General features: G+C 38.6%; 6 protein-coding genes and 1 non-coding gene across 12 annotated transcripts; 3 read left to right on the forward strand and 4 right to left on the reverse strand.

Moving 5' to 3' along the window:
- Window positions 1-359: 359 nt before the first annotated feature.
- pias2 (protein inhibitor of activated STAT, 2) lies at window positions 360-20003 on the reverse strand. Its single transcript, XM_059336905.1, has 14 exons — window positions 19870-20003; window positions 13061-13245; window positions 12803-12890; window positions 12667-12717; window positions 12229-12319; window positions 12003-12137; window positions 11767-11872; window positions 10661-10734; window positions 9496-9656; window positions 6975-7108; window positions 6413-6599; window positions 6049-6185; window positions 5933-5970; window positions 360-4452 (listed from the first exon to the last, which is right to left on the reverse strand). Exons 1-14 carry the CDS (start codon window positions 19923-19925, stop codon window positions 4234-4236), a joined length of 1662 nt encoding a protein of 553 aa, XP_059192888.1. The 5' UTR covers window positions 19926-20003; the 3' UTR covers window positions 360-4233.
- A 2478-nt stretch (window positions 20004-22481) lies between these two features.
- Window positions 22482-28990, forward strand: LOC131975169 (ubiquitin-conjugating enzyme E2 L3). Its single transcript, XM_059337742.1, has 4 exons — window positions 22482-22538; window positions 24302-24397; window positions 24483-24669; window positions 27463-28990. The coding sequence occupies exons 1-4, from the start codon at window positions 22512-22514 to the stop codon at window positions 27615-27617; spliced, it is 465 nt and encodes a 154-aa protein (XP_059193725.1). The 5' UTR covers window positions 22482-22511; the 3' UTR covers window positions 27618-28990.
- A 3579-nt stretch (window positions 28991-32569) lies between these two features.
- ydjc (YdjC chitooligosaccharide deacetylase homolog) lies at window positions 32570-46668 on the reverse strand. 3 transcript variants are annotated; one of them, XM_059336870.1, is made up of 7 exons: window positions 43946-44585; window positions 41632-41807; window positions 39805-39964; window positions 37966-38065; window positions 36014-36191; window positions 33945-34008; window positions 33716-33904 (listed from the first exon to the last, which is right to left on the reverse strand). In XM_059336870.1, exons 2-7 carry the CDS (start codon window positions 41793-41795, stop codon window positions 33860-33862), a joined length of 711 nt encoding a protein of 236 aa, XP_059192853.1. In that variant the 5' UTR covers window positions 41796-41807; window positions 43946-44585; the 3' UTR covers window positions 33716-33859. The 3 variants fall into 3 exon arrangements, with proteins under 3 accessions (XP_059192852.1, XP_059192851.1, XP_059192853.1); XM_059336869.1 differs by lacking the exon at window positions 43946-44585 and adding an exon at window positions 46556-46668 and having other exon boundaries at window positions 32570-34008; XM_059336868.1 differs by having other exon boundaries at window positions 32570-34008; window positions 43946-44583.
- A 514-nt stretch (window positions 46669-47182) lies between these two features.
- ak6 (adenylate kinase 6) lies at window positions 47183-51224 on the reverse strand. The gene is made up of 6 exons (XM_059336871.1): window positions 51076-51224; window positions 50917-50992; window positions 50488-50580; window positions 50159-50217; window positions 48352-48497; window positions 47183-47768 (listed from the first exon to the last, which is right to left on the reverse strand). Exons 2-6 carry the CDS (start codon window positions 50951-50953, stop codon window positions 47579-47581), a joined length of 525 nt encoding a protein of 174 aa, XP_059192854.1. The 5' UTR covers window positions 50954-50992; window positions 51076-51224; the 3' UTR covers window positions 47183-47578.
- On the forward strand, window positions 51094-62259 carry rad17 (RAD17 checkpoint clamp loader component). Its single transcript, XM_059336867.1, has 18 exons — window positions 51094-51244; window positions 51343-51390; window positions 51685-51802; window positions 52415-52645; window positions 53298-53372; window positions 53511-53649; window positions 53901-54037; window positions 54568-54620; window positions 55282-55407; window positions 56659-56728; window positions 56817-56928; window positions 57096-57293; window positions 57752-57855; window positions 57936-58082; window positions 58249-58377; window positions 59270-59390; window positions 59983-60040; window positions 61525-62259. The coding sequence occupies exons 3-18, from the start codon at window positions 51761-51763 to the stop codon at window positions 61700-61702; spliced, it is 1920 nt and encodes a 639-aa protein (XP_059192850.1). The 5' UTR covers window positions 51094-51244; window positions 51343-51390; window positions 51685-51760; the 3' UTR covers window positions 61703-62259.
- A 366-nt stretch (window positions 62260-62625) lies between these two features.
- Window positions 62626-78644, forward strand: ccdc125 (coiled-coil domain containing 125). 4 transcript variants are annotated; one of them, XM_059337340.1, is made up of 12 exons: window positions 62626-62855; window positions 65108-65376; window positions 66297-66358; window positions 66444-66530; window positions 69094-69171; window positions 70328-70413; window positions 70489-70571; window positions 70830-70942; window positions 72116-72220; window positions 73292-73442; window positions 73614-73720; window positions 77204-78644. In XM_059337340.1, the coding sequence occupies exons 2-12, from the start codon at window positions 65124-65126 to the stop codon at window positions 77558-77560; spliced, it is 1482 nt and encodes a 493-aa protein (XP_059193323.1). In that variant the 5' UTR covers window positions 62626-62855; window positions 65108-65123; the 3' UTR covers window positions 77561-78644. The 4 variants fall into 4 exon arrangements, with proteins under 4 accessions (XP_059193323.1, XP_059193322.1, XP_059193324.1 ...); XM_059337339.1 differs by having other exon boundaries at window positions 65124-65376; XM_059337341.1 differs by having other exon boundaries at window positions 65124-65376; window positions 66300-66358.
- Window positions 78645-86218: 7574 nt separating this feature from the next.
- Window positions 86219-86291, reverse strand: trnav-cac (transfer RNA valine (anticodon CAC)). The gene has a single exon. It is a non-coding gene; the product is annotated as a tRNA-Val (tRNA).
- Window positions 86292-144179: the final 57888 nt, after the last annotated feature.

Below are 144179 nucleotides of genomic sequence, written 5' to 3' on the forward strand. Positions count from 1 at the left end.
TTAACAACTCCTCCTCTCATTTATTAAATATTTTTCGAATTTATTCTCGTAATTAAATATTTACGACTTTAATCTCGTAATTATTTTTTTCTTGATGTGACCCTAATACTCCGTCATAGGAAATATACTATTATGACATTGAACTTATTTTTTTTCATATCTTGTTTTTCAGAATTTCACAGAGTAAGAATATTTTTAAAGTATGAATGATGATCTCTGTGTCTAATTCGACATTATTTATACATGCATTCCTCCTTCACATCACTGGCAGTAGGAAAGAGTTGCTTGATGTGTCTTGTTCTTCACCAAAGTTGTAACTCCTGGAAATAATATGCCATTTTAAACTAAACACAACAGAATACAAAAAGAAAACTTTTAATAATAAAAAAACACCCACACATTGTACCACAATCCAAAATGCTGCAAGTTTACAGACACAGGAAAACAAAAACACTTTTAATAAACCATCCTGTAATAAACCTTGTGAATCCAAACCAAATAACAATGAGTACTTTTCTCTGAGTCTGTTTATGTGGTGACAAATGAGAAATGTCCAAGTGATCTGGATTATGTTTCAAACTCTAAAAAGTATGAATAGTACAAAAAATAAAAATCCACATACATGACAAGCATCAGCCTGCAGGTAAATAGATGGGTCAACAGTCTAATGAATCATTTACAAAGCTGTGATCTCTATGCAAACACTCCCCACTAATATGGTTTTCTTCTGAGTATAGACACTGTAATGGTAGGATAAAAAACGAATTACATTTGTTGTTGAATTTTGCTTCACCAAAATTACTCAAACCTATTTTCTCACCTGCCATCAGTGGTACCTCTGCATGGAGATACTTTAGGTTTTATTTGTTCAGGTTTCAACATATCAGTCTCTGAGGTTTCTGCCTCCACAATACAATGAAAAAATTAAATCTAGCATCAGTTTTTTTAGTAGGTCCAATATAGACTGTCTCCAGTCAAACTATCCAAAAAGGAGATACTGATTATGAGAAAAACACATAGAAAACACATAGGAAAAACAGTTTAGTTTTTAAAACTTGATTTGTCAGCAAAATTCTGTGGAGACAGAAATGTCTGAGGCAGATATCTTAAAAAATGCTCACATAAAGCAAACCAGTCGCCCAACTAGGTACAGCTAGAGCGAAGTGATCTTTTTCCCCCAAAATCTGTTATAATATTGTTATGTTGTTTCTATGTGTCAGTATTTGAATTCACTCAGTACATCAAGCACAAAAAAGTGTGGTAAATGTAGGTCCCTGAGATTGAGCTCCAGATGGCTGGGAGTCCACATGCACAGCAAGTAATCCAGAAAATATATGTGTGATACAGTAGCTGCCCTGTTTATAGCTTGTTATGTAACTGCTTGCTGTCAACCGTGAGAAAGTGGGCTTAAATGTATATGTTGACATATCCTTCTTACACCGACACAGCATTATCAACATATGACAGAATCCAAATAAAGCAGAGGCCAGAGTTCAGGAGAAATACAGAAGATCACATCTTTGGCAGCATGAACCTTTCCGATGTTTTACACCAACTTAGAGGCAAACACACTTTTTTATTCACATTATGTCAAACCGTCTCATGCTAGTCAAAGCTGATGATGCACGTTTGTGAGAACATTTAAACGAACAGTTCAGCATTTTAAGAAATGCAGTTATTTACTTTCTTTCTGAGCATGTGATGAGAAGATGAACTAGACCTGCGAGGAGACATCAACGGGGTCCAAGCCTCCTGTGCAGGTCGGACCCCGCGTCCTGCAGAAGCAACGCAAGTCGGCCCGCACTTGCCTAAAACATAATAATAAAAATAATAATCTTTGCAATTTCAATAGGGTTCCCAGCTCCGCTGTTAATGGGATCGATCGGGCTTGGACCCCTAATAATGATGTTCTGGTTGTTTAAAGCACAGAGCTGGAGTCAGGGCTTGGGTTGCATAGCTTAGCATAAAGACTGGACAGAGGTAGCCTGGGGCAACAAATAATGCTCCCTTTAACAACTTCATTCATTCATTCATTATCCTAAACTGCTTATCCGTACTCGGGTCGCGGGGGGCTGGAGCCGATCCCAGCTGACATTGGGCACCAGACTACCACAGGGCTGACATATAGAGACAGACAATCAAGCTCTCATTCACACCTACGGAGAGTCACCAATTAAACCTCAGTGCATGTTTTGGGACTGTGGGAGGAAGCCGGAATGCCCGGTGAGAACCCACGCTGACACATGGAGAACAAACTCCACACAGAAGAGCCGGAGTTGAACCGGCAACCTGTGCTAACCACTACCCCACCGTGCAGCCCACGGTGGGGTTGTGGTTGTGTAATGTAATTACTTAATCTCTGTTTGTAAATGGACTGCGCTTATATAGCGCTTTTATCCAAAGCTCATTCACCCGTTCACACTTATTCACACTGGTGGCCGAGGCTATCCTTAACGGCCACCTGTCAACTGATGACCGCAGCATTTGAGGTCCAGAATCTTGCCCAAGGACACTTCAACATCTAGGCTGCCCTTGCGTAAGGAACAAACGAATGGGATACAGCATGTCCATTAATGAGCTTTAGAGGTGTCTTATTTTGGAACCAGGCTAGCTGTGTCCTCTGCTTTTATTCATGCTAAGCTAGGCTAACCCCATTTTGACTCCACATCTGTACTTAGACAAACATTAGCTTGATATCCATTTGATCACTTCACAGTATTTTGAACTATTCCTTTAAGTGTAATTCTCTAACAGCACAAAACCAATGTATGCAACTTATGCAAGACAATAAATTGACCATACCCAAAAGAAAGAGATTTAAATGGGGAGGCAGAGTGGTATGGACCAGCTGGAATCATTTACGGAGCATCTGATCTACATTTACAAACTGTAACCTCACCTAATACTAGATAAATTATTATTGCTCTGACTAAATTACAAAGGAACATTTCAGGTTGGTATGATATGAAAGCTGCCCTGTAACAAACCTCAAGTATTGACTAAGATCTGTTAGAACCAATGAAAACATTAGAATTACTGACTTGCCTTTCATGTTTACAGTCAACAGTATGTTTATGAGTATACAAGTCTTTTTCTACGTTTAACTTTCAACGATGTTGAATGAAACATCTTGCTGAGAGCACAGTTCAAGCTCTTCTTCCATCCGTTCTGACTGCTCCGTGTTAATGAGGCACAGTTCAGGTGAACCAGGCCAGGATAAGATGAAATCAGATTTACATGTATTTAGAAAGTAAACAAATTGGTATAAATGAGGAGTTCAATGTTCTAAATATTTCCTACAGTAGAGCAACATGGAAAAAAGTATTATAGACATTTATCTCTGTGCCAGGAAAAAGTCTACAGAGAGGAGGGTGTTGCACCTATATATGCATGGCTGCAAGACTAGCTGTTCAGTTCATGATGGTACTGTATCATGAAATTTAAAGAAACTACTAATTATAGTTTCCCAGGCAATGTTTTTATATGAGCACAGAAACAGCTGTAATGTGAGGGCAGTGCCGGCCCACCGAGTGTATGCTTCATTTCTGACACACAATGGCACAGAGATCAATGAGTAGTGCATGAAAAGAGACAGAGGAAAACAGAGACTTTCCAAAGAAGTGGCAGACCAAATCAGAGCTAAAACACCAGGAAACTAGACACAACCACGGCTAAAAAAAAAAACAACAGAAAATTGGATTAACCAAAGTTAAAACACCAGAAATATTGGATTAAACCAGTCATAAAATACAAGGAAGTATTCGACTGAACCAAGGCAAAAATACCAGGGAATGTTGGATTATACCAAGGTTAAAATAACAGTAAATATTAGACTTAACCAAGGCACAAATACCAAGTATTAGATTAAACTAAGGCTAAATCAATCCCTTTGCTTTGATCTAATGTGTTGAAAGTATGTATGACAAGACATGAAAATATTTCCCAGGTGAATAAATCTTTGACCCAATCCTTTCCTTGACCATCAAACCATTACATCATCTTATCACAGCAGACAGGATACAAAACTCATGTGAAATTGGAAAACCCAAGGGCAAAAAGAAAAAAAAAATGTCTGGATACAGTTTTCAACATCACATGAAAATATTTAGGCCATCAAAGTGTTCATGTATACCAATTTGGGTGCTTCTGTGTAAAATTCAACATGGCATATCCACATAGTCTCACTAAAAAGGCCACAAAAAACAGGCCTGAAAAGGTCCAGTGACACGTGGTTCAGTCTAGTGAAATAATATCCGATATGACGCTGTCAGTCCCTCCTCCAGCGCCCCCTCCTCCTGTGATGACCCGGGTCTCGTGGATGGAGCTGGCAGCATGAGGGCTGGTGTCATAGTGGCTGCTGGAGGAGGAGACCAGGGCTGAGCTGGTGCTGGCTGCAGCTGCACTTTGCATGCTGCTTGTCAGGTTGTCCAGAAACATCTGTGGTCGGTAATGCTGAGTAGAAAAGAAAAGTTGATAATATGTATAAGCTGCTACAATACAACTTTAAAATCCAGTGCATGACAATCATTTTCTACAATCTTCAATGCATTATTACCCTTTTTTTGTAATGACAGATTACATTTGAAACCTTGTAACTGGAATTTTCTAGGTGAACCTTAAATTCTACATAAATATTTGATTAAAATCCTGACTGCAAATATTCCATGCAAAAGTTCCTTCCAGTTTATAGCCCTGAATATCATTAAAAATGTATAACATGGATGGAGGACCTTATAGATATCAATCAAATAGCTTCTGAAAAATGCAATAAAGTGTATTTAGTCGGGTGGCTACAGCTGTTCAACATTTCATATTTTCTTCCCAGCTCATTTTTCAGGGTGGATCAGTTTGTGAAAATCAAGAAAACTAGGTTGACACCCAAACTGTTTAACCCAACAAAAGATGATTGAAGTTGCCATATAAAGTTTTCCTAGTGTCACCAAAACTCATTGTATGAGTCCTTGAGGTCTAAAAACTGTGTTGAATGCATTTATTTCCTCATTAAAATGTTTACAAAGCTGATTAAAAAATATATTTAGTTTAAGTAAAGTCCAGCATTATTTACAGCCATGTTTACTCGCTTGCAGTATTCTTCTCCCCTGCCTCTTTTGGCACATTGCAGCATATTTTGGTGTTACTACCTCCTGGAGAAATGTGCTCATGCACCAAACAAAGCAGGGACCAACTTATAGAAGAACCTGCCTCATAGTGCTACTAAACATCAAGTATTCTTTAAAGTTTGTTTACAAAACAGAAAAAATGTATTTTCTTTCTTTTGATAGTCTGAATTTTACTTGCATCAAGCATCTACACTCATATACCCATAAAAGCAATTTGTACAAATAAAGAGAGCCTACACTGTCCAAGTAGCAGTTGGCTGTTGCTGCTGTTGTTCTTGGCTTAGACTTTTAGCTCGTGTGCGCAGATGGCACGAGGGATGGAGGGATAAGTTAAAAAAAAAAAAATGTTCAAGGGCATGCTCCCCCGGACCCCCCTACTAAATTATGGTATCCCCATCAAAGTCTCAGAAAATCCTGTGGGAAACACTGGTTATAAAGGCTTGACACCCTAGATAAAGAAATTGCCCAGCAGTATGTTTAGGGTAATGAAAGGAGGAGAGATGTTTTTGGGTCCTTCATTGAGTCAGCTTCAAGTCAGTAAATTTGTTTGGCTGCACTCGGAATTTCATGTACAAACTTATTTTTATTTATGTAAATATGTTGGTTGTTGTTTACACTACAATTAATTAAACAATGTTTAAATAAAACATTTTGGTTCAGGCATGTGTTCAAAAAACCCCTTATTGAGTTAAAATCATTTGCTGACAGCTCTGTCCCCCCCAGTTCAAAAATCCTATCTACGCCCCTGTGTTAGGTTAAGAGAAATAATGCATAGTGCAACTATAAACAGTAAAAAATGGTAACATACATACCTGAGGATCTGCTTGAATTAAGGAAAATAAATCCAGACCTATAGGTAAGAAAAAAACATTAGTAACAGCACCATGTAGTGACAGTGACAGTTACAGTCCCTATCCAGCTGACTCACTCTGCATCTCTGTTGGGATGGTGGCCAGGGTGGATGGGTGAAAGGGGACTGCATAGTCAGCAAGCGTAGAGGTCAAATACGATGGATCCAGGGCCTGGACGTTTGGCACGCGCACAGTGGGCTGGAAGGTCAACACTCTGACGGAAAACAGCAAGCTTTTACTGTAAAAGTGTGCTCCAGAAAGCAGTACTAACACTACATGTCTGACGTCCAATGATGTCAAAAACGTCCCTGAATGGTAGCGGTCATTGGAAATAATAAGTGTTGTGGATATTGTAGAATACGGCTACTAATAAATGGAGTTAAAATGACCAATTGACATTTTTCTATGGCCCTAGAACACAACACAGGGAGGCTGGCTTACCCCTTCGCATGCATATCCTCAGTCTTTGAAATGTAAATGCATCGTTTCTTCAGTGGAGGGTCTGTGTCCTCTTCATCAGAGGAGGAGGAGGAGCTTTCCAGAGTCAGGTCAATCACATCAGCCTTCTTAGTGGTGCTAGGCTCAGTAGAATGGGGCACCACTGAAGACTGGCGTAAAGGAGCTGAGGCTAAAAGAGAAAGGTTTAAGGTTAACACTGGTATTATTCTAGATTTGTGTTATCGCCAACAAATCCAAAGAAAGGACCAAAACCCACAACGTGTCTGTCCCCAGTACTTTCTGACTTCCTGTTAGTTGCTAATGGTATACAATTCTTTGTAAACAGTTTTTTAAAGGCTGGTCATTGATGTTTTTTTCAACAACATTACTCAAATGTAAATAACGGTTTTTGTGGACTGAGTAAAAATAAACCACAGTGAGTGCTTATGGTAATGAAGAAATTGCTACCTCATGTTTTATGGCACACAGGACGAAGTTATAACAGGCTTTCTTGCACACAATACTTGTAGGAACAATTCAAATCCAGGTATCAAGGTGGACTTACTCTCAATTTTTGGAATTGACTGAGAGGGGACTTTGACGGCCTCTTTCTTTGGTCTCATGGGACACCAGGTTCCATCCTCCTGGAACTTAATTTCATCCACATCCGAGCAGTCATTCAGGATCTCCAAGAATAAACTGAACACAGAACAAAACACTCACTTAAATCACCAGTATACAATGATTTCATACCGACTTCGTCACATAAGCAGACTGACTACGCTGATGGGTTTTCACAGCATCTGAGCCATGAACCTGTTTTTAAGTTCCAAGGTTTTCATGAACAATAGTGTTTAAAGACTTCAAGTTCACATTCAAATTTTTATATGCATGAGAAATCTTAAAATGTATCATACTTAAATGATATACAGTTGAAACCAGAAGTTTACATACACTATATAAAAAGACACATATGCTTTTTTTCTCACTGTCTGACATGAAATCAGACAATCACTTTTCCTGTTTTAGGTCCGTTAGGATTACCAAAATTATTTCTATTTGCTAAATGCCAGAATAATGAGAGAATGATTTTTCTAGACAATTTTTTATTACTTTCTTCAAAGTCAGAAGTTTACATACACTAACATTATTATGCCTTGAAACAATTTGGGAAAGCCCAGATGATGCTGTCATGTCTTTGGAAGCTTCTGATCATCATAACATCATGGGAAAGTCAAAAGAAATCAACCAAGATATCAGGAAGAGAATTGTGGACTTCCACAAGTCTGGTTCATCCTTGGGTGCAATTTCCAGATGCCTGAAGGTGCCACATTCATCTGTTCAAATAATTATACCCAAGTATAAACACCATAAGAATGTCCAGCCATCATACCGCTCAGGAAGGAGACGGACTCTGTGTCCCAGAGATGAACGTGCTTTGGTCCAAAATGTGCATATCAACCCAAGAACAAAATCAAAAGACCTTGTGAAGATGCTGGCTGAAGCTGGTAAAAGTGTGTCATTATCCACAGTGAAACGAGTCCTGAGACATGGGCTGAAAGGCCACTCTGCCAGGAAGAAGCCATTACTCCAAAAGAAACATAAAAAAGCCATATTACAGTTTGCAAATGCACACAGGGACAAAGACCTTAATTTCTGGAGACATGTCCTGTGGTCTGACAAAACTGTTATCTGGCTGTTTTATGTTTCTTTTGGAGTGCCCACAAGAGGTTGCTATCTTGGTTGATTTCTTTTGACTTTCCCATGATGTTACACAAAGAAGCAGCGTGTTTCAGGTGTGCCTTAAAATACATCCACAGGTGTGTCTCGAATTAACTCTAATGTTGTCAATAAACCTATCAGAAGCTTCCAAAGACATGACAGCATCATCTGGGCTTTCCCTAATTGTTTCAAGCCATAATAATGTTAGTGTATGTAAACTTCTGACTTTAAAGAAAGTAATAAAAAATTGTCTAAAAAAATCCTTCTCTCATTATTCTGGAATTTAGCAAATAGAAATAATTTTGGTAATCCTAACGGACCTAAAACAGGAAAAGTGATTCTCTGATTTCATGTCAGACAGTGAGAAAAAAAGCATATGTGTCTTTTTATATAGTGTATGTAAACTTCTGGTTTCAACTGTATATATCAAACCAGGCTTGGGCGATTTTTCATACACCATACCTTTCTGACATTTCACCAGCTATAGAATGGCCTCTGGTGGTGACTGCTTTGTACTACACATAAAAAAGCATGACTGGACACTTAAAAATCACACTGTCTGGATTTCTAAATATCTTGGTAAACCGTCATTCTGTAATACCACTGGGGCAATGTTTTAGGGGGAGATAACAGGTCAACAGTAGATGTCGCATAGAAGTGGTGGACATCATCTGAAAGATGGAACCTGAAGTTTAACTTTAGATGCAGCTCAGTACTGTGTGTTGTTCTAGCCATAAATCTGCAATATTATTACATTTATTAATAATTTATTTCTAAATTATTAAGGCGTATAAGGGTTTAGAACATTATGGTATGACTATATGAAGTACATTTCCATGCTCAATCACGTCTCATAAGTTGTTGAATGAGAAGGGCTAAGAATGGTCTACAATGTCTTCAGAATACCACATTAAGGCAATTTTCACCTATTGGATGACAACACTTCTGTTCTAGAAACGGCTGAAAACCCCCCTTATGGTCAGTATCATGGTCTCTTGTTTGTGGCTGTAAAGTTTCATGAGGCTGAGATTATCCTAGAGGTCACAGCAGCTTTATACAGTGAGGTCAAGTTTAAAGAAATGCCCTCACTGCAATGAAATGCCATTTTGACTAAAGTCCTGATGGCCCATCAGGGGGTTAAAATATATCTGGATAGGCCCAGATACCAATACCTGGATGTTCTCGGGATCTCTCTAGTAAAATACAATTTATAAAAGTAGTAGAGTTTCAATCACAATCGTAACAAACTGTGTACATATATATATATATATATATATAAGTAAGTGATAGCTGGGCAATCCATCAAGATCTGAATGTAAAAATGCTTCAGCAGTATGTGATGTGGTTGATTAAGTTTAACCAACCCATCAATGATGAGACTTTCGTATGCAGCCTTCTTGTCACACACAGGACAAATCCAGGTGGGTTTCTTCTCATTCATCTGCAGATAGAGGGCAGCGTCAAAGCACTGCAGGTGAGAGCAGGTCACCGCCCGGCATGGCACCGTCAGTCGCATCTTACCCAGCTGGAGAACAAAACATACTAAAGTCAGTCAAAACTAATTAATAAAGAAAGTGGTTGGTTCGTTGTCCATGCATGACGTCCAACTGATACAAATTCATGAGCTAACACTTAATACAAAGTTCTTGCACCCCAGAAAGTCTTACAGACATGAAACATGAAAACAGTATGTCACTGTGTAAGTAGACAATACCATACATCTTATACATAAGCACAAATTGTAGGCAATAGTTAATGATTCAATGATGAATGTTAGAGTTTTCTGTTAGCTAAGCTAGTAGAGGTAACCATGCAGTGAACTGCGAGGAGTTATGGTTACATGAACAAAGGTTTAACCAGCGGTGTACTAACTATGTGCCAATTGGAAATATATGCAAATGCTATTTTGATTGATAGATCTAATGATCTGACTAGTATATGTGTCTGTGGAATATGAAGCTGATGGACAAACTATTTTCTTTGGAGTGTGACATACAAAGCAACGTACTGTTTTCATAGTTTTTCATGCAATATGCTGGTCAGACTTCAGCGACATCAGCATTATACCACTAGTAATCGTCATATGACACTAATGAAAGAGTGGGACAGATGACATTAGTATCTGCCTGTGATATGGGGGTGACAAGTCGTTTGTAAGTTGCACACAAGCATCTGTATATCAAAACAACCTGTGGCATATGTCAACAAGAATCAGAATACTATAGGCAGGTGAGATGTGGTTTATGATTGAGAAACATTTCTCTGTATCAAAGGCCGGTAGAACAGCTGAGGCATACCAAAAACCAACTTCCCACAAGGTACCATTTATTAATTATGGACATAATGAATACATTGGCCAGTGGTTTCCAGTTTATGGGGAGACTTGTGGCAGAAAGAAATGCATGCTCAAAACATACAGTGCACTCATTACTTTCACATAGCTCTACAAACTACAATTCATGCTGCCAGAATCATTTGAAAGTTGCTGTGATCACATTAACATTTGACACAGATCAGAGCTTCATTTACCGGGCACATTAGCGAGACTCGAAGGCTTGTGGTAGCAATCTCACTGTCTGGATCTGCTGTCAGCTTCTCTTTAACTAGAACACAGAGGGCAGAGAAGTGCAAAAAGTAAACAAAAAGAGTTTACACATTTTTAAAAGCATATATTATGCCAGAAGCAAATATAAAAAGACACTTCCAGTTCTGTGAATCTGACATCACACTGTCTTTCAGAGAATGTTAAGTGTTGATCTGAGTCTCTTCATTCAAATCTGTTTAGACATATTTTCTTATGGTCTTGCGTCCATTTGTTGTCAGGTCTGCTTTTTTAAATAACAGACAGGTTGATTTCATATTTGGGTAGTGTAGCTTTACACAACAAGGTCAGCAAATAACTGATGATAACCATACTTTCTCTGAACACAGTTGCAGATCGCAGAAGGTCATGCTCATAGTAACCAGGTTACAGTGAGCTTTCTGCAGTAATCAGATGCACAAACAGCAGCTCAAATTCTCCTGGGAACTTTTTTTTGGGTCCATGTATATGTATGACTGGGTTTCTCATTAACTTAGTATGGGCCAGACAAAGATTTCAGTCCTGGGACCCAAACTGGTGAATTCTGTCAGAAATCTAGTAGCATGTTTTTTTTTTTTAAATGTTTAAGACCAACCCAAAATGTATTTTTTTTGCTGTCCCTGAGACAGAAGGATGCCGTAAAGTAGAAGTCTGAATAAGTTACTTCCTATTGCTGAACATTTGACTATTTGTAAAGTTACAACACATTCACTCTCCCATTACAGAGCGTGTCCTCTCACTGCACAATCAGCCCTTTCACACTCAAATCAGAACACCATACTGTATTACTACTGGAGTCAAAATAAGGTGGAATGTAGGGCAGACACTGATTGCAGATGTGAATGTGCACGTAGATTTTCATTAGCTGTCTGACTGCAGTGCAAATATACGTGTTGTCCCAATACCTGAGTAACCTGGTTTCTTGTGTGCATGTTAGCGTACTGGCATACTGTAGGTAAGGTAAATGTTTGATGGATTTGCGAAGACTGCAGTTAGGTATAACTTTTGGTGGGCAACATGAAAGTGTTGTCATAATGGTATATTGTATAGTTACTTAGTGCTCTGGAGTGGTCTGGGTTTCTGATGCCCTTCATCCTCAGCCTCTGCAGGAGCAGTGGTGATGTCAGCTGCCTCACCAGGTACACAGACATAGAATAGGTCTGAAAAACAATATGATCGACAACCTTTACAAAGAAATTCCTGTTACTACCCCAAACATCATGTCCAAAACAAGCAAAGATAAAAGAGAGGAAACAATCAAAAAGGTTTTAATGAGGTTTATGTTCTCACTTTTCCAATTTCAGGCGCCCATGTCACTGAAATCTGGTTGGGCACTGCAGAGGAAAGTCGGACAAGGGAAGTAATGTTTAATGGTCTTCCTGGTCTCTTCTGTTCCACACCATTTTTTGGTGGTGGTGCATAACCCTACAGGAAAAAGTCCTTTGTTAGTACCTTATGGTATAATATTCAAGTTGGCTTTTTATTGGTACTTCTCTGACATTAAACAAGCACTTACTGGCAAAGGAAAAAGTTTCCCATTGACCTTTATACAAAGACTGTTTGGATAGTTATCCTCTTGCGGGCAACTTGTCTCTGACAAACAAAACCTGACAACACACAAATAAGCATATAAGAAAATAGAAACGCTGCTCACTGATATGAAAAAAAAGTGTAAATTTAAGTGACATGAACATGATGGATATTTTTGTGCTGTGTCCTGAACCAGTGTTTACCCTGTTAATAGTATATGTTTAGTGTTTTTAATAACTCTGATAGAAGGAGGTGTTGACACATTCACAAAGGAAGGTTTGGAGTCATCACAAAAACATAATACAAAGTATATTACATAATTTAAAGAGAAAATGTGGGTTTCTTAATTCAAATCCATTTTTGGCTAAGAATTTGCTTAGAATCACATATAATTTACAGGCCAGAAAAATCTGAACATTCTCACCTCAGTTGAATTTGAACCATGTAGTCCCTTCTGCCACCTGGTAGAAAGTCCCTGTAAACAAACAAGGTTAAACATTCTGAACACACAACATGTTTATATCCCAGACTTTGGCAAGTTTTTCTCGAAACAGGCCTACCTGGATATGCATACTTCACGAACTTGCTGTGGCGTCAAGGCAAAGATAAAATATTTTTCTTGGTGGTACCTCTGTGCAGGACTTGCTCCTGAAAACACAAATGACTGTTAGTGATCACACCGCTAACCCACAAATTCTGCACTCAATCTGTTGTCTTTACTTTACTATGCTTTCATGTTTTCATGTCACAATAGCCTACAGGACTCACTTCCACAGTGTTAATTCTTTATACCAAAAGGGAACGAAAACGCCACAGACCTAGACTTGAAGGCTTGATTAGGACGTCCAGCACATCATAGAAGGGGAGGGGCTTCATCTGCACATCCGGGTGGACAGGGGGGATGAGAGGTGCTGGCTGCTGGAGATTCATGCTGGTTTTGGTGTCGTGCCACACGGCTGTTTCACCAGTCAACAGGCTGAAGTCTGTGTTACAGGAATGATTCCTGCTAACAGAAATGTCAGTTTTCAAAACAGTTCCATGTCCTACATTACAGAGACTTTATTGTGGCCAAATCAGGGTCAGGTTTATGATTTTGGAATAACACTGATGACACAGCTCCTTTTTTCTGATTTGCACTGCTGGACTGCAGCTACTCTTAAACAAACCCTGAGCCCTCAGGAGAAGCTCATATTTACAACCACTTTTGTTATGTCAAACAGCATGAACGCTTTCAAAGTTGATAGCATCCTGTGTAATACAACAACAATAAGACAAGTACACCGAGACTTGAAGCACACTGAGCACCTCTGCTAGGGCTGGCCCATATGGACCAAAAGTCATATCCACGATATATATCCTGATATTTTTATCGCAAAGTGAGAGCAAATATTCAGTCAAAGTCAAATATGACATGTTATAAGTAGTTTTATTGAAACCGTTTATTTAAGTGAACATAAATACTGTATAAATACTGTACAACAGGAGTACCTTTTTTTTTTTTTTTTTTAATCAAAGCTCCATAAAGTGCACATTTAAATAAAAAAATATCTTAAATAAAAATAGCCTATGAAATAAAATAGACTAATCTTTTTTCTGAAATAAATATATTTATATGAGAAAAGAATAATAAACATTACAAAATAACTAAATATGACAAACCCTAGTAAGGGCAGCATTTATATATAAAGAAAGAAAAAAACTATATTGATATATGCGACATGGTCTAATTCCATATCACATTTAAAAATATGTCGATATATACACAGGAAGTGGTGGGCGATATTGGCAAAAAAAAATCTGGATTATTATTTTTTTAATTTTCCTAAAACAATAATCTGACAATATCCTTTAAAATTGTATTTCTTTACCTAAAAAGAAGCTGTTAAAATGATTCTTGCTTACCAGGACATCTATAGATGGACACAATGTTTCAGAACGACAGCTCTTGTTTATTTTCTTTAAATTTAAGCATTCAAGAGACTCCCAATTAAACTTCAATATAGAGACATTAAATTATCAGTGTTTCCTCTAGGAAGCGGGGGTAAAGGGTTATTTGTCCCCTGGATGGGGTGTGCGTGTAGCAATTTAGAAAGTATAAAAAATTACACTCAACTGCAAAACTAGCTTTAGAACCAGTGTTTCCCCACAGGATTTTCTGAGACTATGATGGCGGAAAGCAAACAAAGTACACACGTGGACAAAATTGTCGGTACCCCTCAGTTAATAAAAGAAAAACTCACAGAAATAACTTGATTTTGACAAAAGTAATAATAAATAAAAATTCTATGAAAATTAACCAATGAAAGTCAGACATTGCTTTTCAACCATGCTTCAACAGAATTATTAAAAAAGTCATGAAACAGGCTTGGACAAAAATGATGGTACCCTTAACTTAATATTTTGTTGCACAACCTTTTGAGGCAAATGATTCCTGTAACTGTCAATGAGACTTCTGCACCTCTCGGCAGGTATTTTGGCCCACTCCTCATGAGCAAACTGCTCCAGTTGTCTCAGGTTTGAAAGGTGCCTTTTCCAGACGGCATGTTTCAGCTCCTTCCAAAGATGCTCAATAGGATTTAGGTCGGGGCTCATAGAAGGCCACTTTAGAATGGTCCAATGTTTTCCTCTTAGCCATTCTTGGGTGTTTTTAGCTGTGTTTTGGGTCATTATCCTGTTGCAAGACCCATGACCTGCAACTGAGACCAAGCTTTCTGACACTGTCCAGCACATTTCTCTCTAGAATCCCTTGATTGTCTTGAGATTTCATTGTACCCTGTACAGATTCAAGACACCCTATGCCAGATGCCGCAAAGCAGGCCCAGAACATAACAGAGCCTCCTCCATGTTTCACAGTAGGGACAGTGTCCTTTTCTTAACATGCTTCATCTTTTCGTCTGTGAACATAGAGCTGATGTGCCTTGGCAAAAATTGCCATTTTTGTCTCATCTGTCCATAGGATATTCTCCCAGAAGCTTTGTGGCTTGTCAACAAATTCCAGTCTGGCTTTTTTATGATTCGTTTTCAACAATGGTGTCCACTTTGGCTCAAACAACGATGGATGGTGCAATCTGACACTGATGTTCCTTGAGCTTGAAGTTCACCTTTAATCTCTTTAGAAGTTTTCCTGGGCTCTTTTGTTACCATTCATATTATCCGTCTCTTTGATTTGTCATCAATTTTCCTCCTGCGGCCATGTCCAGGGAGGTTGGCTACAGTCCCATGGATCTTAAATTTCTGAATATTATGTGCAACTGTAGTCACATGAACATCAAGCTGCTTGGAGATGGTCTTATAGCCTTTACCTTTAATATGCTTGTCTTTATATTTTTTTTAAATCTCCTGAGACAACTCTTTCCTTCGCTTCCTCTGGTCCATGTTGAGTGTGGTACACAACATGTCACCAAACAGCACAGTGACTACCTGTAGCCCTATATATAGGCCCACTGACTGATTACAATATTGTAGACACCTGTGATGCTAATTAGTGGACACACCTTGATTTAACATGTCCCTTTGGTCACATTATTTCCAGTCTTTTCTAGGGGTACCATCATTTTTGTCCAGGCCTGTTTAATGAGTTTATTTTTTTAATTAATTCTGTTGAACCACAGTTCAGTTCAGTTAAATGACCAAGTATGGCCACACAAAATAAAACGTGGCGCTTTTCGAAGCGGATAAAAAGGAGAACTATAATGTATGGCGGAATAGCACTTGGGAGCACTTCGACTCGGCGCAGTAATATCATCACTCCTGAGGGGAGAAGATTTTTCAGGAGTGATGATATTACTGCGCCGAGTCGAAGTGCTCCCAAGTGCTATTCCGCCATACATTATAGTTCTCCTTTTTATCCGCTTCGAAAAGCGCCACGTTTTATTTTGTGTCGCCATACTTGGTCGTTTAACTACTCGTGTAGCTGTATTTAAATAGGGAAAACGTGGAGGAGTTTGGTCGCTTCTAACTGTCCATCTGTTTGGATCCTAATGAATGAACGGGGCTAAGCTAAGTGCTAGCCAAGTGGCGCCGCACGCCAGGGTGATTGAGTGCACGCATTGAGAGGTCTGTATCAACTCGTCTTACTTGACCGAATAACATGTTTTAGTATGAAAAAACGGTGGAGTGTTCCTTTAAGCTTTAAACCCCCCACAGAATTATAACAGTGAAGGAACCCTACTGACCCTTTGATATTTGCTCCATGCTGGATTGTCCTTTAAGCATCTAAAATATTAAAGATATTAATGTCAAAATGTATTCAATAAAAACATGGAAAATATATATCACATGATGGTGAAAATGTATTTAGTAGGCTTTTATAAAAAGAAAGAATATACATCAAAATACAAAACACTAGAATTAAGATTTTTTTCCAGGGTTCCTACACCTCTTTCAAATTCAAATTCAGGTACTTATAAAGCATTTTCTAGGTGCATTTCCAAGCTTTTTTAGTACATAACTTACATTGTGGTAAATCCCATTTATATACAGTACAAACAGCATACTGATTATCTCACTCCTACATGGTACACAATGTTTACTGTGGTACAAACAAACAAATTATATTTCTCAAAGCATTCTACTGAAGGATGACAAATTATATCAACAAAGTCTTGACATCCTATTTCACCTAAAGTTTCAAAATCCCAGCACTCTTCAAACCTTGAACGTTAAAATGAAAGCATTTACAGGAACTCCAGCCTCTGTTGGAACCCTGCCTTTAATAGCAGATTACTTAAAGGTTATATCTTGCACATTAAAGTCTTATCGACATGAAGTGTTTTCATGCTCTGTCATGCATGCCAATGCTTATGAACAAAGTAAGGTAATGTGTTGATTCAGCCATATTCTGCATTATTTGCATGCTTTGAACACATTAGAAAACAACATGCATGTCTCATGCAATCTATAGCCATTAGATTACAAAATGAACAGAACATTCCAGGAATAAGTTTCAGGTTTTCCGAAACACTATTGAATAAAACCATTAATGAAAAAAAGCCATTGAATCCCAGCTGCTGAGGGAACTTGTTATTCTGTGTTTCTATGTTTCTGCTCAGCCTGCAGTCATAATACCAGCGTAAACTTGACACTTAGGAATGTATATTTGAGGAACGACTTGGGTCACCATTGACCACTTGAGTGAGATGTCAGGTTGACCATATAAGCTGACCACACATGACCACATATATTAATTCTGTGTTGACAACTTTACCATGTAAGCATGATGTAAAGCAACTTTCTATGTACCTTAAATATCTGGCACTAGTGGTGGGCGTTACACTGGTGTGCCACGACATGGATTTTACAATACCATCATCAATGTGACAAAAGGGAGTGTCGAACTGTCCATTAAATAGGCCTCCACTTAAGACAGGCTAGGCGAAGCCATCAATCAAGAGAGAAACATATAATGGTGAAGAAAGGTCTGACCTACAGCATATATTATCTGAAAAGAGATGAGTGGATTGTCAGAACAAGACGGTGAGACTGAGGAGAGGAAACTCTCGTTCCAAAAAGAGGTGGCACCTCCATTATTTGAAACTGGTTTGGTTTTAAAACATCTGACAGGGCGCAAACTTCAACAATATGCAACATTTGCCACAGTGTAGTGATAGCAAGAGGTGGTAACACAAGCAACCAGTTTCATTATTTAAAAAACACACACAGCCGTGAATATGATGAGGCAAACAGGGCCAAAATCAGTGCAACCAGCGGAGCACGTCCCAAACTACACAGGTGTCGCTCCAGTTAGCGTTTACTGCTGCTACACATTACGACAAGAGTAGTAAGTGATGAAAGATAGGGGCTTTGATGAAGTGTGTTTGGTGTGCATGAGAACTAACAGCGGTGTAAACATGGTGACGAGACACACGGTTTGGACACAGACTGGACACTGCTCTTGGTAAATTACACTATTCAAACCCTATTGAAAATGTTCAGTGTGTCCGTACCAGTGATGTAAGAAGTATTCAGATCCCTTACTTAAGTAAAAGTGCTAGTACCACATTTCAGAATTACACCACTACAAGTAAAATTCCTGCATTTAAAAACTTACTGAAGTCAAAAAAGTATTAGCATCAAAATGTACCTAAAGAATAAAAAGTAAAAATACTTGCAGATTGTTAGACTATATATATTCCATTTCCAAATATATTATTTATTTATTTTTAAAGATATTTTTTGTGCATTTTGTAGCTTTATTGACAGGAGAGATATTGAGAGTGATAGGGGGAGACAGAGGGGAAGACATTTGGGAAAGGGCTCCGAGCCTGCTTACGAGGACTGGGCCTCTGTGGTATGCGCTCTACCAGGTGTGCCACCGGGAACGGCCCCAAATGTATTATTTTATTATTATTATTATTGTTGATGCGTTTATTTAATGTCAAGGTAGAGCTTTCATGTCTCTGTTTGATAAGGATACATACCAGTTATTTATTATATAACCAAAATGTTAACTTTATACTTTAGTTGGGGGGGGGGGGGGGGGGGGGGGGGGGGAGGCAGGGTAGACACATATATATATATATATATATATATATATATATGGGGTAGACCCTAGACAGATCGCCAGACTATCACAGCCATTCACGCTCTCATACACACCTACTGGTTGGTCAGAGTCACCAATTAAATCTAGGCTGCATGTTTTTGGACACTGGGAGGAAGCCGGAGTAGATAGCCCACACTGACACGGGGAGAACATGCACACAGAAGAGCCGCCATAATAGGGCTACACCACCGCGTAGCCCTATTTATTACTTAAAACTGAAAACATGAATATAAGCAAGTCATCGTGTGTCAAGTTAAGTCACAAGCATTTGACTTCCAAGCCAAGTCTCAAGTCATTTATTTTCTGTCAAGTCAAGCTGCAAGTAATCAAAACACTGACTTGAGTCAACTTGAATCCGAGTACATGTCAACATCCTTGAGCCGCAAGTTATGTGACACTATGTGACTTACTTAAGTCGACAAGTATATGAAACGTTACACAAAATACTGAATGTTATGGTGATCAGTTAAAGATTCCCAGAGTAATAAGCTTTAACTCATGGTAGATGACCAAACCTCACAGCTGATGATCAACTATCTGAACGTAACTGAGCAGCAGTAGCGTTAAGTTTTACAACCGATTACACAAATCGACTCTAAAATATGTGTACGTGAGCTATACAGTTGTGTTTATTTACACTGTTAGGCACCCTAGCGTAAACTTTTGGCTAACTGTGTGCATCGTCGTGATATTACCTGCATGTAATTGATTTCTTACAGACATCAATTATATTACTTAAAGGTAACTCAACAGCTTTAAACATCCACGTAATTATACAAGCTTGGAGTAACTAAAAGCTTATATATTTATAATTCAGTGATTGTTTTAGCTCCTTGCAGTGAGCTAACAATGGACCTATGAGCAACTGTCTTGTTATAAACTGTTAGCATTACGGCTAACTACCGCAACCCAAACGATGCGTTTTTAAAGTGCCTATTCCTGCCTGCTGTTGTTGTATCCTTATCCTCTTAGCACATCAACTCCAAACGTCATGTATCGACCAGTTCATTCGCTGCAATGTATCGTTACAATTTGTAACGTTGACAGAAGTAAGTCATAATCAGTGTTTCTGTTTTTGCCTACCCGAAACTCTTCACTCTCGGCCATCTTGTTGTTCCGTCATCCCGCCCAGCCAGCATGACTACTTCCGGGTGACGCCACAGCTGGGCGGTGGAGGTCCAGTCAGGACCTTATTTCAGGGCCGGCTCTAGCCCATTTGGTGCCCTAGGCGAGATCCATTCTTGTTGAGCAGCTCCGCTTGCTGTTCACGGAGGGGGGAACTCCCGTTTTTGTTTGCCCGTGGTGCCAACCAGGCTATATAATACAACCGTCTTTCTATATAATCATTAATTTACAAGTAAATTCGGAAAGAAGCACAGCTGGAGACCGCTAACAAAGTTAGAGACAAGAGAGACAATGAAAGTGCAACCCCGCAAAAAATGTGCTGTGTTAAGCTAGCGTTGCTTTATTTCAACCTAGCTAGCAAGTTAATAAAAATCAAACGTCTTTATACAAAACGGCATTAAAAAAAGATGACATAACGTTACCTTTATATTGGGACTTCTTCTCCTCCTCGTCTTTTCTTCTCTTCCGATACTGTGCACCGGAGAGCTTTGAAGGCCGTTTCATCTTGCAAGATATATCAAAACATAGCATAACTTGTCTGTCACTTGACGTGACCTGACCTCTGTGACACTGATCTGACTGTCTAAGGGGGGGCAGTCAATGACCACATGTCACGTGACTCAGCACCACAAGTGAGAAAATTTCAGACAGAACACGAAGCAAGGGCGACAATGGGCATCGAAAATTATTATTGATTTCTTTTCTTTTATAGGAGCATCTATAATAATATTTGTTTTCATTTACATTGAACATTCACAATTACATTTTTACAGTAGAGGTTATATATAGTGTTCTACATTTTGGTTTCATTTAGCCCATGTGGCATTTGAAATGATGACTAGCCTATGTGTTAAAAGTGTGGTTCTAACCATGTAAAGGACTTAATTTAATCAACTTTAATTTTAAGCAAGTCAAGCTCTGTAACATCAATGATGCAATAAAATTGTTTAAAATAACTTGACTTGTACACTTATAATGATTGGTACAGGCTTGAGTATTTTTTATAACCTTTATTTAACCAGATGAAAGCCCATTGAGATCAGGATATCTTTCACAAGGGTGACATGGCCAAGAGGTCAGCAGCACACATCATAAAAACAGGGAGGTGACTGTAGACAAAAACATACAGTTTTCAAAGTGCAAAAGTGTTTTACAATAAAAAGGGTGGGAACTGTAACAAACAACAATTTAAAAACACAAGCACTGGTCAATTTTCTCAAGCTGTCTCTTTCTGAGGATAGAACGGAAAACTCCAAGTGGGAGTGGGAAGGATTTATTCAAGTCAAACATATGGCCAGGCTATAAATCAAATCCTGACATATTACAAATATTAATGTGATATCCCTATAGACAAAACCAGTCAAGTCAAGGGTTAAACTCATTCCATTTTAAAACAGGTACATTTAAGGTTAAAGTTCTGTTGTTGACTATGAACCCTACACATATCAAAGAAAATTCAGGATTTCCCTGAAATTTGGACAGAAGAGCTGACGCCTAGTTAACGTAGTGCTTAAATCTTTGCACTGGTTACCCGTTAGAACAAGAATCGATTTCAAAATACTGCTCCTGGTTTATAAAGCACTACACGGCCTTGCACCTCAGTACATCACAGATATGCTCATCACCTACACCCCAGCAAGAACACTTTGGTCAACAGGCAGTGGCAACTTACTCATCCCTCACACCAGATCCAAAGAAGGAGAAGCAGCTTTTAGTGTTTATGCCCCGCGAAAGTGGAACACCCTGCCTGACTCAGTTAAACATGCCAAATCAGTAGCCATTTTTAAAAACAGATTAAAAACCAATCTTTTTTCAACAGCATTCGGTTGAACTGTGTACGTGTGGTTGTGGGAGTGGGTGCACATGTGTGAGTAAGTAAGTGTGTATGTGGTGAATATGGCATAGCTTGTCTACCTGCACTCTTCAATTAATTTGTAATTGATTTTTTCTAATTGTTTGTATTTGCTTGTTTTCTGTTGTTTTGTTTTGTTTTTTTAACTGTAATTATGTATATCCATTGTGAGGCACATTGAGTCTGCCTTGTGCATGAAATGCGCTCTATAAATAAAGTTTAATTGAATTGAATTGAATTGATGATGGCTGATCCTCAGACCCAGACCTATATTCAGACCCAGACCCATATTCAGTCCCCGACCCAGACCTATATTCAGTCCCAGACCATAGTCCCAGACCCAGACCTATATTCAGTCCCCGACCCAGACCTATATTCAGTCCCAGACCATAGTCCCAGACCCAGACCTATATTCAGTCCCGACCCAGACCTAAATTCAATCCCCGACCATAGTCCCAGACCCAGACCTATATTCAGTCCCCGACCCAGACCTATATTCAGTCCCCGACCCAGACGTATATTTGGTCCCAGACCAAGACCAATATTCAGTCCCAGATATTCAATCCCAGACCTATATTCAGTCCCCGACCCAGACCTATATTTGGTCCCAGACCCAGACCTATATTCAGTCCCAGACTCAGACCTATATTCAGTCCCGACCCAGACCTATATTCAGTCCCCGACCATAGACCGACCCAGACCTATATCCGCCGCGCTGTGTATTCTGGGAACACACAGTAGTTTCAAGATGGCGGCGAGCAGGAGGCTGGCCAAGGTAAATCTCCCGGTCCCGTTATATTCACATCATTTGTAATGTGTAAAGAAGCATTGACGGTTGGAGGAGTCATCCGTTATTCGCCTAAACTCAATGTAGATACTGTTGTTTAAAGAGCCCTCTAGAGCCGGTTTTAGCTGTAAACTTAATAAAAGGAGAGGTCACTACTAGTACCTAGCTAGCTGAGTGACCAAATGTTGCCGTTAGGCAGCAAAGCACCGGCACATTAGGCCGGAGAGTCGAGGGTCAGCCTTCCGGAGACAGCCACGGAGCACAGCTTGGGTTTACTAGCCAGCCATAGTTCTACGAAGCTATGGGCTGGGTGTTTGGTTGAGTGAGTTTAGGTGACCAACACGACCCCTTGAGTGAATTTCCACGGCATAAGGCGCTTGCTAATCAGCTAACCTGCTAGCTTCATATCTTAGCTGCGTTTCAGCTAGCGTTAGCGAGCTAGCCTCGGCTAAACCTCCAGTCAGCCAGGTCCGATAGTCCGTCACTAGCTCAGGGGATGGAAATGAACTTAGTGTGAATCCACGACGAATATTTTAATTGCCGTGAGATGAAAGCATGAGACATAAATGTCAGGATGTGCCGACACATGCATGAGAGTTTGTAGTTTGTAACCTGACGACACGCACAATTATATTAAGCCTTCAAAGCTGGTTGGCAGAACACAATAAGGAAATCCACCTGAAAAAACAAAACAAAACTGAGACTGGCATAAAATACTGACTTTTACAGCACTGTTACAAAGCAAAATGAGCTTTTGTTTAGACCGTTACCTAGTAACTAAATTGATTACAAAAGGCGAGACTCCACCAGGCTCGATTCAGCAGATGGCAGTGATTGAAGCTCAGGCTTACGGGCCTTAAATGCTACCTTTGTTTTACCCTAATAATAAGACCAGTATATTAGAATGTGTGTATCATTTCTGTCTACCATACTTCACCACACCACATTTTCTGGGTAGAGGCTAACGCAATCTCGTTGTCTTAAATCCCATAAAGAGGATGATTACCAATTATTCCCTAGCCTGTCATGCACACTAAAATTATTTTGAATAAACGATATAACATATCTAATATAAATATTTATTCTTTAAAAGTAAGTAATGACCATTACAACAGTTAGATACATCATGTGTAGCTTTTCGACATTGTAAAGATTCTGCTTATCTATTTTAATTCTTCTTGAATTCTTCTTATTTATGGTAACATTATTTAACTGGAAAATTAATAACGTGTAAATGACACCATATTTTGTGAAAGTTAAGCCACATGTAATTGAGCTTTTGTTTGCCATGTTTTCTCACTAAAGTGTGAAAACAGTGTACAGTTTCTGATCACTGTTTGTACTTACTAGCATGACACAAGGTTAACACTTTAACAACTGTTCCATTCCTCACTGTGCTTGTAAGAATTGAACTTTGTCCATTTATACCTACTATCAGATTTTTTTGCAATGCAAGCTGTAGGTAGCACTATCAGTAATTGAAGCAGGCATCTCTTGACTAGGTGGGGAAGAACCTCACAGCCTGCTGAGTGCTAGCTCTCTTCTAACGTATTGTAGACACTATACACATGGATTTACAGACACATTACAGGGAAGGTTTGGTAAGACCTTGACAAATCAATAAGCTGAACTGAAAAACAATTAAGCATGCTTTTTAATAAATTCCTAGTTATACACTTTAAACTGGTTCTCTATACTCAACACTTATGAACATTTTTCACTTGCGTAATATATATTGCTTTTTCTCTCAGGAACTTGACGAGATTCGCAAGTCTGGAATGAAAAACTTCAGAAACATTCAAGTTGAGGAATCAAACCTATTGTCATGGCAAGGGCTCATTGTTCCTGTAAGTAGCTCCTCCTTATTTGACTGCTCTGTCTTTTGTGGCTCACAGTCTTCTTTGCTGATTTCCTTTGTTCCTTTTGTTCCAGGACAACCCTCCTTATGACAAAGGTGCGTTCAGAATCGAAATCATTTTCCCCACCGAGTACCCTTTCAAGCCTCCCAAGATCACATTCAAAACAAAGATCTATCACCCCAACATTGATGAGAAGGGCCAGGTGTGCTTGCCTGTGATCAGTGCAGAGAACTGGAAGCCTGCCACCAAAACTGACCAAGGTGAGTGTGTTAGTGTTACAGGGAGCTCTGTAGTCAAGCTGATGCTACATAATCACCTTTTTTCATAAATCTCAATTCATTACATGTTTCTAAACGCAGCAGGGCACTGGCTAAAATTGGGGATGTAACAATACACTCAACTCATGATTCAATATAATTCAAGATACTGGGTTCATGATACAATTTTCACTCAGACAGTTCAATTTTTCACTCACAATTGAGTTAAAAGATTCCTTTGTTTCTCAGACAAAGATCTACAAAATATTTTTTATATACTTTTTCTTATGCTGGATGTTTGGTATAAACTATGCAAAACTATGCATATTTCCTTTTTGACAGAAAGTGAAACTAGAAACTAAAATATCTTCTAATTTAAAAAAACAAATCCTAATCGTGTGATAGATTGCCCAGCCAGTTATGGAAAACAAAAAAATAAATCACATTTTATTATCTTAAATTACAGGAGTTAATAAAGGCTAATGGAATTAGCGCGCGCACAAACACACACACACTCAGAAAGCTAAAGTTAGCTTGACGCTAGGTCAGGGATCAGACTCTGTACTTTTAAGGGTACCAACTGAAATACGTCTATACTACTGAGTACCAATTCACATTAAATACTATAGCTGGCAATAGAGAGAAGAACGTGTTGCCCCTGCAGTTTGACTCACAGTTAATGAGGGAAATGGCATGCCTAAAGTGTGGTTACACTGTTCAAAACTCCACATAGACAATGTAAGCTACAATATAATGTACGGGTGCATCTCAATAAATTAGAATATCAAAGAAAAGTTTATTTATGTCAGTAATTAAATTCAAAAAGAGGAAATAACACATATAGATCCATTACACACAGAAAATAAACATTTCATGTCTTAATTTATTTAATTTCTTCTAATTATAATGATTACGGCTTACATTTAATGAAGATCTAAAATTCAGTTTCTCAAAAAAAAAAAAGACAAAATACCATTTTTAAAAAGTATGTTTAATATGGAAATTTTGGCCTCTGAAAAGTATGTCCTCAATATGCACTCAACACTTGGTTGGGGCTATTTGGCTTAAACCACTGGAAATGGACCTTTCCATCATATTATAGTTTATTGAGATGCACCTGTAAAATAGAGGTGAGCCAAAAGCGGTTGTATGCACACCTCCTCTGAGACACACACAGCAGCATTCTCATGTAGCACACTACACTCTGGTGACGGACTGACAGGCAGGGTTGACTTTCACAATAAAGCGTCTTTATATGTAAAGTGCTCTGGTTCAGAATATAATTTTTCAAGATGGTGCCGGTGTCCATTTTGGATTTTGTTTCCCTTGGGGCTTAATGTTTTCTTAAAGCCATGAAATCAATTATCCAAACATCAGCCAGATAATGATCATGCTATCTTAGGTTTGCACCATGTGCACCATGGTGAACCTCCAAGACGCCGCTGAGATCACGATGGCTGGTGACGCGTGGCTTCATCCATTGCATTGTTGCCACACTCACTGACTCACTGACTTCAACAACTGCCCTGAAATATCCCATTCCGAGCTGCATAGATGATGTGTGTTACAACTATACCCCCACATGCTGTCTGATGATGTTACAGTGTCTCCTCTGCTCACCACAGCACAATTTAATCAGCTTCAAGGGAATGCTCCAATTTGATTGGCTTTATTTGTGGGCATGTCTTCTTTTCAGTAGTTAGCAGAATAATGTTCACAGACACTTAAGTACAACTGACTGTTATGTGACAACGCCTCTTAATTATTTGTATTCCATGTTGAGTTTACAAACATAGGAGCTTTTAAAGGCTATGCAGCAGCTGAACTCTGTTGTCAGACCCTCAGTACAGCACCTTAATGCAACACCAGCAAAGCTTCACATATTACACCATCATTATAACTGTCAAGTCTGATTTTGTTTGTTTACTGCAGCTTGTTGGCCCCTAAGGGTAGGAAAAAATAAAAATGACAACAGCAACTTGCATGAAGTAATAGATGATTTGGTTGAGCCTGTGTAAACCTTTTCAAACCAGTTTAATATTAAAGGGAAATGTTTAAAATTCTCAACCTTCCTTATGTCACTGCAGTTGAGTTGATAGGTGCCCGATCTTATGTTGTTTCGCGTCATACTAACAAGCTAGCTGGCTAACTAGCCAGCCATCCATCTCCGGAGCTCCCGTCTGTTCTCCTCCAAGTGAAGTAATCTTCTAGCGACGGGCAATGAGGAAGAGGGACTACGTGGGGCACTAACTAGCTAATTGTTGTGCCATTTATTCCCAGCTCAAATCAAAGTGTTCCACTTAGCGTTCCCACTAGAGGCCTGAAGAACTTCCATTGTGTTTTTCTGTTGCATTTGTTTTTTTTTGTTTTGTTTTGTTTTTTTGCATTGTTTCTGTATTAGCAGCTTGTTTGCTGTTTTTTTTTTTTTGGCTTGCTGTAGCATTTTTCTTGTTTTGGATTTTCAGATGTCTTTGAAGTGGCTGTGCTTTTGTAGCGCTTTGAGACAAAGAGCCCATGATTGAAAGTGAAGTGACTCCAGTCCACTTGGTGGCGGTAACTGACCTCAAAGCAATTACTTTTGCTAATACTCTCTTCCTGCAGTGTTTGTTTCCTCATCTGTTTTTCCGCTCACCTCCTTCGTCAGCTTCAAATCCAATGTTGCAAATGATTCCATCGTTAACTCTTCCTTTTCAGTGTTGATCCTGCCACTTACCACTGCGACACTAGTGGCCACACTGTTGTCAGGAAAAGCATTGCTCATATCTAACATACTTTTCTTGGCTCTGTGTCTTGCAGTAATTCAGTCCCTCATTGCGCTGGTGAACGACCCCCAGCCGGAGCATCCCCTTCGGGCAGACCTAGCAGAAGAATACTCAAAGGACCGTAAAAAATTCTTGAAGAACGCTGAAGAGTTTACAAAGAAACACGGTGAAAAGCGGCCAATGGACTGATCACCTGACGAGTGTGTAGCCCTCTCTCAGTCTCTTTCTCCCCCTCTACTCCTATCTCACCTGCCCGACAAAATACCGATCATCCTCCCGCCTCCCTGCTCCCCCACACCTCATCACCTTCCTTGCTCACTTTCCTACCCCCTTCTCCCCCACACCGGTCCTCCCTACAGTCCAGGAGCCGCCCAGCTGAAGCCAGGCAGCGGCAGCCTCAGCCTCCCTCCCCATCCAGGACTCTCTGTGGATCAGACAGCTTCCTCCCTCTCCTCTTACTACTGCTCCTCCTCCTCGGCCATAAATCTCCAGACCGTTTCTAACTTTCTACTCTTTTCTTAATGTGAAAAAATGGAAACAGAAATGCTAAGGGAACATGATGTTCAGATGAGGAATTAGATGGAAATACTGAGTGATGTGTTAGTTTTCTGTTTTTCTTTTCCTCTACATAAACATTTTTTGTGTTAAATATATCTCACTTAGGCACGGTTTTTCTGAAATATTTTATTTTTTGCAGAGCAGGAAAACTGATTTGATTTTTTCCCCCCTCTGGCCCAGCATCAATTACCATTTAGGCTAAAAACAAACATGACCAAAAGAAGAAAAGCTGTAGGTAGGACCTGGAGGTGTGTGCCGATGGAAATGTTTCCCTTACTCACCTCCACTGCTTCTAGACTTGCACTGTACTTAATGGGACAATCCCTCCCACATCTTCTTCCCCACAGTTTGTAACACACTGAGCAGAAACAAACCATGGCAGGCCACACAATAATTTAATTATTGCTGAAAATAATACAGAATGAGTGTTAAAGAAAAGAAAATTAGTTTGCAAACATTCAAAACATGCAGTTTTTAGCAGGCCCTCATGGACTATGCTGTTAAAACAGTTTTTTAGCATGACAAATGGCTATTGTGATTTTTTCCCCCCTTCCTTATTATTTTCTTTCTCCACATGAAATTTTTTTGATTGGAATTGACATTTAAAATTTGCGAATGTGAACCTTAATTTGACTCTCCTCTCCCACTATTGGGCATCCCAATATTACCACCTATCACATTAGAAACAGAGCCCTTTACCAAACTGAGACATATTCCAGCGGCAGATGGACTGTCAGCTGCCCAGCTGAAAGGGACTTAACTCGTTGGGAGGGGGGGAAGGAGAAGCTGGAGAAGGATGCACTCAGCTGGAATGAAGCTCAGCTCCTGGAGGCGGTCCAAGAAACAAGCACCTTGAAGGCAGCTGGGAGAGGGCTGGCTGTCCGGGGATGTGTCAGGACACGGAAAGGGACTGCAGTGGCCAAAAAACCACCATGTAACAGCTGTTTGATCTGGTCCCAATATTGTTTCATAATAAAGATGGCTAACCATTTGGCCTCACTGTCTGACTGGTAGTCGAGTGGATGTTGCTCATGTTTGGCTTTTGATGACTAGACAGAGGAGCAGAACAAATCCAAACCCATCATCATGATTTGATAACTATTGGTAGAAAATAAGTTGAACTGGCCTTTATTGTATGGTTTAATTAATAAACAACGCGTTACAAACATGTTAATAGTTGCCCCACAGTTTGACAAAAAATCTCAACCCAGCTCACTAAACATGAGTCACCTGAAGAGTGACATTCCATCATTGTGAAAGACAGTTGATTTGTTTTTGTTATAAAAAGCTAGGTAGTGGACCTTGAGTTAAGATTTGCTTGTCAGTTTCCAAGGTGATGAATGAACCTTCCTGTTCAATTGTTGTCATATAGTTTTTAGTGCATATTAATATTTTCATGTTGAATTCCATTTACTATAGATCCCATGGACACAACATTGATTTACATAGCGGTTAAATATGTATTATATCTCATGATAACTATATCATTAACTACCTGAGACATGAAGATAAAGTCCAACATGGGCTTCAAAGATGCAAAGGCATCCAGACAGCACAGTGAAACTTCTTGGCTCAGGTCACTTGTGTGTTGCTTTTGATTCAACATAAAGGTAAGAAGTAGTTTCTAAAGTTTGTTTGTTCCACTGTAATCTCAACTAAAATTACAGATGCATACAATAGCTATAGAATCAATTTTTGGGGGGACTAGTTAGTTGGAATGGTTGAATAAATACTACATTTCTTGTAAAAGTAGCAATGTAAAAGTCCTGTATTCAAAATGTATTTTTTTTTAATTTTTAATTACTAAAAGTAAAATGACTTGATATGAGCCTCTGAGTTTTGCATTAATGGATAGTACTATTGCATTCATATGTAACAAGCATTTCACTATTGTAGCTGGTGGTGAGTTGAATTTGATCTAAATGGTAAATGGGGTGCACTTCTATAGCGCTTTTATCCAAAGCACTTTACATTACACACTACGCTCATTCACCCATTCACACACACACACACACACATTCATACTGGTGCAGATGCTACCAGGGCACACTGGTGCCACCTGCCACCATTGGGAATTCATTCACACACCAATGAACGCAGCATCAGGAGGAATTTGGGGTTCAGTATCTTGCTCAAGGATACTTCGACATCTAGGCTGCCATGGTCGGGGATCGAACCACCAACCTTCCGATCAGTGGGCGGCCACTCTACCAACCGAGCCACATCCGCCCCACTACTGATCTACTGTATATTCTCTTTAAGTAAACTTAAATCTATAACAATAAGTCATTTTAAGGTTTTCTCCATTTTTACGTAAGTAACAGAATACTAAAGTACAAGTACCTTAAAACTACTGAAGTTGTGTTCAAATACTGGATGCTGAGTACTGTGTCACATTTTGTTCCTCATGTGTGGTGGGATTGTGGTGTGTTACAACACTGAATGGTCCTCCTGTAATATTTAATGTAAAAATTAAATTACATCATCAGATTGAATAATGTGACTTCAAGTTACTGATTGAGGCATTCAGTTGTTAAGGTTAAGGTTACGATAGGGAGCTTGGGAATGAAAGATTTGAGCACATTAGAAATCACAGTCATATGTAGTCTGCCTGTCTCTTCACTATCACCTCTCCAATTAAGCAAAAAAGCAAAACAGAAGAAAGAAAACCCTAATACAGTCATCATTAATTGCATGAGGCAAGCATATGTTTTAGTGTTACTGATAAATGTGATTAATCAGTCTTTACCACACGTAAAGCGACACGCACAATGTTCAAAATGAGCAGGAACATGGATGACACCACAGGTAACAGGTGTCTGGCCAGCAGAGAGCTACATAACATGAGGTCATGGAGAAGGCTGGCCGTGCAAATGGATTTTGTTTAACAGCTTTAGTAGCAACAGTCTCACGTGCTGCACTAAATTTGTTAGTAAAAGCAGACTGACGACATGTTTTGTCATTTCCTGATCCTCCGGCAAAGGCTGCTGTGTGTCGACTAAGAAGCCAGAGATTTTTTTCACTCTTTGAGTCAGAAGAATAAAATATGTCCTTCATATGTCTCTGGCTCCATTCCTGTTTACACTTTACACAGCAGACTTCAAATACATCTCTGAGTCCTGCCACATCCAGAAGTATTTGGAGAACACTGCTATTGTGGCGTGTATCAGGAATGGACAGGAATCTGAATATAGGGGTCTGATAAAAGCCTTCAGTGACTGGAGAGTCACAAGAACTATCTCCTACTGAACACTCCAAAGACTAAGGAAATGATCATAGATTTCTGCAGGTTCAAGCCCCCTCCTCAGCCAGTGAATACCTGTGGGGTGGCATGGAGGTGGTGCCAAGTTATAAGTATCTAGGTGTTTACCTGGATAATAAGCTGGACTGGTCCCTAAACAAAGACACTCTCTACAAAAAGGGGCAGAGCCGCCTCTTTTTCTTAAGGAAGCTCAGATCTCTGGACATCTGTAGTAAGATGCTGCAGATGTTTTATCAGTCTGTGGTGGTAGTGTGTTGTTTTATGCTGCAGTCTGCTGGGGAGGCAGCATCAGACACAGAGATGCAAGGCGGTTGGACAGACTGGTGTAAAGAGCTGGTTCTGTGGTTGGAGCCAGGTTGGACACACTGGAGGAGGTGGTGGAGAGATGACCTGTCAAGATGTTCGAGGCCATCTTGAAATACCCAGATTATCTGCTACAAAATATCTTCATGGACCAAAAAAACAGCAGTGGACGGCTCCTTCGCTCCTACAGCCATCAGGCTGTCTCATTCTAACAGAGTTACCAGACTAACTGAATTTCCCCTTGGGGATAAATAAAGTATTTTTGATTTGACAAAGAACACATTGCATTTGGTATTGGTGATTAGGCTCACTGAAAATAAACATATGATGAAAGGCTATGAAAGTAAATACTCAATAATAACATTACATAAAGAGAAACATCAGACATCAATTTAACATAATTTATTAGCTCAGCTGTTCAGATTTGATCTTTGTAATAATTCAAATATAGCAATGTATAAAAAGTTTCAACAGAAACTTCATTAAAATATACAATTTCAAATGCCCAGACACATATTACAAACATACCGTTAAAGGTGATTTAAAATGTGAATTTTTAAATAACATTTTCTAAGAGACACACATTTGGCAGGTGATTAGATGTTCAGTGCTACACAGACCTGAGATCACTGGGTATCATCCCTCCACCCTCAAGACTACATGGCTTCATTAACTTGATGGGGAGCTGCTGGGCACTTTATCCCTCCACTATTTTACACTGTGCAAAGTTATTCTAGGATATTAAACTACCTGACCCCATTTTAATTGAACAAACTAAGTGAGTAATATGTAACATACAAGCACAAAACTGAAATTAACTCAGTTTAAAGCAGCAGCTCCCAAACTGGGGGACAGGGCCCAGAGTTATAAACAAAGATGAGAAAATATGATGAGGCCTATCTTTCCCATTCTCTTTATTACAGAGAAATACCAGTCACAGAGTCTTGAAAAATGTTTAAATTTACCGAAGGGGGACCCTGCAGAGAAAAATTTGGGAACCACTGATTTAAAGGAGAACTAAATTTAATTTCAACTTGGGTATTCTTTCTGTAGTTTCATCAGTGACCAAGTTAATATTGACATCTGGGAACATGACGACATCTCCACAGAGAAGTCTGACAGGTTGTAAACAAACCAACTGTTTATTCAGATAAATCACTTAATCTGGAGGTCCAACTGAAGACATCTTATTTGAATTGTTGCATTTAATCCGTCATTGCACAAGAAAACTGAAAACAACTCCAGTGAGTCAGCAAGTCAAAGTTAGAGCAGGAAGTGGCGCTATGACTTGTACTGGATGTTTACAACAGACAGTTGGAGCAATCATTCACTGCTCAGCTTTTGTCCCAGATCTCTGACATTAACTTGCACATTGTACTTTCTGTATGCAGTGTATGGTCATAAAGGACAAAGCTACATTATAAAAACCCAAGTTGTAATAAACATGTGCAATGATGGGCATGTGGGTAATGCAGTACAATCATCTGTATCAGAGGGCTGTAAAGCAGCAGCTACAGTAGTAGTAGTAGTATGGCTTGCATTAACTTTAACACCTGTTCACTTCTCCTTTAAGATAAACGAAAGAAGAGCATATCACTCCTGGTTGTAGGTTACTGTAGTTGTTTTGTAGTGCTTCTGTGCTCTGCTGTCACATTCAGTCAGTAAATGTAAACTCACTGCGAGTAGATTTTGTGCAAGGATCTATAGAGAGCCGACATCCAGACACCAACTCCTGTCTGGCCTCTGTAGCTCAGTACACTCTCTCACTAAAGGTTCCTTAATCTGCTTTATTAATCGTATTATTATTAACAAAGTTAAGGATTAATTAGTTAACATTCAAAACAATTTTTCATAAATTAGGTTGGCAGTATGCATCTTTCTGTGCTTTAAGAATTGTTTTTAAAAAGAGATGAGATGTGCTGTTGTTGCAGTCATGTCTGGACTCACCCGACAGGCTGTCCAGTTGACCTTTAACCTGTGACTGCCTTGGGCTTTTGGGAAACAATGTTCCTTCAAGGCCACTACAAACTGAACCCTGAAATAAAACAACAATATTACAATATTATAAAATGTCACAATGTTCTCAGTATGCATACATGTTTGTCCCACGTAGACTGCAGTACTCAGATGTCTTTGAAGGAGCAGAGCTGCACCCTCTCCTGGCTGTAGAGGGCCAGTAAGGACGGGTCTCTAAGGACGCTCAGCTCATGCTGTCTGTCTGCTGACTGGGAGAAGTCATCAGGGCCCTCTCCGCAGCCTCCTTCCTGGGGGTGACTGGGGTAACCCGGGTGGACCATGAGCTCAGCTGTCACCACAGGCTGATTGGAGCCTGATGCACTGCTGCATTTAGATCCTCCAGAAGACCCTGCAGCCAAGGCATGGCTGAGGGCCCTCTGCAGGTTGGGGACGGACATGTTCTGGCCCATGGTGGTCAGTCCCAGGTACACATCTGGCCACCTATGAACATACAAAAGGACTGGATAAGTGGAACTCAATTGATGGCCACTTTGAAGAATTAAAAACATATTCTGGTTTGTTTATAACACTTTTTTGTTTACTACATCATAGATTTGATGACTTTAATACTAATCTACAATAAAGAACATTTAATAAGAATTAAGAAAAACCACTGAATAAGAAGGTGTGTCCAAACTTTTGACTGGTACTGTATATGGTATGGGAAAAGCATTACTGCCAGTGACGGGACATGACAATGTTTCAATGTTAAATTTCGCTCTGATCCAAGGCGATATACATCTGGAGAGTTCACACAACATAAGCAAAGACCTACTCAGAAGATCACAACCATGAGGAAGCTGTGACACTTATAAGTGACATACTGTTTTCTTTTAAAATGGTGGCTCCTGAACTACACTTAAGTAATCTTAAAACATGTTTTACAGTCGCTACAGTATATTGTGTAGGCGTTGTCCTCTGTCACTGTACGGGGCCTAATCTGATCTAATCTAATGGGATTACGATATTTATCCACCTGTGTATGTGTGCCACACATGTACATGATAAAACTCTGTCTGTACTCGAACTGGAAAACTGAAAAACATTGAGATGTATAAAATTCCATGGTTCACCACTGTGTACACACAAAGGCAGAGCTATGCAAACCCTTTATTTATTTATCATATTAATGAAGCTTTGCCAAAACAGGTTTCTTTTTTGACAATCTCAGTCATTGTGAAACTGGGCACATCATTTTCTCTCCACAGCTCAATATAAATGGATGTAGACACTTAATCACCTGCTTGCACATCAACCACTATGTGCATCTATTATTGTTTTTCAGTGCTCTTGCAGACTGTAAATTATTTTAATAAACGATTTATTATGCTACTGATTCGCTAGCTAGTCAAAATAGTTGGCTATCTTGTAAGAGACCATCTGAACCATAACAGTAGTGACGTTGAAGTCATGCGAGTGTGGAGTAGCTCGCTATAGCATAACGTTAGCTTTTTACTTCAGTCGGCTGCGTTAACGCTTAAATCATAATAAAAGTTGTGTTCATTTATGAAGATCATCCTGCTGAGGAAAACAAGAAAGCATCAGAATCGTGTGTTTGCCACAGAGCTTATTTTCTGCAATGAACCAAAATCCAATGCAAAACTCTCACAGGTGAATTCTCAATAGACCCCATGGAGATGCTAACATGCCAACTTCCGGGTTGGCCTACAAAAATACGTCATTGCGTTTGCTCTCTATAGTCTTTTGCTCCGGGCTCAAAAGTGCGGTCCAGGGTTCTAGAAGTCATCTGTGCACCGTGCGTCTGTACATGATGGAGGAATGCACAGTGCATGTAGGGGGTGTGGCCTCAGTAGGCCTGCAGTAAACAATGTGCTATGTGCATGTGATTGAGGAATAGCAGAGATATTCAAGTGTACTTGCATGAAATCTGGTTGTTTTAGTCAAGATTATGCAATAACATATTTTCCCCAATTATATTTAAGTTCCCTGTTAAGGGCCAGCCTTCAATTTTGTAAATTCACGGTTTATTCCTGTTAATTCCAATTGGAAAGTTACCAACTTTGAAAATTCAGAGAATTCGGCAACCCTAATCACAACTGAAGTCCTCGAACAAGTCCAGAGAACAAAAGGATCATGAACAGCTGTGTTTATCATGAATGCATCACATTAAGTTTCATCCACATCATTAAATGTTGGCATGGTAATCAATATTAAGTTGACAGAGCTCATGCTCAAATGTCACTCTGTGGACAGAAAATATAACACTACCAATGATATAAGCTGTACCCAAAGCAATGTTTTACATTATATGCCTCACTTAATATTTAATCACCAGTTTATGTTTGTGAAAATGGGTATGCATACACAAATCTGACTCCGGGACTTAGAGAACCCTTCTAATCCTTTTTTAGACAAATGAAACCAACCTGAAAAGACTGAAATATTAATTGAACTGTTTTACACGCACACGCACACAAACACACACCTGATTCCATAGCGTTTGAAGACAGGGATGGAGTCCAGAGCGTCCTTTTCCACCTCTGTGTAGAACCTGTGGAGGTGTGCTGGCAGTGCAGGGCAGCTGTGTAAACCTGGTTCCACTGGAACACGAGTATATGGGATCTTGAGGTCTGACAGGACCTGTGCAAACACCTCGCACACCTCTGCAACACACGGCACAATACAATCAATACTCCGAGCTATTATTTTTCATCTTCTTAAGGTAATCATCATCATTGCCACAATTCAAGCTAAACTAGGCTTAGATTTGAATGTTAAACATTGAATATTGAAACATCAATCATCATATTAGCAACTATTTGCTAACCAGCTATAACCCCAATTCCAAATCAGAGCAGTCATTTGGAAAATAGTTTTTGACATATATTTAATGTTCAAACCGATAAAGCTTATTATTTATAGTAAATATATACTCTTTCTGAATTTAATGCCTGAAACACATTTGGGACATTGGGAAAGTTGTGTAACACTTAAGCTGTTTGGAACATTAAACAGGTAGACAGGTAACAGATGATAGTATCATGAATGGGTTTGAAAGGTGAATCCTCAAAAGGTTCATTCACAGGCAGGGATGGAGCAAAGTTCACCACTTCAACTGCACGGGCAAATAATCCAACAGTTTAACAAAAGGCCTCATTCACAAACATTTTTTCCATAGATTTGTTCTTTAAAAGCTTTCTACAAAAAGTATATGTTCAATTTATCAACAACTGAATTGTTTGCACCTGTGTTCTTAGCCCATCCTGAGTTCAGATAACAAGTTAAGGATAATGGATGGATAATATTATATATAACTGAAATGAATGTCATTGCCATGTCATTGTGCTCTTTAGCATGCATAGATTTTGTTCTTACCTAAGAACAAATCCCAAATATGAAAACTGCACAAGAGGGTTTTAAGAAGAAATGCATTTTTAAGAATGACTGGTGAATAAGGTCCAATGTCAAGGAAAAATTTCAAGACTTTGAGAGAACCAATCTACAATCCATTTAAAGATTCAGAGAATCAGAAAAATCTCTCCAAGGCAGGCAAGGCTGGAAACCAACACTAGATGCCCATGACCATTGACCGCTTAGGCAGCACTGCAATAAGAACCAACATTATTGTACAATAAAGGACATAACTACATGTGCTGGGGAACACTTCAGAAATCTGTCCAGACACATTCGGCATGTGTTACAAAGGAAAAGAGTGCAGGGACTAGGACTATCTGTCTGCAGCCCAGACCTGTCTCCCATTGAAAATATGCTGTGCAATATGAAGCACAAAATATGACAATGGAGACCCTGAACTTTTGAGTAACTGAAGTTGAACAACAACAAATGGGAAAGAATTTTACTTTGAAAACTTCAACAGTTAGTGTCCTCACTTCCTGAACTCTTAATGAGTGTTGTGTAAAGAGAAGTGATGTAATACAGCGGTAAACATGCTCCTGTACCTTCTTTATTAGAACGTGTTGTACATTTAATGTTCAAACTGATAAAGTAATGTCAGTATGCACACACAGTATGGCATCAAATTCAGAATGTGTGCATACTGACATAAGTTTATCAGTTTGAACATTAAATGCATTGTCTTTGTACAGGTTTCAATTAAATATATGTCAACAATTATTTCCCAAATATACGTTGGGTTTATGGTAAGTAAGTAGTTTTTGACACGTTAAGTAAATTTTGTTGCAGATACTTTTGTACTTTTACTTCAGTAAGTTTTGAATGCAGGAGTTTTACTTGTAGTGGAGTAATTCTGTAGTGTGGCATTAGATATTTTACTATTTTTAGTAAAGAATCTGAATTCTTTTTTCACCACTGCCTGCCAGTAAATATTCTTAATGTGACCCATCTAACTTTCTTTTATTTGGTATTTGAGAAAAGTGTAGCTTAATGAGTCAGGCATTAGTGTACAGATTGCATTACCTGGCAGTACATGGACATGTTGGTGTCCGTCCATGTGGTGGGGCAGGTGACCTGTCAGTTCCCTGAACAGCCTGACTTGGGCCCTCAACTCCAGCTCCACCTGTGAAGGAAAACACACCTGGAAGTTATTATAATGGAGAAACATCGCCGCATATTAACATTAGTTACTCATGTAGTTTCAAGTTACTTAGCTAACCAGCTTCTTGAACTTCAGTAAAATATGCAACACAGCAATAATCATGTAACTTAAACTTTGCTCTCCTGCAAAAATACATACAAGCACAACTTCACTGTGACAGTTAGATATGTCATGATCTGGTCAGTTAGTATGGCCAGCAGGGATGCAACTTGCAAATAAAACCTGTTTGTCTATGCAGATCCAGAGGTGCAGTGACTGTTTTGCATTTCTGTTTTGTGTCAGCGCAAATACCTGCATGCTGTGGTAAAGCTGGAGCACAACGGAACATACAAAGAATCCAATCATTTAACTCTATGCATTTCACCCATTCTTATAATGCAACATTCTGATTAGGGATGCACAATTATAACATTGGAAGACAAAAAAGAAGTTATTGTTTGTATGTCTGATAATGCAGAGCAGAATGTTACTCTCAACTTGTTCTGTATTTTACTCTAGTTGGCGACAACAATGCTTGTTAAAAATACATGAAACAAAATCCACCAGTAGTTTACAAACACTAATTATATGTAACCGTTGAGCAAAATGAGTGATGGATCTGAAAATGAGTATAGGCCGGGAGCGAGCAGCAGTGAGTGTGTTCTCATGAGCAGCAAAGGGAGGACGAATGAGGACAGTTTATCCTTTCTAAACAGTGGAGTCAAAGACCTTCAGGCAAATGCTGATTGGTCCAAGAGTATGTCCATTTTTTTAGCCTTTAATTGTTTGCTTGTTAATAAGGTCTGGCATGAATTAGTCTACATGTTTAAAAGAAATAAGATGATTAAAAATAACTTTACAATAAATAAATGTGTTCTTCATCACACAGTGAAGGTTGTCTTAAAATGGGTGCTGCGGTAGAAAAATAAAATTGTAAATCTGAAAATATAGATTTATTTTCCTCTTCACATGGTTTATTGTTATCGGTATCAGCCACAGCAGACTAATTACCAGTTACTTCCACATCAATAACTGGAATTCTAAATAATTTGCACATGACTGTATCTCATTTACGTCATTATAACTTTATTATCAATATCTGATATGACCTCCATAATATCCATGTTACATTACATTACATTACATGTCATTTAGCAGACGCTTTTGTCCAAAGCGATTTACAATAAGTGTTCAATAAGTGTACAATAATGTTCTTGAAAGTGTGTTTTTAGTGTGTGACTTCATGCCAGTAACAACCTTTCAGTGCACACAATTTTCTGGCAAATAACACTTTGGTAATGGGATAGAGTCTCAACAGATAAATTTGCGACAAACATTTTAGCTTGACTGTTCATTTTAACACTTTTTCGTGTGGAACTGGCCCCATCTTTGATTTAAAACAAACTAAAGCTTTTGTTTTTAGTTTACTTCTACTTCTTCATTTTAAAGATTGAACAAGTTTGATGCAGAAGACAGTTTTTTGGGTTTTATGAATGTTGATCCACTATACTGCCCCCCCTCATCTCTGGACAGTGAATGGAGTAACCGCAGATTGCATTAAATTGCATTAAACTGTTTTGTATTTATTGTATTAACATTGTTCCATTTCTTTATAAAACAAAATAAAACAAGCATAAATAAAAAAGTTTGCCAGTCTTAATGGATCATATGTATTTCACCAGGCTCCATCATACATGCTGGGCTTTAAAGGAGTATACTACCTGCTTCATGCTGAGCTGACCCATCTTCAGGGCCTGACGGAAGCCCATCTTCCCATGGAAGAAGCCGCAGTGGTTTACTAGTGTGGAGGCCTGCCGGAGGCTCTGACACACTGGGATGCCCTCTGACAGGTTGGCATGGAGACCGATGGGGATGTTGTGCCTGACAAGAAAAAAAGTGTTTGTTTATTCATTTGTAAATGGATACCTTTTTATTTATGGCATTAAATGTACTCCATGCGTGATTTGTCGTTTGTGTATAAAACTGGTTACCGAATATTTCTGCTTTATGAATAGTGTCAGAGATACAGAGTGAAAGGGGGAGACAGAAGAGAAGACATGCAGAAAGGGCTCCGAGCCGGAGTTGCGGAACTTGCTTCGTTGCAAGGACTAATGCGCTCTATCCCCGTTTACCTTTCTAGTGTTGTTTTTAGCTAGGTTAGTGTGATGGGGTGATCTGACCATACACCAGCAACCACCTCACACAAAATAATGCTGTAGCAAGCACAGAAGGTTTTCAAAATACTGAACAAAAAACAACATTTGCTTATTGTTTGTGGATATTTAGCGATACAAATGGTAGTAGCTATAATTTGTTATTATTTCTAGAGCCAGACAGATATATCAGTTGACTGTTATTATCGGCCGATATTGGCCTATCAAAGGCATATAGGGATCTGTGAATACACTCTCCAATATGTGCAATTATGGAAAGTTTTGTACACAATATATAATACAGAAAATGTTGCCTGGCCTGATTCAGAAATGGTGTTAGCTATTCATTTAACATTTTTTTGTAATAGTTAGCAATTGACTGACAGTGAACTGAAATTATGTTTATTTAGGTATTTATTTTATTCCTATCTATTCTTTATTTTCCCAGTTATCATTTATAGAATTTACCTACAATATCATGCATTGTTATATCATACTATTTGATTAAGTTTTATGTTTGAGAAAGTATCTCTCTGGGTTTATTTGCAGCGTGGTGAAGAAATCGATGCACAATACACATAAGAAATGTCATTTTTCATTCCAGCTCAAAAAAGGACTATATCGTTCACCATATCGGTTATTAATTAATTTCCCCCCTCTAAAATCAGTATTGGCATTTGTCTCAAAAATCCCATATCAGTCAGGCTCTAATTATTTCATATCAGCATCTGTAGTTGTGTTGTTGTATCTAAGTATCTAAGTGCTGATATCTTGGCCTTCTGTATTGCTGTCTCTCTCGAGAACTGCTCATACAAATAACTTAATACTACGCCACCTTTGGTCCTGAGTAAGGCACCTGTCATGACATAGTTGTGTCCACTAGCATCACTGATGCTTGAAATGTTTGAGGTGGCTACAATGCAACACCCGTTACATGGTCTCTTTCTTCATCTGTTTGTACTGTAGCAAGTGACACTGTAACAGCGTGCCTCAATCTGAACGGAAGGCTTTTCTATAACAGATATGTAAATTAAACAGTTTACTCCTGGTGCACAATGCTGTAAAAACAGGTCTTTGCTCCTTTGATTAAGTTGCGATCAACAAGTCTCTAACTGTTGATGTCTTGGAGGGCTTAAATATAAATTACTTTCACATTTATTTGGAGCGGAGATCAAAAAAATCAAATCAATCAAATCAAAATTACTTTATTCATCCCCGAGGGGAAAGTCAGTTAGTCTGGTAGAATCTCTTGAAGAAAGAGGTGACTCAAAGTGACCTCACACTACAGATGTGTGGCCAGTTATACGAGTTAGAAAAATGCACCACCAAACAACTAGTGGACCCAGAGTCAGGTAAATGCTGCATACAGCAGCATTTTTACAGCACCTACCCTACCTTTTAGCCAGATCTGCTGCGTCTTTGGCAGCAGAGGCGTTAACCAACAGGGACACATTGGAAATGCCTCCGGCCTGGAAGCAGTCCACAATGCCCTGGTTTCTCCTGGGACAGTAGCCGAAATCATCTCCCGTCACCACCAGCATCATTCTTGGCTGTGGCATTATTGCTGGTCTCTGTGGGACACACACAGGAGACAGAGTCACACTCATCATGAGGACATCTGAATAAATTCAGTCCATTTACCATCCTATTCATCACTAGAAACAGCAACCAGCCAGTGAGACACACACACACACACACACACACAAGTCATCATCTGTATTTGTATTTGATGATATTACTAACCACAGCACTTTAAATATCACTCCAGATATTTGGGGTTTTTACAAAGATAAAACTGAACTATGACAGAAATAAAACCACATGATGTGTTAAAATTCATTGTTTGGTGGTGAGACACATTTTGGTTCAAACGGATTGATTCAGTGACTTTCACTGACTCAAAATGTATTAGAATAAATACTTTTTTTTTTTAGTTGAATAGACATGGTCTGACCTCCAGTCAGAGGCAGGATTCTAAAGTAGCTGGTCAATGATACAGTTCCCCAGAGAAACAAAATAGTTGCACTTTAACAACCACTTAAAATATATCCGAACAAGCTCAGCTAAATTTAATATACTTAAATAAAGCATCCTGTCCATTTACCCCTCCATACACACTAGACAAGCATTTTCCCACCGAAAATGGTCTCTGGAGTGGCTGAATCTGAAAATGCCGGCTCTATGTTTTAGTGTGGACGAGGAAAACACAGTTATTGGTAAAAAACGGCCATATTAGCTGCCCAGACAGTGAGCTGTGTGACATTGAGTAAATAAACAGTCTAAACGTTCAACAAGCAAGGCCTTACCAAGACCTTACCAAGACCTATAGAAAATATACAATATGCAGCAACATCTCAGCTGTCAGTTTGAAGAAATATGCAACCACTTGGCTGTTTATTAATTGTGACTTTGACTTAGTTAATAAATGTATAGCTATAACGATTAGTCTATCAACAGAAAAGTTATTGCCAACTATTTTGTGCTATTGATTAATAGTAAAAATAATTTTCAATACAATCAGAAAATGCTGTTTTCAGATATGGAGACTTCTTGCTTGTTTCTGTTGTATATCATTTAACTGAATATATTTGGGCTTGGGACTGACAAAACAAGACATTTAAAAACATTACCTTACACCAGGGGTGTGACCTGACTCAACTCATTCATTGATTCATTCAACTTTTTCACACAGATGATTTGTTGTTTCAGTGCAATTATATTGCTGACACATTGTGGTCAAAATACCTCCTCTTTTTCTTGTGTTTTTGAGGACAGCATTTTGCTGTGGTCTAAATGTTAGCTGTGCACCAACTAAGTCAACGTTTCAATATATAAGTAAAAATATTGATGCATATCCTTATCTAAAAAATAGGCCCTGATTTTGAAAATATTTATATTTACTCGATATTAAAAAGTAACGGATTGTTTTTCTTTTGAATGTCTTGGAGAGCTAATCAATAATAACGTCAATATATTTTAGTTTACTTTTGTAAATTGATATAAATGGAATTGAAGAGGTAAATGAATCATATATGACATATTGTCTCATATGAATCGCAGGCTCCTGAATCGAAATCGTCACATGATATCGGCAAATATCATATTGTTGTAATAAGCCATATCATATCGTATTGTGATTAAACTTGTGATTTTCACCTCTAATACAAACACAGTGCACCCTGAGCTAATTTTATACAAACGGATGTGACTATACTGTCCTGATTCACTGTCCAAATGGGAACAACATTTGTGTGTTACACTTTACCCTGGATAAACTGATGACCAAGTTACTGGGATGTCACTGCTCTTAGAATTTGACATCAGAACAAAACCAGAAAAGTACCGGAAAGTAACGCTGAAATCAAATGTAACAACTCTGCCATAAATACTACCTGTGTACAACTTCACGCTCTTGTTTTCAATTGAGATGACAGAACTCTATGTCGGTTCTGGAGCTGTTTGTGGTACGGTTAAAGTGTTTGGCTTAATTACATGGAGGAACAAACAAAACTCCCAGCAGCAGCTGAAGCAAGTCCCCTCTCACAGTTGAAACAAAACTGAATATTTTAAGACGAGACTATGTGAAATCGCCGGCTACATTCCGCTGTTTCTCGGTGTCTTTGTGGGGTGACGTCCGTAACGCCACAGACACGTCAGCCCCCAAAGCTTCGACTGGAAGGACACGATCAGATTTAAAATGCAGTCTTACCCATTGTACTCCACACGTCTGTCCATACAGTGTCGACAGCCACACAAGCTCGGTGGAAATAAACTGCACTTCCGACTAGCAAAGCGTATTAATGTATTGTGGAGCTGGAGTTGACTTGACTTTGTTATAATCGGACGCCCTCTGCTGGAAGACATCCAGCCGGCAAAAAAACTTCAAAATAAGACGTTCACAGTTATTTTTAAATGTATATCCAAACGAATTAAACTACAAAACTGTATATGGAGTTGTCAATATACCATATCGTTGAGTCATAGCTTGTTTATTTTTTTAATGACATTTATTTTCCTCACACTGAGCATATCTATAGAATATGCTATTAGTAATACGATTTATCAGCACACTTATTAAATAAATACTTGAGGCAGTGGTTACATATTTCAAAATGAAACTTACAACTTTGTTAAGAATACTGTACATTTCATAAAGCTTGTAAAGCTTTTATTGTGAAAAAATAGTCACGGAATCAGTTTTTTCCAGGCACCACGTCATCCTCCTGATACAGTAACGTCAATGGGTAATCAAAGATTTGGTGACCAGTCTGTGGATGTGACCACCTGTGGTAAAAACATTTCCTGTCCAAAAGTTTGTTCCTCTGAAGATAACACATAAAGTGAAACGTTAACAACCACCTGTTTTTTGTTTAAAAAAATCAACTAGACTTTCTACACTTCCCAACGTCCAATAGATCTACGTAAATATAAAACAGGTCTGAAAGCATTCATATGTGACCTACTCCATCAATATGAGTCACATTGACCCAGAAACACAGTTTGAGATTCATCCAAAGTTCGACTGTTATCAAGTGTTAGTTTTGAGAAAAAGGGCTTTAAAGAAAATGATACAGATTCCGCCATGTTTCACAGGGATTAAAACACATCTATTAAGACCAGACTCCAAATGAACACAATATTTTTGGGTCACAGGTGATACTCCACATCTGTATGTATAGTCTACTCATACTGTCACACATACACATGCACGTGACCTCGTGCACAAGCACATACACAACACAGTACAGGCCTAGAAGCCCATGTAGACAAGTATCCAAAACATATGGAATACAATAATGATAAAATATGAACAAATATACTGTGCATATTATGTAATACAGAATATATGATGGGTATTTAAATATAATAATACACACATGTACTTACACTTACAAGTGCATGAATCCATACAATCAAATATATATTTACAGACAATGGCCCTTTTAATATAATAATACAGAATATATTTTTTATAATTTCATATTTATTTATTATTTCATAATTAAACTGTCATGCATCAAGGAAGTAGGCAGTCCTCTGGTGTTGCTGCTTCTCACACTGTATCCTCTGACAGAGTAATATGGAGCTTCACGAGGACAACCATCTATACAATAAGATAGCATAAATAAAAATTCCAGTCATCACAAACCTTTTGGGCTGGCTAAATCATATTGAACCATTGTTGAATGAGGCCTGATCATTTACATATTATTGCTTCAATATCAGTGCATTCACAGATAGACTGCACAGGATTTAATACACCCTGTCTCATACAAATAATGTTTGTATATTACTAATTAGCCTAAGTTATGTGGTGATAAGGTAATCACTGCCTGGATTATGTTCAGAGACAACACTTTTTTGAGTGAACGAAACACTAATTTTCCTTATGTTAATAAAGGTAATTTATAGGAGACAGTAGAAACCTGAGACACACACCTGACACGCCCACACCTGGGCTAACGTTACGTTACTTAGCCTGCTCTAGTGGTTTTATTAACCCTTGCTAACAGAGAAAAGGAGGATTGTGTAGATAAAGTATTTAAGCACTTACCATCAGTCATCTCTTTAACTAGGTCGCGTCTTCTCACCATCTCCTCCGGTGAACAGCAGCTAGCAGGGCCGCCGCTGTGAAGTTTGCGGCTCCATTTGTACTCCAGAGCGACAGTCTCTTTAACACTGTCCTCGTTTAGATAACTACAGTCAGAGACATTGTAAGCTATCATCGGCTCATCCATCAGTGCAATATCTTCCTCCTCATCTTCCTCCAACTCAATCTCTCCGGCTGTCCGCGTAGGAGTCGGAGGTCCGGCTGTCTCTCTCTCTCTACTCATCACCTACCGGTGCGGTGACATAGTCCATAATTAACTCTGTCAAGTTATCATCACATGTAGCACCTCTGACTCTGATTAAATTGAAAAGTTTTACAATGTACTCCTCACATTAATCCACCTAGTTAATCTAGCGATCTTCAACCATAGACTGTAGGCTATATAAATAACCTTCACCACTATCTGAACCACGTCATCCAGCCTGTCTGTAAACAGCAGTGTGCCGCGAAAAACTTTCCGACGTTAGAGCTTAAAAACTACACTTATCATTTGAATTTCGTAATAATGTTAACATTGTCTTAGAGCTGAGATTTTACTTATTCAGAAACGCATAAAACTCCAAAACTACTTTTTTTTTCATGTTTAAACTTGTTTTTACAAGAACGGGCGGCTGCGACTCCCGACTCATTTTGATGGAACGCGTCACATGTCATCTTCATCACCATCTCATCGTCATGCAGTGTTTGTCTCATCATGCCTATACTTACCTACAACTTTTCCAGCGTGGAAAGTTTTTCTGAACGTTTAATCCGCAGTAAACCTCAGTGAATGCTGAGCTCAGTGACGTTACAGACTGCGTGTCATTGGCACAGGTGTGGCTTCTCTCAGGTATTCTCACGGCTCAACGTTTGTTGGGGCAGGACCCAGTATCCATAAGCTTCATACCTGGTTATATATATGCTTCCTGTACACAAGGGTACACGTTAGTTCTTACTTTATAATAAAAATAAAAGCTGAAATTAAAGTTTCTTTTTGGATTCAAAGAATGAGAAAAAGATATCACACTATAAACCCAATTTTTGTTTATGTAATCTCCATGTGCATATTCCCAAATTAATTTACTAAATGTGACCCGCTCAGCCAAAATCAGATTAAATGTAGTGCCATGGAGAGATCTGCTTTTTCTTCAATATAACTAAAATGAGCTCAACAGAAATCATGCTCGTTCCTCAAGATCATCCAAACTGTTGTGAGCAGTTTCATGTGAGAACTATTTTCTCTCTAGTATAGTTCCTGCATACTTGTTACTTCCCAGTCTATACTCAGTGGGGCTTGATATCTAACCACAGCTACAGCCGCTGGTTGGTTATGACTAGGAGGACATGAAGACAAAGCAGTTTCCCACTGGTCATTTATTTATAAAACAAATATGACATGTAGCATGAGTGCTTTAACTTGACACCAGTTTGCACTGGTTAAAGGTCACGTGATGGGTAATCAGGCAACCAGTATTAGAAAGTCCAGGTGTTTGTTATAATTTTTAAAGACATCTATCAAACCCTTTCAAGTCCAATCATTAAAGAGTTAGTTGGCCCAGCAGCACTCACTGCAAAGTAGAGGCAGGTGAATGAGGCCACTGAACAAAGTGATTCAACTTTGAATAGATCACCAGTCTTCATGATAGCAACATCTGTGAAAATATATGCAGATGGAAACTACAATTCATTTCAATTGTCCAAATAACTTTTTGACAGTCCTGCCAGTGGAACCCAGCAGGCAGAGTTCAGCTTCTAGTTATGGTCCTTCATCCACTGCTCAGTCCACTGAACTATCTGCTCCAGGTTTTGCTCCAGTTCCTCAGGACTGTTGCTGGGCAGCTGGTGGACGATCTCCTCGCTGTAGGCTTCCATGGCCTCCTCGTATATGGTTTGGAAGATCTCACACTGCACGTTGTCCTGCAGCTTCTTCCCAGTGTAACCCCTATCAGTCACACAGAGGACAGAAGCCATCTCAGACAGGAGGAGGGACACATACCGCAACAATGAGGGAAAAGCAACCTACAACTAAACTTGTAGTCATTAAACAAGAGAGTGGTGAAAGGTAATCCTCTAATCATGAAGACAGTGGTTCGATCCTCGAACCCAGGTGTATGAGTTTGCTCCTGATGAGCAGGTGGTACCTTGCATGGTAGCCTCTGCCACCCGTGTGTGAATGGGTGAATGTTGGCTGTTGTAAAGCACTTTGAGTGGTCACTATAAGACTAGAAAAGCTCTATACAAATACAGACCATTTACCATAGAGGCATGAATTTATCAAGAATTTATTAAGCAGTTCAGGTTCCTTCAGTAAACTTTGTTATTAAATATCTGTGACTGTGATTGAAGAGGACAATGTGCAGGAGTTTTTTGTTCTGTATTATCACCCCATGATCTTTTCTAATGCATCTCTGGATCAGCAGCAGTATACCAATAGTCAGTAGTGCTCCAACAGTGCCGTACCACCCAATCTGCATGTCATGAAAACAAGAGTGGCATACCATTAGCTAGAAATGAAGTGGAATTACCTGCTCTCCAGCCGTGTGTACAGTTGGGTGTTGTCTGTGCGGAGCACAAAGACAATGTGGAACCAGCGTTCAGGGAACAGGTCACAGCCATGATAGTCAACAATCATACCACCTTCTACCATTTTTTCATCCAGCTCATCCACAACCTGCAGGATCACAATAAGTCACAATATTTACATGAAACACCCAAACAACCTAATTCCAACTGTGGTGATAATTAACTTCATGTTGTTTTAACATTTTCAAATTAAATGTGCCTTGGCTCATAGAGGGACTAAGCTGGTGCTGCAATCTCCTCAATAATGGTGATAATTTAGCCTATAATTAGACTACACACTGTATATGGAGGAGCAGAGAAAAGAAAAATAGCACGTAATGGAAGTGCTCCGTAACCTGACCAGCACTGTGCTTGTTTCCACTCCTTTTCAATTTAGCACACAAAACAGCTGAGTTTGGTGTGGAGTTTGAAAGACTTAAGCATTTTCCAGTTGCATTTGGGACATTGTGTTTTCGGAGCTTACTAACAGAATAAATGTGAAGGTGTTTGACCACTGCTGCTTCATTTTTTTTTGTTTATGGGCATTTTTCATGCTTTGTTAGATAGTGGCAGATAGAAAGGGAGAGACAGAGGGAAAGACATGCAGCAAAGGGACCTCAGGCCAGATTTGAACCCGGGTCCGCCGCAGCAAGGACTCAGCCTTAATGGTACGTGCTCTACCAGTGTGAGCCACCGGGACACCCCGCGCTGCTTCAATTTTTATTTTTCTTATGTGTTTGTTGTGAGTCGCCTACCTTCATAGAAGTGCAACATTAATAAGAAGAGTACACCTTTATTTAAGCAGTCAAAAAGTAAAAAACAAACAAACCTCAGTACTGCTTCAGATTTTTATCTGTAGTCTGTAGTGGTTACTTGGTGCTCTACTCCTCATGTGTGGCTGGCCTGGGTCAGAGGGTTGAGGCACCAGGATTGAGATTTTAAACCTAGTTTCAATATTCGTGGGCAATGATAGTTGCAGCTAAACCTGATAAGAAAGAGCACTGGGAGTGCTGCTGTGGTTCTAAGTCATATCCAATGGTGCACTCAGCTGTAAAGGTGTGAAACAGCAGAGGCCCCACAATACGATTTTATCCTGATACTTGCGTCACAATACCATATTATTGTGATTTTAAGCATTTTGTGATATGGTGAGCATTGCGATACAATATATTGCGATTTAACTGTTAAATAATTTTTTTTAAAAAAAGGTTAAAATTCAATCAAGAACTGTTTTGTCAAATAAGACAAAAAATGTCAGTATATTCATCTCACTTCAGTCTTTTTATTTCCCCACAATCAAACCCACAGACTGACCAACAAAGTATTCCGTCAAACTGAACTGAACTGATAACTGACAATTGCAGCATTTTATCAAACTTTCCTCAACTTTAAGCTTCACTGTTCTGAATTTTTTCCAGTGAATTTGAATGAAGCATAAAAAATAACCTAACTTTAGAGCATTATTTCGACAACTCCCCGACAGAATAACCTGACGCTTATGGATTCCTTAGATCTTCTAGTTTCATACGATAAGTATCACCAATATATTCCTAAAGGTGAGCCTGCTACGGCTAATACTGCTGGCCCGCCGGAACACTTAATATCGATACTTGGCGGCCATCAATCAAAATAATATTGCCATGCAAAATGTCGCGATACTATGCTGTATGGATTTTTCCCCCCACTTCTACTCAGTTGTCTCTATTTTGGCGCAATAAAGGGTCAAGATATTCTAAGCAGGTTCAAAGCTAGGATGAGGTATTAACTCACCCTGTCCTCATCCAAAATAGGGCACTGGTACTCTTCATCATAGCCATCATAAAGTTGTCCTGGGGAGAGAGAGAATAAGGATCAGTAGAACAGAGACTTTAACCTACTTATTATTATTATTATTATTATTTATTTTTGGCATAGTAAGTCTAAAATCAGCTCATTGAGGGAAGACTCAATCCAGGGCCAGCTAAGGCAGCACAGAGACAACAGCCATAAGGATAACATTAGTGATTCTTTCTACAGAAGGATGACAGATGCTACATCCTGCCGGTGCTTGATCTAGTCTGTTGGTCTTGTTGTTGTAGAGAGCAGGTTAATGTTTTTACCTTCCTGGGCCAAGTCTCCTATGTTGACATAGGTCAATCCGGTCCGCTGGGCCAGCTCTTTTCCTAAAGTGGTCTTCCCAACACCAGGGGTTCCTGTAGGATAGAGGTACGTATACATTGAGTATTGCCCTGTTTTAAAGTTGAATTATGCATACTACATCATCTATCTGGTGTGAACACATCAGGTTGTTGAGCTGAGCAAATTGCATAGAATTGCACTTCAGCATTTCATAATTAATTTATGGTTTGACATTGGGTGATGCTCCCTCCACCTATAACGTTACATGATCGTTCATGACCATGATGCATATCAAAATGAGTCGAATATGAGACCATTAGAAACAAATCACTTGTACAAATCGACAAGCTAAATCATACCTACCGATTGAGGATAAAAGTGAAAAGACATGCAGCAGAAGTTTTCATCACCTGTTAACAGAATGTTTGGTCGCTTCCTCATCTTCATAGCTTGCTAGCAGCCAACACGTGTCTTGATGACGGCCACCTGAAATACACAACAGTCCTTTTATCTCTTCATGACACTTACAGCAACTACTTGGTCTCTCCGCTTCATGTCAAGAAACAAACCTGAAGAAGAGGAACCTGAGAAGTGGAAGACCTGGCCAGCTAGATGTTTGCTATCACGCCAGACCAAGCTAGACTTTCGCAAACACTGCCGTAAACCGAGGCTTCACGTCAGTTTCACGTCAATGGACAACCAGTTAGCGGCACTCACAATCCTCTGAGTTTTAAATAGGTAAACTTAACTTTGCCTCATCGCTCCCTGAACTCTTTAGGAACAATAATTTTACTCCCGCTTTAACTCACAAATTAATTCTTTTTACGCCGGAACAGTTGGAAGTGGCGGAATCTCTCTGCTTGCATACCAAATGGTCAAACAAGGTGAGTTAATGCAGATATATCACATTAGCTTAACATAAACTAACAAGTAAGTGGACGTTAGTCAGCTTCAGTCACTCTGCAGTCGACATGTGGGTGTGCTTACAGTATGTTAGCATCCACTGAAATAGACTAAAATATACTTTTAGCACTTCACGGGTAACGTTATATGTTTGAGGTGTGGCGATACATCAATACATTTTTGGCAACACAAAAACAAGGTGGGGAGAGGTAAAAAATAAATATAACTTCATATGTAATCTAAAATAACCCCCACTCTTTCTTAATGTTGGCTAGATCCAAAGCATCACCACACAGTCTCTCAGGTTCCCAGTTGTGCAGCTCCTCTCAATGTGAAGCAGCGCGGTGAAGGATGGACAAGCTCTCTTTGGGGGATAAAGCTGCTTCAAGTTCTGTAAGAGTACTAACAATTACATTACTGTGTTTGTGTGTGTGTATCATGAAAGTTTGGTAAATTCTCTATTTAAACCATTATGTTTTCAAGTTAGGAATGTGCTTATTATGAATATATCTTCTTTTTCTTCTTCGTTATTCTTCCAGGATAATGTGATAATTTTGTTAATTTGATCCTCTTTGTTCTCTATTTATCCCTTACTCTGAAAATGAGCAAGATTTAAATAACCCTGATCAAAACGCACAGTCCAAAATTATTATGAATAGTTGGTCAAATATACAATGTGTCAATACATTTGGAAAGTCTGGACATTTTTGTTTAAGGCCAGTGTTTGAATTTTTATCTCCAGTTTTCCTCTTTTCTCAATCATATTGCAAATTTAATCACCTACAGTGTTTCTTCAGATCTGCCTTAGTACCTTAGTTTCAAGTGGTAAGGTTCTGACTCTTTACTGAGCACACCACCTGGCCCCTGCCTTCCTCTCTAAATTATATTATGAATCTGGTTCTGTTTAGTAATAATTTTTAATTGGCCTGTAATTAATTAACTTTGACCTCTTGTATACTTTGTTTCTTATAAATCTAATTTTTTGTTCAACCGTATTCATAATAGCTGATGCGCTGGGTGGATCCGTCCTTCACTGATATGCCAGGGGAAAGCTTTGCACTGTCCAGAAGGAGGAAGGGCAGCCAGGCTTTGTGCTCCAAGGCTGAGCCTAAGAGGCCCAGGAAGAGGACAGGAGATGCCAGCAGCTCAGACCCTCACACGTCCTACCTGCTGAAAGAAACAGCCCAGACTGACCTGGATGAGCCTTGGGTGAACAGATACTCGCCCCGTTCACAGGTCAGCATCATTACTTATGACATATGTTCATTCATTCATACATTCATTCATACTTTCATTCATTCATTCATTCGTTCATTCGTTCATTCTTTATCCTTAACCACTTATCTGAACTCAGGTCCCTGGAAAATCTTCAATCATGTTCAATTTAATTTAAATAATTAAATATTGATTAATATCTTTGTAGAGTACACTGTCTGGAGAATCAGCTAAGAAACCATTTATGCATATATTAGAATTAGATTTTTGGCTAAACCAGTAATGAACTACATGACAAATCAACTTACTTCATCACATTAATGCAAAAAGAAAATTCACCCATAAAGCAGCCCTGCTGAATAGTCTACAACATAGCATTCAATGGCTTCATACAGCCACAAGTATTTATGGTAAATCTTAAAAAACATGAACTGATTAATTCAGGCATGGCATGTTTTTTATACAGTGGCCACACAAATAGGAAGTAATTTTCTCCATTGTTCTTAAACTTGGATTACTACCACAATTCAGTATGGAGACACATGAGCATGTCTTCATGTCTCAGTGATCTTTAAGTTTACTCGATTTGAGTGTCAGGAGGCCGAAGGCTCTAATCAGGTAGTTTTAACTGCGTTGTTGGTGTCTAGTAATGTTATTATGTGTTTTTGTGCAGGCTGAGCTAGCTGTCCACAAGAAGAAGATAGAGGAAGTGGAGAACTGGATGAGAGTTCACTCAAATGCATCAAAGGTAAGAGAAATGTAATGATTTCAGTAACCGAGCCTTGGTTATCAGGCTTGTCCCTGTTTTTTAGTCTGAGCTATGATAATGTTGCCTGTGGAAGTAAAGATAAAGGTTCAGGTTTTGGTTGGCTGTTGTCATCTGCAGGGTGGTATCCTACTGCTGACAGGACCATCAGGCTGTGGAAAGACTGCCACAGTCCAGGTTTTGTCTCTGGAGCTGGGCCTCAGGGTTCAGGACTGGACCAACCCCTGCAACCTGGAGACATTCAGCAGCAGTGAGCATGGTGAGACGAAACCTGCCTCTTACCTATCTGTGTCACTGTCAAACTCAGGAAAAGCATGCATGTATTATTATTAATTTAAAAGAGCCCTTTTTTGATGGAAAATTTTATTTTGAAAGGGTATATTTGTAAATGGGGATAGTTGTTGGGGGATGCAGGCTAACAGTTGCAGTGTGATATGAGATCTCTGGTACCAACACCGCTACCCTGTGTTAGTATACAGGCTTCTCCAAAGAGTTTTTTTCTTTTGTCAGACTGGAGGATGAATGGCCTGTCCTACAGTTCCCAGTTAACCCAGTTCCAGGACTTCCTCCTCAGAGCAAACAAGTACAACTGCCTAAAGATGGTGGGTGATGAAGAAGCTACAGACAAAAAGCTCATACTGGTGGAGGTATGTACTACACCTTCAAGTGAAGTCACTGCTCCTGTGTTTTTAGATCTGCCTGTGAAATGTACTTTGTTCAATCGTGTGACTTTCTGTTTTTTTCTTCGAGTTCTTTCTTGCACGCCTTTGTCATGTTTAACGCCATACTTTTTATTTATTTTAGGTGGTAAACTTATTGTCCAAGATCCTCTTGAAGCCTCAACTATTTTGTAACAGTAATGTGATCATAGTTCCTGTATGATTAGGAGAACGACTTTGACCAGGATGGTGTCCAGAATTAAACTGCTGATTGGTTCCAAGAAATGTCACAAAAAGAAATTGAAAAGTGGCTCTTCTACTTTTTCTCAAAACTCTTCTCATTGACATGCTTCTCTGTATCATCTCATTGACATGCTTCTCATTTAGTGTTGTGTATCAACTTTTCTTCTGTCTCTTATAATATTGTCTGATGAGATAGATGAGTCTAAGCTGCTTTGTTTAGACATATATGGATATACACCTGAGTTAACACTGGATCATCACCTCTGACTCTTCAGGATTTCCCAAACCAGTTCTACAGGCAGCCTGGCAGCCTGCATGATATCTTGAGGTGAGATAAGAGTTTTCACAGCACGTTTCCTGCTTTCACACAGAAATCCAGGATTTGTACCTATCATGACACACAGCTTTGAAGCCACTGTGTAAATATACAGACCAGATGGATAGTGACCAGTTCGCGTACCAGTAGGAACCAGTTCATCTGCTGGTTTAATCTGAGAAAAACAAGAATGGCTAAAATTGTATTGTTAATGCTGAATGCTTACAGAATTCACTGTAATCCTCTTACTTACATATTTAATGACTGTTACATTATTTTAAACTCTAGTTATATGAACCATAACAAAATGTTTTGTTTACATTATTCCTGCCTCTGACGGATACCTTCCCTGGGAGTTTTGAAGTTGTGTATGTTGTATACAGACTGACAAATTGGCCTTCTTGGGATAAATAAAGTTCTCTAAATCTGAGTGACACTTCAGGTTAAGTTTCCAACTTTCAGTGTCACCAGTTTTGTGTAAAAGAGATCATAGGAGACCTTGGGACTTGTGTTGCTGCTGTTCAGATATATTTCATCATCAGCATTAGGAATGATTTTAATTGAATTGATTCAGTAATAATTACATGTGTTCAATAATTAGTGCTATCTAATCTCTTGCACCTGTGCATTTTCCTGCTTTGTGTGAGATTGTGTCCTGCTGTGTGTCTTCCAGGCGATTTGTGAGGACCAGCCGATGTCTCCTGGTGTTCATAGTGTCAGACAGTCTGAGTGGAGACAGCAGCTCACGCTTTCTTTTTCCCAGAGAGATCCAGGAGGAGCTGAACATCAGCAGCATAAGGTTTAAAGTGACACACTGTTGGCTTTGACAGGAACGTTTGACCTTCATGGAAAAGATTTTGCATATGTGTGCTTTGGTTTTGGTAAAAGCCAATAAATCCAGTAAACTATTTTAATCACAGCAATACTAATGTGGCTCCTGTTAATCCCAGAGGATTTTCCCTGCAGAACTGACATAAGCAAATTACATGATGCAATGGAATTCATAATTATCCTCTATTTACATTAATTAATTAATTATTCTTTACCGACTATCTGAACTCGGTTCGCGGGGGCTGGAGCTGATCCCAGCTGACATTGGGCGAGAGGCGGGGTACACCCTGGACAGGTCTGCAGACTATCACGGGGCTGACACATAGAGACAGACAATCACACTCTCATTCACTCCTACGGGCAATTTAGTCACCAATTAAGACTAAGCTGCATGTTTTTGGACTGTGGGAGGAAACTGGAGTACCCGGTGAGAACACACACGGGGAGAACATGCAAACTCCACATAGAAGAGCCGCAAGGCAGATTTGAACCCACGACCCTCTTGCTGTGAGTGAATACTGCTAACCACTACATCACCATGCACCCTCATTTTTTTCACAATAATGATAAATACAGCATGTGTGTTTGCACGTGTGCCTGTAAAGCCAGCGCAAAAGCCTCTTTGTCCTGAAATGGTCTGTCACATTCTAAGTGATGAGTTTATAATGACAAATAGAGGGATAAACTTAATTTGCTGTAAATTCTCAAATAGTCCACAAACATGTGGGCTAGTTCAACTGTTGACTCTAAATTGCCCGTTGGTGTGAGTGCAACACAAGCATGTGTAGCAAATACTGTAGATGGATGGATGGATGATACCATTAAGCATAAAGTCATACTCGCCACTCTCAGAATGCTGTTTTCAGTCAGTGATTATTTGCAGCTGTTTCCACTTTGCAGTTTTTTTCTGTCACAGCTGTCAGTCAAACTTCCTGCTTAGGTATTTCACATTAAAAGCTGTACAAGGGCACAAAGGACAGAAGCCCTGCCATTTCCAAAAGGCTTTTAATGTGAAACCTCTCCAAAAAAATCGACAGTAGGGAACAAAAAAAAAGCAAAGTAGAGGTGATTGCAATTAATCTTCAAAGCAAAACAGCATTTCCGTTTTAAAAAAGTTGAATAAGTGCTGTCGGTATTTAAATTATCCTGACTTTACCATTAGTGCCTTTTATAATACTGGTAATTTCATCACCTTCTACACTCTGTTCTGTTTTTCCAGTTTTAATCCTGTGGCTCCAACCACAATGATGAAGGTCCTGACTCGAATTTCAACCCTGGAGGCAGGAAAGGTGAAAGAAAAGCCTTGCAGTTGATTTCACAGATTGGTACAATTTGTTTGTGTTTTCTACAGTGTATTTTCCCGATAATTCTAAACAGAGCTGTGGGAGGATGTGCGTTCAGGACCAGGCAGTGTTGGAGACACTATGTTCAGGAAGCTCAGGAGATATTCGCAGTGCCATCAACAGCCTCCAGTTTTCCTCACTTCCAGGTTAGCTATAGATGCATATACCACACCAGAGAGCGTACACATGCACACCATGAAACACTATAAAAACCTTTTGGTTTTAATGACCACATGGCCTTGCCTCAAACAAATGTTGTTTCCCTCTCATCGGCTGACATCGAAGAATGTCTGTCATCTTTATAACTTTCCAGATAAGTCATTAGAAAAAGGACTGTGGAGGATGAAGAAGGACAGACACGGGTCTTCACTGGGCAAGGCTGTTTCTAGAACAAACCAGAGGAAGAAGAAGCCCAAACTAATAAAGGAGCATGGAGAGGAGCAGGCTATTGGAGGGAAAGATGCTTCTCTGTTCCTGTTTAGAGCACTGGGAAAGATCCTGCACTGCAAACGTGAGTCATATCTCCCAGTTTCCATACAACCCTTTCCTCTGTTTTCACACAGAAGGGTAGTCAGAAGGTATAAAGAGATTGACTGTTGGCATTAGTCTTTTTCATAGATTTTGTTGACACTAGGACATAAATAACACCAGTTTTATACTTTAAGGTCTTGATCTCAGTCTGTTCTCTATCTGATGTAGAAATGTGTTTTAATTAGAACATGTTGGTGATTGTTAACTTTGCATGGACCCCTCTACTTTTTCCATAGTAAATAGTCTGAGCAGGAAATCAGGTTCATTCAAATTCATGCAGAAACTGACATTTGGATAATGAGCACCAAAAGAGGCACAATTTTCATGTGTGATAAACTACAAAGGTTTCTCTCAGTTTCTCTCAGTGCTCCACACTCCTTGCAGCAGTAACCAGCGCAGAGGCAAGTAGTTTGTATGCTTTGTTGTTGTTGTTTACAGGAGGGAAACATGAAGGTGCTGAAGAAGCTGAATGTGCCCCCGGCCCTGTTCTACCCTCTCACCTGTCCCATCATCACAGAGAAGCATTACTTGTAGAACCTGAGGTGCACACATGTTTCTTGCCCAAATGTCATTTTAGTCCTTGAGAACTCTGAGAACCTGACTGTCTCTGGTCTTTGTTCAGTTGGTTGTTGAGCGATCACACATGTCTGGAGAGTTCTTCAACCTTTACCTTCACCAAAACTACCTGGACTTCTTCTCTGAGGTGGAGGATGTGGACCGAGCCAGCGAGTATCTGTCTGATGCTGACCTCCTCACTTCTGATTGGACGGTCAGTCTTTCCCTAATAATGTCTGCAGGCATTCATACTGAAAATAGCACTACATAAAAAAATATGAAACTAGAGACCATCTTGCGATGGGATCACAACAGCCATGACACCATATCTTTCATTCCTTACTTTCTACCTATAAAAATCTGTGCTGTGCTGTTTTCAGAGTCGCAGCACTATGGGGCTTTACGGGTCTTCAGTGGCCACCAGGGGACTCCTTCACTCCAACTCTCAACAAGTTTCTGTTGGCTTCAGACCGCTTCACAAACCCAACTGGCTGATGGTCAACAAGAAGGTAAGACACGTTAGATCTGTTGTTGTTGACAATGCAGTTGTCGATTAAAGTTTAAGAATAGTTTAAACATGTGTTACCTTGTCTGGAAACAAGACCTGCAGGCATTAATTGGATTGGGTAACTCTGACAAACTCTGTGATGATGATTCCCAGGAATCAATGTTCAATGCTGTTTTCTGAGCACGGTCCACAATGATTTCTCATCGTTATTTGAAACCCTGGGCCTGTTCCATAAAGGTTAGATAACCAAATAAGGCAGGGTTATTTGGGTTATTCTGAATAACTTTCAGTTGATAGTTACATGAAGCAAATGCTGGGAAATACTTTTCTTAATGGAACCGAATCAACTGAAAATTAGTCAGACTAATCGAAATAAGTCTGGTTTATTTGTTAAACTGGCTTTAGGAAACCCTGGTCAATGATGGGGGCTGAAGACACGGTCTGGGGGGCTCTGATGTTCAACATTAGAGTGGCTGCCAATCTGAACCGTCTGGTGTCTGTTTGTGAGGAAGTTGAAAAGTTGCAGAGTTTAGTACTCAAGCTCAGAGAGCCTAGTTTAATGGGGGTGATTTTGTTATATCCTGAAAAATTCCGATGTATGAGGGCTGAGGGGAGGCCACAGGGCAGTTGAATACATCGTCAGACGTTGCAGACTTTTTGGTGACACTGATATGTTAAAACTGTCTGGTTGGCATAATTCTTAGTACACAATCAAGTACTTTAGTCCATGATAGAGTGATCAAATCAACCTGACTAACAACATCCCCAAGTATATAAAACATCTCTCACTCACACTCTCAGAAAGTTTGATTATGAATGGATCACATTTACATCCACTTTAAATGTAGTGACAGCACATAAGACTGTAATGAGACGATTTTTGTTCCTGTCAGCACCGAGAGAACTGCCTGGCTGCCCAGTCCCTGTTCAGGAGCTTCTGTCTGACACCAGTCAGCCTGCAGACTGAACTGCTGCCATACCTGGCCAAACTCACTAACCCAATGAGGAACCAAGGTAACCTGCACACACGCAAGCACAGACATTGCATTGACTTCCATTCATTTGGCCTGAGCCTAAACCTAACCATAGGATACCATCAGTACACTGCATACACTACTTTGCACAAAACTGCTGTTAAAACATGCTGAAACATGGATGGTTTTGTAAGTTTTTGTAGCTGCTATGTTCCACAATGAACATCTTCCTCTTGAGACTGCCACAGTCATATATCATGCTGTGTTTCTGCAGTTTCCCGGCTTTGATTTGTTTTTTTACAATCATAGTTAAACACAGCTGCTCACAGCAAGCCATTCGTATCAGCCATTGGACAAATAAGCATTATATCAAAGCCAAACTTTGTCCGGACTATAGGCCTTGCCTAATAATTGTACTGTACTGCATTTTGAAGTGACACTTCAGATTTACATCATTCATATTGACATATTTGACTTTGAACATAACACAGATAAAAACACATAATATCTTGCTATAACTCTTCAGTCCATTTTGTCACAATCAGTTGAGCTTTGTAAACTCATTTGAGCAAGAGCGTATGTTTAAGAGGATTCATTAACAGAAGTGTTCTGTACTACACTGTGTCTTCCAGCTCAGATAGCTTTTATCCAGGACGTGGGTCAGATGTCACTAAGGAGGTTCCCCGGCAGGTACAGCAAACATTTTCTCTTTCCGTGATACAGTTAGATTCAAGTTTGTCTGTGATTCAACTTGACCCCAGAGTCTGCAATCCAAAAGATCCAACCAGCCTTTGCACTTTGTACTGGTGGACAATCTGAAGAGAGAGAAATGAGATGAATAGATCCACAGCTGAAATCAATCCAATACACTGTGTTTGCCTGAACCAGGATCATTTAATTTCAACGACTTAAATAAACTGAATGTTTTTTTGACAAAATAATCCCAACTCAAGGTTTACTTACTTGCTTTTAACTTTTAGAAGCTGCTAACAGAGGTATTTGAACACTAATGATCACAATTTATTTATCACATATTTACATGATAATATTATCAAATATAAATCTTTAAGTGAATGAAATGTTTTGACACTGTAAGAACAACCCGAGGTTGACTTTGAGAAGAAATGGCTCCACCTATTGGTAAAACTCTGAACTGAATTAATAACTTTGAACGAAAAAAAACCATTTTCACAAACAGGGTACCAATGATTACCAGTTACCAACTTTTTAAATATCCATGTTTAGTGCATGTTATACAGCGCTGCAAACACCTGCATGCAACTAGGTGGACAAACAGGAGGAGTGAATTATGTCTACTCCACTCTCGAGTCAAGTCCTGGTGTATTTCATAAAGCTGTTAAGGAATGAGCAAAATTAGAATTTGTATTGCCCTCCTCAGTGGATTAAAGGTGGTTGTATATGACTATAAATGGAAACCACTGTCTCTGTCAAGATGCCCTTGATGGCCTTTGAACAATGTTTTTTGCACTGCAATGCTTCTGAGGTGTTCTGTTAAGTTGACTGTGACTTTTAGGGTTGGAATTTTTATTGCCCGCTCCTTCTACCCATTGGCCCTGAGAGGTCCTCTGACATGCTGCTCCTTTCTCTCTATACCCTCTTCTTCACTGACTGCTCTATGTAGGTGGATTCTAACCACTGATCTCTTATGTTGTAAAAGCCGTCAGAGTTTAAATTGTGATACTTGTTTATATGTACGAGTTTACTGCACAGTGGTGCTGTATCTGACTACTTCTTTGCATGTGACGCAATTTATATAGTTATGTCACTTGATAAGGACTAAACCATCACAACGGTGCCTCCCAATCTGCTGAAGAAGAACATGAGATGTGGCTGAAATCTTTGGACAGAAGAATTAATTTGGACCATGTGCTGATTTGTTTTTGTTTTTTTGTCAGACAAACTGATTCTTTTCTGAGAGTATTTGAGGGTTTATACATGAACTGGTTATGTATAAACCCTCAAATACTCTCAAAAGCAGGTGTGATACAAAACGTTAAGTCCCACATGACACAAATGATGTTTTTGCATCATCTGGGCACCAATCATCTGCACGTTCTGTCATGCTACAGTGACAGGTTGAAAATCAGCTAAGTTTCCCTCAAGTGTTGATTAAGAATACTGCTGAGGTGTCCTGTGTCTGTGTGTCTCTATAGATTAAAACTGGAGGCTCTTACAGACAAAGAGCCAGCCCTGGAGCAAGACAGTGAGGAGGAAGAGAAAGGTCAGGGTGGGGATGAGGAGGGTCTGCCAGCCAGTCAGCCCCAACCAACTACAAGCCAAGTCCTTTTGGAGGAGGAGGACCTGATCATAGAGGAATATGTCAGTGACTAACAAACACAACTCTGCCATTCTGTGACCCAATTTCACTTTTTCATTGTCAACGTTGTTTGCAAGTTTTGGCAAAATGAGAATGAGGAGACCGTAGCTCCACTCCACAGCATGTTGATGGCTATAGCTCTGGTATAACCAGTAGTTTTGCCTCCTAGAAATGTCATCTAGACAAGATCTGATCATTTTTCAAACAGCCTCCTTTTCCTGTAGAACCTGGATATAATGTGATTCTGAAGCTTGAAACAGGCTCATAATAATATGAAAGCAGGTGGATTATTAGTAATAATCTGGCCTTCGGCAGTTCATTTGTACCATTTGAAATATTATCAGTATTTATTTGTTTAAAGTGCATGTTCAGCACTTGCCATCGTTTTGTCTGAGTGACTGTTGAGCCTTGATTAACCTGTAATGGAGAACTGTCCTTCATCTGACATCTTTTTTTTGTGTGTGTTTTTTTGTACTGTTTCCCTTCAGATGGATGGAAAACAAGAAATAAATGCTTATTGAAGTTGTTTAAACTAATTAAGCATGTGAATAAAAATAATGTGTGAAACGCTGATCATTGGGCTCTTTACTTGAACATCCTGTCACACACACCTTCATCCAATATTTACTCGGCAGTTTCACAGAGGCTCTTTGAAATATTCCCTCTGGTGATGGTGACTCACTGAACTACATTAAACTTAGACTCAAGTGTTTTCACCTTGAATACTTTTTGATATATGTAATGAATACAGATGATACTCTTAAACAGCTTGTGTATGTTGTTAACGCAGAAAAGTTTAAAATGACATTCCCGGTACGTCATTTATTAGTTGAGTTGTATGTGAGGGATGTTCCAGAGGGGACCTGTTTCCTTATGAAAAACAGCCGGAAGTAGTTGGTGTTCCTGCCATCGCGCTGAGCGTGTTACTACCTGGTTACTGCGCTCACTGAGCGTTGTAGGTCTTCTGACTACGCGGCTTCTGGAGGAAGAGCTTCAGCTCGTAGTGTTTGTAATGCGTTTTGGCATTTATATTTTCAACTTTTTCCAGCTCCCTTCGTCGATAACGCTGGGATCAGGATTTACTAAACCTTCTTCGTGAGTTTGTATGTCGCTGGGGGCTGTCTAGCACCAGGGAATATAACGTTTACTACTGCTTCAAAGTTGCAGGTAAGAGGAACGAGCATTAGCTAAATTCAATATATATATTGTATATGTATCCAGTCTAACACTGGTTTAAGGCAAAGATTGGAACAGTCTACATTATAAACCACTCATACTGTAGCAGACAGCTTAAAGTAGGTGACTTCTCACTAATATTCACAAATATGCGGATGATTTTGCCAATATGTAGTTGTTTTTAAAGACAGCAAAAGTATCATAGGCTTCAATATTGCGTCTAATGTTTGTGTTACATGTATCAAAGACAATTTTCAGTGCTGTATTTATACCATCAATAAGTATTTACTGTAATATTTCTTATTTACCATCCATTTTATAACTTTAGAACATATAATTTTTTGGTCTGTCTGATATTGACGGGGAGCATATTTCAATTTTACCCATTTTGTAATGGTGTTTAATGCAACGTGGAGATATCACTCAGCTCCACTAATGTTGAGTCATTAGCATACATAACTACATCAGCATTCTTGGTAAATCATTTATAAAATAAAATGAAAGTGGACCCAAGCAGCTCCCATGTTGAACACCGCAAGATTATTATTATTTAGTGCCCTGGTCTGTAAGTAGGCTGTGCTTTTGTAAGTAGTACATTTCTACTCATGCAATTTAACATTTGCTTAAAAATTATCTTACTAAGCACAGGGAGTGTACTAGTAGGTTTACAGTTGGAGCTAGTGAAGCCTGGTTTTCAATCTTTGGGTAAATGGTTGATTTTAGATTATTTCCCAAGAAGCGGACAGGTCTCACCGTCCTGTCCGGAGTGGCTATTGAAATATGACATATCTGTTTGGAAAGCAGAATAGTTGCAATTTAAAAAATACAGGTTCATACTAGTTCAGTGTCAATACTCGCGATATCTTTTTGTATCACTGTACTTAAATGTGTTACTGAACCCAGAATACTATTTCCAGCACCATATTTATTCCTATCCCTTCTATATATTATTCTACCACCAGCTCTTCATCAAAAGTAGTGTCCAGGAGTGTTTTGACAGTGATAAAACTATTGAATATTGTATGACGAGCTGATTCTGGTAATCTCATAAACCTTATTCCTGACGCTGCATATATTTGAGTGAGCTAATACAAAAACCTTATTTGGCAAAGACTAATTTATTAGGACGCATTATAAAAGCAATAATCAAAACACATACAGCAAAACACATTAAGAATAAAATAATTAAGAATGGTCTTCTATAAAAACACGTTTGAAACCATGAAGCGTTTTAAGATGATGATTGAGTTTGTCCACTCCTGGGCATTATTGTTCTTCAGGCTGGTTCTATCCCTCTTTCTAGGGCAGCTTTAACATGGTCAACAGTTCTTTCAACCTTAGTTTAACAGCCTCTGAGACATCTTCATTTATATGTGTGTCCTTTAAATTTTTGGCAGAGGAAAGGATACTCTAGCAAAGCTTAACAACAATTTTCCTTGGCCTTCCTCCCTTCTGGTACTGGCAAATTCTCTGAGTGGGCTAAATATCCATATTTTTGCTATCTAGTCCAAGGTTACTTGCATGTTTCAAACCCTTTCCTCTGATTCGCTCCACTTCTCCACTTTGTTGTCTGCAACCCCATCAATCAAATGTTCTTCTGTCCGCGCTGATTTTCAGTATTGACTGGTTGTAAAAACATTCAACTTTTTTAGTTCATTATGTGGTTCTCAAGTGACCTTATATTTGTTGCAATCTCCTTGTACCCTGTTTTCATCTCTTCAAACTTAGACTGAGTGAATTCCAAAATGCTCTTAAGCTCCTGTACATCTCTAATAACACCATCCAGTCTTTTATCAGTATCAAGTTTTCCTGCTGCTGAAGTAACGTCTCTTTGTAATCTTCTCTCTGCTGCTCCAACAACCAGGAGAGCACACTCATAGTAACCACTGAGTCATCCTCACAGGTGTGTGCTTTAGCTTGTTTAGCATGACATGTGTTTCCAGGATGTACCAGGAAATAATACATGTTGGAGATGTGATATCCAGCCAGGCCTGTATGTCTGAGGCCTAGTAGACCATATAAAAGATAAGGGGTGCCGAATAAAGAAATGAAAGGAAGAAGAAACTACAATCTGTGATGAAAAAAACAATTCAATATGACCATGAAGCAGTCATTTTCACACTGACTAATACAACCAGAGATATTTAAAGAATAGCTACCTGAGTGCAGATGGCATGTTTTGAAAAATTATAAAGTGGTTTGACAGGCTGAGTAGATTCATACTGTGGTGAATTTCATGTAAGGTTTGACTTGGTGCAGATGGAGGAAGTCAGTGAGGCCTGCAGCCTGGATGATGACATGGCGGATGGAGACCTGGGTGATGGGACGGAGGTCAGAACAGCACCAAGCTCCTCAAGGAAGAAGAGCCAAAGTTGTGTTGGTCTCACAGAGACGCCGCTGTCCAGAACAGAGCTGTTCAGGCACAGCAGCCAGGCAGGAGAGGCAGCCTGGATCCCTGGACTGAAGACTACAGAGCCTCAACAGAGAGCCCACTGGAAGCTGCCACACTCTGGTAAGAATGTTTGTGAACTGACCTTTTTACTGTAACAAAGCAGCTAAACAGGATTCAAGTGGCAAGATATGACTGATACCATCAAATGATCTCATTTCACCTTTTACTGAAATAGCAGACATTACTTCATCTGCCATTTCACATAAATCAAAACATACATTTGTTGATTAAAAAAACAAAACAATTCAGCAATTTGTGTTTTGGTCTTAAACCTGGATATGATTTTATTGTGCTCTACAAGAAAACAAGTCTGTAAACTCACTCTAGTGCAAATGGGACAATCAGTTTAGTAAACTGGAATTTTGAAAAAATATTTGGGTTAATGAAGACATAGCTGGGTTGTTCTGAGCAATTACATCCTCATTTTTAAACTTATTTTTCATACGAACTCATAACGAGGATTTCTCTCCAGGTGTCATTACACCCAGTTCCTGTCTCCTGCATTATCTTTTCTTTCAATAACTGTGAGCAGTGCCAACTTTTCAGATGGTTTCCCATGACATTTTTACAGTGTTCTGTAGTCATATTGTCGGTGTGCCTGTTGATCTGTTATGGCAGAAAGTTTTGGACTGCATTCAGAAAGTCTCCCTAGCATTAACAAAGTCAATTCAATGCAACAGCCTCAGCACTTAAAAAGTGTACTTTTGTCATAAGCGACAATGTAGTTATCTTAATGAAGAATTAAGTACATGTCTTAACCATTTTTATACTGTCATATTGCTTGGTTGGGATAATGTCATATATTGCTATCAAGATGTAATTTAGTGTTTACAGGGATTTTGAAAGTCTTTTTGCCCAGTAGTGAAACTGTAATGCTCTGATTGTAATGGCTAAATTGTAAATACATTGAATACATAAATTAGTTTAGCAAGAAAGCAAGTGCAACAATTAGATGCATGAGTACACTTTCTGTGAATCAGCAGGCTCCCTGGTTGACCTTTCCAAAGACGAGCTGAAAGACAGACTACAGGAAGCAACTGGGGTAAGAAGAGTGAAGAAAAAAAAGAAACTAGAACTGATAGAACTTTGTCCACAAACTGTAACTGATGGTTCTGCTGTGTTGACAGGTGATAGACGTGTTATGTTGTGAGCTGGAGGTGGCACGTCGTTACCTTGAAGGCAAATATGAAGCTCTGAAGATCTTACAGGGGAAGGTAGACCAACACACACATACTGAGTACTGAAGTACATCACTGTTGTTGTCACTGTAGTTCAGGTGGAATTTCGAGAGCACCCACAAAGCAGATGAAGCAAGTATCCAACAAAAAGGCTTAGCTAGAAGTTAAAGAAGGTGCTTCTCAATCTTTTTAAAACAATGTCCTCCCTTTCAACCTTTAAAACTGTTCCCTCCATCTCACCCCATGTTTCCTGAAGGTAAAGAAAAAGCCCCCCAACAACACTGCTAAGTGGAATAGGAAACAATGAAGTCCTGTCAGAAATAATTATAATAATTATTATGAAAAAATAAGAACTTTGACCTTTTCCCAATTGTGGTCCCAAGTTGCACCGCCCTTAATGATAAGGCTGGTGATGTTAATGTTTTTCTTACTACTAACAGATTTAGTGAAAAGACCAAGAATGACTTTCAATGAGTGTTAAAAGGCCGCTATGTGCATGCACCTCTCACAAGTTCCCCTTTGGGTTCACCTTGGTAATATGCAGTCTGGAGCAGAGTGGACTGGAGGAGTTCAGATCGTTATGTGTGCGTCATTGCCGAAATGCCACACACACACCTATAAACAAACTGTGTACTCTGGCTGGCTAAGCTGTGCTGTGTAAACCCTTTTTCGACAATTAAAATCTTCAAACTCATTGGATGGCTACTGTGTCTTTTAGCTGACACACCAGGCAGACATACATGCATTACCTACAGCCCAACCAGTGTCCTACCTAAGTCACCTACTAAATAATGAGACTGAAGATTTTGTGTTGCTGAGCGCTTTACTTTCTTGCAGGAGATTTTAATATTTAATTCAACAAAAAAATGTGGCATGTTGCAAAAAGTGCTCTGTCTGATCGGAAGCCATGGCCATCTCACAGTACTATCTGACTCTTCTGTCTGTGACTGTCAGCATTCTGCTTTCTGCTGAAGGCCTGAATATATAGTTTAAAAAAAATATCATTTAAAAAGGTAATTTCCTAAAAGAGCTGGTCTCTGTAGTGTTTAACTCAAACAGTAAAACAGTGTGATGATGGTGATGAAGGAACATGTCATTGATGTGGAGCTCTGAGGCACAGAGGACCAACATACAGTGCTGAACAAATTAATCAGACCACCTGTCATAAAAACGATAAAAACATAAATATTTTAGAAATCTTTCAAAAGTTTGTTGAAAACTAAAATTTTATTGCTATTCATTTGGAAAATAACAAACTGAATACACCTTTTTATAGCCAGATTTGAGCCGACTCACTGGGCTTCTCTGAGAAGTCAGAAATGAATCAAGCACTAAAACTAATCCTTCTGTTCAGGAATGCAATTAAATAACTATAATTTGACATCTTCATCAAGAATGAACAATGTGCTTTACTGTTTTTTGTTTGTTTGTTTTTTTTTACATTTTTTTGTTAAACAGTTAATTAGAAAATTCATGGATAATAATTATATTTTAGCATTAAAAATATCATTTCTTTTAAAAAGCTTCTACATACTGGTGTATTACCCATTACAGAAACATAAAAATGATTTTGTTAATTACTAATGCTGTTAATTTAGGACAGCTGTGGCATAAATTGGTGGTCTGATATGTTTGTTAAGCACTGTATATCAGGCTAACTGTCCTGGAGCTTTGAATGATACTGTACAACATAATCAGCCTTCACACAGAGGCTTCATCAGCAGATGGAGTTGCCCAGTTGTCATGAAAATGTTGATGTGCAAATACAATTTTTCCTGATAAGTTTTAAGGAGTTGGTAAATGGTAAATGGACCTGCACTTGTATAGCGCTTTTCTAGTCGCTTTGCGACCACTCAAATCGCTTTACACTACAGACTGCGCTCATTCACCCTTTCACACATACATTCATACTGGTGGCAGAGGCTACCCTACACGGTGCCACCTGCCACCATTGGGATTCATTCACACACCGATGAACACAGCACATCGGGAGCAATTTGGGGTTCAGTATCTTGTCCAAGGATACTTCGACATGTAGGTTGTTGTTAAATATATACAGTATAATTATCATATATTTTTATGATTTTGTCATTCTTGTGAACCTTGTGGCAATCTTATCTTATCTTATCTTATCTTAGTTTAGCTTATCTTATCTTATCTTATCTTATCTTATCTTATCTTATCTTATCTTAGCTTAGCTTAGCTTAGCTTAGCTTAGCTTAGTTTAGCTTTGCTTAGCTTAGCTTTGTTTAGTTTGTTTAGGTTGTCTTGTCTTGCTAGTATCATATCTTGACTACTTTGAGTACTGTACAGGAATATAAAATGGAGACTTTAGGTTAGATTAGTTTATGAACGATCTTTCACCTCAGGAACAATTGGGGGTTTATCAGTTTGACATTTCAAATAATATGTCTTCCAATTCTTGATAGAGTTTATAAAAATAGTTGCCTGTGGACAGTTCTACACACCTGCCAGTCTGACATCTGATGTGAAGTTTTGGAGCAGTTGTCTTTAGTCAGAGAGAAGGAAGTTAGGTATTAAACCTGCAGAGACTTGACTTTGTTCAGCAGATAAATAAAAACTGCTCTTCTTCACACAGGCCATTCTTGACAAAGCCACGAGTCACACTAAAAGTCTGCTGCAGAAAGCTGAGGCGAGGGGTAAAGATCTGGAGAAGGTAAGCGTAAGCATGCTGCTCAAATAAAGGCTTGGTCTGTTTGCTCTAACATTCTGTAGCAGGTTTCTACTCAACAAACTACCTGCTGTTTATCAAAGACAAAGGGAAACACCAGCAGTGGTGCAATAAAGAGAAATGTATCTGTTTACAGTTACACTGTGGCTGATTTTAACAGGTGAGAGGTGCTTTCAAAACAGCATGTCCACAAAGTTAATGCTTTCCATGATAATTTTCTTAAAAAGAGAAAAGGATCAAGAATGATGCATGCAAAAGAATTCAGCACTATGCGAAACCTGTTTCATGAAAACCACATTTCTACATAACATGTAAGGCCTTCGTAATTTGGTCCATTCACAACTGAATGAGCTTGATTTGATGTCTGGACCTTTGCATTTATAACAAGTGGGTTAGTTGTGTCTGAAAGTCCACTGTTCATTTACTCACTCTTCTCTAAACATCTAACACAAATTGAGATTCGAGACACTTATGAATCATTTTCACATGTATAAAATGTATGTAGTGTGATGCAGGTTACTTCTTTTACTTTTACGACATATAAAGTATACATTCCACACTCCAAGTGGAGGACAGTAATTGTACTTCACAATAAAGTAAACAGAAAGTGCCTTAAGCTCCTGACACTCAAACACACCAATTCTAAAGTTTCTGATATTTCCATTACATAGACCAAAAGGAAAGTACTGACATAATTGTGTCAATTAATTAATTAGGTATGTAGTGGATGCACCTGGATTTCTTGCAGGATTTACATGATTATGATCCAAGCAGTTCTGCTGACGCACCCTTATTTTATTGTCATTTGTATCCTCTCCAGTTTCTCTCTTTCTTCCTTTTCATTCTTCTTCCTTTTGCTGCTCAAAATGCACTTTCTGCACACTTCTCCATAAATTCATATTAACCATCCTCTGGTCTTCCCATGTCTTTGTGAAGCTCTATATGATCACAACTGCCTTTCGTGTCAAATGTAGTGTGACCAAAGCCCAGGTGATGCAGAATGAACATCTCATACCCATTCCTCACTTTGGCCTCCTGGCAGTTGTGCTGACGGACCTTCCTGTATCTCTTATTTGTCCTGCTGCTTGCAGCTTTAAAAAAAAATACATTAGTCATGATCTGTTGCTTCCATCTCTTGAAGGAGGTGAATAGTTTGCAATGGGAACTCAGCTTCAGTCAGGTCCAGATGAAGAAGTCTCAGCAATCCTGGGAGCAGAAATACACCAGGTCAGATTTATTCTACATACACTGTGTCTGTGGTGTTTTCACTGGTTTGTAATGTAACTTTGTTGTCGTAATCAGAATTCTGAGTGAGAACAAGACTTTGACTGACAACCTGGAGCGAAGAGAGAGTGAGATCCAGCAGCTCCGGGCAGAAAATTCAGGTAAATTCTGAATAATGTAGACTCATTTTGAGGTGACCCAGACATGTCTCCTCAGATTATCTCCATCTGTAAAGTCAACTGTAACTTTGTGTGGAGACACCAAACCTCATGCAACACCCAACCCTCAGTGTGTGACTCCAACTCACCAACAGTTATAACAGCCATCTCAGTAACTGACTTAACATCTTCACCCATCTTCTTTATCAGCAGATGGAATTGATTTAGTAGTCTTCACAAGTATAATGTGTGTGTTTGCAGCTCGTAGTCAGCAGTGCTTGGAGCTTCTGTCCATGTTGAGTGTGAAGGAGCAGAGAGTTTACCAAGGAACCAAACCTCAGTACAGCCCAGAGAGAGACGCCAGTGTTCTGGAGGTGAGAGAGCATCAATCAACATTTCACATAGAGAGAGAAGAGTTTAGACAAAGTTCAGTTATGTCACACACTGCGTAATACCTAAACCATTTACAATATGTTTAACTCAAAATCCCTGTTAGCATCATGTTTAGCTGAATAGTTTTACATGATGAAAACTTGATGCACTGTTTGTGTAATCTTGTCAAATGACATAATGTTCTTTATTTTGACTCAGGGGCTGGAATAATCTGCCAGTTAAAAACACTCTTCTCTCAGCTCCCCTACATGGCATTTTTGAAAATACATGAGAAAATACTATGGTTGATAAATTCATAGATTACTGGCTCAGTTCAGAAGGCTTAGTTTAATGTGCTCACATATGCTCACTATGTGATAGTGGACTGTGACTGTGTGTGTTTGTGTGTGTTATTTTTTGAATATGTAAAGGAAAACAGAACATATTAGGTCCTGACCGATAGGCTGGTCTGACTCTGGAAATCAGTGGAGATGCGCTGTTGTGCCTTGTCAAAAAAATGCACTGCGTCTCTCTTATCTCTATACTGAAGATGATACAGCGATTTTGCGATACTCAATACATTGCAAGATAGTAATCTATGATAAATCACGATATCTGTGTAATGAAATAGGCTCTAAAAAGGCACAAAGTAGATATGATGCAATTTTTTCATGTCCACGTATCCTATAATTCTAATGTAAAAAAAAACTGCAAAACTTCCGAACTGCCAAAAAGCAGAACAGTTGTTGTTAAAGGAAGATAAGGTCATTTGATGAGCACCTCCACAAGTCATGAATAGCGACTCTGGCAAGTCAAATTGGCAGGCAGATCCTTTTAGAGCTTCTGCATGTTTTAATAAAAATAATACAGATATTTGCCAGCAGTGTATTGATAATGTATCTCAAAAGTAAGTGATGTGATATTTTGTTCCACCGCTATTGTGCATGTATTAGTTTTTAGTATTTTGACTATACAATTAATATTTAGGAATAGCTGCCATGTAAGCTCAATATAGGCTAGATGTAAATGGACATTTTCAGCTGTTTTAAAAATGTCAGATTTAAAACTGGCATTGTAAGGTCTGTCTTTCACTGAAGTATGATGATTTCTAAGTAATGTGCAGTTGTACCCAGGAGCTAAGTTAATACTGGCCTTTATTCTGTCTGTGTTTTCAGCTGGCAGTTTTGGGGGCCTGCCGGTGTCCTGGTGCCTCTGAAGCTTGTCCATGCAGTCGGACCGCTGCTGCCAGCAGAAAGCAGCTCGTCCACCTACAACAGGAGGTAAATCATACATATATTCTTTAACCAGTCCAAAAGAGCACATGTCACTCCGTTACTCATCTCTCTGCACTGGCTCCCAGTCGCAGCCCGCATCAAATTTACATCCCTGTCTCTTGCCTACAAAACAGCAGCTGGCACAGCTCCTGCCTACCTGAGCTCCTTTATATTCAGGTCCACAAATCCTCCCACTCACTACGATCTTCCAGTGAAAAGCATTTGGCTCCTCCCCAGATACACGGTCCTAAGTCTCAAACTAGGCTTTTCTCCTCTGTAGTTCCCCGGTGGTGGAACAAACTTCTTCTCAATCCCTCTCCCCAACTGTTAACTGAACACCTTCACACATTATCTACACAGATGAGGAAAAAAGCAGCTTATATATATATATATATATATATATATATATATATGTGTGTGTGTGTATATATATATATATATATGTATGTATATATATATATATATATATATATATATATATTCTGTGGAGATATATATATATATATAGCAATAATACAATACAGTGACATAGACGGACAGGGAGTGAATATTAAATATTAAACAACGACAATGGTACGCCTGTGTATATATATATATATATATATATATATATATATATGTTGGAATTTGAGTATATATATCACCCTGAGAATATATATTAAAAGTCTGAGAATATTTATCACCCTGAGAATATATATTAAAAGTCTGAGAATATATATAGAAACCTGAGAATATATATTCAAAGTCTGAGAATATATATAGAAACCTGAGAGTATATATTAAAAGTCTGAGAATATATATTTAAACCTGAGAATATATTTTAAAAGTCTGAGAATATATATTTAAACCTGAGAATATATATTTTAACCTGAGAATATATATTAAAAGTCTGAGAATATATATTTAAACCTGAGAATATATATTAAAAGTCTGAGAATATATATAGAAACCTGAGAATATTTTTAGAAACCTGAGAATATATATCTCAAACTATATATAACAATCTCCTGATCGGCATGTATAAAATACTTAGTAGGCCTTGAGATGGCTGTGAAAGTGTGTGCGTGTGTTTTCCAGCTGGATGCTCAGCGTTTGAGGAGAGAGGAGGCGTTGATGGTTGCAGATGCTTTTCGTATTGCCTTTGAACAGCAGCTGAGGAAACGGAATGAGCACTTCCTGCTGCTGGCTGAAGCCAACCTTCTAAAGCCCAGTCACTGCAAGGCTGAAGGTGAGCATGCTGTCAGCACAATATGCTACATTAGATCAAAATCACACGCTTACTACTTACTAATACTTAACTGTTAGTTTGTTTAATAGTCACTGATTTTCTCATGAAGCAAGAAATAATCCTTGTTTTCAGTTCATCACATCACAAACAAAAACTGTCTTTTCCATCCAGGTGCTAACAGGAGTCCTTTAATCAACGTGAGCCAGAGGTTAAGAGGATTACTGCCTTCCAAGATGCCAGATGATCTATTAGAGACTCTCTACAGACTGCTGGACTTGGTTAGTATCTACTCAAACATCTACAGGCCTGTTTTCTAGAGATGACAGCTCAGAGATTGTATGAAAGGAAGGTATGAAAGTCCTTATGTTTTATTGCTGTGGTCGATCCTCTGCAGTGCAATTTAATTGTGTCAACACAGAATCTCCAGAAAAGTTTCTAACCATTCTGATCACAGGGAGAAAAGTCTATCATCATAGAGAGGGGTGGGCTTGTTAACACACGGTTGGGTGGACAGGACAGGCAGTTTTTTCAGCTGCTGAAATGAATAAATGAAAATAGAGCACTCCAAGGAGAGGATCAAAGCCTGCTAATTCAACAGGACTTTTGTTTGCAGCATGAGCACTTTTGGAAAAAAAGAGACTTTTTTTAAAAGACTAAGCCAATAGAATACAGTATTTTCAAATCTAACTGCTTAAAAATTTAAATAATGTATTTTGATATTTGGGTGGGTTGGCATGACGAGATGTGAGACGACCAAATTATCTACTACGCTCTAGATTAATAGGTGAGTTTAATTACGATGTTTTAAATTTTTTTAGAAGGTTATTAACTTAACCAATAAGAACCCAGACCCAGTTATCCTTAAAGGAAAATTATGGGGGATATACAACAGAACAAGTGGACCACATAGAACACATTTATGATGTTTTTTCAAAAGATCTGTGATGTGACATAAACGTTATATTGGCCGTTTATGGTATTTGTTTATGATATTTCTTATTTTAAAATAAAAATAAAAACTGGACACATTTACTGTTTACAGAAACACAAATTTGCCTTTTTCTTTGCATCTCCACAACATTTATCAAAAGTGTGACATTAATAGTGCTGTTTAACAATAAATTATTATTTATAACCATTTGCCTTTTTGTTTGCATCTCCATAACATGTATCAAAATTGTGACTGTAATTTGTTCAGGAAATATGGTCAGAACAAGTTAAATGCAATACAGGACACCCTATTAATGGATTAGAATTGTTAAATGGGTTTAAACTTAATAACAAAAAATAATATTTTTGAAATTAGCTCCTTTTTTAGATTTCTGTTTCCAGTCACACCCATATTTTGGAGAATTCACTTCTTGTCAAAGTCACATGACTGTCACACGACCACCATAGTAGGTGTTGAGTATGTGTTGCTAAGGGATTTAATGAGTTAAGGTGAACATAAAGCTGAATATGGGAGATTCTAGAAGGTTTAAAGTGTTACACGGGCGTCACCATGGGTTCTTATGGGTTAATGTTAATGATCTAAAAAATGAGAAAAAATGGACCCAAATAAATCCTTTGAAGTGTTTAATGGAACATTAGCGGGAATTTGATCCTCCAGCCTGTATGGATAGGTAATGCTGAGCGCCATGGTGCACCAAAATAAGGGGTGACGAGGGACAAAACATACTGACAATCAGCTTGAAACAAAACTCTAATTCTCTGTGGCATAGATTCAACAAGGTGCTGGAAACATTCCTCAGAGATTTTTATCCATATTGACATGATAGCATCGCACAGTTGCTGCAGATGTGTCGGCTGCACATCCATGATGCTAATCTCCCGTTCCACCCCATCCCAAAGATGCTCTATTGGATTGGGATCTTGTGACTGTGGAAGCCTTAGGAGTACAGTGAACTCATTGTCATGTTCATGTTGTTTGTGATGACTTAAGCTTTGTGACATGTCCCGTTAACGTGCTGGAAGTAGCCATCAGAAGATGGTACACTGTTGTCATGAAGGGATGGACATGGTCAGCAACAATACTCAGGGAGGATGTGGCTTTTAAAACCATGCTCAACTGGTACTAAAAGGCCCAAAATGTGCCAAGAAAATATCCCCCACATCATCACGCTACCAACAGCTTGAACTCTGATACAAGGCAGGATGGATCCATGTCTAAATGTCGCAGCAGAAATCAGAGAGACCAGGCAGCGCTTTTCCAATCTTCTATTGTCCAATTTTGCTGAGCCCGTTGCTGTTGTAGCCCATCTGCTTCAAGGTTGGACGTGTTGTGCGTTCAGAGATGTTCTTCTGCAGACCTTGGTTGTAACAAGTGGTTATTTGAGTTACTGTTGCCTTTCTACCATCTCCAGCCAGTCTGGCCATTCTCCTCTCACCTCTGGCACCAACAAGGCATCAAGGCTCACTGGATATTTTCTCTTTTTCGGACCATTCTCTGTAAACCCTAGAGATGGTTGTTACATTAGCAGTTTGTGAAATAGACCAACAACCAAAGTCACTTAAATCACCTTTCTTTTCCATTCTGATGCTCACTTTGAACTTCAGCAGCTCGTCTTCACCCTGTCTACATGTCAAATGCATTGAGTTGCTGCCATGGGATTTGCTGATTAGATATTTGAGTTAGAATAGAATAGAATAGAATAGAATAGAATAGAATAGAATAGAATATATCTTTATTGTCTGTTCAACAGAGCAGAAATTTGTCTTTCGACACGGCTATAAAATTCATGCAAAACACACAACAATTACATGAAGTGAGATAAAACAACAACACTTCAGTAAAAACACAACATCAATAAAAAGAATGACGTGAGGTACAGTGTTACCGGCCACTATTTAGTATAGCGACTGCAGATGGTAGAAATGACTTTTTATAAATGTTTTTATGGGCCAGTGGGGTTCTGTATCTTCTGCCTGATGGCAGCAGAGAGAAGGAGTGATGCAGAGGGTGAGTGACGTCATCAGTGATGAGGGTTGCTTTCATCCGCTGAGATCGTCTGTATAGTTCACAGAGGGGGGTCTGAGGGGTTTGGGTGATCTTACTGGCCTGGTTTACTATTCTGGTGAGTTTTGTTTTGTGTTTGAGGGCAAGGAAGTTAAACCAGGAAGAGATATTGTAAGTGAGGATAGATTCAATGAGTGAAGTGTACACCAAAGATAAAATGTCCTTGTTGATATTAAAAGATCTCAGCTTTCTGAGGAGTTAACGAGCAGTTGAGGTGTACATAATGTTGTGGCTGGTGAGTGTATACAATATTGAGGCGATGGAGTGAAGAAAGTTTAAAACTTTTCTTGTTGTAAGCCTCTTCCAATGTTTTTTGCTGGTATGCAAAGGAATCATGGAAATAAAGCATGAGTACGAGGAAGAAAATTAAATTGAAAAAGAATATACATTATGAAAAAAGAGCATTAAAGGTTGTCTGTCTCTATGTGTCTACCCTGTGATACTCCAGCCCCCATGGCCAGTGTTCGGATAAGTGGTTAAGGATAATCAGTGAATAATAACATTTAAAAAAACTGGAAAAATATGTATCATTAGCATGTAAGTCATATTTCAGTAACATGTTCATTGTTTATTTGTTTGTGATCTTAAACATTTTTTCTGCCTTACTTTCAAAGATGAACACTGAACTAAAGCACCTTTTTGGACTAACCATTGGAGGAGTTAAAGCTCCCAAAAGGTCATCATGTTAGGAGTCATGGTTATGAAGACATTTCCTTAGTTATTGATTCTTTGTTTCCTGCTGTAGCTGAATGACAAGGAGGAGGCCTTGGCCCACCAGAGGAAGGTGAGCATCATGTTGGCCCACAGTGCAGAGGAGCTGCAGAGACAGTTGCATCTGGATTCACATTGCCAGCAAGCAGGCCCATCAGAGAGCCAGAGCCAGCGTCAGCAAACATCTGATACATCAGAGTCTAATGTACAAGTTTCATCAGAGTCCAACATCCCAGCACAGCATCAACTAGAGCTGCCAGATCCCCAGCTTCAGCCTGGACAACCACCTGAGCCCAGGACTGAACCCCAAGAACTGTCAGAACCTGCACAGTCCAACATCCAGCCTCTGTCTAACAACAAGAGCCACACGCCAGAAATCCAAGAGTCCTGATCCACCCACAGGATCTACCGGACTCCATGCCTCAAACTCAGACACAGCAGTTGGGTTTCATTTGAAAAGCATGTAGGAAGACATTGATGTAGCATGTGTGATGTCACCCAGGGGCTGTATCTGAAGGACTGGTATGAAAGCGTATGATTTGGCCTGACAACTCACTGTCCCAGCAGCTACTAGAGTCAAAACACACAAATGTGTCCCTCAAAGAGGAAGGCTGTTAGAGCTGAGGTGCAGATAACAGATTGCCTGTGGCCAACACATTTTTACTACTACATTAAAATATGGAAAACCATATGAAGTTATGCATGTCCATTATCAGTTTCCCAAGCCTTGTGAAGAACTTCTAGGTGTTATTATTATATAAATGGCTTAATTTTATATAATAAAATTAAGCCATTTCCTGTTTAATCCTTAAACTCGAAAAACATGTTTTGCTAGAATAATTTAGATAATAACTGTCAGCAGTGTCCAGGGTTTTTTCACTTTTGAAAATCAGAAACAACAACCTGTGACAGTTTGACTAGTCATTGATCTCCTTCTCGCCTTATCTATCTTTCACCAAACACACAAGCGTTGTGGTTTCTCCTTAATGTGGCCTCCACAGACTGACATTTCCTCTGAATCTTAACTACTTTTACTGAAACAATCATAGAGGAATTACACAATGCTGGACATGTTGTGACTCCCTTGTTTTCAGACAGTCTATATGCACATGTTGTGTTATACCATTTTAATTATTTTTCTGACAGACTTATCAGCCTGTATTTTTTTAATGCATGTATTTTTTACTGGAAACATTTTTTAAAAAAAGTTATACCGTCTGTGTTCTGAAATGCAGATACAGATTCTAGAAGTCTTTAAATGGCACATCAGGGAAAAGGCAAATCCTTTTATGCATTTTTATGATATTTTCATATCCAAGTTGTTGTGTAACTTATTGGACAAAAGCAGATTTTACAAACAGCTTCAAGATGTATACAATCCTGCCATTCGGATTTTAAACAGCAAACTGAACTCACCAGTATGTTGCAGAGAAACTATATATGTTCAGTTTGAATGATTTCAATAAATGTGTAAATATTAAGCATCTCTATTAATGCCTACTTAACCAAACCTTAACTTGAGAAACACAAAGCAGCTCTGGTTTGGCATTTCACTGGATTCATAAATTGAATGATATGTACAGTTGAAACCATAGATTGAAACCAGAAGTTTACATACACTATATAAAAATGGTAAATGGACCTGCACTTATATAGCGCTTTGCTAGTCGCTTTGCGACCACTCAAAGCGCTTTACACTACAGACTGCGCTCATTCACCCTTTCACACACACATTCATACTGGTGGCAGAGGCTACCCTAAACGGTCCCACCTGCCACCATTGGGAATTCATTCACACACCGATGAACACAGCATCGGGAGCAATTTGGGATTCAGTATCTTGCTCAAGGATACTTCGGCATGTAGGCTGCGACAGTCAGGGATCGAACCACCAACCCTTCGGTTGGGGGCCAACCAACTCTACCAACTGAGCCACAGCCGCCCAAAAAGACACATATGCTTTTTTTCTCACTGTCTGACATGAAATCAGACAATCACTTTTCCTGTTTTAGGTCTGTTAGGATTACCAAAATTATTTCTATTTGCTAAATTCCAGAATAATGAGAGAAGGATTTTTAAAGAATTTTTTATTACTTTCTTCAAAGTCAGAAGTTTACATACACTAACATTATTATGGCTTGAAACAATTTGGGAAAGCCCAGATGATGCTGTCATGTCTTTGGAAGCTTCTGATAGGTTTATTGACAACATTAGAGTTAATTCGAGACACACCTGTGGATGTATTTTAAGGCACACCTGAAACACACTGCTTCTTTGTGTCAAGTCATGGGAAAGTCAAAAGAAATCAACCAAGATATCAGGAAGAGAATTGTGGACTTGCACAAGACTGGTTCATCCTTGAGTGCAATTTCCAGATGCCTGAAGGTGCCACATTCATCTGTTCAAATAATTATACCCAAGTATAAACACCATGGGAATGTCCAGCCATCATACTGCTCAGGAAGGAGACGGACTCTGTGTCCCAGAGATGAACGTGCTTTGGTCAAAATGTGTGTCATTATCCACAGTGAAATGAGTACTGTACCGACATGGGCTGAAATGCCACTCTGCCATGAAGAAGCCATTGCTCTAAAAGAAACATAAAACAGCCAGATAACAGTTTTGTCAGACCACAGGACATGTCTCCAAAAATTAAGGTCTTTGTCCCTGTGTGCATTTGAAACTGTTATCTGGCTGTTTTATGTTTCTTTTGGAGTAATGGCTTCTTCCTGGCAGAGTGGCCTTTCAGCCCATGTCTCAGGACTCGTTTCACTGTGGACAATGACACACTCTTACCAGCTTCAGCCAGCATCTTCACAAGGTCTTTTGCTTTTGTTCTTGGGTTGATATGCACATTTTGACCAAAGCACGTTCATCTCTGGGACACAGAGTCCGTCTCCTTCCTGAGCGGTATGATGGCTGGACATTCCCATGGTGTTTATACTTGGGTATAACTATTTGAACAGATGAATGTGGCACCTTCAGGCATCTGGAAATTGCACCCAAGGATGAACCAGACTTGTGCAAGTCCACAATTGTCTTCCTGATATCTTGGTTGATTTCTTTTGACTTTCCCATGACTTGACACAAAGAAGCAGTGTGTTTCAGGTGTGCCTTAAAATACATCCACAGGTGTGTCTCCAATTAACTCAAATGTTGTCAATAAACCTATCAGAAGCTTCCAAAGACATGACAGCATCATCTGGGCTTTCCAAAATTGTTTCAAGGCATAATAATGTTAGTGTATGTAAACTTCTGACTTTGAAGAAAGTATAAAAAAATTGTCTAAAAAATCCTTCTCTCATTATTCTGGAATTTAGCAAATAGAAATAATTTTGGTAATCCTAATGGACCTAAAACAGGAAAAGTGATTGTCTGATTTCATGTCAGACAGTGAGGAAAAAAAGCATATGTGTCTTTTTATATAGTGTATGTAAACTTCTGGTTTCAACTGTATGAGGATCATGAGATAATCTCTTGTAGTCATGAGGATCCTTTATAACATTACTGTAACTATTTCAGGTTCTTCATGAACTACAAGAGTAACTTTTCATACTGAAAGCATAATCATCCAGTCGGTGAAAACAAAACTCAAAAGCAACTTAATAACATAAGCATCAGTCATCAAATTGAATAACAAGTGATATATATATATATATATATATATATATATATATATATATATATATATATATATACAGACAGGGAGTGATTATTAAATATTAAACAACGACAATGATGGTACCCCTGTGTGTGTGTATATATATATATATATATATATATGTCCAGCCATCATACCGCTCAGGAAGGAGACAGGCTCTTATATATATATATATATATATATATATATATATATATATATATATATATATATATATATATATATATATATAAATAAAGTATTGCTGATACTTACATTGTTATTAATACTGATGCATCAATTCGTAGGAAGCTTTTTACTATTGTAACCAGTATATTGGGCAGTCTGTGGCCTTGTAACCGGAAGGTTGGCAGTTGGAATTCCATGGGTGAAAAAAATAAAAATTAAATAAATAAATACATACATATATATATATATATATATAAATATAATGCTATGGTATAGAACTGGATATGGTATAGAATGGGAACACTTAAATTGCAAGTTCCTCAAAAATGCTGCAAACATTTTTAAATGATAGTACAAGGACTTCGTATTTAAGGAAAACCCAATCCTAAAATATTCTGAATCAGATTTTAAAACTTCATGTCAACAACAAAATTCATAAATCATTGCTTAAAATATTTAAATATTCTACCTGCATGCAGAGGCATGGATGGTTTTTAAGACATTAGGCCCCTAGGAGCAGATGTGTAAAGGGCCCTATCTCTAGCACCAAAGCCTCCTTCAGTATTGTGTCCATGCTTAAGATGAAAAGGTCACCAAAGGTCAGTGAGAAAACATGTTTTTCATGTTTGTCATTTGGGTGAACATTAGTATCACTGAACCATAAAATGGTTCAGTTGAATGACAGCATGCTGTACAGGAAATGACCAGCTGGAGGCAGTGTTTGTCAACACATATCCCATTCTGAATCAGAATAACCATTCATGACTGATCTATTCTTGTAGCTGTGTGTGGTAAGTTTGGCTTCTAGCATCAATAGAATTACAACTCACAGAGTTCATTCCAGGCTCAGATTAACACTGATATATTATATATCAATATATAGACCGTTATATATGTGTCTACAATCAGTTCTTTTCTGACTAACAGATACAAGTCTGGTCTGAGGCTTATTATGGGGCTCTGTGTCTCTGCAGAGTGCAGGGAGATGTAGTTATAGGAGGAAGATAACAGGATATAACAGCAAGGTGCAGGGCTGCAACGGTATGAGATTTTCAGGGTATGATAACTGTTTTAGGAAGAATCACAATATAAGGTATTACACAATTACTATTATTTGTTTTATTATTTTTTTACAATGACCCCTACATGAGGGTTTTTTTGGTTAAACAAACGCTTTATCATAATCAAAATATTTTTTGGAATCTAAGCATTTGTAAGTCTCCATTTTGAAAATAAATATAATCAATTTAAAAATATTTAAAGCTGTAGATAATTTCCCCCCTTTTGATCACAAGATTAACCACGTTAAACACCAATTAGGCCAGTATGAACTCGGAGTTTTATCCTACAACAAATCAGCTAACTTTACTCCAGTCTTTGTCACAACTGCACAGACGCTGGTTCCAAATGACATCACCAGTGTGATGATCAGACAGCGTATCAGGGATATTTTGGCTTCACTGTTGTACAGTGGGAGGAAGTGGAGTGCTGTTGTCCATTCTTTATACAGTCTATAGTTCCAACAATTTATGTCTGCCATTATCTCAAGATCACAAGTTATTATCTCTAATATTCATGTTTTTTAAAACATCATTTTAACACTGTGAAAACATGATTCAGATATTATTGCAGATATATGCTGCTGACCTAGAGCTTTTTGTTTTTGTTCGTTGGTTAGTTTTTGCTTATTATTATAATATCTTAATCATGTCATCACAGTTATGGAAGCTCTAAATTGTCATAGCCCAAACATTTCTGCTGTTATCATGACAAAACAGTCTTTTGTTATCCCAGTATAATGAGATACATGTAATTAACTAATTATCACAAGAAAACAAAAGTTTACTTCCTGTTATAACTCATCATGTTTTGGGTCAAATGCATACAAACAGCCCAGGTCAGCTGACAGTGATGGTCTCTGTGAAGTTAACGGGTCCGGTTTTCAAATAGTGTATTAACAACAGTATACAGAAAAATATGGAAATATGACTAAATTTTTTATTTTCATTGTATCAATTTAAAGATGTTCAAAAGTAAAAGGCCCACATGTTTACCTTGAAATAACTCGGCTACATTTCTAAATACTTGAGGTGCGATAAAAACAATTGCGTCACTCTATAATTCCTACAATGACTTACATATTTCAGTTCTACATACATACTGAAATTAATTCAGACATGAAAAGAAATGTAGAATTTCTTGCCATGGAATTATTGGACTTTTCTGAAATCTTTTCACTTCTACAGTATACATGCTTTCTCTCATCATAACTACTTATTTATGTTGCTATCTCGAGATAGCAAAGTTCATTTTCCCATGACAGTGAGTTACTTATCTTGTTATCTTGCCATAACAAAAGGCTGTTTTCTTGAGATAACAGAGGAAACTAAAGTGTTTTGGGCCATGACTGTTTAGGGCTTCCATAACATCATTCAGATATTGTAGTTATAAACAAAAACAAACAAACAAATCAGAACAAAAGCACTAGGTTAGAAGCAAATACATGCAATAATATCTGGATCATGTCTTTACATAGGTAAAGTAATGTTAAAAAACTTCAATATTTATTTTACACCACTAACGGATGGACAACTTCAGTATGCTCTATTTAACCTTGATTTAATCTAAAAAAAAATAATTGAGGGAAAGCTGAAGCAACAGTTACAACAAATCATAAAAACACAATGAAGTAATTGCACTTGTCTTAAGACATCTCAGGTTGTTCATTAATTGAAAACATTTTCAGAATGTACTTACACCTTTTTACAGATTGGCCCTTTATGTTGCTCCTGAACTAAAATGAGTTTGATATGCGAGACAGTTAAAAGCATTGAAAAGAACCCGAGGCTGTTATTGGAGACAAATCAGTTTCAACAGCTCTCAGGTACTTATAAGCAGTCCTGTGAAATTCAAAAGGAGACTTGGAGCTTGTCCTTTTCCCATTTTCTCTCAGCTCGTCCACATGTGCATTTGAGGGGGCAGGTAGTTCAGTTTCATTTAACCACAGCTCTGAAACTGGTTTAGTGTGTTAAGTCCTAAATGGAGCAACAGAGTCCAAGATATCAGTGCAAGTGGAGTCAAAAAGGGTAGTAAGCTTCTCATCACTGAGATCACAGCAGCCTTTTAGGGAATAAAGCATAGAGTGTTTAAAAGCAGTAGAAAACAGCAATATAGTTAAAGGGTTAATCACACTCTTCCATGGCATGCAGGAGCACAAGTTGAAGTGGAAATAAAAAAGTGCCAGTACTTTTCTTTTGGGGTGTAAGTGTAGAGGTTTTCGCCAATTTATGGTATTATTTAGCCTATGATAAGGAAAAGACAAAATTCTAGTACCACTCACGTCGCATGGATCCCCCACGCATGTTTTTACACTTCAAGTTTTTGTTGTGCTGTTTTATAGTGTTTTCTGACTTAGACAGCTGTTATATCACACAGATATCCTGCTGTATATATAATTATATATATATATATGTATATATGTGTTTTGAACTTATTAATCACATCTTCGTTTATTGATCAACGCTCCCATTCTGTTAGTATTCCTGCTTCACTACACACAGATTCTCCTCACTCACTACAGTGGGCGGGGAATTCAAATCAATCAATCAATATATACAAACATTGTTGATTTCTTCCCATGAAAATTATTCAGGAAATTAGTAAACTTCATTACATTTCTGCTGTCAGCCAGCCTGGTGAAGGCGTTCAGGCAGCTGCTGTCCACTTACCTCCGATCTGCTGACAGACAGCCACTGGCCTCAACCATGGTGAGTGAGGGGAAGCTCATGGACCGTGAGCCTTGAGTAATCAATTAACATGTGCTTAATAAGTTCATTTGTGTGATTTAAACAGCTCACTAGTAGGAGTGCAATGGTACGGCCCATACCTCGGTTTTTGGGCCATGTTTTTTAGTACGGTTTCGGTACATGTTTAACTTTTTCTCTGCAAAAATGATCTCTTTATTTTGCTTGTCAGCAAAAACTTCATATCGCAGTAAACAAATTCCAGTATCACTGGTGTACTGAATAACATAACTTTCCACAGGATAGAGAGTCACGTCATTACGTCACTGTATATGTCTATATATGTCTCCGCCCTCCGCAGTCGGCAAGTAAATAACAACAACGGCAGACTACATGGGCTCTTTACAAGTGTTGCTCCTGGCTTTGTAAGCCTACATTGCCATCCAAACAAAACATGTACAACACCTCTGTGCTGCTCACCTTAATTTCTATGGACGTCGATTACATTGTTAGTAACACTGAACTTGAGATGTTAACGTTGGACTTTGTTGTAAGCTAACGCTAGCCCGCTAGCCTGTATCAATCACATTGCAGTTAAACAAATCAAATGAATGAATGATACACATTTTAGTACTGAGTTGGTCTTGTTGGTCACGATAATTGCTTCGGGTCTCTCCTGGGTTTGGGAGCAGAACAAGCCCAAAACAGCGACTGCACTTTTGGAACAAGCCCAAAAAAATGCAACTCGCAACTGCAAATACTTACAAGCAACTTTTCAAAATAAGAAACCCAAAGCAGCTTATAATAACCTGTCAACTATGGCTCCACTTTGAACCAGGCTTCAGTTCCAGAGGTTGGACCAAGTCATTGTTTTGCAAGTCACAATAAAGTCTCAAGTCTTTGCCCTCAAGTCCCGAGTAGAGAAGAGAAGACCGACAAGTCTCAAGTCAAGTCCCAAGTCCTACAGTTCCTAGTCCTTTCGATTCCTAGCTTAAATCGCCCTCAACATCCCCAGGGGCCATATTAATGTGTGTTATCTAATGTCAGTGCATGTAACGTTAGGCTGCTCTCGTTTCCTTAGTCCAGAGGAAAATACTTCGGTAACGGACATGGGGCGTCTCTTATATGCAACAGCAGCTTGTTGCTATGACAGGGAATATATTTCAGATCTGAGTTTACCTGTGTCAGTAACATCGCACATGGACGGGAGACACCTGCAATTTAGGTTAGGTTAATTAATTACTTTATTAATCCCACAATAGGTAAATTCAAACTCTGCCTTTAACCCATCCTTTTTTACACACAAGTGAACACACCATGCAAGAAGCAGTGGGTAGCTTCATTTCGGTGCACCCGGGGAGCTGCCTGGGGGGTTAGGTCACTTCATTCCTTGACTGAATCCTGGGATTCGAACTGGCGACCCTCTGGTTATAAGCCTGATTCCTAACCTTTAGGTCATGCACTGCCCAAAGTAATGAGTTTCCGCCCGGGGTCGAACCGGGGACCTTTCGCGTGTGAGGCGAATGTGATAACCGCTACACTACAGAAACGGATTTAGCCGTGCATGACAATCTGGTAGAGGTGGCCCTGTATGGTGTGCACCATGTGTACCATGTATGTATGTGTGTGTGTGTGTGTGTGTGTGTGTGTGTGTGTGCGTGTGTGTGTGTGTGTGACCAGCAGGTGCTGCACTATGTGACCTGGTACTCTCTGTGTGTTGCAGTGCACAGGCCTAAAAAAGAGGTCTCTCCCACCTGCAAGTGTAACAGGTGCATTCGTAGAGAGCACCAGGTCACATAGTGAAGAAGAAGATGTAAGGGATCTATAGGCACCATGTGCAGCATCAGGATATCTTGTCGAAATAATGCTGCAAAGTTGAGCTTTTTTATGTTTCATTCATAAACATTGAGAGCAGTGAAGCTTGATGTTTTTGAAAGTGAGATTAAATGCTGCAGTGGTTGTCATCCATACATGTTTGATATCAGAGCTGGTTCAGACCTCCATGGGGCCCTAGGCTGATAAGGGGCCCTCCTAACTGAAACCCAAAATGATGATGCCTGCTGTGCACGTGTGGTTGTGTGAATAGTGGCTGAGGCTGCCTGTTCTCCCCATGTCTGTACTTGACAATGGTGGCTGTACTGTACCTGTGCTGCTTGTACTGCCTAAGGAGGCTGCATCTGACTCAACTGAGCCGGTTGAAGGTGTATATGGCTCATCTGTGCCTGCACTGGATGATGAAGCTGGCTCATCTGTGCCTGTCCTATATGAAGCTGGCTCTGTCCCTCCACTGGCTGACTGGCTGGAGTCTGTGCTGCTTGTGAGAAACTTAAGCATAGCACCTGTAAAATATAGATAAGGCTACTATTTATTCAGCTCCATCAAATTGGCTGCACTTGTTATACTTCAAATGTAGGTGATTTAGATTATTAAGCCTATTTAGCACCATTGCCATAATATTTGACAACATTCATTTATTCACTAAGATATCTGCATCTATTTGCCTGTGTGCTATCCAAGCAGACAAAATTCAATATTAGTCAATATTTATCCATTGCTTTCCAATTTGTATAAGTGCAGTTGTAACTACACTACAACTAAAATTATAGAAGCCAGCAAGACGCACACGGAGACCCAGGGCTCACCGCCCTGTTAATGTAGGGCAGGCCCTCAGTACAACTACATGCATTTGAGCATGAAATCTTAAAAATGCAGTGTAAAAATGCACTACATTACTTCTTGCAATTAATGATGGTCTGCTGTTCTTGCACTGAAAAAAAAGAAAAGAAATCACAGTAAGTTATTTTTGATTTTCTTCAAACCTTTTGTATTTCTATTTATACTTTTATACATGCATTTGAGCATGAAATATGTTAATTACTGTACTGTAAACATATTTCAAATTTGAATTTCATCATATCTGATTAAGTGCAGGGTCCTATATGTGGCCCTGTGGTAGTGTCGATGAAAAATTGTGATCCCCTCCAGCATTTAAGTTGCCCATCCCTGCTCTATATTGACTTTGAATTGAATGAAGGTGCCTCCTTGACAATTCCGTCTGTTAGCAAACAACAGAAACATGTCTGAAACATGACGTGATTCCAAGATGCTAACATATGCAGTGTATTTTGTCACTAAATCATATATCCGAAGCCAGTTTTGACTACATTACTGTAAGGTAAGTTAAAGCATTTTAAGATATAACACGTGTTGTAGTAGAATGTGCATAATTCAGAAAGCTTATTTGCCTTAACTTGCTAACATATAGCTAAAATTAGCTTGTTAACAGCCAACTTGTCCTTCCAGGACAGTTCCGTCTGTGCAATGCATTGTCCCACATTTTCATTTATTTATTTTTGTGCATACTGATTTGGAATTTTCCTTATTTTTTCATGTTATCATCATTGGCTTAATTGAGCACTATTGGACTTTTAAATCAGCTCTTTCACCACCATAAAACAAATAAAATTGTCAGACTGGAGTCTGCACCAAAAAGACTATATGTGACTGTAACATTTTTATACTGCCATAATTTTACAGCACTATAAAAATCCCTTCCCCCAAAATAGTCTTTCACACATATTTCCACTTTTAGTCTTTCTATCAGCTGTATATCACTCAACATGTTGGCAGTAGCTAAACAAGGACACCTGTTTTTTTATTTTTATTTTCTGTTGAGCTATTGACTGGCTACAGTCTGAGCAGCTGACCCAGATTGATTTTAGCTCGGTTTTCTTCTGAAACAGGGGTACCACTGGCCACTGTGGACCAAGAGGACCCAAACACACTGATCAATGCTCGTCCAAGGCGAAGAGGTCACGAGGAACAAGATGACCAACTGTCTGAGCTCACCAGTCTTTATACTCTTCCAAAGGCAAGTCAAGGCAGCTTTCTTTATTTAGCACATTTTAAACACAGAGGCAATTCAACATGCTTTACATAGGCAAAGAAAGCATTAGAATGTCATTTTAAAACAAGAAACAAGAAACATCAGAATAAGATAGAAAAACGAATAATACATTTATTCATTCATTATCCTTAACCACTTATTCGCACTCGGATCACGGGGGGCTGGAGCCGATCCCAGCTGACATTGGGCGAGAGGCGGGGTACACCCTGGACAGCTCTCCAGTATACCACAGGGCTGACACATACAGTGCATTTACATGCACAGTTTAATCAAGCTATGCTTAGAAATCGATATTGCCGTCTGATAGGACTTCTGTCCTTGTCCAAGTTTACATGCAACTGAGAAAATCGAATAACTGACGGGAGCTCTTCAACACTGGGATATGCGTCGTTTCAGCGGGTTAATATGGCCCCCTTTCTGGTTGATCTCAGTTTGACACTTTGTGCTGTCGCTACTGACCGCCGACCGGCTAATGCGAGTGGCTAATATGCGAGCGGCTAATATGTGCGGCTTTCTTGGATGTTTTTGTTCTGGGGTCATACCCCAGCACAGGGGTGGAGCATGCGCACATGCGTTGTCTTGTCATATATGCCGGCGAAAATCCTGTTCCGATCTCATTATCTGGGTGTCCTTATCAGAGTTGGAGAACTCAGCAAGTCGGACTAACACGTTTACATGCACTTCAGTTGTCCAGTTATAGTCAGATCAAGGCAATAATTTGTTTTTTTCAAGTGTCATGTACACGTACTGATAGAGACAGACAATCACGCTCTCATTCACACCTATGGGCAATTTAGAGTCACCAATTAAACCTAAGTGCATGTTTTTGGACTGTGGGAGGAAGCCAGAGTACCTAGTGAGAAGTCACGCTGACACAGGGAGAACATGCAAACTCCACACAGAAGAGCCGCTGGCCGGAGTCTGTTAGCTCTGGAAGAATGAGACAGCCTGATGGCTGCAAGAGGGAAGGAACTTTTGAATCTCTACATCCTGTAACGGAGAGAGAGGAGCCGTCCACTGCTGTTTTTTTGGTCCATAAAGGTTTTGTGTAGCAGATGATCCGGGTATTTCAGGATGGCCTCGAACATCTTGACAGGTCATCTCTCCACCACCTCCTCCAGTGTGTCCAACCTGGCTCCAACCACAGAAGCAGCTCTTTAGACCAGTCTGTCCAACCGCCTTGCATCTCTGTGTCTGATGCTGCCTCCCCAGCAGACTGCAGCATAAAACAACACACTACCGCCACAGACTGATAAAACATCTGTAGCATCTTACTACAGATGTCAAGAGATCTGAGCTTCCTTAAGAAAAAGAGACGGCTCTGCCCCTTTTTGTAGAGAGCGTCTGTGTTTAGGGACCAGTCCAACTTATTATCCAGGTATACACCTAGATACTTATAACTTGGCACCACCTCCACCCCACAGGTATTCACTGGCTGAAGAGGGGGCTTGAACCTGCGGAAATCTATGATAATTTCCTTAGTCTTTGAGGTGTTCAGTAGGAGATAGTTCTTGTGACTCCAGTCACTGAAGGCTTTTATCAGATCCCTATGTTCAGACTCCTGTCCATTGCTGATACATGCCACAATAGCAGTGTTGTCTGAGTACTTCTGGATGTGGCAGGACTCAGAGTTGTATTTGAAGTCTGCTGTGTACAGTGTGAACAGGAATGGAGCCAGAACAGTCCCTTGTGGAGCCCCTGTGCTGCTCATTAATGTCCCAGAAACACAGTTCCCCAACCTGACATACTGTGGTCTTCCTGTCAGGTAATCTGTGATCCAGGAGATGAAGGAAAGATCCACTCCCATCTCTGTGAGCTTGTTTTTGAATATGTTGGGTTGGATGGTGTTGTATGCACTTGAAAAATCAAAGAACATGATTCTCACATAAGCACCAGTTTCCTCCAGATGAGCAAGGGCACGGTGAAGCATGTAGAGGACAGCATTGTTCACTCCCATGTATTGTTTGTATGCAAACTGCAGGGGGTCGAGTTTGTCTTTGACTTCAGCTCTTAGTAGGCGTAGAATCAGCTGCTCCAAGGTCTTCATGATGTGGGAAGTCAGGGCTACTGGTCTGTAGTCATTAAGTTCAGCTCAACATTTTATTTTTGGTACCGGCACAACGCAGGAAATTTTCCCCAACTGTAGACTGAGGTTGAAGTTCTTGTGGAGAGGTGGACACAGTTGAGCAGCACAGTCTTTGAGCAGCCCTGGACACACACCATCTGGGCCAGCAGCCTTCCCAGAGCAACGTCTTCCCAGTACCAACCTCACCCCCATCTCTGTGACAGACCAGGGTGCTTTGGAGATGTATACATGTTGAAGAGTAGGAGGAGGAGAAGCAACATTGGAATTGGGTGAGGCCGCTGTATTGAATCTATTGAAGAACTGGTTGAGGCCATCAGCTCTTTCTACATCACCCGCCACTGGCTGTCTTTTCTTGTTGTTGTAACCAGAGATGGTGTTGATTCCTCTCCACATTTCACGTTGCTGTTCTGTAGATTTCTCTCCAGTTTCTTCTTGTATTCCACCTTTGCCATCTTTAGTCTCTTTTTCAATTTATATTGTACTAGTTTGAGCCGTGCTTTGTCACCATCTCTAAAAGCTTTGTTATTGTGGAAACAGCGTACAGTCCTAGTGGGTTTGACTGTGTCTCTACAGAAGTTGGTGTTATCAGTAAAGCAGTCAACCTGTCTGTCAATGTCCATACTGTTCTCCTCTGTTTCCAGCAACACATTCCAGTCTCTACATTCAAAGCAGTCCTTTAGAGCCTCAGTAGCCTCTGTAGGTACTAACTTGGTTCCTGTGGTCTAAGGCTAGTACCACCAGATTGAATGTACTAAGTCGCTTTGGACAAAAGCGTCAGCCAAATGACATGCTATGTAATATGTCCATTTCCTGACTGTGAGTTTAGTTGCAGGCTTCTTCCACACACAGGGTTTGTAACAAGTCTCCCGAAGAACTAAGTTGTGATCTGACCTGTCAAGTGGTGGTAAGGCAGTAGCTGTGTAAGCTCCTTTGACATTAGCATACAGCAGATCAAGGGTTTTATTTTCTCTGGTGGGACAACTAACAAACTTCACATGGAACTTCAGCAGTTGCCTCGGGTGGGATGTACACAAGTATTGTTATGATATGACTGAACTCCCTTGGTACATAATATGGTCTCATACTAACTGCCAATAATTAAATGTGTAGACAGCCCATCTTCTCCTTGACAGTAACATATACAGGACTACACCATCTCTGGTTCACAAATAAAGCCAAGCCCCCACCTTTTTTCTTGCCACTAGCTTTAGCATCTCTGTCGATTGTATGAGAGTGAAGCCAGGTAGATCCACATTGGAGTCTGAGATGTTTTCATTCAACCATGTTTCCATAAAACACAAGAGACTACACTCACTGTATACTTTCTGAGTCTTCACCAATATCTCCGGTTTATCAGTCTTGTTGGGCAGAGAATTTACGTTTTCCATGATGACTGATGACAGAAAAGGCTTATATCTCCATTTGTAAGCCTTATCTCTTGCACCAGCATGGCAACCATGAAAACACCTCTTCAACTCAGCTGGAATAGGATGATGGTGTCCTCCAGACTTGCTCTGTTTCAATGAAAAAGCCCTTCTCTTGAATAAACTCTTCTCAGAAGTACCCATCAAAAATAGGACAAAAAACACAATAAAAATACATAAAAATTCAGAAAATTGAGCAAGATTACAGAGCTACCAGACTATGATGCTACTCTTGAAGCGCATTCCAGAACAAGTTCTTCAAGTTTATTTTATTAAGTATATGGAAGTAAAAGTGAAGTAAATTTCCCAAGTAAACTTTTTGCAGTAAATATACTAATATCAATGTACTAGTAGTGCACTTGATAAACTACAAAAATGTTTAGCAATTGTCACTACAAAATGTCATGCAGTGTCGGCATTATACATACACACCACTACAGAGTGTACACCCAGTACAGTCTCACCACAAGGAGGCAGTGTGACGACGCAGACTCGGCCTTGTACAGGTTCAAGCTGTGAATGTACAGAGGGAGGAGAGCAACCTGTATTACAATTACCATCAGTGGGATTACCCCCAGCAGGCCCCTAACACTGGTATGTTAAAGTGAAACACAGTAAGGCATCAACCAAACTAAATTGATAAAACAAAAAAAAAGGGTAAAATGACAGTAGGAAACAGTGACTGACCTGGTCCCCTTTGTTGCATAAATACACAAACACCTGTAGCACAGTAATGCAGGAGGAGGGAGAGTTCCAATGCAGTATTTCCGGTCCTCTACAGCCACAGCAGTTTGATGGTGGTGATGTGACATCAGTTGTAAACTTTAGTTCCCTCTGTGAAGGACGGGACACTTGCATCTGGCTATCGCCTGGCTATCGCCTGGTGCGAAAGGGAGAGACCACCCAACGAGGTGCGCTCATTGAGAGGACTGACTGAAGCAACCAGTAAACTTTTTATCACTTCCTGCTTAGCTGCGGGTCACGTGACTAGGCGTGGGCACAAATTGCCTGGATTCCCACACTAGTAACATGCTATGTATTACATTTTGAGAGTAACTTGCCCAACACTGTTGGCTCATTTTTGTTCTTAGTTCAGTTGTAATCCACACCCAAGCACATGATCCCCTTCAGGCTTAGCTGGGATTATAATAATAATAATAATAATAATAATAATAATAATAATAATAATAATAATAATAATAATAAAATAGTGTTTTTTGGGGGATTACATTTTGCTTGCCAAGATGCAAATAATATTTCTGACAAGCCACAAAAAAAACCCTGCTTGTCAAATTCTACCAGTAATGATGTAAACTTTATGTAGATATGTAATTTACTCTGTTGACACAGCTGTTGCTATAGCAAGTGAATCCAGTAAGGCAAATATAAGTCATCACAAGTCATCAGTTACAACAGAAATGACTGGATTCCTTTTTTCAGCTTGTGGCTACATAGTTCCATAATTGACACCCAGGAATTGAACTGCATTCCCAGAGCCACTGTATCATTTTCACTGCCCACATCTGCCCCATTAGCTTTAGATAATGGCAAAGCGTTTCACACTTGGGATGGCCCACGAGCCATTTGAGTTATTTGCATGTGTAGGTCCTTGAAGCGCTAAGTATCAATGATTGCAGGCATTTTGGGAATTGGACTGACAGCAGGCGAATAGAGGGAATAAGACTTGAATAGCAATAGCAGCTTATGCCAATGACCAAACACATTCTAAAATGGCAATTTATGCTCAGTACAAGAAATATCAAGTCCAATGGGAAAAAGGCGTAAAGGCGAAAAAGTGTTTAGTAACTTTTTTACTTTAAGTAGAAGTGACTGATGTGGAACAGTATTTTATTGCAAATCTCTGTGTGGCTGTTCCTTTAACTTTCTGAACCATAGTTTCCCCTAGGCTCCTCTTAAGAAGTTTTAAAGTAAGAGAAAATACCCAAAACATATTCCCACACTGACAGCATGAATCACCTTGATCTGATCCCAACACAGACCTGCATGCCTTTTTAACCATCACCATGACTTTTCTCAAACCTCAAGTTTGTACTTGCCTAACACTAACCGTACTCCAGTCATCATGTGCAGTTTGTTAAAAAAATAAGAATTATTATTGATATAATAATACTAATTTAAGAATTATTGAGTTAATGTGCAAGCTGCACTTGTAGCTGGTTAAGGTGAAGATCATTCTAATGGCTTAAAATACTTCAGCTACATTCATGACAACAGAGCAAGCTCCATCCACTCAGCTGAAGGTGAGATGCTGGTCAGAGAAGTAGAGCTTGAGTTAATATATCTTTTAATTTGTTAAACGACTTTAGGTACTGTTGATAGTGTAGGAGCCAAAATGTGTATTTTGTCTATGTTGTTTATTTTGTTAGGCTGCACAGTTCTCTTTGGTTTATGTCACTTCTGGTGATGGGACAGTGGTGTGGTTTCACCTTACTTCTGTTCAGTTGTATGGCGGGAGGTAGAACAAAGGGGGTGAGTGGGGCTCTGAAATTTTCTGGTAACCTTCTCTTTTTAATGTCTCTTTTGATCAAGTTTTGCCTCAAGTTTTTCTGTTACGTTTGTTTGAATTTTTCTAATATAAAAACTGCTTGTCAGTTCATTTTTCATTTGCATAATAAAACAGTTTTAAGACGCATTTCATGGATTCTCTGGATGTATTTGTTGGAAAGCGTCACTTAGCCTCTTAACGGCTTCTTTAATGGATAGTAGTCACTACAGATAGACAAGTGCCTCAAAATTTTTCTTCAATACAATAATTAAGAAACAATACTTTGATAGTTACAATCTAGCACTGTGTGACAAAGTGTCAATATATGACCAAATATGTTAATGAGGTATGTTTTGTGAAGAGCTGTTGTATTGGTTGAAATTGTGTTGGACAGGAGTTCCTATTTTCTTGGAATACTGTATATATACTTGACTCTTGATTAAAACTAAAATATAATTGTGTGAGTTACAACACTGTTTTTTCATGGAACATTCAACATTATTTAATGATTTAGGCTGCTTTCCAATGGGGGAAGATAAGATCTAGGAGGTTAAGGCTGCATTTTATTATGTTAACAAATGGTTGTATTATAAATGTTTGAGAGTTAAACATCTATTTTCTTTTAAATGTTATTTTCTCCCAAATCGTCAAATGACAGTGAATAACTCTTCTTTAGAGTGATTTCTGTAATGTTCTTTGTGTCCACTGAAATGTACTGAATGCTGAATGGCATGCCACAGACAGACCTGACCCAGCTCTGTGGGTCACAGCCCCTCTCCTCCTCAATAACCCAAGAAGCAGGAACAAAAGAGCAGAGTAGCATGGCAGAGACGCAGGCTGCAGTCAGGGGCTTTTTGGGCCGCCTGCGTCCTCGGGGCACTTTATTTGGGGCAGCCGCAGCCCCTAGGACTTTTATTTTTTGTACTGTGGAAAATATTGACACTCCCTGAGCTCCTGACCCTGTGTCATTGATTGGAGCTTAAGCTACACGACTGGACTCTGACCAAAGCTGCTCTATAGTATTGGCGTGATTAATTAAAAAGAAAATGGTTTTTAGTATGGCTGGCTGCATGGAGAGTGGCAGCAACAGTGAGAGAGAGAGAGGGGGGGGGAGGGGGCACACACACACACACACACACACACACACACACACACACACACACACACAAGCTGATTGGCACACTGCAGTGACTGCTGGATGAGGGGAGGTGTATGAAAAACATTAACCCACAATGCACTGCTGGGTTTTGACAGATCCATGCTCCAGGGCTGCTGAATTTATGAGCCATTACTCCTGCCGGCCTGGGATCTAGTTGGTGCATTATGTTCCATGTCATCCACCATTAGTGGAGCAGTGACTGACATCCATTGAGAAAGCCAATGCTCTCTCACACTGGCCAGCCAGTGTGGCATGCCTGGACTAGAATGTAGCCACATTGTTGTTTTGTTTCCAGCCCCCCACCTCTCTTTTTTCTTGTGCATCCAGTTGAGTTTCATGCCTGCAGTAATCAGGGAACAATACTGCAACCTCCAAGCCCTCACAGCAGCCATTGTGCCCTACAGTAAGCTCCAGCTGGCCCGTTTCCACTTTGTTTTTTTAGGACACTATGGACTTGGGTTACCTCTATGAGAAGGATTTACTTTATATTGTTTATGTCATGTTTAGTGGGTAATATAAACCATATGTAAATGTTGTTATACACGATCAACTGAAACATAACTGGGGGGAATCCAAATTCACGGATATGTATTATTGTTGCTTGTCATCTATTAATGTCTCTTTAAGGAAGAATTATGTCATTTGACACTAATCAAAGGAAAACAGAAAACACTGTTTGAAGACAAAGGTATTCAATTCCAGAGGAAAATGCATAAATAAGAAAGTCTACATCTGACTCCTTTGGATGATGTATTATAATTACATCAACAACCTTTTTTTGTCTTTCCACCGGTCTAAAGAGTTCTCAGATGGTAAAGAAACAATGTTGCAAAGTGGAAATATACACAATAAGGAAAAACAATGGTCCTTTTTACGGAGATTAGTGGTACAATCCAAAAAAGAAATAGCTGTAAAAGATGGAGAGATCTGAAAAGGGACCTGAACAAATGTTTTTATGTTGTTTTATGTTCTGATCTCATGAGCAAAACAAACAAACAAACCTTCCCCCGGTGTTACGTGTTGCTCATGACTGACTGTTTTCCATATTCACCAAACCACAGTGACAGCACAGTAATGGAGCAGCGACCCTCACAGCCAGTCTGTCCTCATTAGCCTACAGTCTAATAGCTCTTAAACGTAATGACAGAGGTTAATAATGGCATTCAGTCCTGTCTGTTGTTTACACACTTCTTAGGGAAGGTCAATGTATTGACCTATCTGGATATGGGAGCATGCATGACAAAATGCTGACAAATAATCTGTGTGGCCTTGATGTTCCATTAAATGATCGATTCAACTGGTTTGGGGGGTGGGGGTGGAGGTCTGTGTGTGTGTGGGAGGGGGGGGGGGGGGGGGGGGGGGTGCTCAGGGACGATGAAAAGGTCAGTATCTGTTAGTTGATCGGTAGTGCGATTAATACATCAATAAGAGCTGAGCAGAGGCGGAGTGAACGAAGAGTTCCAAAAATCCTGACTGCTCTTCAAAGGAATGAGAGGTGTGTGCGGGGCAGGAGAAGTTACCACCAAGTCCACACGGCCTTCCCAAAACACACACTTCTCTGTGTTCCTCTCTGGCTTCTCTCTCTCAACCACAGAGATGCAGTCTCTTCTCTTGCATGCTTTCCATTATCTGGCTCAGACATCTGAAACTCCCATTGACCTGGTAGCAAATCAGTGGGTTAAAGAGTGTCAGTATGCTGTTTAAAATCTAGGTCAGGATCAACGTGGACTGTAACAGGTGTAGTCAATGTCTGGCAAGCCGTTCACATCACACATGGTCTGGTCATAGTCTTCTCTTCAATACTCTCAGATACAAGTGACCTCTAGATAAAGCCTGATGCTGTATTTGGAGTTACTCCTAAACACTACATCAGACTACTTTGAAACAAGTATTACTTTTTTTCAATTCAGTTGACTCAGATTTAAAAGACTTGAGGTTTGACTTGCTTTGACTCGTCTTAACTGACTTGGAATAGAGCAGGGATGGGCAACTGGAGGCCCGGGGGCCGCATACGGCCACAGTCACAGTTTTTTATTTGCTTCAAACCTTTTGTATTCCTATTTATACTGTTATACATGCATTTCAACATGAAATATGTTAGGTTACTGCACTGTAAACATATTTTAAATTGCAGTTTCATCATATCTAGTTAAGTACACTGTCCTATATGTGGCCCTGTGGTAGTGTCAATGAAAAATTGTGGCCCCCTCTAGCATTTAAGTTGCCCATCCCTGGTGTAGAGTATTGGAGGAATGAGTCCTAAGACCTGGAAATGAGTTAGCATATTAGCACTTCCAGTTCCCTCATCTCTTCTGAATGGGTTTTTGGTGAGGTGCCAGAAATTAGCTTGGTGGTTGACGGACGCTAAAGAAATTTTCATGTTTTGTTCTAAAACATAAATCATGCTAGTAAATACCCCACTCTTGAATTTTGAGTCTTTTACTTGTCTTAAAAAGGTGGTTACTAACAAGTGGTCAAATAAGACTACAGAGGTTGTTATGTTTCTTACTGTCTTCGTCAGTTTAGTGGTGGTGACGTTGAAGTCATGTCACTGTGGTGTAATTTGTTTATAGCCTAACTTTTGCTTTTTACTTCTGGCAACTGCATTTATGCTAATCATAAAAGTGGTTTTCATATGTGAAGATCAAGTCAACGTCAACTTTATTGTCAATTTTCCAGATGTACAAGAAACACATTGAAATAACGTTTCACACAGTCCCATGATGTGTAATAAATATAAAAATAAGGTGATAAGCAGGAAATGTGAAAAATATATAATGAAGACAACAGAAAAAAACAATAAAATATAAAATGTGCAATATTTCAAATACAAACAATAAAAAACACAGCTGGCGCTCAACAGCAAGAAACTACTGAACCAAACGTGAGGATCCTAAACTGGTTTTGCCACTTATTTATTGGTGATGTTAAAATGTCTAAATCTATTGCTTACGAATACTTAAAAGCAGCTCTGATACTTGCTTCACAGGATTTTAATAAAGACAAAATACATCTGAGAAATGCACAGGATGCTCCTTCGTCAATTCATACAGTACATTAGTATTTGATTATATATATATATATATATATATATATATATATATAATTTAATATTTTCCATTAACTGAGCTAACTGCATCACTGGTGCAAACCAGGCACAAACACTGCTTAGAATTGGCTGCCTCTGATTCAAAAACAGTTCTTCTGAGTTCCCAGTGTGCAGTCATGTTCTCTCCCAGAGGAAAAAAAATCTGCCAATCCACATCCAGGTTTGTCCTGATTTCTTGCAGAGGTGTTCCAGTACTCTTAAATCGCTGCTTCCAGGAGTGCTGCAGTGTTACAGGTCCACATGTTTGATGATGTCATCAGTGTATACTTAGAAGAGATAGGTAGGGTTGAAAATTGTGTGGGACCAGGCCCCAATCAACCAAAGGTTGCTTCTGTATTTTCCAGGTGTGAGTCATTCATTGACTTTTGCTGTTTGATGCAATGTGTGATTTCTTTGCAAACACACTTCAGCAGTAACATGCAGTGAGTCCAATGCAATTTCTCTTTCACAGATTCAAGTAACTGAGTGATTCTCTTAAAACCCTCCCAATATCTTTGCATTTGGTTGCCTAGAAACACAAGCTGGCTCAACTTACCCTGTTCTCTCTGATGCATGATTAGCATCAAAAAGAAGCCTGTGTAGGCCAAATGTGACCTGATCGCTTTCTATTACTTCTTCTATTTTGATGTATCTACATATCTATTATTTCTATCTCTTTTCAGTCCACTTCATTGTCGTCTTGCATTTAATAGACATAATATTCACTGAGATGTTCTCAATATGGTATAAAAAAATTACAAAATGAAAGTGATAGGCCTCAAAGAAAATAAAACAAACTAAGGTAACCTGATCAGAAAATGGAAACAATTACAAAAGAGGCCTGTAATTATATGGGTTTTTTTGCAACCCTGTCACCAGAATAAAATTTGTCATTTTGTGTTTTTGTAAACAACAATTTTGACACGTGATGACCGCAACATGTTTCAACATCGCTGTTTTAAACAGTTTAAAACACTGTAGTTTAAGGTTGGGTACAAAGTACAAGTTGGACTTAAAAAATAATAATTCCAGACTTAACTTTCAACAGCAGAGTGCAAACACTGTGTGTAGAGTATGAAGCAAACTAAGAAGACCATTGTATAAAAAATAGCATCCATGATGCAGCAAGATAAATGTACAAGTAGCATATGATAAACCTTTTCTTCATGACATTGTTTCACAGTCACATTCACATAGTCACACCTCAAATAAACATCATCCTGCTGAGTGCTGAGCTGGTAAATACCCATCCACAGTTCACTTCAAAGAGTGAATGGACCACTGATCAATTAAGAGCACAACACATGCACACGCGCGCACACACACACACACACACACACACACACACACACACACACACATAGTGCCCTCCTGTATATACCTGTGTCCCTCATTACGGAGCCCAGACGCTCCATTGGTTATTGGTTTAATGGAGTTGGTGTGTTGTGATTGGGCTGTGCCTTCCTTGACATGTCCTGCTGTTGATGAAGCTTTTAGATGAGCTGAAGCGAGAAAACTAATAAACAGAGTAATTAGAGAAACCAAGTGTCACACATATACCCGGAAGCAGTAATTTGTGATCACGCTGTTTGTTCATCAGCAAATAGCTCACCATTGCAATTAGCATTGCAGTAATACCTTTTGCCAAGAGGGGGCAGTAGCATCCCACACCTCAGAGAGACATGTGTCCCATAGAGCCTGTGTACTGAGGTGAAGGAACAGAGATGGTTGGCACATGTTTATCGCCTAATGTATCGCAGTATGTTTGAGTGGATTTCAAACATTTCCCTTGGAGGCATCTCTCTTTTGAATGTCTTCCTCCATGTAGGGATGAGATGATTCCTCCCTGCAGCAGCTTCTGGGGTAATGAAGGGGAATTGTAGACACACACACACACACACACACACACACACACACACACACACACACACACACACGTATGCACACAGATTTTGTGCTATTAGAGGTGAATTTAATGGGGGAAAATGTAGACAAGAAGAAAAAATGTGACTTCGTTCAAACCACACATTTATGTAAACAGACTGTTGCTTCTTCATCGGGTAACATATTTGCTTATACATATGCCACAATAGCAGTTCATGTAATATAAAATAAAAACTGTTTTTTTCTGTGATACTCGATATTCTAATCATTTTTATTTCATGTAGCTTACAACTATATTTTTGATACATTTCCTAATATTTCTATAATATTGTCTTGGAATTGAGTTTGTCTTGCATACTCTTTGAACTACGTGATTAAAGATGTTTATCACTGTTGGCAAATTTGATAATTAACCACACCTGTCATCATAGAGACAGCCTATTAGTACAGTATATACTGTGGGTCTATATGGGTATACTAAATATTTTCAAATACAGCTTTGAATTGACAGAGCATTGTGTTGAAATGTATATTTGACCAAAAAAATTAACCTTACCTTGCATTTGTGTTTCCATGTCTTGATTTTATTTTAGTGTAAATATAAGCTACACATACATGCATAAAACAAGTCATACAATGTGGAGAAATACAGGGATGGCCCTTTAAGGCGAGGTGAATTCTAATTAAGCTTTAATTTTTCTCACATCAATAAGCTTGTTGGTTGGAAAGCTTCCAGAAGCTTCCTGCATTGTGTCCACAGCAGCGCTCTGAAAGTCTCATACTGACTGTTTCAGTAATGGCATCAATCAAGACTCCACATCTTGGACTATAGCACCTTACTAAAAGCTTCAGATACAACACAAGTAAACATAAAGGTCAACAATGATTTACTGGATGTCACTTTGACAGCACACATCAAGGTTCTTTCCACTATCATCACTCAGAAACACAACTTGCAAATGTATGATGGAAAGGTGGTAAAATTGAAGCATTTTTGTAAATTCATATTAATAACTAAAATGGAGTAACATAAAAAAGGAATAAAAGGAATATCTAAGAATATCTCAGAAATATTCAAAATGGTAGCTGACAGTTGCCTATTTACACATCCAGCAGATACAGAGAGGTGATTTGTGTCCACTTTTGAGTCCAATATTGACTCTTTTTAGCTCCCATCTGTGTCTTTTGCAGCTAAATGTCCACCAGCTAGTCTCTACATGTGTCTGCCTTATGTTTGTTGCTGAGCAGGTAGTGTACATGGGTTTATTAGAGCTTAGAGTTTTATTACAGCTTTCTTATTACAGCTGACATTGTACATTTAGCATGAGAACCCTGAGCACAAAAAACAAATCTGGTCTTGAAAAATGATCTCACCTCTCAATTATTTCGTAAGACTTGGCAGATTTTCAGATCTATTGAGACTCTGTTCTCTGTCCTCTGTTAATTGTAATTTAATTTTCATTGTGATATGTTTTGAAGAGATTGATTATTAAAGTTTTGAGAAGATATACACTTTATCTGTCAAGAAAAAATAACATTGTCACATTCATTTCATGGAAAGAGGTAAAAAAAAAATGTATTCCAACTTTATGAGTAATATTAATATAATCATATTTAAAAACCTCCAAAACACGTTAATATGGGGCTGATGGTCACAATTCACCATGGGGATAATGGTGCAGTAGCCAGTGTCTGTGAATTTCAGATTAAGATTAAATTGAAATGACAAGTTAGTCAAGGCAGTCTGGAGCCCTGTCTGAATATGACATGAGTGAATTTTCCAGCTGGGTGGATGTGATTATTGATCTGACCAGCAGACACTCCAGCACTGGGCTGATAGAGAAGTTGAGGCTAGCCACTCAAGTTTTTTCATTCTGACTAGATGGGTCTTCCTGTCTGACCACACTGACTGTCAGACTGTCATATGCAGACTTCACGTCTGGATATTTTTATATGTATAATGTATGCATTTAATTACTTATTCATTTTTGTGTGAGTAATAATTTAGGAGTGTTTTAGCCCCACTGATAGCATACCATCAGTCTGTCTGCCTGTCTGATATTTTGCTCCAATGTGAGATATATTTACAACATACTTATAGTCCCAAGAGGATGAAGTTTAGTGATAGCCCTTCACCTTTCTTCTAGTGCCACCATATGATGTGCTGACCCCCGGTCTTTCCCTGAGAATCCCTTCCATCTCGACCAGGATACTTCAAAATTAAATTTACTGAGCACATTCAAACCTTCCAGAGGACTAACTCCACTGATATTATATTCAATTTAATGTTGGGATCAGAGTACAGGATTTTAAAAATCTTTTCAGATCGTCACTTTGTCAGGTCAGGTGATCATAGTCACAAATTCCGATGATGACTTGGAGACTCAGAGACATGACAAACTATCAATCATGGCTTGCTGTCCAGAGAGAATCAGCAAGGTGCCAGGGACAGACTTCACTGTAAATTCCTGAAAAACAGCAAATGTTTCTGTTGGTCATCAGAGTTTGTGAAAAAAGAAGAAGAAGAAAAAGAAGAAGAAGAGTATTTTCTTCTTCATGAATACAGTTGTAGAGAGTTGTGTTCCTGGGACACGTCGTAGAACTTGTCAAACTCTGAAAGAGTCACAGTCCTCCACAGTGACACACAAGAAGTGACCCCCTTGGTCTTCCATTCATCATGTTCCAGGTCCAGGTTTAGGTCTTAGGGTCATTTTAAATACATTTTTCACTCGTATTTTAGACAGATTTTTCCATTCGCTGTGCAGACATGCTGCCATGTAAACATGTAAACTACTAAATGTCTAAACTGGAGGCTGACTGGTGCTCTCTGGCTGCAGGACAGGACCATGTTTCTCTGATGAGTTGGGCATGAGAACAAGCGCTGTGTGGAGGCAATCCCTGCTAAGACTTTGAACCAAAAATATGCTCTGAATGTTATGTACAGCACCTTTAAAATTTGGTCTTTTTAAGTCATAACCACATCTTTTCCTTTTTTTCAATTTCAGAGATTGTCGCCAGCGAGACTTTTAAACATGCAGTAAAAATGTTACGTTTAATGTAATCTCGGGTTTTGCGGAATCTTCAGCGTTCTGCCTGCCACAACTGGTTGGGTTTCTCCTCATGCAAGATGTGGGGTATCACCATCAGAGAGCTTTTTTTCAGTGGAAGTTTTTTTTCCCCCGATGAGGCTACATATGCTTTAGGAGAAATACTTTTGCCATGACAATGATTACATTTATTTGTATTATGAATTGCAACAAAATATAGTCTAATAGGACTTTAAAATAATGAGTAGCAGACGAGTGTCTCTCAGGGATGGTGTGTGTAGCTCTCATTATTAAAGATATAATCTATAAACAGTATCCTGCACAGAGACACACGGGGCCTGTCTGTCAGGCCATTCAAGCAGCTAACAGGGAGTGATTAATCACAGGAGAAATCTGCCTGTCACAACTGAGGCAGCGGTGGGATGCAGCGCTGTTGGTCGCTGGTCTTTGTCCAGGACTAATCTCTGTACAAGATCGACTTCAAAGTAATGGCAGCGATCCCAGTGCACTGTTGCCCACAGGCAACATCTCTACCTCCACCCCATAAATCCAGGATCTGGTCACACTGACAGGTTGTTATTAATCTGAGTATCTTGTTGTATATCTCTATGGATGACATCAAGGCTTACACTGGGTAAAAACAGGGATCACAGCGTGTATCCCTGCAGTATTCTGTTACATGTGTATGCATAGACAAATATTCTGCTTACACACCCAAAAGATTGAATTTTTACAGCCGTGAGAAGTGGTATAATGACAGGAAGGAGCCAAATGTTTCACCAGCTCAGTGATAATCATTTTAATAATAACACCATCAACACCTTCAATATCAAAGTACAAAATGCAATATGATTAGAGATACATGTAAAAAGGAACACATTTAATTATATGTTCATACATTTTATGAATATAGACCGTTATTGTTCTAGAAAGATCATCTATCATATGAGAGGGGCTAGATGACTGATCTGCCTGCTTTGACTGATCAAAAGTTGTGGATGTGGATGGACAGGAATTAAAACATATAAATCAATAATCAAAGTGTGTCTGGGTTGTATTTTTTTAAAAATATAATCCACTGTGTGAGGTGGAAGTGACATTAGTCTTCAAATCCAGGCTCCCTCTATGGCTTGATTCTGTCAACTAAAGTGCTCTGGTTAATGTCATAAATGGAAAATATGGTTTCACTTAAATGTTAATAAACAGGTTGTGTCTGAAGTCACTAAGACAATTTTCTGTATTTAACCAGATCGCAATCTGGTACTTAAAAAACGGTTCTGATTCTGAGTCTGATTCTGATCTTTCCCTAACAATAACCAAGTGCTGCCAGCACCTACATTTTGAAATTTGTATTTCAAGATCAGAAACAAATAGCAGTTCAAGTAAGATACAATAAAAACTGTTTTTTTCTGTGTTACTCCGAAGTTCTTTTTCCCCCGAATATATCTACTCCATTACCATATACATCATTATGATAGAATATTACATATACCAATGACAATGGATTAAAAAAACCACCCATTCCTAATAGCAACAGAATACTTATTATTACTTTCTTTGTTCATTCAAGAATGACATTTTTTGTGGCCTTTTAGACGACTTAATATCTTTTTATTTTGAGTTTTACTCCCTGTGGCAAACAGACAAAAAAAAAAAAACCCTCATACATAGAAAAACATAAACAGTGTGGTCTTAATCCTTTGGTGAGTGGACCCCTGAAAGCAGATCAGTCAGTACCCACTGTGACCCTGGCTGAGGTTTTGTCATCTGGCCCCATGCCATATGGGGGTGATGTGTGTGTGTGTGTGTGTGTGTGTGCGCGCGCGCGCGCGCATGCTTGCGTGTGAGTCTACATGTATGTGTGGAGTCTTGTTCCACAAACAGCTGTTCAACTATTAACACCCCCCACCCGCCCACCCACACACACACACACACACACACACACACACACACACACACACACACATTGTGCAGCAGCCACCCCCCTGTTGCCTCGCAGCATGCTGCTCTTCAGGTTGAGAGGTCCTGTGCTACTGCTAAATGGCTGAGCTGCTGGTGGATTAGCAGACTGAGATGAAGAGAGAAAGTGTAGATGTGTTTATCCCCAGCTCATAGCGAGCGAAAGGGAAGCTTCTCAAAAATAACCCCAATCCCTCAGCGGTCAGATGGCTCCATGAGGACCTGTTTGGACATGATAATTTCTGTCATCAAAAACACACTTTCAATTTTTCTTCTCAACATGAAAACATAATAGGTGGTATTAATTTCACCTAAATTAACATTTTCTAAGCTGCATCACCAGACAGCAAAGACATTTTCATAAATCCATCCAACTCTTATTAAATAGGTTTGCTGACTGTGTTGTTACTGACAGTGTATGTGCAGGTGTCAGAGAGACAAATTGTTATTGTACAGTATGTTTTGCAATATTTATATGTATATATTTTTATTCAAGATTATGTGATATACTTATTACTACGTATGCATTATATGTTTTAACTTTAAAATTGTAACAACTTCATATGAAATAAAATAATGTTGTTTATTTTATGTAAAAGAAAGCCTAATTCACTTTTGAAGTTTGCATGTACTCTCATCATTATGTTTCTGAACATAAAGCCTCACTTGTCATATTTTGCCATATTATTATATAATACTATATTTATCAAACACTTTGAGGTTACCGGTAAGTAATCTACACTTCTTCTTCTTTTGATTGTATATTTTGATTCAGCATAGTTTCTTTTCTTTTCAGGCACTTTTAAGCAGTGCATTTCTATGGCTCTAATAGCAGGGAAAGGGGTGGGAGTTGTGGGGGTGTCGTGGGTGGAGAGGAGACTGTGTCACAGTAGATCAGTGTAATTCCTACCCGGCAGATGCAGGCCAGATTGAGCTGCAAGGATAAAGATGTTACCCAAGAGCACCAACTACAGCCGAAACAACAAATGGCTGCCTGTCGTGTGGGATGTGTATGATTGTGTGTGTGTGTGTGTGTGTGTGTGTGTGTGTGTGTGTCTGTGTGAGAGAGAGGAAGGGAGAGATAGTGAGATTTTTTCCTACTGTATACTGACTGCATTAGCAACAGGCCACTTTAACAGGGTCCTACTTAGCGCTGCTGGGCTTCTTATAGCCGCTTAAGATGTGCCATGGGAATGGAAGCAGCTCTGTAATCTGCTGGTGCAAAAAGAACACCCGTACACACACACACACACACACACACACACACACACACACACACACATTATATATATATATATATGTATATATATATAAATAAATATATAATAAATATATATATATTTTTCTGTTCACTCATTTGCATTTTGTTAATTGATAAAAATAAAGTATAAACTTTCACATTACTGATTATATATATATATATATATATATATATATATATATATATATATATATTCCTTTATGTATTTTTTTGTCCCATGTAGAAATTAGTTTTTTTTCTTGTTTTTTATGCCAAATTGTGTCTTGTCCTCCACAAGTACAAATCAGCTGAGTCAGAGTAAATTCCTTTCAAAATACATTTAATGCATTGTCCCATTTAAAGACATTTAATGTGTTGTGGCTGACAGTATGTTGTTGTTTTCAAATGATAGTTTAAAACTGACTGTAAATGGCACTTGACAGCAGCTAAACATCTCTCTGAAAGTTACATACTACGATACTAACTTGATCTAAAATGATTAAACACGTGTTAAAAGACTGAAATGATTGCCCTAACTATCAAAAATGATGATGTCATCAGCCACCTTCTTACAGCATTTATTTATAAATGAATGTATTTATAAATGCATATTTACAAGATTAATATGTTTCTTAAATACAATCTGCCTGTTAAGTCACATTTTGAAAGAGTACATTATTATTATTATTATTATTATTATTATTATTATTATTATTAGCTGTCTCTTAATTATTTGATGTCCATCGCAATGGATGCTGTGTCTCAAAGAGTTTTACACCTTTTTATGTGACATTTTTAACATTTTGTTAAACAACTGTTAAGTGTTTATTATATTCAGGTTGACTAAATATAACTTATTAAATTAAAATAACTATCAGCCTGAACTGTTTCTTTCATAACATACAAACATATTAATATTACATATTTACCTTTAATTCATTTTGAGGATTTCTTTGCTTCTATACAATGAGGATATTAGAGCATATCTACATGAAAAGTAACAGTGCTAAACAGTGCGGACCGCTTTCAGATGAAAAAAAAGGTAATTTCCTAAAAGCACTCAGTTTGATTTGGTTACAGGCAATGTAGTTGTGCTTGATATGAATCAGATTTCTAGCTGTGAAGAAATAGAAATCAGTGTAAAAGCTACCAGCTGCATCCAATAAGCACTATGGAGGCCAAACATCCGAAAATGCTTTCTTTCAGGAGGCCCAAAAGCTTTTGCCAATATGAAACTGCACAATCCCCTAGAAAAGGTACAGTGCTCATAATATAAAAGTACCAGATCTAAAAAGAAGAGGAGATAAAATAAGACAACTGTACAAAGTGTATCTGGCATCTGCTGGGAGGCTTGATGCTCGCTGGGAGTGAAAGGAGATTATGTTAAAGCCTAAATGAGGCTTTTACATTTTCTCAAATCCTGCAGGCATAATCTAATCTTATCCGTCTCAATCCAATTTTTAATGCTGGCTACACATAGGATTAAAGTAGTGCAGTTTGCTTTGTAGGCCATTTGACAGTGGAGCAGCATCTGTTGCTGATGGCTGGAAGATGTGCAGGTTGGAGTGGAAGAGATCAGGCTCAGAGGAAAGGTCAGATCAGCAGGCTTCATAGGCATGGAGCACAACTCATTATAAATGTTAATGTGCTAAGGACGGTGATGCACATTCAATTATGTACATATAAATCATTAAAATGTTTTACATCAAAAGAGCTTCACTGTTCTATTTGCATTGTTTCTAATCATTTTATCACAGCTCTTATAATACATATATTCACTATTTAATACATTCCTTAAACTGTTTATATATATGTGCTATTAAAACCATTTTCCCCAGATGTCTGAAGCTGATCTTCATGCCAAAAGAAAAAAGTCATTATAAGTGCATTATTTTCCAAATATTCAGTCAATCTCAGATGGTTAAATTAAAGTTGCAGGAAATAGTTAGGGTGATATATTTACATATTCTCCATCCATGGACAAGAAAGCTTCTGTGTTTCATAATTATCACATTCTTCAAATTAATACAATAAAATAATAAAAAATAAAAAAAATAAAATAACAATTTAGAATGGAAGTGTGTGGGATGATCCAATACTCTGTCTGGATCTAAATCAGACTGATAATCTCATCCTCATATTCATACAAAAACACACACAACAGGTTTTAATAGCCCAGTATTTTCATTGTTTTTATAAATTAGCTGAGAACATGGAGGCAGCTTTGAGTCATGACCTGAGGGAAGAGGGTACCAGGTCATCTTGTCCAGGTCAAATTTCTTTGGAACAGATGGTTGTTCTCCTAACTGCACAGCTTTGCTGTGTGGATGATACAGGATTAAAGCTCAACTGATTTTAATCAGGTAAACTTCACGTACTGCACATTTAGTGCAAAATGAGCCGGGCAAAACATCCACCAGCCACCAATCTGAGACAGAATGAACTGATGCTCATAGAGATTGTACAAACATCATATTTCCTAGTCTCTTAGCCTCACACAGTTTATAATCCTCCTAAAACAAAGGTAGGAATAAAAGACATGTCTCTCTTCTGTCCTCTGCACTGACAAATATTATAGAATATAAAAGACAACTGGATAATCATCTGGCAAATAATCCTCACCTCACCATTTCCTTCTTCTTCCACAGTAACATGAAGATGGTGACAGATTGCTGATCCAGATCTACTCTCTTCTGAAACGGAGGCCAAAGCTCCTTCATTTATCTGCAGGCTAACCGTTATAATGATATAATGATTTTTTTTTGGAAACGCATGATTTTCTGGAAGTTTCCTAGATAGGCCCTAATAATTAGAAGAAGATTACTTTATTAATCCCACAATGGGGAAATTCAACCTCTGCATTTAACCCATCCTTTTTTACACACAAGTGAACACACCATGCAAGGAGCAGCAGATAAAAATGTGTGGGGAAAAAGTCTGCAAAAGAGCTTCCTGCTTAAGCACTGTGTGCTAATGTGTGTTAATTAAAAATGAATATATAGGAACATTATCTAGGGCCATAGGGCATGAGTGAAATAACTGACTATCATTACATTTGTGTACAAGTGTTGCTTGGAAGTATTCTTTTTCTAAATTTTAACCCGGCATTGTGCAATGGACTAAATGTTTTTTTTTTTTAAATATTAAAGCATAATTCGAAGTGGTAATGAGGCTGACTTTCATATCTCATAAGTAACAATGTTTAGTGCTTCAATCAGTCTCTGTGGTCAGATGTTATCCATATAAAAACAGAATTAAATTACTTTGACATTCATACACGTGTTGCACTTGAAACATGTGGCTCAAGAAGCTGACACATAGAAGTCAGTCCCTCTGACCAGAGGCTCCTGCCTCAGGGCAGGTTATGTATTCAGCATAAGTTACTATGGCAATACACCCAGTAAGAAGTGAACCACCATCTAGAACAGAAAACCCATGGTTAACCCTGGAGTAACGTTGCTAATCGCAAATCCGGCTTCGTTGTACAGGGCCCAGGTATTACTTCCACTATTTCCACAGCATAATGCCCCTCCTGGAGCTACAAGAAAGGCTACTGGATCACCAGGAAACAACATAATTCATCCTTTGAAGACAATGAATATCCACAAGAGTGCAGTTTATGGTCTGAACATTTATTGTCCAGCAGGGTTGGGTAGTAATGGAAGCAAATTAGCTGGATTCTGTTACAGTTTAAAATATTAGTATTCCGGCCAATTACTGTCTTTAAAAATAAATTAGTTGAAGAATTTACTTTATTATTTTTAGATAATGTTTTGGTTTGATTTTATTGATTTGTTTGATTTGTTTGTCTATCTGTCTGTCTGTTAGGGCAGGGAAAACTACTGGCCTGATTTTATTATGAAACTTGGTGGAAGGGTGAAATGGGGAAGCATGGGCTGAGGAAGAACCCATTGCAATTTGGGAAGGATCTGAATCATGGGACGGATGCATAAATTATTTTGAACACTGCAAGATTGGGCATAAGCTAAGCAGAGATCTGGACTCTCAAAGTACCTGTCTAAATTGTTTTTGTTTTATTTGCTGTTAATTTCCCATAAACATATATATTTTTTTTAAACTGCAAAGATTTGTGCACATGCAGTGCATCTGCCACACAGCAACAGCAGAGGTGATGCACAGCGAGGACACTGCCAGGAATGTGTTTTGGTATATGCAATCAATTAGTAATCAATACCTATGGACCATGAATATCCATCTCATATTGCATCGTAATCTGGCTGTTAGGTGTTGACATCCCTTGCCGTGGACTGAATCGTTGAACTAAAAGACAAACAGATGGATTTTGATGATCTTTCTTGGTATATTTCCACTCCTAAAACAGGAGAGCTCATTGGCTTTATCCAGACTGATTTGCATGTGTTTTTATAAGATGTTGCTGTTTGATGTTTAATTGGTTTAATAAAATTCACTGTTCAGTGAGGGGAATTTTGGAGATATTGGGATGTAAGCACGAGAAAAAATATGTCTCGAAGGTTATTACAGAAGCACTAAGAGCACCCAACATTTAAATATACAGCAATTTTATAGATTAAAGAATGGTGATTTATAGAATCCTATTTTAATAACACTGGCCACTGTTTCCTTCATGACATTTAGACACATTAGACTCACTACGTAAGTAAACAAGTAACTTACTTAGCACCTTTCAAGAGCAGAATGTCACAAAGTGCTTTAGCAAAGAATGAAGGCTACCAACATAAAAACACACATAATATAGACTAGGATAATTAAAACACCATAAAATAGAAATAGATCATCCATTTCCTTCACCATCACTGGCTGTGGATGAATTATAGCCTCTAGTTCACTCAGCGTGTCATCCACTCTGCACGGCTGTCATGAACTCCTGGTGCTATCTGACCGGCCCACGTGGTGTTAAAAGTCCTGTCCCCATTAAGCATCGAAGCCAGGAACAACTCACTCTCAATGGCCTGGTCAGCTTGTGGGTCACGCTTAAGGTGTTTATATAAGTTGTTTGAATAATGATATCGGGACATGTTGGCAGATAGGGAGAGTGAACAAATATTTGACAGAGGACGAGCACCTGTTTGTCAGGATGCCATTAAGCCAGCAGGTTGCATAGCACCTTCAACTAAATGCTTCAGTTTGTCCACTCTGACAACAGCCCTACAACTCAACCTGTATATGTTCACATGTGACAGAGTATAACATGTTATAAATATACACTAAGCAAGACTAAAGGCAAGTGGATCAACAGAAATGTTGACAACTCTCGCCATTTAAGTGTAATGGGATGACGTTTCTTTTATACCTCACATTTTGGGTTTTTTCTCGTCTCCACAAAAAAAGGGAAATAATACTTGCTGATGGTTTTAATATTCCAACCTCAAAAGTGACAACATGAAGACAATAAGTGTATTAAAATAATTATGACACAGTTTTGCTTCTACGTGGAGTCATACTGTATGTATATGATAGTAAAGCATGACAAAGACACAACTTCTGATGGAAAAGAATGCACAGAACATTGCTGCAAAGCTGAAAGTGCTCCAAGCTCAAATGGGATGGTGAGCTTCATGGCTTCATGTGAGGAATATACACAGTGTCTCCCAGGCTTAGTGACATTTTAATGAGTGTTCACCAAAACAACTGCCCTGTGTTCAGTGTAAAAAAAGAAAAAAAGAAGAAGAAAAAAAAGCAATGGCTACATTAGTGTGGGTGTGTTGTTTTGAACAGATGAGACGGTAACACACAATTAAAGCATTCCAGTTTGCACAGCTGTGCATAATACCATGAAACACAATTTTAAACATATTGAAAATGATCAAGGTGCTAATCATTTTAATCTCTGTTGTGCTGATGGCACAGTAAAGACTAAAACTACCCCATACAAACACTACCGTGGCCAAGGGAGTGTGTGTGTTGCAAGAAAAGGCTGCATTTCTGCAAAAAAAAATTGATTGATAAATAATTATTTCCCCATTGTGGGATTAATAAAGTCATCTTAATCTTAAAGGCCTTCTTGGCTCCCAGAGCTCCCGGAGCTCCCCCTACAGCTTTGTATATATTTCAGAACACTGTCAAAAAAAACTCACCGTTCCCCCTTTCTACCGCTGGCTGGCCTTGTGCATTTGTTGTCATCAGAGCCAGCAGAGTAACATCTCGGGTCTGAGTTATTAGCATAGGTTATTATGGAGCACTGTAAGGCCCAAAGTGAAATGCAATTCTGAACTTGTCCCAAAAAAGAGACATACAGTGAACCAATAGTAGTTAGTTTGCCACATCGATAGCAACAACCCAATGCAACAGTCAATAGCAATCCAGCTGCTACTGAAAACAAACAGCCAGCCAATGACCGATGATGGTAATGGATTGGACACATTTACAAAGACTTCTATAGGTAAAAAGCGGAAAACAAAGAGGTACTTTCATTTCATGAGAAGAATCTCCAGGTCAGCATCTGTTTTGGACAACCTGGTCTCACAGAAATCCGTGAAATAGCCACGGATTTTCTTAACTCAAAATCCGTGGAATAGCCACGGAATCACTCAAATTTATGTGAAATTGACACGGATTTCGCTACAATGCAAGTTAATGACAGTCATATCCCAACCTGGTATTTTTTCCTATTGGTTTGTGTCCAAGTCACGTGACTTTCAAGGTTCCGGCGGTCGGAACGAAAAACATGGCGGACAGTTATCTAATTTTTAGTGAAAAAAAATCAATATTTTGACTTTGTTTCTGCATAAAAATGGATTTTGATTACATTTCTAGCGAGAAATATATGTTTTATTTTCTAAATATTCACTCAGTGAATGTGCATAATCACTTTGTGGCGAAGATCTCGCCAGAAAAAGACGATCCGCTGTGTTTTATTTTGAAATCTGTTTTATTTTGTAATCTACCGCGATCCTACCGGATGTGGTCCGATCCTACCGGATGTGGTGCGATCTCATTGAATCGCGCTTCACTGTAAATGGTCCGGACTCTGCTCTCCTATTTTAGTTAAAATATCTTCATTAAACAAACATTGTTGTCTTTTTTAGCATAGATAATATACATACAGTATAATTATTCATTAGACAGTAATAGTAATAGTGTGTGATATTCGATAAATTGGGTAGAAATAGGTTTTCACAACCCTAATACGGAAGAACTACAAAATGAGAGGTCTAGGGAGTTGTAGTTTTTTTAATAAAACAGGGTTTCCCCTAAAATTGGAAGTTGGAAATACTTAATTAGTGGCTTTCCAGGGGTTTGAGGGGTTGTCAATCACATTTTTGGCATGAGAATTTAAATATTGTCTTGTTCAATGGGGGATTTTTTATTTTTTCAGCATATCCTAAAGCCCCCCCACTCCCACCCCTTAGTGACTATGCTCACATTATAGTCCATGTCAACACCTTTCTATAACAGTAGGTCTCATGTCTGTAACCCTTTTTGTCTCTTAGTTATAATAATTTAAATATGCCCCAGGGTTAAGGTTCAAAGGTCAATATCTCAAAGCAAGAATATTAGAATTGATACATGTTACTCTCCAGGCCAAGACCTTTCCGGTGATGTATTTGGTTTAGCTCTATGACAAAGTTTTATTTTTTTCAAACCTTGGAAATCTGCCCTAACAGACTTAGATTCCCACAGCCCTTTGAGTGCTCTGAGTGCGAGATGTGAAAATGTGGAAAGGTCTTGGCCTGGAGAGTAACATATATCAATTTCAAGGTTCTATAATATTCTTGCTTTGAGATATTGACCTTTGAACCTTAACCCTGGGGCATATTTAAATGATTATAACTAAGAGACAAAAAGGGTTACAGACATTAGACCTACTGTTATAGAAAGGTGTTGACATGGACTATAATGAGCATAGTCACTAAGGGGTGGGAGTGGGGGGGCTTTAGGATATGCTGAAAAAATAAAAAATCCCCCATTGAACAAGACAATATTTAAATTCTGATGCCAAAAATGTGATTAACATCCCCTCAAACCCCTGGAAAGCCACTAATTAAGTATTTCCAACTTCCAATTTTAGGGGAAACCCTGTTTTATTAAAAAAACTACCACTCCCTAGACCTCTCGTTTTGTAGTTCTTCCGTATTAGGGTTGTGAAAACCTATTTCTACCCAATGTATCGAATATCACACACTGTCTAATAAATAATTATACTGTATGTATATTATCTATGCTAAAAAAAGACAACAATGTTTGTTTAATGAAGATATTTTAACTAAAACAGAAGAGCAGAGTCCGGACCATTTACAGTGAAGCGCGATTCAATGAGATCGCACCACATCCGGTAGGATCGGACCACATCCGGTAGGATCGCGGTAGATTACAAAATAAAACAGATTTCAAAATAAAACACAGCGGATCGTCTTTTTCTGGTGAGATCTTCGCCACAAAGTGATTATGTACATTCACTGAGTGAATATTTAGAAAATAAAACATATATTTCTCGCTAGAAATGTAATCAAAATCCATTTTGCAGAAACAAAGTCAAAATATTGATTTTTTCACTAAAAATGAGATAACTGTCCGCCATGTTTTTCGTTCCGACCGCCGGAACCTTGAAAGTCACGTGACTTGGACACAAACAAATAGGAAAAAATACCAGGTTGGGATATGACATTAACTTGCATTGTAGCGAAATCCGTGTCAATTTCACGTAAATTTGAGTGATTCCGTGGCTATTCCACGGATTTTGAGTTAAGAAAATCCGTGGCTATTTCACGGATTTCTGTGAGACCAGGTTGGTTTTGGACCCCTCCGTTTCCCGTAGCTCTGCCATGACGAACATGAAATAGTACGAACATGAGCTTCTTCTTATAGCTAGCCAGCGTGGGTAATCGGTGCTTGAGGGGGGCGTGCATAGAATTGCCGTAAATCGTTTTGCTTTCTCACTCATTCTCGCTTCTCACGAGACTCTCCAATCCTCCAATGCTGGGGCGCGAAGATCTTGCAAGACTAGTTTTCCACCAGGAAGGCTAAAATTTGCGCCTAAACAGGTCATTTTACCATCACAAGGATTTCTAAACTTTTTTATTACGTTGATAATGCTGCATAGTTCTGCTTTAATCTTAAACTGTGGTTGGTTTATCAGAATATACACTGCACAGCACACAATTAATGAGTAATAGTGAATGAATGAAATGCCTTTCATAGGATCTAAAGATTGTTTCTTTACCAAAGTCTTACCACCGACAAATGAAGACAATGGTAAGGCTTTGAAAATGCTGTTTTTTTCTTTCTTTCACCAAGCTGTATTCCCTCTAAACTCACAAATGGCTGACCTTTGAAAATTGCTGTTTTTAAGCCTTTGCTTTTTAGCCTTCTGTAAATGTCACATAATGTTATTGGGCTCTGGCAGCACAGGATCATTAATCTTTCCTGTGCAGGCTGGCTGAGGGAAATACGGTGGGTAGAGCAGCTATATCACTAAGTAGGGACATCAGAGCTGAAGTGTAAACATCATTTGGACACTGCAGTTTTTCTGCTCAAATGGGTTTGATGTTGATGAAGAGAGACTTTCCTTTTAAAGTGCAGTGATGCACAGTGTTTGATCGATACATCCATGAAGGTTGGTAGTTATTGCACCACTGAAAGAGGTGGAAAAGATGGAATCTTCCTCTTCTACAGAGATATAGAACAAAGTTGTCTCCTGTGCTCCATTTTTCCACTCCAGTAGATAATGATGCACGTAATGAATATGCTGAAGCTGAAGGCAGGATCCCTTTTACTGAATTTTTGGTTCTACAACATATCAGCTTTGATTTTTCCAGAAGTAAATTATACAGCTGAAATTAAAGAACTTTTTGAGAAATCATGAAAATTGCATAAAATCAGTAAATTGATTTTAGGCAACTTCATAGATGTACTATATATCAGGCATCAAATACAGAATACACATTTGATTCATAGCCTAAAATTACGTGCACGAGCTTGTTATATTTACAGTTGAGGCTGGTCAAAAGGTTGTTGGTATCTGTCGTGGCAGTAACCTGAGAACATGTTGGTGGACTTTTGGGCTTGGTTGACCTTGGGGTTTCCTGAGGCAACAGGCAGGTACTGAGAGGCCAGAAGGACTGCAGTTTTAATCATGGCTGAGGTGAATGTAAGTTTGGGAAATTCTGGCAAACCCAGGCAGGGAAAACATGGGCAAGAGTATTTGACCCTGATGCTGATGCTGATGACTTTGAGGAATTCCTAAACAAGTGAAGCTCAAGCAAACTCAGGAGAAGCTCCTCTCTTATCGCTGACAGATGGGATAATTCATGTGGAGGTTGGGGCCAGTGCCTGGACTGCCAAATCAGGGTGGTTACCATTCATAAAAAGGGGGGAGGAGAGTTGCTCCAGTCATCAAGGTATCACACTGGAAAGATTTTCCTGGGAAAGCCCAGGACAGGGTGTTGGAAAGGAGGCTCTGACTGATTGTTTGACCTCAGATCTAGAAGGAGTCATGCAGATTCTGTCTCAGGGTTCTGCATTCACATGGGGTACCAGGGCCATTGCGTGGATCAGTCTGGTCTGATAGGATCTCAGGGCGCGGCTGGGGGAAAGGACAACCGGATGGTTTGGGGACCGTAGAATCAGAGCCGGTCCAAGGCCTAAGCAAACTAAGCGACTGCTTAGGGCATTTTGCATGTATGACTGATGATTTCTATATGATCAAAGTACGGTGGCCCTGAAGTGCAAACCACATCAGCAATTCACACAACACACAATGATTTATTTGCACTTTATTGTTGTTCTTGCACTTCAACTTATTTTTTGCACATTGCTGTTGCAGTTTTTTGAAAGCAAAAAATTACTCTTTTACAGTAAATACAATGCTTTACCATTTGGAATGTTGTGTAAATCAACCCCAGATCACTCTTGTAGCTGAATGTGCCACATTTGAGATTAAAAACAATATGTGGCACCCTGGACATCATCCATCATTAATTCATTGGTATCATTTGTATTATTATTGCATTGGTATTATTTATGTTATTAACTGGGCCACTCCCTTAAATGTGTAAATACATATCAGGCTGACAATAGGATAATGTAAACAACACTGCCACTGTCGCAGTAAGTTCATAGTAGGTGTGTGAATGATCAACAATCAATATTAATGGCAGAAATAAAGGGTCCCAAATTTTAATTTTGCTTAGGGCCCCATGGAGGCTTGGGCCAGCTCTCTGAATTGCATCTCTGCTCTTTGCAGATGATGTGGTTCTGTTGGTTTCATCAGACTGTGACTCACTGGGTCTGTTTGCAGTCAAATGTGAAGCATTTGCAATGAAAGCCAGCTCCTCAGAGTCTGAGGCCATGGTTCTCTGCCACAAAGTAAAGAATTACTCCCTCTTGACTGGCAGTGAGATGCTGTCCCAAGTAAACAAGTTCAAGTACCACTGGGCTGTATTTTGACAGGTGCATTGGAGCGGTGTCAGCAGTAGAGCAGATGTTTAACCAGACTATAGGTCTGTCTATTGAAGGTCCGCATTTTTTTATATCGATTTCAATCGTTTTTTTTTAGTAAACATTATCTAGTTTTATTGTGTTTTAGAATAACAAATACATTCATAAACTAAGTTTTCAATAAAAAAATAATTAATTTTGATAAATCTTTCTACAAAGTTGTATAAAAAATGTTGCCCATGCAAGTGAGCTAAAACACAAACCATATCACTGTTCTGGCTTCGATGTCATTCCAAATCAAAACTTGTCTTTCATCCACAACCTCATCCTGACTTAATTACTCCCAGCAGTCAGGGTGTAAGTCAGTAACTCTCACAGTATCAGATGGATACGTATAGTGATTATAATTAGAATTATCAGCCTTTTCCTCTCCTGCCTCATTTCTTTATTTTGTATTTTATCTATATTGCTCCTCAGAGATCAATTCTATCCCCGATTATAACATTATTATAATTAATTAATTACACCCATAATTAGAAGTTAATGTACTTCCACCAATTGCCAATCTATGCACCCACAGGCATTTTTTTCTTAAAATGAAGTGTGGTCAGGGGCATTGTTGGCACATTGCTCTCTCAAAAAGCGATTGACCCACGGACCCATATAAACCCAGTCAAAAGTCAATTGCACAGTATTTTCCTGCAATGACAAGGATGTCCAACGTTTCATAACATGCATACACCTTGATACACACTGGTGTTATGGTTAATTGTATGAAATGCCTTATATAAAATCCATGATCACCGTGCTACTACACAGTGGTTATAAATATAGCTTAAGAGAGTGGTGTTTAAATCGTTAATAGCTTTTTGTGATAACTGCCTGGTCAACTTTCCAGATCTTAAAAGACTTGACACCTTCATCAGAAGCTGTAATATTCCTCTTTGTATTATTGTGTTGGAGGTTTGGGGCAAGATCTTCAAAAGAAATAAAATGGAAAAATGGTTAAATTGGTTAGCAATTACAAAGTGGTGATACAGTAAAAGTGCCTGCAACTCATCATTTGACTGATTGTGGACTCCATATTTGTTAAAAAATGCTTAAAAAGCCAAAAGCCAAAAACATGTTGTGACTCTTTAAATGTCCTATCTCTTGCCACAACCCTACAAAGCAACCCCCTGTCCTGTGCTCTGCTGGAGTGCAGTCCAAGGCTTTCATAGTTATGACAGTTCTTAAAACGGTACATAAAAGCTTTTCCAGAATTCAGACCAAAGGATAAACAGTTCCTGTATACCGCTCGGAACATTTCTAAGACAAAGAACATATTAGGTTCAGGTGAGATAGTGCAGTCTCTTTCTCTGTGCCTAACATTTTCTGTGCTGTTAGTACTGTTTATAAAAGTAAATTAGCAATAGCTTCAAACTGACAGAACCGCAGTGTTTTGTCAGATATACATAATGAACAAAATATTTAAAGGTCTACGTCCTTATGTAAGCACATGCAGCTGCACTACAGTCTGAGGATAGACTGTCAGCATGCTCCAGTGCCCAATTAGATTCTCAGGAAATTGAAAATAAACTTTGGTTTTGCTGCCAGCAGGCCTCGTTGGCACTCACATGGCTGTGGCAGGTAGTGTCACTGGCTGGTGACAAACTGTTGTTTTCTGCTTCACAACACCAGCAGCCTGAAGGATTTTCAGACTCTCATCTAGTAGTACAGACACACACACACACACACACACACACACACACACACACGTCTCTGCACACGCCCTTCACAAATACATGAGAATACATGGAGTCGTTCATGCATGCATGGGTGTTCACATGCATGCACATGCACACACTTTGCACTAATTTGAAGACTCTTTCACACCCACCCGCACATACACACACAGCCCAGAGCTTCTCAACCATGTCACAAAGTCATCTTAGCCCAGTGGAGTCACTTTATTATAAAATGCAAAAAATCCATTCAATTTTATTTAATCAGATGAAAAGATAAGGCATTTCCAGGTCATTAATCAAATAGGCCCTTTCAGAGGGGGGCCTGTCTACCTCCACACAAAACTCTCAATCACAATCATTTAGGAGAAAGAACGCAGACACCAGGGATAGACTGGAATCAAAGGGACTAAACAATTTTCCTCAACAGCAACATATCACTTTCCCTAATGGGATAAACTAAAGGTTGTAAGGGACAACCTGTAAGATACTGATAGAGCCTCTGGCATGATCTTTTCCCATGGTGCCATGTTGAGTTCCAGAAGGGGTTTTGTTAATTATTTTGTCATTGGTGGTTAATGGATATGCACATTAGTAGCAGTGACATTACATGTTTTCCTAAAAAGCCTAACACTATATTGTTGTGATGGCCTTTACAGGCTATAATGCTTATTACACCTCACAGTATAAATGTGTTGGATGGAATTTACAACAATCAGTTTAGCAATTTCTTGAGCATAACCAGCTTCAAGGGAAGACCATGATATTCAAGCAGTCATCCTTCTCCAACCCCCAAAATCTTGATCCCTCCACCTCCCTCCTCTCTTCTGCCAAGCGACTTTGTTAATTACTTTGAGAGAAAAAATATAAGATGCATTCTCCTCATTTTACCACCCAGATGATTGACACCACCTGTTCCAAACTCACCACTTCTCCTACTTTTACTTCTTTTCCAGCCGTCTCTCCCAATAAGGTACTTACCCTGGTTACCCATCACCTGCGTCAGTCTATTGCTCCTGACCTCCTTCCTTTCTTATCCCATCCCATCAATACCTCTTTGACAATTGGTTGTGTTCTAACTGTTTAAAGCAACGTTTGAACCCACTTCTGATGAAATGACATACAGACCTGTGTCTCTTCTTCCATCTATTTCTAAAACACTTTCACTCAACTTTCTGGATATCTTCGCCAGAACAACCTTCTTAACCCCCACCAGTCTGGTTTCAAGGTAGGTCACTGAACTTACACTGCTCTACTTGCCATCACAGAGGAACTCCACACATTCTAGATCATTCCTTCTCCTCTGTCGGCATCCTACTGGACCTTCCAGCAGTGTTTGACACAGTGAAGCACTAGATCCTCTCCACCCTCCAAGAACTGGGTGTCTTAGGCTCTGCTCTCTCCCTGTCCACATCCTACCTCAAGTACCGCACTTACATGCTAACTTGGAGAGGATCTATGTCTGAGCCTCCTCTTGTTCTACAGCAAGTCACTTAGAATTAGTTGAGTGTCATCTGCATAGCTGTGTTGGGAAAAGCCAGGACTGGATCGTGGAGCTGTCTTTCCCCATTCTGAAACCCTGGTGACAGGACAAATCTCTGCTTGTCAAATTTACATCTCTCAGTGGATGTCTGTACACTACCTGAAGCTCAACCTAGACCAGACTGAGCTGAGCACCGAGCTTGACACCTCCCTGTGTAGGTTTTCCTAGTGCATCAAACTGGGTGGAGGTCCTGGGGTAAACCCAGAACATGCTGTAGACATAAGACATCCTATCTTGTCTGGGGATGCCTCAGATTGCCCTCGGAGGAGCTGGAGGATGTGGCCGAGCAAAGGAACATTTGGGAAACCATGTTTAGCCTTGTTGCCACCATGATCTGGACCAAGACAAGCAGAAAGAATGGGTGGATGGACAGATACATTGCTGTGAGTGTGATTCTTATGATGCATGCATGAAGCAATTTGTCATTGGAATTTAACTACAAAATAAAAATGTTTCCAGGTCAAAATATAGTCCATCTACATTACATAATCTCTCTATCTACATCACAGAATTCCTGGTTTCACTCATTTTGAGATATGTGCAGAACTCTAAGTTAGCTAAATACACAGTCGGTCCAAGCAGTACCATTTTATGCCAATTTGAAATAACATTGTATGGCTGAATTAATTTCAGTCCAGTGCCGCCAAGGGATGACAGAGGCAGTCTTGATTTCAGAAAGCATCTAGGATTGGCATTGCAGTTAGCCAGCCAGCTAACTGGCAAGTCCAAGAAGTGCAGGCTGACAAAAAATCTGAATGCATCCCAAGCTGCAGACAAGGTCAGAGCCAGTGAGTGTGTAATAAATCGGGAGGGAGTGTGCTGAAGCCATTATCTTCCCCACTCTGCTAGCCGAGCAGTGCAGTGACCTGACATTATAACAAATGGAGGGGAAAACGCTAGCATGAGATGTAAATTCCCACTCTGCTCCCCTATGCATGGTGGAGTCTCTTCAGAAAGTGAGGCACTGACCCGTTGCGTCCACTAAGATCTGACATGACAGGAATGGAAGGATAAGAGAGATGGAGGGATGCCAGTGGAAAGAGGTGGGGGAGGGGAGAACCTGCATAAGGGAAGGCTGTGTAAAAGGGAATTATGATTGCAGAGGATAAATTAGATGTCATGGCAAGCAACACATAACTGTCAAATGGACTTCCGCAATGCTCTATACAGTTAGTGGCAGACAGTGGGCAGAGAGTTTGTGTGTGTGTGTGTGTGTGTGTGATTGTGTGTGTGTGTGTGTGTGTGTGTGGCTCTTTGCAGAAGAGTAAGTGGAGCCTCAGCATACTTCTTTATTAATTATAATAAAATATATTTATTTTAATTAAAATTAAAATTAATCAAAAATGTTGCACATATAATTAGCATAATGCAGACTTTTACTCTACTATACTGCCCTACGAAGCCTAACTGCAGTAACTAAATTTTTTGGTGGAAATTGAGTTATAACTAAAAATGAACTACTTTATGTCTGTTTTATCTTGTGACAAAGTTTTAGATTTCAATTGTGTAAGTAATTGCACTTTCCAAGGTGTGCTTTTTATATATTTATGCATCTAAATAAAACAAAAGCATTGTAGCCTTGTATTTCTTCATTGTGTTGAATAGTGAAGACAGGAATATCAGAAATTATGATTTGATTTGATATGGAAATTATTATCTAGATAGTGATGAAGTAAAAAAGTGAGATAAAATGATATTAAGACTAAAATATAACATTACTTTATAATATTAAGTCCAAAATACACAAATCTTTGAATAGAGTTGTTAAACACTTTTAAATACATTTATAACAAAATCAAATTGAAAATGTTTATTCACTGAAAACAAAATATAAAGGATGAAAGAAGACAACAACATTGTACTTACTGCACTCTGTTTTTTTGCATTGCTATCAGAACCTTTTACAGCAAAACCAGAGTGCAGTAACAACATGTTTGGGGTCAAAGGTCAAATAAATCATCATGATTTGTGAGCATTAAAATTACATCATCAATTCATGTAGAAATAAGTGTTAAATCACTTTCCTACCTATAACTAATTTGGCTTGCCAGTTTAAAAACATTAAAAAACTTTAAGGTGTTTTTTAATGTGATCTGCATGATTTTACCCTTCATGCAGTTACTGCAGTTAGACTTTGTAGGGCTGTATACTCTACTAACTGTGTGGCTGATGTTGTGTTTCAGTCGTTTACTATGCTACATTCCTTTAGGGTTTCTGTTGTTTTTGTCTAATCTTAGTATTTTATGCAAAACAATGTCGAATTTCAGTCTGTAGGCTATTTACATGACTGGGTCAGTCCAGTCTGACCTGGTAAGTAGTATGCTACAGTCCACTGTGGATTCAGTAGTGTTGTTGTTTTATATAACACAGTCTAAGTTCCAAGATCTTATGAATATTCTGCTGCTGTGTCTGACTGTGTTGTATGTCTCTCAGTCAGACAATATAAGGCATAAGTACACAGTCTTCAGCTCATTAAAGTACATGTATGTATTTATTGCTGTTTGAGAATTTCTCTTTCAGGAGAAATAAGCCAGAGCAATGCAGTTCACAATGTAGTCTAAACATTATTATGATTGTTATTGGTATTATATTTAGATGTTTTTTGTTTTCAATGTTCCGCACCAACTATTATGAATTAGTCTTCACTGGACACAATTCTACAATTCTACAATGCCATTTAGCAGACGCTTTTATCAAAAGTGACTTAAAAATGAGAGTAATACAACACAAGCAAAAACACGATTATCTTCCGCTGCTACTGTTCCCAAACTTTAATCAAGTTTATTTAGTCACCAAGACTTCCCCAGAACTGCGATGGTAGACAACAAAACAAATGTGAATTTCCCCCTTAAACCATTCCCGTATACTTGTTTATGTGCACAGCAAAACTATTCATTTTAGACAAATTGACAGAGTCTATAAATGACAGGTTGTGTTATTGAGTCATTCAAAATTAAAGACTGACAGTCTCTTTACATAGAGCATTTATTTAAAGCGTGCTTTGAGGGCTTAGACTCTGCTCAGACTGCTCATATCTTAATGATTTGAGGTATCAGGGGGCATTTCATTCTATCAGATTGTGGTTTCATATACTAAAAGCTTTCATCGCGTGATGATTGGGACCACTTGTCACATACTGTACTTGATGCAGGCCTTAAATGGTATTAGATTAGATGTTAATATGAAGATGGCTTTCACTTCTGGAATTGGTTTTGTTGAGCTCAGCAGGCCCCTTTTCTACATTATTATTATTATTATTATTATTATTATTATTATTTACAAATTTAAACACATTTCTCAATACAGAGTTCCTCTGCTGTTCTGAAATAAAATAAAATCAGGGGGCAAATTATAATTATGAATGTATTAAGTTTGGGATAATAATATGTTTCACCATCCTCTTCCAGTCACAGAGCGATTGACAGTTCATCCCAGGAATGCATTGGTTGCATTGGTGTATTTTGGATGTGAGATTAACTGTTGTGCTGAGCTGCGCCCTTGTACAGAAAAAAGGCTTGAACAGTTCTGAAAAAGGGGATTCAGTAAAGAGAAATGTGTGTTACCAATTTTAAAAGTCTGTAATAGCAACTTTTGGTATATAATGACATATTTTGCCCCCCTTCATTTACTATGAGTAGTATGCTAATAAATCTGCATTTACTGTTTTAAACATCAGCCACATACAGATTTGTTTTAGTTTTATTGTATTTGGTCCACAGATGGGACTTTTCTAGTTTATAATATAATACATACATACATAATACATATTGCAGAGTTCTGCATTGAGCACTGAGCTGCACTGCCAGTTAGATATGTTAACATTCATACAATCATTTCACCACCTAAACACCTTTGACTTTGTCCTCTGGTCTACCTGTATACCCTTATTTTTCTTTTTAATAGAAAATGGGACAACTCTTCTATTTAATATGGTTATTACTTCAGAAAATTCCACCTTGTTAAGACTTGAAACTGTGAAAAATGGTTGCTTTGTGCTGTACATTATTTTCTCTTTCATTCACCCTTTCTCTGCTCCATCATTGTATTCTATTGAATTGCTCACTGATGAAAAGAAACAGGCTGCCATTGAAAAAAGGAGCGCCTCTCCCTAATTTGAATCCTTTCTCATTATGAGACTAGCAGGTGGTATATGGAGAATATTGCTATTTAATAAAGGTTCATTTCACCAATATAGTGTTGCAAATAAGTGCATCTCCACATGAGCTTGGCTTTATTCTCCTGTGTGAACACATGGGGGTTGCACAAATTATGTTCACTTTATTCGGGTATACAGATCACTGTCTTGTTATCTTGTATGTTATGTTGTATTGTATGTTAAAGTTTGGATTTTTTTTTAAAGCAGTGTTATTAAATTTACTCACTCATCTCTACTTTCTTCTGCTTGCCAGCAAGACTGGCAAAACCATAGACTGTATATGGGCAAAATGCCTGGCATAGTACATTTAATTTGTTCAAAATTATATGTACTTTTCCTAATGAGACAAAAGCATACTGAATTTGTTTTAAAATGATACTACCATCAATGAATGTATGCACCTTCAAATCCCATTTTCTTTTTGGGGATGTACCAAAGTTAGCAGGGATGGGAAATGGACTGAAACTAAGCAATCTAATAGCAAGGGTACACTTCAAAGTTCATAGAGTAGGTTGTTAGAAACAGTAACATTTTCTTGTTAGCAAAATAACACTCAACACAAATATTACCTTTAAAAATGTAGTTTTTAAAGATAAAAAGCAAACATACAAAATACTTTCCCGACAGTAATGTGACCTCCCTATTGCAGTAACCTTTTTAAAGGATTTAAATCAGAGGCTATATATCAAAATGTCAACCTTGATTAAAAGTTATAAATATAATGTCACAAATTAGAGCATACTTTAGGTATTTGGTAATTTTAAGCTGTTGATATTTTTTGTTTGCTGTGATGAATCACTTGGGATTTCATCCTGTCGCCTTGTCTTATTAAACATACTTTGGTTCTGTTGATGTTACATATGATTTCCATCGCCTCTTTCATAAACATGAGCTGATGGTTGGATTAGACCCACCACTGGAAACCAGAAACGTATACAAGATCATCAAAGTTAGGTTTACTTATGGTGGCCTTTTGGAAAACACAACAACAAAAGAGAAAATTAAACAGCAAAAGAGAAAACATTTCAATATTTCAGAAAACAAAACAGCAAAATAGAAAACCAACAGCATTTGTTGAGACTTTAACAGTAAAAGGGTAGGACAATAGCTCCTCTTCACTGATCGAATGCAGCCACTAGACAAGCTTAGAGACACCTGTACACCTGTATCAGTATCTGTTCAACCAACAAAATTAATTGAATTATCTCTGTGTTCAGATACAGGTAATGGGTGTGGTTTAAACTGTAAGTCACATTAAATCAGAGGCTGATTCCTCTCCTCAGTCTCACCCACTGGACATTAGAGTGGAGCAGGTGAGGAAGAGACGCAAGGATTGAGGAGTCTAGGCAACAGGTGTTTAACAAAATGAGACATCTTGAGATCACTTACCAGGTCACAAGGCTGAAGATCAAGGATCCAGGAGAGAGGAGACACACGTCTTTTTTCCTTATGTTGTTACATTTTCTCTTTTATTGTTGTGTTTTCTCTTTTGCTGTAAAAGAAAACCTGTAGTACTGGAGGCACTGCTTTTCCTCCGAAACTCACTTGCTGTTATTGTACATTAAAATTATTTTAGGAGACAGGGTTGTTCAAATAGAGCCTGAGTTTAGTATGAACTTGCTGTGTGAGACATGCTCCTGGTGGCTTTTGTCTAAGTTTGGGTTTGTGCAAATTGCACTTAAAGTCACTAAAATGTCAAATGTTATGCCCTACACAACATATTGTCTTCATATAAATCTGTACCCTATTTGAATATGTAATTTGGATAACCACTTCTGATTACAAGTCTTTGGATTTACACCAGATGAAAATGGTAATACTATTGTTATCAAGTTTTGTTTTATATTTATTATTTTTTTCTGTCTTTCACTTGCACATATGGGGTAATGAAGTCTGGGATGTATACAATGGTGTGAATAGAGGGAAGATCACTGGGAAAGTGGGTGAGCATGTGACTGACAACTAATAATTAATGAAGTGATTAGATAAGGGGTAGGTTTAGACAAACATGTTGCGTCACCCTACTCCTTTTCAGACATACACAGTACTGTATATATATATATATATATATATATATATATATATATATATATATATATATATATATATATATATATATATATATATGAATATATGAATATATAAAATCTGTCCATTAATTTCAGCGCAAAATGAGAAAACTTCTCACTTGATTTATTGCCTCAGAATTTTTTTTTAGGACAACACTATAGTCTCATTCACTAGTGAAAAATCTTCTTCAAGACAAATTGATGTTAATAGTTCAAATAATGGCCCCATTTTGAAGAAAATAGAAGATAAAGAATCCTATGTTTTGGATTTCAAGAATGGTACTAAGACGGCATTGAGAATTTATGATGATATTTATGATTTTATTGAAAACAGAATTGCATCTTTTTGAACAACTTTCTTAAAAGTTCAACCTACCAAATATAATTTTTTTAAATTAAAAAAATGCTGCTGCGAGGTGTAAACCTTTCACTGCAGGGCAACAAATAGGATTCAATCTTTAAGGTGATTCATTGAGTATTCCTCTTTGCCTGTCACTGTTGATGACAGTTTGAGGGCCACTGTGTCCAAAGCCAAGCTTTTTTGCAGGTACCATTAGGTGAGTTCCTTTTGTTACAAATGAAAAAGAGAGCCTATCTCTAATCCTTAATTATGACCTATAATGCAACCCTCTGGTTGGGGATGAGTCCAGTCTCTTTTCGCTTTCTCTCTCTTTTAGCCAGTATTACTAAAATGGAGAGGTGCTGCTCTGCCCACCTACGCTGAGGGACATTAACTCCTGTCTAAACCTTGAAAAGACCTCTTTGGAACTTTCGGAAACCTATTTCTGTCTTTTTTTGTTTTTGTTGGTTTTTATCAGTGATATGTTTGTCAATTTTCCAATTCCCCATTCTTCTTTATTCACTCATTTTTAGTACTTTCAAGTATAAAACCGACTTCCAATGCCATCCATTACTATTGTTAGGACAGAGTACTCTAAATAGTAGATTCCCTGCTTGTAGATCACATGCAGACCCTTTATCATGCTGCACTACATTAAATGCATATATCTGTTGTACACTCTATATATTTCTTGTGTATATTTTATGCATTTGGATTATGCAAAACGTTTGAGAAAAATATTGGATAGTTAATTGTGATGTAGTTGCACTCAATGCATATTTTACCTCCAAAATCAGGGGTCTTTTTCTTTTGTCAGTGTTGGTATTGGCTTTGATTTTACAGGCAGCTACTGCAGTTTCAACCCATTGCTTAAACACTAGCATAGAACATAAGTAGTGTTCAGTTCAGGTAACACAACCTCTTTTGATTTTATTTATTTTCTTTTTGTTCATTTTGTTAGTCATCCTTTAGCTAAAAAGTTCTTGATCTTCTCAGTTTGATTTATATAATATTTATATAATGATGAGTTGTTAAGGTCAGTAGACTGTAGGATGAGGAACATTTAATCAGAAAGTCATTGTCACTCATTTAGCCCAAGATCAGTAACAAGTGGTAATCTTCAGCCACTTGTCTGGCATCAAACATGAGGCCAAGGATAGAGTACTCAAGCTCTTCAAAGTGACCTGAGTGTTTGACCCAGATCCCCTGACAATACAAGGGACATGCAGCCTAATTGAATATACAGCTAATGAGGAAAATTGCGGGCGCAGAAATCAAACGCAGGTGCTCTCTTGGATCTTCTCTACAGAGAAAACCCTGCTCTTATACATTAAAAGACTCAAGCTAAAGAAGAAGAAGAAGAAGTCTGAGTGTTCGGTACACAAAGCTATTCAACCAGCTTGTCACTGATATAGCCTCCTCACTGCTGCTTTGTTTTCTCTGTACTGGTTCTTAGGCAGCAGAGAATGGATGTCAATCGGCTGCCTATGAGACTTCAGAGCTGAATATCAATTAGCAGGCCTGCCAATTACACAGCTCTTTGACATATATTGTACATGTATTTGCAGAAAATGAATTGGCATTGTTATTCAGTCGTCCTCTCATGTATAAGCATTAATAAAGACAACACTGAAAATACAAACTGAGCATTTATTGTTTGGACAAAGTGGAGCTAAATGTTTTATTTTAATTTGAAATTGTTAGTATGCACATTGAATTTACTGTCTCAATTTACAATATTATTAAATATACTTGATGTCATGTCTATTGAAACAAAAATAGTAAAAAACACCACACTATATGAGTGCCTACAAAAAACAAAGTCTATTCTTCAGCTTGGAATCAGCAGTTACAAAAAATGTATTATATTTAGATGTGACAAGACAGAAAGACCCTGAATAAGTCCTCTAAATGGACCTTGAGGGGAGATGTTTTTGAAAAAATTCAAATTTTTTGCTCTGATTTGATAAGGTTTTGGTTTAGTTTCTGGGATATATTAGTTTAAGGTTGATGACATTACAATGATCACTCATCTACATCAGTACATGCAGTTTGCTCTATTATTATACTTTTTTGAAGTTTAATTGTTGGTTGAGTGCATACAGGCCACATGTATTTATAAAATAGTGATGAAAATATTTGTTAGGTATATATTTCACAGTAAGTCCAGGCTTCATATGTTTGTCTGGGCCCCTATTCCTTCACACTAGGAGGCTCTTTTAATACCTCTCCCTGTTGATGATGAATTTACTCTGTTCTTTCACTTACCCTGGTAGTTTAACCCAGCATGATTATCATAATTCACACTTGTACTTATGCCCATCCAAACTGTTTGAGCAGACTAAGCTTTTTAATCTGCTTTTAGGTTGCATTGCCCTTCATTGTTTGAACTGAACAGCCCAGATGTTCCAGGGTTTTCTGACACTGATCCCCTTTTCTTGTCTCTGCAGCTTTTGTCCCAGAGCTTCTCCCTGATCTCCAGTTTAGTTGATACTGATGGAGAACCACATCCTTATTATTCAGCTTGACAACATTTGAAAATCTGTTTAAGAAAATATACAAACAATCAAAAACAACTAAAAAACTGTAAATCAGTTCAGATAACACAACCTCTTTTGATTTTATTTAAGCTTTTTAAGCTTTTTAAGTTTATTTTTTTAAATTAAAGCATAGACAAAAATATGCATTCCTGGAAAATGTATTTAAATCATTTATATTTTAATTTGAATTGCTCAACTTGAATAATTGAATTTAAAAACTACATTTGAATCACATTAACTTGAATTTGACTTATGTAATTCAAACAATTGTTTTTGTCGAATAATTAGAATAGCATAATTTGATATGAAATTTATTAGTTTGGAACTGAATTCCAGTAGATTTGAGACTGTGGATGTAATATTACAAAATTATGAAAGTGTAGCCTGATATGACCATGCTGAATTTTTGGAGTATCTGATCCTTACTGAAAAATAAACTCTCTATATACTTCCACAGTAATTTATCACAATTTAAACTCAGTTCTGGTAATTTAATTAGTTTATTTATCACATCAAATCCCAAATCCAAAGTGGTAGAAAGGAAAGTCTGTCTCCACAACAAAGACAGCTATGATAACTGAATTTGGGGGAATCAATTTGATGAATTTACTGTTCACCAGAACAAATAAAGATAATAATTAGCAAACTAGCACTCCCCTCTGTGCCTCTACTCTCTCTACTCTCCCCTCTAGAGACTCATTCATTGGGAGGAGAGCAGACAGCAGCTCTGAAGATCAACCTGCAGTAATCGCTGTGATCCCTGGCCACCCTGCCTTGCCCTGGATTAGCAAACTTTCTGTCATTATATAGTTTAAACATATTCTGATGATACAGTGTGATTTGAATCCTACGAAATGTGTTTCAAAAGGTTGCTGACAGGTGACCGCAACGCATTGTTGACATATAATGGCTGCTTTTGTACTCACAATTACTGCTTTTATACATGTTGTTAATTGCTGTAAAACAGTCAAGGTTAGGCACCACAACCACTTCCTTAAGGTTAGACAATAAAACTACTCTCCTGAGGTTAGGATAAAAAAAGCAGGGTTACTTGGACATAACTTAATTAGTCGTAGAAGTGAATGATGGTGTAAATGGTTGTCTGTCTCCATGTGTCAGCCCTGTGAGGTCCTGCCTCTCGCCCAATGTCTGCTGGGATCGGCTCCAGCCCGTCTACCACACCTCCTGCCCACCTGTCGTGGCTTTTGACATTACATTGATTTGTCACTGGTCAAATTTTTTTTGGGCCAAATATAAATTCAAGTGCATTACTTTTCATAGGAAATAATACAAACCATTCATGGCCTAAGAGGTTGGACCCAGCCGCTTCTGACTTCTGAAATTATTGTCTCATTTGTTCTATGATGTAGAGTAAATTCAACAAATTCAGTGCCCCATATTGCTTATGAAATTATTCTCCAAGCTACTGATTCATATGTTATGGAGACAGACCTTTCTTTGTATTTAGGATTTAATTCAATTTAAAAAACTATCAAAACGTAGCTACAAGGACCAAACGTTCTGTGAACTTGTACTTGACTGCTCATCTTCACTGACCAGTTGTTTGTCTCAGTAAACTGAAACTGAAATGCAAGAACTAAATGTTATTTGAGGGAAGTGATGTGGAAGTACCAATTTAAATGCATTAGAATTCAGTTTGAGACAAATACATTCAAATGATGCTATCCAGATTTAATTTCTCTATGCAATTATTCAAATTAAAGAATACACACTTGAATTATGTGATCAAATTCAGTTATTTAGTTGAGCAATTCAAATTCAATTATAAATTATTCAAATTGTGTTTCTAGTGAAACATATTTCTGCCCATATTGAAGCACTTGAAATGACCTACTGGAAATCTCAAAGTAGGAAACACAATGCTCATAAATACACAAGAGTTATTATTAATATTTCAATGCTATAAATTGACTGGTAAACTAAAACAAATTTTACTTTTTCTATTATTGGACATTTTTCACAACTTAATTTTTATGACTAACAGCCAAACACTACTGCCACATCCTGACACACAATAATTGCAGGTATACCAAGGTGTCCCGTCCGCCTCTGAGTATCAGTTAGACAGTTAGAGCCACAGCAGAGGGCAGTCTTACGCCAACTTTACTCAGCAGCTGTCTCTTACCTGCATGGTGTTACTATTTGAGCCTTGCCTGAGTCTTACATCCATTGTCTTGATAACTCTGTAGTTGATTAGAAATGTTTGAGTGTTTCCTGGAGGACTGTTGTAGAATTTTGGCATAACTCTCTTTGATTCGACTCGAAGAATAGAAACATATTTGCAATTTGAAGATGAAAGACAGGTCGATTTTCAAAGTGTTTTTGAATACAGTTTGTTTATATTTACTGGATAGGGGACACCACATTGGATTCTTCAGTGTAGCATATATAACTATATAATTAATATAGTGTAACATATATAACTCAAGCTGATGTTGTCATTTTACTGTGCTTGTAGAATGGCTTTTGATTAAACCTACCCTGGCACAGTTTCCCAGTTTGCATGGTGTAATACATAAATTACTGTTAAGTAACCAATAAAATATATAGCTTGCTGCTGCTTTCATATATGAGAAAAAAAACAAAACACACAACCTGAGGTGGCCCTGTTGTGAACAACTTGAGAACTGACAAAGAGATTAGGCTGCTGCTGATAGATGATCTAGTGTGAATGTTTTTGAGACCCTATAGTGAGAACCTCCCTCCCTCCCTCCAACCTGCTTGTTAAAGTTGTATCATTACAGTGAACCTGCAGCGTGCCAGCCATATCAGTCCTACAGCATGTACTGCTCGCTATCTGGTGGCGATAGAGCAATCACTGCTGCCATGGCACTAAAGAAAATATTGTACTAATATGATGATAGTGTAAGGACGATTAAAAGAAAATGGCCTTGAGAATGAAATTTTTCTAACACCCTGTAGCACATGTTCAGCAATGCATTGAGACTAACTGTATGTGACTCCTGAGGGCAGAGCAGAGGACACAAAGATGACACAGGAGCTAATGCGAATTTGTAAGGAAATTTCAAGCTGTGCAGGTGATTTTTGGTCAAAAAAATAATTGAAAAACAGGATAAAGCAAAGAGAAAAAAAGACATGCACGATACTTCTATAGCTCAATAACATCAACAACATAGTGGAGCAACTGAAGAGCCACATTTTTTGTTCAAGAGTTGGAGGAGACCTAAAAGAGGGTGAATACTGATGCACATTCATCAGGTGGATACAAACACAACTCCAAATGAAAGATTATGTAGGTTCGAATCAGCCGGATGCAGTGGTAGCTGCTAAGTTAGAACTCACATAAAATCTGAATACTTTCTGAAAGTAGCAATACACCAATTTTAAAACTACTAATATTAGAATCAGCAAAAACTGAAGCATCAAAATCACACATTAGGGAGCAGAATGGTCCCTTTCCGTGTTATATTATTCTATTGTCGGATGATTTCTGCTCATAATTTAATAATTTCTACAATTCCTGAGAGACAGTTTGTACCACAGTGTACACAGCATGGATCCGTGCAAAGCAACAAGGACATCATAGCACCCACTTACTCTCCAGCCTGAATAAATAGTAGGACTGCAACAGAAATTTGCCATATTCGGATAACATTGACTGGATAGAAACCTGCCTCCATTTTCACCAAACACAAAAACAGATTACATATTTAGATGGATGGGGTTAGTAAAATTCCTCCTTATTTGTTACTCCTGTTTGCTGGCCATCACCAGTAGAAACCATCAGAAAATGTGTGAAAAGTACAGTATCAAAAAAGCAAACTTCAAATGCATTTAGCATTGTGATGATAATAACATATTAGATATTGTATCAAAAAGTAAACTGACCTTAAGATTTTTGTTCCAATTTGTGTAAATTTTGCAATTTTGGTGGTGCCTTTTATTGACCACGCCAGCAATTGTGGATGGCAATTTCTGTTGGTTGTATGGTCAGTCCAAAACCTTGGTTGACAATAACAAAATCTCTGCGGATACACATAATTAATGCAAATTTACTGTAACAAAAAACACTGGGGATGTACATTATACATGGGGATCACATGTATGAATGTGTTTGGTGGATATTTGCCGATGTAACATTTAAAACTCACATTCTCTTCCATTTTTTTATGGTGGCGAAGCAAATTTACTTGTTTGTATCATGTGGAGTTCAACATTGGTGAACTCTGACTGGTGAAGTCGCAGCCTCAACCAATAACAAAGACGTGTGTGGACTTGGCTTAGAAACAGACTCAAACCAGCAGATGCTATCCGTGTGTGTCACAACCTGCAATCCCTACATATCGTCTCAGTAGATGATGGTAACCCCTCCCATTCTTAGCCAACCCATTCTTACTACTTACTCGTCAGCTTGGTCAGCGCCCCTCCTTGTCAGACACAGATGTATGAGACAAGCATCTGTATCAGACACACCGGGCTTTCCATTAGCTCCATTGCAAAGACTATTAGATCTAGGGACATAAAGTGTGCAACGGTCTGTTCGGGGTTGGTGGGAGTTGGTTTGGATGGATCGAACAAACCCCAGACTTTGTTCTAAGACACCAGTGTTCATGTCTCGTTTGAAACCAAGAGTCAGTGTTGTTATTCTACCTGTAAATTAACTTTCGTACATAATTATTTCATGTTCTACGTCACCACACTTATATCAATGATATTACTTACATCAGTAACGTAACAACATCAAGTGCAGAATAAGTAGCTTTAAAACCAAATCTGTTCTTCTGTCCTAACCATTGTGAGTAGTTTTATTGCCTAAACCTAATAATTTCCTGTGAAGACAGAAGTTCATTTTGAAAGCCACTATGCATGTAATAAGTAGAAACTGACATGCCATCCTGAAGCATCAAAACTGGATACTAGAGGGGTACCTAGAGCCTCTGTTTCTGATGACGAGGGGCCCTGACCAAGCTGCGATATAATAAGTTGGAAGTATGTTGCTTTTGCAACTGTAACTCAGTCCTGTGTGATTGATTCCCTTTGGAAAAACATCAGTTAGTTGGCATGGAGATGCAATTGTCCAACAATCTAACAGCCAAGATGTTTCTCCCTCTGGAAGACAATAAGATAATAATTCCATCTACAGCATGTCTGCTTGTTGTCACATACTATGTGTGGATTAAGTTGACAGTCTGGACTGCAGACATTGCACAAATAATGATATTCCTAATATTAATTGCCTTCTTTTAAAAAAAATGAAATATCATTTAATTTCTCTTACAGGTATTGCCTTTTAAGCAATCACTGCTGTGCTGTATATATGTAGATAGCTGTACATTAGTGAAAGAAAAATTATAGCAGTTAAATAAAATGAACTAAATGTGTGTATCTCTCATATTCAGTCCTGTGTTTTGCTTTAGCCTGGCATAATTTCATCAGAAATATTGACATGTCTTGATAAATGACAGGGAAACACAGCTTTATCACAAGCCTTTTTGATCTTCGGGAGAGGTACAACTGCTATTCCCCACAAACCAGTGTCTCTTTGTGTTACACAAGACAGATGCAACACCCCTTGATCTAATTTGACTCAAAATAGCTGGACAAAATGACAGAAAAGTATTGCAATTTTTTCATTTTCCTGCATCTGTACTTCCTATTCCTTCAAAGGGATACAAGATGCCATTGGACGAGAAGCAGCAACACAAAATAATACCATTTTCCTTACAAAGGCGTAATTTTCTGACACAACCCCAGAATGAAAAACAGGGTCTTTTTTGTGACCTTTAGAGTATTCTACATCTAAAGAAGAGTCCAGCATGTTGTAGTTGGGATTATTAAGTCTAGGTCACACAATTGTGTAATAAAGGTTAGTGGAACCACTAACTGTTCGTTAAGCTTTGATCTTCAGCAACACACATTAAGACTGAAGCACTTTTCTGTCTTGCATTTAATAGAAAATATTAATTTATGTTATGTGGAATTAAAATACACCCTTCAATTCATGTGAACAAAACAACCACATACAACTGAGATATGCACAATGAAATGTTAGGTAATTCTTCAGTAACATAGGTCTCATCACAGACAACACATGTATGTGTTCCTTAACATCGAAGCATGCATGCATGTGCACACGCACACATACACTCACAAACTCTAGGGCCTTTATAGAGTCCGCAATTAATGTCTAATTATAGTTTTGTACTGATGGCAGGAGGCAAAACTCTATCAGTCCCCTAATGGCTGTGGTGCTTTTGTGCTCCTAGCAACCGGCCACTCTTTTGTATGGGCTACATACACTCTGGGGCCATGTGAAAGCTGCCGATGGATCGCTGCTTTGTTATTTATAGAGCAGCATTTCATAATGGCCTTCAGAAAATCAAATAAATCAGTTGTAATAAGCTGGTGTCCTCTAGGACGGATGCATAAAATACAAGAGGAAAATAGCAAAATCTAGTGTGGGTTCACTGCTGAAAAGAGACAAAAGAGCAAAGTGACTTTTTTTGTTTGTCATCCCTGGTAAGTCTCTTGGATCTGTCTATCTAATTGATTTATAAGGACTTTGATGCTACTGTATGAAGGGTTTAACTAACATATATGTATAATTCAATCGTTGGGCTATTTTGAACTATAAAAAAACATGTTATTTTGCAATTTAATTTTTTTTTTGTTGGTCATGCTGAAATCACAGGAAACAAAATAAACAAAAATGCCAGATAAGCTGGGATGTATCTGGTTTCTGTAGTAAACTTAATTATGGCTTAAAATTCAAATGATTTCAGTTAAAACAATGTTGGGGTGTAAGGCATGTGTTTAAATGATAAAGCATTAATGTAACAATATGTCTTGTCAGATTATCCAGACTGTTGTTACCTCTGCCAAGGAGGTAATGTTTCAATCCAGCTTGTTGGTCAGCCTGGGTACATTAAAACCACTGGCCCAATTCTCAGGGAACTTGGTGGGAGAATGTAGCATGCCACCCATCAAAGAAGAACCCATTCAGTCTTGGAGCAGATAGGCCTTGGCAGAGGTCTGCGCTCTCCAAGTGGCCTTTTAGTAACTCTGGTCACAACAAAGTCACCAGAATAAATGATGCATATTTCTGCAAAACACAAATACATAGAATCTTGATGTCTTTGAACCACAATTATGTTGATGTTTCTGAATCACTCAGCAGCCTATTTATTCCCTGACATGATAATAAAGCTTTGGGAAAAACCCCCCACAAAAAAACATACGAACAGACTTGGTTGCAGTTTTAAACATTTAGTTAACTTTGTGAACAAAAACTATTTGGTTATGTTTAGGCACAAAAGGTAATTGCTGAAGTTTATGCAACAAGGGTTAGGGTTAAAAAAAACCCAACATTGTCTGTATGTCACTAAGAGTAACAGTTGTAATAAAGAACTGAAAAACCCCATGAATACAGTAGGATACCTAGAACGTGATGTTCGACTGTCCCGACTAATGCATATAAGTTAATTTATAGGTGAAGTTAAAACATAAGGAAAATCTTGGTATTATTAGATTTAAATGCTGCATTTGATACCTTTGACCATAATACTTGGTCCACTGCTCTTCGTCATATCTGTCCCTCTCTCTGAGGCCTCTGCCCTGTCAAATCAATCTAAACTGAATGCATTAAAGACATAAAGGACATCTTTGTATTGTGTATATTATTGAATTGTGTTCCCATTCAGAATCTTCTTTGAAGTGATGCACCGGTGAGAAATCTGGGTATAACTAAAAGAACTCTGAGGTTCTTTGGGTTCATATTGGCTCAAGCTTTTTGAGAGTTAAATCAAAAGTTGGTGAAGAAGGTCTTGTTTTTTGTGATTCCATGTGATTGATGATCTTAAACTTATGGCCTGAACGTGAACGGCTTGATGAGTTTGAGTTCACCAAATCCTTCTAAGACTTGCTTTAATTAAAAATTCCCTCTATGTCTCCATAGACAGTGCTTCCTTGCTCAGTTGTGGTTGGGTATTCTGGTACTTGCATATGCTGATGATACCCAGCTATGTATGTCTGTTGGCTCAATATCAACAACTTGATTGTATGCATCTTTGAGATCAGTTTATGGATGACTCAGAACTTACAGTTCAGTCAAAACAAAACTCAGACTATTGGAGCGAAAGCTGAGAGAGAAAAACTGCTGTACCCTGGAAGACAAATAAATGTTAATGCATGCTCCAGAAGGCTGGACTAATGCTGTTCAGGCTGGTGTGAAAGCTATTAGTCAGTTAGAGCTTGTAAAGAACGCAGTAGTACATGTTCTGACAAAAATCAGGCAGAGAGCCCACATTACCCCGATTTTTCTTTTATTAGTTTTTAAATCAGTGAATTGCCTTGCCCTGTCCTATTCCTCTGATATTGTTAAGACATAAGGGTCTGCTTAGTCCCAGAGATCCTCTAACTCCAGCCTCATGTCTGAACTAAAAGGCAGCCATGCTTTATTACACCCCACATCTCTGAAACAGTGTGCCCGAAGGTCACAGACTCTCTGAATCCGTTGACACCACAACCTTCAACTTTAGTGTTGTTTGATGTTTGTGTTATTTTGCCTTATTCTGCTGTTTTTATCCAACTTTAATTATATTATTTACTTCCCTTGTTTGTATTGTTTTATCATAAATGTTATGATTATTAAAGCATGTTAGAATAAAGGATTGGACTGAAAAACAACCATTTCTGCACTTAACTGCAGGTTGTCTCTAAATAACATGAATAACAATAACAACTCTTGGTTTCACATGTGGACACAAAGTCTGGTGTTTATTTGACCCATCCACCTCTCTGAGTGGACCTTTGGGCTATTTATATTACATCATTTATTTAGGTGTCTAATATTGCCGCAGATGAGTTTACATTACAGTCAATAGAAAGCCCGGTGTGTCCCATGCAGACTCTAAAGGGTGCCTTGTGTATTGGTATCAGACACCGAGGGCAGTGACAAGCACCGTATCTGTCGAGTTGGGAGTGAAACCAGACTGGGTATTATCGGTGCACTGTTGAGGTGCTAAACACACAAGTTTCACCCAAGGTTTCTGATTCAAATACCTTCCATCCTTTCTTTTTTAAACAAAATGATTGATTCATCTTTAACTAAAACATAAAGTCAAATGTGTGAAAAGGTATATGGACTACTGATATGTATGAACTTGGTGGTTCTCACATATGTTAACTATTTTGTGCATTGTAGACATTGAACACTATCTCTGTTGAATAGCTTTACATTAAGGCTTAGCGTATTTGCTTGACTAACCACTGCAGTGTATGAGTTCTTGATTTTAGATTAGCCTTTTCAGCTTCGTAGTCATTTGACACACACAGATCAATAAACTATCAATAGTAGGCGGGGCAGGCTTTATCTAAGAGGCACATTTAAAGACCCAGAAAAATATTTGATTTCCATGTCAGGGGTCAGAGGATGGGTCACAATGACCTCAAACAGTAAATCCTTCCGATGATGCTGCCATGGATTTTCTTGTCTAATTGAAAATGTGGAAACATTAAAGTGGAATTATTCACCCATAGGGTAATAATGTCTTTGGTCTTCACTAGTGTATAACCCAATGTTTCACATATCATGTTGGAATAAATATTTAGTGGAACTCTAAATAAACAACAGAACACATAAGGATAAAAATGATTTGAAATTATATTTTGTACATAAGGCTACCTTATTGATAGCCAATACACTGATTCTGGCTAAGACAATAAGGTATTTGTCAGCAGTCATTCTGATGACTTTCAGTGAAAGATCCATTGTTTTCTGTTCTGCTCTCACATTGAGGCATTGAGGTGCAAATATATAGTTGATATTAATTCAACAACACTTTGAGTTTACAATAAGCATTATTGTTTTTTTTGTCTATTCATGTGAGGGCAGCATTAGGCATTAAACTGGGAGGATTGACAATGTCTTAGAGGATAGCATAAGTTATTATTTAGCAGTTCTGCTTGTGAGCTCAGTTTAAAACAAGGATAAAAAACATTTTAACGCATTGTTGAAATGTGATCTAAGGAATTGAAAAAAGGAGTAAAAGCTGCAATGTTATATTCTTACAGAGGTATAAAAAAGGACCAGTCAATAGTATACAAAGCAGTATATATTTAAAGCCTCCATATAAAGATAGACCAAAGGATTCTAATTGAATATTATTACACTCCCTGTGCGAGTGGAAATGTTTGCATCCTTGTACTTTACTGAAATGCTGAAATGTTTAAAAATACGGAACAAAACGTACAGTGTGTGTCTTCAAAATTGACAGTGTCATTTTTTTGTCCTAACAGTATGACTACCTCACTCTCCTGATGAGGAAACACGTGTCCAGCATGTGACACAATTCTGCAGTGCCTCCTTTTATGGTGTCTTATAATCAATGAATGCTGGGTTCTGACTTGCAAAACTGTCAGTTTCTCTTGATAAAATCAACCCCAAGTGGAAAAAGTGAAAAGTTCTTTGCCTCCAAAGAGATATATGATGTACAGAATATTATTCATATTAGACAATATTAAAATGTCTGTTGTTTTATTTACTATACATTAAAAGACAAGTGATTTACCAAAGTTAAACTTTAACATGGAGAAAGAAGTGAATTTTGACCCTCTCCCTTTCATCTGAAACACTTCTTCAAAGTCATCCATGTGATGAAATTCATGACTGTGTAACATTTGCCCCCTTTAGAGAATTGGGGGTGAGGGACAGCGGATATTTAGGGGGAGGTCAACAGTAGATGTCCAAGTGAAGTGGTGTGCATCATCTGAAAGCTGGGGACCTGAAAATGTATTTGAGAGGCCGCTCAGTAAAGGCTTTCGAACATTATGATATGACAGCCATACATATGAGTATGATGGCCATTCCCATGCTTATTAGTAAGTTGTTGCAGCAACTTTAAGCTTGATACCATTTGTTATTCAAATTTTGTGCAAGACTTTACCATTTTTCTTTTACTCAAGAAAATACCACATTAAGACACCAAGACCTTGGGGAACACCATAAAAAGCAATATGTAATTTGTTTTAAAATGTTTCAACATTTCAGTGATTTCTGCTAGAATTGAATTTTGGGGCAATAGGATGGCGAGCATTTATTTTCTGGAAAATGCTGAGGAACCCTATTATTGTCAATATACTTAGGACGGCCATCAATATTCTGCATGCTCTAGGTCTCTAAGTTACAAGTCATTTTATACAGTGAGGTCAAATTTAAAAATATGCTCTCACTACAATGAAGCAGCTTCTTTGGGGACTAACATCATCCCACATGAATAAAACTGGGCTCTTTGAATCCACAAGAGTCTCGGTTTTTCCAGTGATACCAAATTCAGGCTAAATTCCAAGACTGTTCAAGGACCTCGTATGCAGACATACAATTGAAATACAATAGGCAAAGTTAATACATTTATACTTCATAAAAAAACAAACCTGCATGGCTTTTCCCCTAAACTGCATGATATCATAAAGTTGGCATGTCTGTATAGTTCTCGAGTTGTGGGTACCCATAGTCATTGTGATTACTTAATGGCAGAGGTCAAAGGACCATGTTGAAAATGGCTTAATCAGTTTTTCCCTCACTTAAATTTTGCCTAATCTGGATTCTATTATTCCTTTTGTCTCCTCGTTTCAGGTGCTACCACCTCAGCCGCCCACTACAGCCTCCTAAAGAAAAAAAGTTGTCAGGATGATAAGAGGATAAACCACAATCTTCAACTCTTTCCCTGTTAATCAGATAAAAGCCTGTGAATACACTAGGGTTGGGCGATGTCTACCAAATTGGCATATGATGATATCCACAGTGACACATCAAAGATGATGATATCGTCAGCGCTAGTCACCCAAACTACTCAAATCATATGGGAACAAAAACCCACTAGAGGGGCTTTATCCACAATTAAGGCTAATGTTATTAATTATTTCACAAGAAATGAGTGCATTACATAGACTGTAAAAATAATTGCATTCTTAAAAGTTTGAATTAGTTTCAACAAATTCTCTTCTTTAGATTTGTTGATGTGACAGCCCAGTGTCCACCTAAAGTTGTACTCGCAAAATCAGTCTGTGCAACATTAAGTAAATCAGAATTGTTTCAGCACTGCCACCGCAAACGTGTGCCAAGGTGAAGGTGTGGATGGGGTGGGGTTTTTAATCACCATATTAGGCTCAGTGATTGATGACTGTCGTGATGCTGGCATTGCCCAACCCAAGATCACAAAAATGGTATGAAAGTTTATGCTTGATCAAAAACATGAAATGTGTCAAACATATGCAATAATGATTGTTCTATAGAACAAAAACACAATTCAGCCATCACCTATTTCTGAGCCAAGATTTTTGGTCTGTTTCAAGGGCAACAGTCCCTCAGCAGGTGTCTCCTTCAGAGCTGTGTTGTCCACCCTGTGTGACTCCTGGTTCACAGGGTGTGATGCACCTGTGTGTGAGCTGTGGTTGGGACAGGAGCTCTATGATATGGACTGTTTGTGTGTTGGGGGGGCGGGAGGGGTTGGCAGTTGGTCAGACACAGTGACGTCCGAGACAGATCTTTCTCTCAGCCATGCTGGAGACAGAGGAGCTGCTCTCTGGTGTCTCCGGGGAACTCCTAGTGTGTCTCTGAACGTGGTGGCGGCACGTTGGGTAACCAGATCACTACACACACAGCGCTAAAAAGCTAACAGTCTGGACTCAAAAAGCATCTGTGGTCAATACTTTCTCTCTTCCCTTTCTCTCACTTCCTTATCTCTATTTCCTCCTTTAGGAGAGCATTAGGGCTGCTGCCGCTCACCACACATCAGAGGAGCAGAGAGAAAGGAAAGGAAAGGAGGAAAATTCAAGGATTAAGGGAAATTCCTGTTCTTATCAGTATGAGAACTTTGAGGTTCAACTTCAGATGAACATGACCCCTAGACATTTACATTGCATGTGAAAACTTGGATTCACCTAATCAACTTGTATTTTCACCACATTTATAGACTGCCTTTACAGACTCATAAATCCATTACACTTTATATTACGGAACCAAACATAGTTTATTTAAAGTGACATTCACATTCGTATCGTCATGTGCTGTAAGTTCTGTACAAACCACACTGTGCATTTTTTAAATAAGCACAACAATAAAGTTTTATCAAACATTTATCATTGATTGATGTGGTTAAACAGAATCATGTCACACTCACAACTTAACTGCTCTGCATTTCTGATTTACAGTAATTTTGTTCCTATTTCACAAATTATTTGTCATAGTTTCTATTGTTATAAAGCTGCCATTATTGGATCTAAACACTTCCTGGATATGTTACACATGAAAAGCAGTTATAAAAAACATAATTTCATCCTTTTGCTGGAGGGATTTGAATTTCCAATACATGCAGGACATTGAATTTCAGTTCGGTAATAACAACAG

The sequence above is a fragment of the Centropristis striata genome, chromosome 7 (assembly GCF_030273125.1).
Source record: "Centropristis striata isolate RG_2023a ecotype Rhode Island chromosome 7, C.striata_1.0, whole genome shotgun sequence".
NCBI classification, from domain to species: domain Eukaryota; kingdom Metazoa; phylum Chordata; class Actinopteri; order Perciformes; family Serranidae; genus Centropristis; species Centropristis striata.

What these genes read in the sequence shown, in the direction of transcription:
- pias2 (XM_059336905.1), bottom strand. Translation starts at nt 19,925, where the DNA reads ATGCTGGCTGGGCGGGATGACGGAACAACAAGATGGCCGAGAGTGAAG. An exon ending in AATCAAGCCTTCAAGTCTAG is followed by an intron (nt 12,891 to 13,060) that starts GTCTGTGGCGTT and finishes TTGTGTTTTCAG; the next exon opens with GAGCAAGTCCTGCACAGAGG. An exon ending in GGGCGCCTGAAATTGGAAAA is followed by an intron (nt 11,873 to 12,002) that starts GTGAGAACATAA and finishes ATTGTTTTTCAG; the next exon opens with ACCTATTCTATGTCTGTGTA.
- LOC131975169 (XM_059337742.1), top strand. Translation starts at nt 22,512, where the DNA reads ATGGCGGCGAGCAGGAGGCTGGCCAAG. An exon ending in GGCAAGGGCTCATTGTTCCT is followed by an intron (nt 24,398 to 24,482) that starts GTAAGTAGCTCC and finishes CTTTTGTTCCAG; the next exon opens with GACAACCCTCCTTATGACAA. An exon ending in TGCCACCAAAACTGACCAAG is followed by an intron (nt 24,670 to 27,462) that starts GTGAGTGTGTTA and finishes TGTGTCTTGCAG; the next exon opens with TAATTCAGTCCCTCATTGCG.
- ydjc (XM_059336869.1), bottom strand. Translation starts at nt 41,795, where the DNA reads ATGCCACAGCCAAGAATGATGCTGGTGGTGACGGGAGATGATTTCGGC. An exon ending in GCAGCAGATCTGGCTAAAAG is followed by an intron (nt 39,965 to 41,631) that starts GTAGGGTAGGTG and finishes TTTTCTTGTCAG; the next exon opens with GCACAACATCCCCATCGGTC. An exon ending in TTCAAACGCTATGGAATCAG is followed by an intron (nt 34,009 to 36,013) that starts GTGTGTGTTTGT and finishes GTATGTTCATAG; the next exon opens with GTGGCCAGATGTGTACCTGG.
- ak6 (XM_059336871.1), bottom strand. Translation starts at nt 50,953, where the DNA reads ATGAAGATGAGGAAGCGACCAAACATTCTGTTAACAG. An exon ending in ACCAAACATTCTGTTAACAG is followed by an intron (nt 50,581 to 50,916) that starts GTGATGAAAACT and finishes TCTATCCTACAG; the next exon opens with GAACCCCTGGTGTTGGGAAG. An exon ending in AGGAGACTTGGCCCAGGAAG is followed by an intron (nt 50,218 to 50,487) that starts GTAAAAACATTA and finishes CTCTCTCCCCAG; the next exon opens with GACAACTTTATGATGGCTAT.
- rad17 (XM_059336867.1), top strand. Translation starts at nt 51,761, where the DNA reads ATGGACAAGCTCTCTTTGGGGGATAAAGCTGCTTCAAGTTCT. An exon ending in TTCACTCAAATGCATCAAAG is followed by an intron (nt 53,373 to 53,510) that starts GTAAGAGAAATG and finishes TGTCATCTGCAG; the next exon opens with GGTGGTATCCTACTGCTGAC. An exon ending in GGCTGATGGTCAACAAGAAG is followed by an intron (nt 58,378 to 59,269) that starts GTAAGACACGTT and finishes TGTTCCTGTCAG; the next exon opens with CACCGAGAGAACTGCCTGGC.
- ccdc125 (XM_059337340.1), top strand. Translation starts at nt 65,124, where the DNA reads ATGGAGGAAGTCAGTGAGGCCTGCAGCCTGGATGATGACATGGCGGAT. An exon ending in GCTCCGGGCAGAAAATTCAG is followed by an intron (nt 70,572 to 70,829) that starts GTAAATTCTGAA and finishes GTGTGTTTGCAG; the next exon opens with CTCGTAGTCAGCAGTGCTTG. An exon ending in TCTACAGACTGCTGGACTTG is followed by an intron (nt 73,721 to 77,203) that starts GTTAGTATCTAC and finishes TTCCTGCTGTAG; the next exon opens with CTGAATGACAAGGAGGAGGC.